At 34.7% G+C, this 121,889-nt stretch overlaps 9 protein-coding genes, 2 long non-coding RNA genes and 3 pseudogenes across 15 annotated transcripts; 6 read left to right on the top strand and 8 right to left on the bottom strand.

Moving 5' to 3' along the window:
- Positions 1 to 3,735: 3,735 nt before the first annotated feature.
- LOC120215743 lies at positions 3,736 to 5,179 on the bottom strand (annotated as a pseudogene).
- A 314-nt stretch (positions 5,180 to 5,493) lies between these two features.
- LOC120215904 lies at positions 5,494 to 6,612 on the top strand. The gene is made up of 4 exons (XR_005524998.1): positions 5,494 to 5,592; positions 6,174 to 6,261; positions 6,334 to 6,462; positions 6,546 to 6,612. It is a non-coding gene; the product is annotated as an uncharacterized LOC120215904 (long non-coding RNA).
- A 9,275-nt stretch (positions 6,613 to 15,887) lies between these two features.
- LOC120215902 (plant intracellular Ras-group-related LRR protein 9-like) lies at positions 15,888 to 33,162 on the top strand. Of its 3 annotated transcripts, XR_005524997.1 has the most exons (6): positions 15,888 to 16,736; positions 17,818 to 17,984; positions 18,062 to 18,736; positions 18,853 to 18,873; positions 24,968 to 24,971; positions 33,151 to 33,162. XR_005524997.1 is itself a non-coding variant. In XM_039213431.1 (4 exons), the coding sequence occupies exons 1-3, from the start codon at positions 16,005 to 16,007 to the stop codon at positions 18,702 to 18,704; spliced, it is 1,542 nt and encodes a 513-aa protein (XP_039069362.1). In that variant the 5' UTR covers positions 15,888 to 16,004; the 3' UTR covers positions 18,705 to 18,736; positions 18,853 to 19,100. The 3 variants fall into 3 exon arrangements, 2 of the variants coding, with proteins under 2 accessions (XP_039069362.1, XP_039069361.1); XM_039213431.1 differs by lacking the exons at positions 24,968 to 24,971; positions 33,151 to 33,162 and having other exon boundaries at positions 18,853 to 19,100; XM_039213430.1 differs by lacking the exons at positions 18,853 to 18,873; positions 24,968 to 24,971; positions 33,151 to 33,162 and having other exon boundaries at positions 18,062 to 18,737.
- On the top strand, positions 21,518 to 23,406 carry LOC120215903 (probable UMP-CMP kinase 2). Its single transcript, XM_039213432.1, has 4 exons — positions 21,518 to 21,691; positions 21,825 to 21,878; positions 22,443 to 22,497; positions 23,201 to 23,406. The coding sequence occupies exons 1-4, from the start codon at positions 21,626 to 21,628 to the stop codon at positions 23,320 to 23,322; spliced, it is 297 nt and encodes a 98-aa protein (XP_039069363.1). The 5' UTR covers positions 21,518 to 21,625; the 3' UTR covers positions 23,323 to 23,406.
- LOC120215744 lies at positions 31,170 to 34,033 on the bottom strand (annotated as a pseudogene).
- Positions 34,034 to 36,082: 2,049 nt separating this feature from the next.
- Positions 36,083 to 42,605, bottom strand: LOC120215905 (trehalose-phosphate phosphatase A-like). The gene is made up of 11 exons (XM_039213433.1): positions 42,548 to 42,605; positions 38,428 to 38,479; positions 37,881 to 38,344; positions 37,641 to 37,781; positions 37,483 to 37,554; positions 37,275 to 37,397; positions 37,140 to 37,196; positions 36,960 to 37,061; positions 36,719 to 36,866; positions 36,474 to 36,637; positions 36,083 to 36,391 (listed from the first exon to the last, which is right to left on the bottom strand). Exons 3-11 carry the CDS (start codon positions 38,166 to 38,168, stop codon positions 36,338 to 36,340), a joined length of 1,149 nt encoding a protein of 382 aa, XP_039069364.1. The 5' UTR covers positions 38,169 to 38,344; positions 38,428 to 38,479; positions 42,548 to 42,605; the 3' UTR covers positions 36,083 to 36,337.
- Positions 42,606 to 45,212: 2,607 nt separating this feature from the next.
- LOC120215906 (E3 ubiquitin protein ligase RIN2-like) lies at positions 45,213 to 53,656 on the bottom strand. Its single transcript, XM_039213434.1, has 13 exons — positions 53,526 to 53,656; positions 52,613 to 53,036; positions 51,928 to 52,005; positions 51,424 to 51,510; positions 51,199 to 51,320; positions 50,865 to 50,961; positions 50,631 to 50,733; positions 47,379 to 47,536; positions 47,136 to 47,273; positions 46,990 to 47,057; positions 46,520 to 46,750; positions 45,728 to 46,109; positions 45,213 to 45,562 (listed from the first exon to the last, which is right to left on the bottom strand). The coding sequence occupies exons 2-13, from the start codon at positions 52,850 to 52,852 to the stop codon at positions 45,506 to 45,508; spliced, it is 1,761 nt and encodes a 586-aa protein (XP_039069365.1). The 5' UTR covers positions 52,853 to 53,036; positions 53,526 to 53,656; the 3' UTR covers positions 45,213 to 45,505.
- Positions 53,657 to 56,437: 2,781 nt separating this feature from the next.
- Positions 56,438 to 70,755, top strand: LOC120215907 (conserved oligomeric Golgi complex subunit 7-like). Of its 2 annotated transcripts, XM_039213437.1 has the most exons (11): positions 56,438 to 56,447; positions 66,282 to 66,571; positions 67,002 to 67,091; positions 67,194 to 67,313; positions 67,411 to 67,512; positions 67,619 to 67,899; positions 68,281 to 68,426; positions 68,549 to 68,747; positions 69,113 to 69,773; positions 69,984 to 70,316; positions 70,436 to 70,755. In XM_039213437.1, the coding sequence occupies exons 2-11, from the start codon at positions 66,287 to 66,289 to the stop codon at positions 70,712 to 70,714; spliced, it is 2,496 nt and encodes an 831-aa protein (XP_039069368.1). In that variant the 5' UTR covers positions 56,438 to 56,447; positions 66,282 to 66,286; the 3' UTR covers positions 70,715 to 70,755. The 2 variants fall into 2 exon arrangements, with proteins under 2 accessions (XP_039069368.1, XP_039069366.1); XM_039213435.1 differs by lacking the exon at positions 56,438 to 56,447 and having other exon boundaries at positions 66,196 to 66,571.
- On the top strand, positions 60,873 to 71,128 carry LOC120215910. Its single transcript, XR_005524999.1, has 3 exons — positions 60,873 to 60,882; positions 65,551 to 65,555; positions 70,995 to 71,128. It is a non-coding gene; the product is annotated as an uncharacterized LOC120215910 (long non-coding RNA).
- Positions 64,495 to 65,415, bottom strand: LOC120215909 (23.6 kDa heat shock protein, mitochondrial-like). 2 transcript variants are annotated; one of them, XM_039213438.1, is made up of 2 exons: positions 65,096 to 65,415; positions 64,495 to 64,995 (listed from the first exon to the last, which is right to left on the bottom strand). In XM_039213438.1, exons 1-2 carry the CDS (start codon positions 65,313 to 65,315, stop codon positions 64,592 to 64,594), a joined length of 624 nt encoding a protein of 207 aa, XP_039069369.1. In that variant the 5' UTR covers positions 65,316 to 65,415; the 3' UTR covers positions 64,495 to 64,591. The 2 variants fall into 2 exon arrangements, with proteins under 2 accessions (XP_039069369.1, XP_039069370.1); XM_039213439.1 differs by having other exon boundaries at positions 65,099 to 65,414.
- LOC120215908 lies at positions 71,013 to 72,380 on the bottom strand (annotated as a pseudogene).
- Positions 72,381 to 76,232: 3,852 nt separating this feature from the next.
- On the top strand, positions 76,233 to 80,509 carry LOC120215911 (NO-associated protein 1, chloroplastic/mitochondrial-like). Its single transcript, XM_039213440.1, has 13 exons — positions 76,233 to 76,686; positions 76,953 to 77,138; positions 77,533 to 77,619; positions 77,721 to 77,800; positions 77,964 to 78,045; positions 78,326 to 78,346; positions 78,731 to 78,776; positions 78,922 to 79,040; positions 79,240 to 79,353; positions 79,435 to 79,533; positions 79,628 to 79,717; positions 79,810 to 79,919; positions 80,129 to 80,509. The coding sequence occupies exons 1-13, from the start codon at positions 76,279 to 76,281 to the stop codon at positions 80,376 to 80,378; spliced, it is 1,692 nt and encodes a 563-aa protein (XP_039069371.1). The 5' UTR covers positions 76,233 to 76,278; the 3' UTR covers positions 80,379 to 80,509.
- A 797-nt stretch (positions 80,510 to 81,306) lies between these two features.
- LOC120215912 lies at positions 81,307 to 90,441 on the bottom strand. Its single transcript, XM_039213441.1, has 15 exons — positions 90,071 to 90,441; positions 89,889 to 89,972; positions 89,701 to 89,774; positions 89,565 to 89,598; positions 89,394 to 89,452; positions 88,814 to 88,928; positions 88,690 to 88,727; positions 87,580 to 87,677; positions 87,364 to 87,419; positions 83,784 to 84,051; positions 83,535 to 83,647; positions 82,790 to 82,846; positions 82,204 to 82,269; positions 81,677 to 81,751; positions 81,307 to 81,402 (listed from the first exon to the last, which is right to left on the bottom strand). The coding sequence occupies exons 1-15, from the start codon at positions 90,245 to 90,247 to the stop codon at positions 81,364 to 81,366; spliced, it is 1,353 nt and encodes a 450-aa protein (XP_039069372.1). The 5' UTR covers positions 90,248 to 90,441; the 3' UTR covers positions 81,307 to 81,363.
- Positions 90,442 to 100,007: 9,566 nt separating this feature from the next.
- LOC120215913 (leucine-rich repeat receptor-like protein kinase TDR) lies at positions 100,008 to 104,444 on the bottom strand. The gene is made up of 2 exons (XM_039213442.1): positions 101,664 to 104,444; positions 100,008 to 100,644 (listed from the first exon to the last, which is right to left on the bottom strand). Exons 1-2 carry the CDS (start codon positions 104,332 to 104,334, stop codon positions 100,217 to 100,219), a joined length of 3,099 nt encoding a protein of 1,032 aa, XP_039069373.1. The 5' UTR covers positions 104,335 to 104,444; the 3' UTR covers positions 100,008 to 100,216.
- Positions 104,445 to 121,889: the final 17,445 nt, after the last annotated feature.

Genomic DNA, 121,889 nt, shown 5'->3' on the forward strand with positions numbered 1-121,889 from the left:
AGACGAGATATGAGCAACTCCCCAGAGATCAGTGAAAATAAGTTGAAAATGAATATCATACACAGTAATAGAAGAATCAAAGGGCATCTTGTGACTTTTTCCTATGCAACACACGTTGTATTCATATTATTGGAAATATTAACATTGATTGAATTACAAACATCTTTCAAAGTATGAAAGGCATGATGTCTTAATCTTCTATGCCAAAGATCAATTGTACTAGAACCAACAACACTATTGACCTCAGCTGTATTACAAGAGAAAACCATAGAATCCGTAGCAAACATATAAAGACCATCACGTTGTTGCCCTAGAAGAATCACCGCACCGGTCACCTCGTCACTAACAAAACACTTATTGGCATGAAACTCAAGGAAGACATTGTTGTCCCTAGCAAGCTTTGAAATCGAAAGCAAATGTTTTTTTATTTTTCGTACATGCAAGAGATCACTTAACAATAAAGCTTGAAAAAAAACATGTAAAACGGATTTACCAATCGAGTTCACCCCTAATGATACATCATTACCTACTAGGAGATTACCTAGACTAGTAAAATCAGTGGAATGAAGCACCTTGGAGCCATCTGGAGTTACATGATGGGTTGCCCCTGAATCAACAACCCAATGCTCACCCGAAGCCACATGTGCTTGAGGCTGACTAGAAGAAGACATACCAGGCTTAGCACTGCAACAAGAACACCCCGACGAATCAAATGTGGCATAATTAGCCGTACCAGATTCATCCCGAGATCGTGTCGAACCAGAAGATGCATTGACACCAGGAAAATCACGATCAAACCGATATCAATATCGATAAACAGAATGACCATTCTTACCACACAACTGACACTGAAGATGAGCACAACCTCGATCACGTCCTCCATATCGACCACCACGAATTGAATCATTCGATCCATCCAACGACCTTCCTTGAGCAACATGAACACTCATTGGCAGATTCTCAAGCTGAGAGTCAAACCTAGCAGTCTGTGTTTCAGCATCAACAAGCATAGAGTAGACCTTATCCAACGAAAGAGTTTCACGCATAGTAGTGATCACTGCGATGAACGGTTGATACTCCCGCGATAATCCTTTAAGAATACTCACAATATGTTCAACCTGAGACACCGGACTTCCACAAGAAGCAAGAGCGTCGCAGATTTCTTTAACACGGGTGAGATAAACCCGTACAGAATCATCACCTTTCTTTATTGATTGAAGTTTGTAATGGAAATTCATAACCGTAGTTGTTGATCGGTTTGTAAAAGACTGCAAAACTGTATTCCAAATAGCAGTGACTGACTCGACACCAACGAACTGTGGTAATAACGGAGCATTGATCGTGGATAAAAACCAGGACGCAAGAGCATTGTCTTATGCGACAAAATCTTCATAAGCTTCATTAGCAACCGTTTCACCATGCTCATCAACAACCGTCTCTGACAGAACTGTCATGGAACCATTTAGCAACCGTTCAAAACGATGACTGCAAACTGTAAGAAGAACTTGCTGCTTCCATAAGAGGAAGTTCATCTCATCAAACACCACATTTACATGTTTATCGGTAAACATCCAGGCTTACGAGGAGGAAGAATCACCAAACAACGTCATCGTAGCTAGAAAAATACTCCAGGATCGAAAGAGAATGATACCATATTGAATATTGCAGAAAGATTCAAGAAATGATGTAAGAAACTTATGCTTTACTTCATTACTTCAACTTACTCTATATTATTGTTTTTATATAGCTCAATTACAATGACTCAACTACTAAAGAAACTGCCTAACTACCTAGTTGTTAAGGAGTTGTTGAGAATTCAAAACTAACTACTAGACTAACAGACTAGCTTCTAGAACACTTCTAGAACTTCCTCATGCATGGAGCTTCACGTTCATATGAGGCATCTTCCAACAAAGGGTCACAAGAACTGACATTTCTTATGAGTAGAATAAATGAGTCACCAATGGAAACAAAGGGAATCAATATTCATGCAACATGTTCAAGGCAACCTCAAATAATGTTTTCTATACCAAATTAAAAACATTGAATTGGCTCTATGTTTTTGTTAAACAAAATACAAAAATTAAGGGGCAAAATAGAGATGGGAAAGAAAAACGAGATGGCTGTTTGGCTTACCTCGGAATTTGACTCGCAGAATTTTAACATTATTCAATTCAAAGAATGATGAATCAGAAAATATAATTCCCCCCCCCCCCAAAAAAAATAGGTTTTACAAAATCAATGAGGATGATAATCCTCTAAATAAATTTAAATATAAGAAAAAAGAAAAGAAAATCATACCAGTTAAGATATTAATCCCTTAGCTTTTTTTCAACCCTCTTTCCACCGATCAAGATGGATTTCAATGGCTGAACAAATTTTACCAATACTCGGGGATGAAATTCAATGCTGATAAGAGTGAGAATTTCTCCTCTGATATTCCAAGAGATGAGTTGCGGATGATTGTGGATAAGGTTGGTATTAAATGGGGAGACCATCAGTTCAGTTCAGTATTTTAGGATTTCTTTAATTACGAGAAGGCTTACTGTCAAAGACTTTAAGCCTTTTGTGGACAAGACTGAGGCAAGATTCCAGACATAGGCTGTCGCCTGTCCTATACGGGAAAAGTTTAGCTTATTCATGTTGTAATCTTCAATATTCAGAATTTTTGGAGAAGACAGTTGTTTTTGCCTAAAGTTGTTATTAACCGTATCAATTTGTTGTGCTTATGTTTTTTCTGGAGGAATACGAATGAAACTATAAAAGGGACTCATGTCAACTTCATTTGTTGCCCAAAATTTGAAAGGGGATTAGGCCTTAAAGATTTGATGACATAAAATAAGATTTGTTTGATTGTGCTCATTAAATCTAACTAGGGAAGGTTCCTTATGGATTGCTTGGTTCCATGAATATGTTTTTAAGGACTCCACCTTTTGGCAGGCGAGAGTGAAAGCTTCGACCTGTTGAATTTAGAGAAGGCTATTGAAGTTGAGGGCTACAGTAGGGAGTTTGGACTTCTCGGATTCTAAACTCACTCCCACCAAGGTCTAAGATGTTGTTCGATCTAGAAGGGACAAGATGGGGTGGCACAAGTTGATATGGCATTCTTTCCATATCCCTAAGCATTCTACTATCTCTTGGATGACAATTTTAAACAAATTGCCTGCAAAAGACATGATACTTTCCTTTGGTTAGTGTTGACGTTGATGGTGTCCTTTGTAGGCGAGAGTCAGAGTTCAGGGACCATATTCTTTTGGGTGCTGTTTTTCCAAAATTGTATGGTCATGTGTTCTTCAAGCTTGCATTTGTAGCGTGATACGAGGAACTGGGGCTGAGAGCTTGCGTGAGCGGATGCTCGTCTTAAGGGTAAATCTTTATTATTATTTTGCAAATTGCTTGGAATTCTTTTATTTATCATGTTTGGAAGGAGTGAAATTTGAGAAATTTTCAACAGAAAGCTTTGTAAGGAGAGACTCCCTTGGTCGTTGTGTCATATCGGTATTTAATCTTAACAAGTATCATATTTGTTAATATTTTTTAAAAGATATATATAAGAAAAAAAATCTTATTTTTTTATCGACTTAAATTGAATTTAAATTTGGCCAAAACAAAGAAATTACCATTAATTGTTGAGTAAGCTTGTTCATAGATTAAGTTCATGGATTGTCTTTATGATCTTTCTTTTTTGGGTGAAAATGAAAAAAAAAAATTCAGCTAAGGCTGAAAGTAATGAATTTATCGAAGTAACAAGTCTAACAATCTTTCATATGCCAATGCCATCTTGCTTGCTGTGAACATGGAAGCTGCATATTCTTGTGAGTCCTTTTCCTTCGTGCTAGCCTCTTCGGTCCTTCTCGCACCACCTCCTCCGACGCTTCCAACAATGACTCGACGTTAGGTGAAAACATGAACCCGAACTCATCGTCAACAATGATGCTATCTTTGATGCTAGGGAACCTCGATGCAACCACTGCTTTCCCGCTCATCATCGCTTCCATCGGCGTCAGATCCAACCCTTGAGGCCTCAGCGTCGGGTTCACGAAAACATCGATCGCATTGTAAAATGCGGTCAATTCGAATGAGCTCATAGAACCGAGAACTCGTATGCGAGGGCCTAATTCCTTGTATCGGTTCTCCCACGGTCCGGTCCCCACCACAATCAAATACACATGATGGTGCTTTGCTATGAGCTTGGAGAAGGCTTTGTAAAGCTGAGGATGCTCTTTGTCCTTTACCAATCTTCCGGCCACTCCGAGCATCAAACTACCATTTACGGAAACACAGAGCTTAGACCTGAACTCGAGGCCTACCGATCAGTCGTTTAGAAAGACGTTTTCATCGACACCGTTGAGGATGACATGGACTCGTCTCCTCGGGATCTGATACACATCCCTCAACATCTCCCCACAACTATCACTGATTGCAACATGGTGATTATAGTCGTGGAAGAATCTTATTTCGTTAAGCACTTTCGAGACGACTCCGTATAAACTATCGTTGAAAGCAGGGGACATTGGTTCGTGGGGATTCCTAGTTAAGTCTTGGTAGATATTCGATTGTAAGCTCTCGAGGGCTATACCGTGCAACGAGACAGAAAGGTTCTTGAGGTTACGAGCCAACCGATGAGGACGCGCCACGCTTTCCAAATGGATGACATCGAACGGTTCGTGCAGGTTCTCTTCATCGAAGAGCTCCCAAGCTTTGTTGCGTCTCCACTTACCAACTTCACCTTCATGGCAATGAATTCTAGGGTAATTAGAAGATGAAGTCCGGGACTCTGGTTGATCGCTGCTATTATTAACCAGAGGAGACGTAAATACATGAACATGATGTCCTCGCCGAGCTAAAGCCGTGTGCAATGTATAGGCATGGCTCTCCATGCCACCAGGAGTGGTCCCAATAGGCCATTTCCATGAAAAAAAAACAGCGATTTTAAGTACGACGGGAGGAGACCGACTATATGCGAAAGGAAGTTGATTCCAAGAGAAGTGAACATTCCGAAGGTCACCGAACCAAGCCTCGACGTTGTTCAGGCAGACGAGGTGCAGCAGGAGGAGGCAGAGGTGTGGAGGATGATAAACAGGAGAGGATATTGATGTGACAATTTATGGTGTTGACATGGAAGTTCATAATGCTGGCATGGTAGTTCAGGATGTCTGATTAACGTGGCAGATGACATGACAAATTGATTAAATTGATAATTCAAACATGATATATTGACTACTATGTCAGCACCGTAGAATGTCACGTCAGTATCGTAAACTAGCACGTCAATATTATAACAGTCAACGACGAAAAACATTGGTCAAAGGGTCACATTAAATTTTTTTCCTGAGTTGGAGGATCATATTGAGAGAGAAAATAATACATGGGCCACATTAATTTTTTTTTCAAAAGTACAGGGATCTTTGATGCCTTTTTGCCTAATATTCTTCTCTTAACTTTGCTTTGCTGTTGCTTAACCTGCTTTTTTTTGGTCTCTCTTGTCATTAAGATGCACTGGCCTAAGCTCCTTGTGCACAAAATAAAGCAGCGTCTCACAAAAATGACCCAGATGCGAATCCGCACGAGGAAACTTGCCTTGAAAACAAAGTTCCCTTCTTTCACTTCTATTTATTTGTTTGGTTTTGATGTTTGTCTAGAATTTAGTAGATGAAAGTTATCGAATAAAACTTTATTTCCTAGGAATTTACCCAAGGTGCTTGCTATAAGCTTCATTTCCATTCATCATATATTGTTTATTTGTTTTCTCTACTTTGCATAGGGCTGAACTTTGTGGGTTGTAGTGGGAGTGTTGTACCTTTCTTAAAAATTTAAGTGATTACGGCCAATTTTGCCACTATACCATGGTTCAATATATAGCTTTGCTACAATTCTATTACTTTCTTAGGTTTTTGGAGAAAAAACGGAATTGGATAACCCCTTAATGTAAATGACCGATTTTCATTGGTTCTGTCATTTTTTTTGTTAAAAAATCAACTACTTGGAAGTATAATGGCAAGATTTAATGACATTGAAGTAAAATGGCCAAGTTCAACTCTAGTGGATGATGTAGTTAACAGTGGCTATTTTGGCCTTAATACCAAAACTTATTTTTAATTGACATTTATTTGTTTGTGCTGGATTTCTTTTTATCACTATTAAATGTTTATCACTTTTATTATTTCCCATAGGGAGAAGATAATGACTACACCTAGAAAGGAGAAGAAGAGAGAGGCTAGAAGGGAGTAAAAGGCTGAAAAGGCTGCAGTTCTGGATAAGGTTATAATCTGCTTAATTGCTTATCCTGAAGTTTTAGCATCTCCAAATTGGTTTTAACTAATACCTCTACAGGCAATTGAGAAAGAGTTGCTTGCAAGGCTTGAAAATAGAATTTATGATGGCATATACAACCTCCCCTTCAATAAATTCCTCCAAACTCTTGACACAGATGAACTGCTGGCTGAGGATGAAAATGAAGAGGTTTGTGTTATTGCTACATATTCTTATATTTATTGCTTGTTTTCTGGAATTAAGCAGGAATCTGAAGTCGAATACGTTGACAGCAACTTTGAAATTGAAGAGGAAGATGACATAGAAGATTTGGGTATGAAGGATTATCACATCCGTAATGGTATGGCTCTTGTCTGTGTTCTCGGTACTTGATGTGATATAATGCAATGTGCATGCATAATGTTAAAAATGCATGTATACACCATGTTTGCCTTTTTCCTATCTTAGCTATTGTCTTTGGAAATGGTATGAGCTACTTTTTTGTGATAATATTATCACACCAATTGCATACCATGTGTCTGAATAAGAAATTCTACATATTCATTTCTTCTAAGGTTGAGATTTTTATACAGATGAGTTAGTTGATGATGATGATGAAGAAGAAGATGATGCAATTGAAGAAAAGAGAGTGAGAAGTAAGTCTAAATCTGCCCATGAAAAGTCTGAGAAAGATGAGTTTGGTAAAAAGTTGAAAAAGAAACCAAGGATCCATGTTGAGGTAAGAATCCTTGTTTATTTCCAACTCTGTTTCCTGCAATCATATAGGTATTCTTTCATTTTTATATTTAAATATCCATGTTTTTTACAGTGTTTTGTTCGTGTGATAGTCCAACATCATTTAATCAATTAAGTGAAAATCCCCCCCCCTTTTTTCTTTTTAAATAATGGTGATTCTATCTATATGTAGCTTGGGAATTTTCTTGTAAGCACTGTGCAAAAAGATTTATATGGCATTCTTTGATGTCAAGTAATATTAGGTCGTTTGTCACATCTGGAAAGAAACATTGTGTTGATTTCCGGTGCACTTGGGATCAGACAGATATGAGTGCAGTGCAAGTAATTTTTGTTCATGGCTAGTAATGATTGACGATCTCAGTTATCAAATTACCATTGAATTCTGTAGCTTGTGATACTTATTTTACACACATATCTCTGCCACCTGTTTTGAAATAAGGCTTCATTTGGTGTCTCCTTTTATGGACTTCCCCTTCTAGTAAATGACGTTCATTTTGAGCATGTACTATCACGGGTGATCCGGAACATCTTTCCAGAATGTGTTCCAAGGCCTTTTGTATTGTATTTGCATTTACCAGGTTGAACATGAAGAGGGTGGTGAACGGCAGAAAGTAAGCTTTTGATTCGCATGACCGATGGGGAAGAGTTTTTCACTTCTTTTTTTGGATTTTTAAAAATTTTGCTGAACTTATTGGATTAGAGGTTTGTTTGTTTAATGCAAAGGAATGTGGAATATATTATTTCCGCAGAGAGATTGTTAATTGCGATGCAGCTTTGCTTTTTATGCTATTCTGTTCTTAGTTTTCTAACCAGAATCCCTCTCAACTCCCTTTTTTATAACAGCTTTTAGGGACAATATGCTCACTTTCCAGTGATTGTTAGGCTCCTTTTGGAATCAGTTTCTAAGAATGTGATTCTTTTAAATGATTGTGAGAAATTGGAAGAATGTCATTCTTTTGAATAAGATGGAAAAATAATATCATACCTAATGTTTAATTCCTATTTTTTAAAAAAGTAATATTTAATACCTAAACTATTACTTTTATTTTATTTTAGTATTAAACTTTATTTTTTCAAAATCATAACTAATACTTAGTTTAGGTTTAATTTTAGTACCTACCGTTAAAAAACAACATAATTGTTGTACATGGCATTTTGTGAGTAAATTACATCATTCATCACTCAGTTTCTTCTCACTCTTATTTCGGTCACTAATATTTAAAATATTTCAATTTAACTACTCAACTTTTAAATTGCTTTTAATTTATTTTATTAATAATTTTGTAACATGAAATTTTTATTATTATTTTCATATATAATTAAAAAAAAATTAAATTTGAAAGTTAGAATGATTAAATTAGGATTAACTTGCAAGTTAAGTAATTAAATTAAAAAAATTAAACTTCAATGACCAAAATAAGAGTGAGAAGATAGTTGAGTGATGAATGATGTAATTTAACCATAAAAGGTGTCAACCTACAACAACAGTCCCGTTAAAATTTTAATGGCGGGTGACGAAACAAAATAAAAAAGAGAAAATCGCCTCAGTGACCAAAAATGCCTTATAATATACGATTTTAACCAACTTTTTTTGGATTTGCCAAAATAACCAACAAAATCGCAACGCGAAATAAAAATCTCAACGCGATCCCTAGAATCGCAAATCAGTTTCCAAAATCGCGACGCGATTCTTGACAATCGCAATGCGATAGTACAAATTCGCATTGCGATTTTCAAGAATCGCAACGCGAATATGAAAATCGCAACGCGAACACATAAATCGCAACGCGTATCCGTAAATCGCAACGTGTATCCGTAAATCGCAACGCGTATCCGTAAATCGCAATGCGTATCCGTATATCGCAACGCGTATCCGTAAATCGCAACGATAATCAGTAAATCGCAACGCGTATCCGTAAATCGCAACGCGATTTTTAAAGCGCCATTATAATCGCTACGCGTATTTTATTTTCAAATTACAAAAACGAATATTAAGACAAAATCCCGTAATCGCAACTCATAACCTAAAACCTAAAATCACAACTCAGTCCCATCTCCATCTCTCACTCTCTACGGCGAAATCCGTCCCCATCTCCGAAGATTTCCGTCCCCATCTCCGGCGAAATCCCTCACAACCATTCACGGTCAGAAATCCCTCACAATATTCAGAAATGGAAAATCAACCTCCGAGGGTTAGTTTTTTTAATTATTTTTATTTTGAAATTTTTGCATTATTGTAGGTTTTTTATATTGAAACTGATGATATGTTTACTGGTCATTTCAATAATAGATTAACCATTTCACTTAGATTTCATTTCGCGTTACGATTCTCTCGTTGCGATTTTCATTTCGCGTTGCTATTCTCTCGTTGCGATTTTCAAGTTAGTATTTGTCTTTGTCTTTGTTCTGTCTTTTGGTTGAAGTAATGCAATCCATTCAAGTTTCAATTTGCAGAAGAGTCGCAACGAGATAAATGAAAATCGCAACGTGAAAATGACTATCTGCAACGAGAGAAATGAAAATCGCAACGCGAAATGAAAATCGCAACGAGAGAATCGCAACGCGAAACCAAAATCGCATTGCGATTTTCATTTCGCGTTGCGATTCTCTCGTTGCGATTTTCATTTCTCTCGTTGCGACAGTCATTCTCTCGTTGCGATTTTCATTTCAACCAAAAGACAAAACAGTGTTGCAAATTTTAGTTTCAAGAATAAACTACTACTTTTTATGTTTATTGTTTTTGGTATATCTTCACAGTGTAGTTTTTGGTATATCTAACTTGGTATGTTTATTGTTTTTGTAGAAATTTTTTTCGGCTTCATTGACATTAAGGAATAAAGTTAGCCTAGCCACTACAATTGCTTCGAAGCTTTCACCTGCACAAAGACAATTGTTTGAGGAAACCTGCTTCGGGCCATGGCTGAGAGTACATCATCCGGGTGGAGATGCTAATTTGACCCATTTGTGGCTTCAGACCATGACATCAAATCTACCCGACAGTATACAACGTGGTGAGGAAGAGATATGGTTTCATTTTCAACCAGCGTATACTTGTTTTGGGCGGAAGGAGTTCTGCTTAATCACTGGTCTACGATTCGGACACGATGATGTAGGCCGGTACACTCGTCATATCGCCCGCCCATCATGGTTATCCCGGGTGTTTCCGGATGAGTCAATGGAGAAGCCAAACCTACACGTCGACGACCTGAAGAAATTGTTTAATAAGAAAGCTGGTTTCACTCGGATGGATGACGTCGATGTTGTCCGAGTATGCCTTCTACTACTTGTGTATGCCGGCTTTTTAGGCAGAGAGGCCAGACAACCTATTCCTCGGGAGCTAATAATATTGGTAGAGGACCTGAATGCATGAAATCTGTTTCCGTGGGGTTCGTATATATGGAAAGCTACCTGGACTAAGTTGTCTACTGCCTTTGATGACCGCAAAAGTTTGCGTGGCGATGGGTCGAAATACACTTTGTCAGGCTTTGTTTGGGCCTTTAAGGTAAGAATTTATATATAATGTTTCTAAAATTATAATTAATTATTTAACAATTACTAATTTTGTTATTATATTGTTTGGTTTGAAAATGTTTGGTTAAGTACCTAGAATAGAATAATTTGCTGTTTGTAGGTTTTAGATGTGTATAAAGTGTTGTTTGAGCAAATGTTTGGTTTCTGCAGGTTAATCTCAGAAGTGAACTGCGTGAAAATGATGTATGGCTGCAAAAGTTGATTCAATAGTTTAATTGATTGTTTTTTTATTGTTTAATTGATTTGTAAAAGTTGATTTAATAGTAGATGATTGGAAATAAGAATTATTGCTTATTTTTTTATTGTTTAATTGATTTGTAAAAGATGATTTGTAAAAGTTGATTTGTGTAATTGATGCGAACATAATTCTTATTTGTGCTTGTTTAATTGGTTGAAATGTAATGGTTGATTTTGTTGATTTCAATCTGCATTATGTTGAAATGAAAATCGCAATGCGAAATGAAAATCGCAACGAGAGAATCGCAATGCGAAATGAAAATCGCAATGCGGAAATGAAAATCGCAACGAGAGAATCGCAATGCGATTTTCATTTCGCATTGCGATTTTCATTTCCGCATTGCGATTCTCTCGTTGCGATTTTCATTTCGCATTGCGATTTTCATTTCGCATTGCGATTCTCTCGTTGCGATTTTCATTTCGCATTGCGATTTTCATTTCCGCATTGCGATTCTCACGTTGCGATTTTCATTTCGCATTGCAATTTTCATTTCCGCATTGCGATTTTCTTGTTGGGATTTTCATTTCGCATTGCGATTCTCTCGTTGCGATTGTAATTTCCGTGTTGCGATAGTCAAATGCATGCCTAATAAGTGATAACAACTGAATAACAAGAGTTGGTTTAGTCAAAATGGTTGGCCTGAGTCATTAATTCAACTGAAAATGTTAAAAGTTCACACATAAAATCCACATAATACAACGTTTGCATTTAAAAATCACCTAAATTAACAGTCCCAAAAGGTGAAGCCAATTGTGATTGGGATTTTAAAGATGATTGCCTTTTGCTTGACACCATATGAGCTTTGGATTTTGATGAGGATCCATATTTTGGTAGAGGAAAAGATGATTTTGATGGCACTGGTGATCCACATGTCAACCTTGTATGACCACTTTCCTTGCACCGACTACATATCGATCTCTTCTTCTCTTCACCCTTAGACGGTATACGATCGTGACTTTTTGGTCGGCCAGGTAGCCTTCTGTCCATGGCTGGTGGCAAAACTGTTTGTAAGTCATCTGGTATGTCCCACTCATAAGGATGTGGAATAGGGTAGACAATCTCGGCATAAGTCTGTCGATAAACTTCTGTAGTGTAGCAATCCATAGCGTATGCGCTTGAATCATCTTGGTTTAGATGAAGAGCAACTTTTATAACATGGCCACACGGATAACCAGATGTTTGCCATTTCATACAACTACACGTCTTTGCATTTAGATCGACTAGCCCATTTAAGTTATTATCCAGTACTTGAAACAAAGTGTTTGAACATGGTTCAACTCTCCATGACGTTGACTTCACAACACGTTTCGTTATCTTTTTTTCAGTCCATGGTGTAACACGATGTTCCAATGTTCCTGTAAATTTAAATAAACAATACTTAGTAAAATATATAAATATGATAAGTTACGAATTCAAAGAAATAATACATGCATGGTTTCTTTTCTTGTAGTACCACTGTTGAATAGAGGCTCGAAAAAACTCCATTAACATAGTAATGGGTAATTTCCGGGAATGACGACTTAGAGCGTTGATTGATTCTGCACTATTAGACGTCATGAAACCATATCTTGCTCCAAGTTGATGTACTCTTGACCATCTTTCAAACCCGACATCATCTAGTGTTTGAGCACACTGAGGCAAAACACGTCTTAAACAATTTATATGCTTATTGAAATCCACTTCCCGATAAGCTTTTACAGCCTTCCAGTATGTCCATTTGTGCTTTTTTATACCAGCAGACCTTGATTTTAGATTTCTATACAAATGAACACCACAAAGTCCATGAAAAGCATCTGGGAAACACCTTCTAACAGCGTTGTCAATTGAGTTTGCCCTATCGGATATGATTGTCAGATTGCTAATAGGACCTATGCAATCCCTAAGATGCCCCATAAACCATGTCCATGAATAAGAGGTTTCAGATTTGCTAACCCCGTAAGCTATTGGCAATATCCCATTGTTAGCATCCATGGCTACTGCTAATAAGTTTACTCCAAGGTATCGACCTTTCAAATGTGCTCCGTCAACTATAATAACTGGGCGCATGCAAGTAATAAACGAACGAATCTACAAAATAATATACACAAGAAATATAATCATTTAAATGTGAAATGCATGTAACTAACAAAAATGAGTCAACAAAATTATATTGATTTACTAACCGTAGCACTAATGGCGATAAACAGCAACTCAAAGTGTCCATCTCTATCTGTTTTGATATGAGTTACCGACCCAGGATTTTTCAGCTTTAAATTGTGACAATAAGCCGGCAGTTGGGCAAACGATGCTTCTGGCGACCCCCTCAACAATTCCAAGGCATAACATTTGGCTCTCCAAGCTTGAGAATATGATATACTAATCTTGAATCGAGCATTCATGTCAGTCATAATTTCATGTCCCCGATATACCCTGCCATTCAAAAACATTAACTCAGCCAGAAAACCACCCAACACCTTTTTGTTTGCCTGTCTATGGTGAGGAAAAACTTGGGTTCTTGAACATGTATGTTTATCAATAAAAGTCCTAACTTGAAACACTTCGCAATCTTTTATTCTCTTTGCAATCATACGCCACGTACAGTTTTTGTCAATCATACACCTTGTTTCGAAACGATCTTTGCTTGATTTGTTAACTTTTAGTTGATAGCCATCTTCCACACATTTCGTATACAAAGCTATCTTCAAGTCTTCCTTTGTATCAAAACAATCATCTTTCTTGATACGAATAACTTTTGTGTAACAATCAACTGCTTTCTTTACCAACTCTTCTTCCGGTATCTGAAGTAATTCTGGCATATTCCAGTTATACGCCCGTGGCATTTTCTTTTCTTCGGGGACTTTTTCTTCTTCTTTTTCTTCTTCAGGATTATATGAATTACAGAATGGATGTTCAACATGTTCATTCACAATCGTAACTTCCTCCTCATTATCATCAACAATACATTCTTCGACAACGGCTGTTTCATCATCAAAATTCGGGTATTGACCAATATCAAAATCATTACACGCAGGGTCTGTTTCTTCTTCTGAAACATCATCAAAATCCGTGTATTGACCAATATCAAAGTCCGGATATTGACCAAGACCAAATTTAGAATACTGACTAGTACTCACAATTTTTTCTGTTGGCTCATCATCGTCTAACTGGTCAATACAAAAACCGGAATTTGGTGCTGAAAGTTGATTGGGATTTGGATTAGAGAAAGGTTGTGGGTTTTGAGAAAAACTTAGTTGATTACTACCCGCTACTGACCCAACAATACTACTTCTAGGTTCAACAACATACAATGTAACATCATCTTGTGAAACACTAATGTAAGCAATGAATCGTTCAACATCTTCATTGTCGGTTAACAAATAAACTTTACCATTTCTCTGATAAGATAGCCTAAATCCACTTAGGGGCTCTAAATTCAATTTATTTGAAACACGTAGCATTAGAGTTTCATAAGTTAACTTTTGTAAAGACAATTTTAGTTGAAGATTCATGGGTAAAGGCATATATTGTAAAACACCATGAACATTATCCCATGACCCTCCAAAACACAAATCTATCCAAACATGATCAACATTAGATGATTTCATGGTTGTAAATTAATTTACTAAACAGACGAGCTGCGAAACTAAAACCTGTTGCCGGATTGGGAAGGATGTCGTTGGATATAGGAACGGATGTCGCCGGATAGAGTGATAGATGGAGATGGAATGAGTTGCGATTTAGGGATTTAGTTTATGATTTGCTGCTGTTGTGTAGTTATATACCCAAAATTTCAGTGTTGTGATTTACAGATTCTCGTTGCGATTTACGGATTATCGTTGCGATTTACAGATTCTCGTTGCGATTTACTGATTATCGTTGCGATTTACGGATACGCGTTGCGATATACGGATACGCATTGCGATTTACGGATACACGTTGCGATTTACGGATACACGTTGCGATTTACGGATACGCGTTGCGATTTATGTGTTCGCGTTGCGATTTATGTGTTCGCGTTGCGATTTTCATATTCGCGTTGCGATTCTGTAAAATCGCAATGCGAATTTGTACTATCGCATTGCGATTGTCAAGAATCGCGTTGCGATTTTGGAAACTGGTTTGCGATTCTGGGGATCGCGTTGCGATTTTTATTTCGCGTTGCGATTTTGTTGGTCATTTTGGCAAATCAAAAAAAAGTTGGTTAAAATCGTATATTATAAGGCATTTTTGGTCACTGAGGCGATTTTCTCAATAAAAAATATTAGGTATGATTTTGAAAAAAATAAAAATTGAGATATCAAAATAGATCAAACATAATAGTTTAGATACTAAATTTATAGTTTACCCTAAAACAATCAGCGTGGGAAATTTATTTTTAACAAATGTTTTGCCCTTGTACTATAACTCAATTATCAATTGGTACTCGAAAACTTTATCCATTATACTCTCATCCTGTTATCACACGAGTTTATTATAATTTTTAATTTGAAAAAACTGACATGACCCAGTATTATACTAATATGTCTAATAAAAAATGCGGTAAAGCACACAAATGGTCCCCCGACCATTGGGTACTATTTTATTAAGTTTCTCGACTATTAAAAGTTAAAAATGGTCCTCCGACTACAGGGCAATATTTTGTTGAGTCATGTGACTATTAAAAGTTATAAAATGGTAACCCAACTATTCATATGTTTCAAACTCTTCCTTTTTCGTTAAAAATTGGATGTCGTTTGAGTTGAACTTAACATGATGACTGAGATATGATAGTCGTTTAAGATTTTGGGATCATATTTTATCATATCAATGTTAGCATATTAATGTTCAGCTCAGACTGTCGTCAATTTTTTAATGAAAAATGATGATTTGGGAACATATGAATAGTCGAATAACAATTTTATAACTTTTAATAGTTGATGGACTCAATAAAGGAATGTATTATAGTCAGGAGATCATTCTATAATTATTAATAGTTGAGGGATTCAAAAAAAATTCACCATATAATTGAGAATGATTTGTGTACTTTACGTTACAAAATATTAAAAAATAAAAATTATTTTTTCATCGGCATTCAAATTATATATAAAAAAATGGTATTTGGTTAACGGTGATGATATTGAAGAAGAAAACATATGAAAACAGCTGAGAAGTGAAAACTTGGGAATCTCCCATCTTCACTGTGTAAAGCTTCTGAAAGCCAAAACTGGCATTGGTTTTTTCCCCTTCCCCAAATCCTCCGTCCCTGAAAATGGATTCCCACCTGAAAAAATACGCGCTCCTTTCCTACGTTTTGTCCCGCCTCCCTTCCATCTCATCCTCCAAACCTCACTACGATCCTCTCGTCGACCTCGAACAACCACCGCCGACCGACACCTCCTTCTGCGCCAATCTGCCCTCAATCGTTGAAGAGATGCCCAGCCTTTCCAATCCCAAAGTCATCGCTGCCATGACCCATGCTATCTTCGACGTCGCCGAAACCCGCTCCGTTCTCCAGACCCTCGGCCCACGACCTGACCACGAATCCGTCGACATGGCTCGCTCCAAGCTCGCAGAGATCGAGTGTGGCCTTTCCGAATCCCTGGGAGAACTGGTCCTCTCTCCTCGACCCGCCGAGGTGCATCAAGCCGAGTGGCGCGCCAACTTGGCCGAGAAAGAGCAACAGATTCGACAAGAAGCCGAAAAAGAAAAATCTATGCACAAATCGATATTGCAATTGGACGAAATGCACGAGGCGTACGGCAAGCTTGTGAAGCAAGCGGAGGAGAGGCTGGTTATGATTTATGAGAAGGCGGGAGAAGTGGAGGAGAATTTGGAGCAAATTGAGGACACCAATCCGGAGGTTGTTGGGATACTGGAGGAAGTTCAAGGGAAAGGATTAGAAAGAGTTGATTTGTGTGGAAGGAAGCTCAGGTTTTTGCCTGAAGCCTTTGGGAAGATTAGTGGTTTGCTTTCCCTTAATCTTTCCGGTAATCAGCTTGAGGTCTGTTCTTTCCTTTCTTCTTCTTGCTTTGATTTCTTCTTTACGGCGTTGATACTTTATTGAATTGAGAATGTGATCGGATAATAAGAGTGAACCGTAAATAACACAACCAACAATACAAGCATTCAGGGATATTTGTTTTCTTTTAACAAAGTTGATAACTCTTGCCTTTAAGGAATAACAATAGCTAACATGCTGATGGAGTTATTAGTGATCAATGGTGTAAAGTTTTATATTTTTAGTTTCCCTGTTATATTGTTCATTTGTTGATACTGTGAATAGATTGCGTCTTGGCAGAATTGGTATCGACTATCGACTCCCTTAACCCCTTAACAATTATTATTGCATTCTAGTGATATATGCTTTATTTCACGGCCCCTTGTAAATAATCAACTGGACTTGTGGATTCTATACTGCTAGGAAACAATCTTTCGCTATTATGTTTTGACGATTAATGTGTAAACATTGGAAATGATTCTTTGAAGTTTGAACTTGATTCAGACTATATTCCAAATCTGTTGGCACCACGTACAAGGTTTAAACCTTATTGTTAACCCTTCCCTCTCATCCCCCAAAGTAGTATTTTTGTGCTTGTTTTGCTTAGAAAAACTTTAAGGAATAACAATAATATGTCATCTCCTTCTACTTGGAACCGCTAGCGCTTGCAACACCAATAAGTAGTTTTTTTCTTTTTATTTTCAGCTTCCCTGTTATATTATTGTCCATACTCCCGTAACCCCTTACTAACCATATTGCTTTCCAATGATATATGCTTTAGTCCATCTCCCATAGTAAATAATGAACCGGACTTGTGGATTCAATATTCTAAGGAAATAGTCCTACATTATTATGTTCTGACAATTGCTAGGAGACATCAGAGATGAAACTTTGAACTTGATTAAGACTATATGTTTTTTGTCGGATAACAATTAACTTTAACGATGCATAAGGCTTGTCTCTGTTTTCCTATTCTGTAATTAAAAGGGATAAGGAATTGAGTTGTTCTTGTATAGGCATATTAAATCTTGGTCTTGAGTCTTTTTATGATCTTTGAATCTTACTAATCCATATGATGGTTCAGGTTATTCCTGACTCGCTTGCTGGATTACAAAAACTTGAGGAGCTTAATGTTTCCTCGAATCTTCTGCAGTCTATGCCAGATTCAATTGGATTGCTTCCAAACTTGAAAATATTGGATGTCTCGGGAAATAAATTGAATGCCTTACCTGATTCCATTTGTCAATGCAGGTAATTGTAGTTTATCATTATAAAACACATTGCTCTTGGTCATTGTCATCGGTAAAACTTGATTTTCATCAATTCAGGTCTTTGATAGAGTTGGATGTGAGCTTCAACTCCCTCTTGTACTTGCCAACTAAACTTGGGAATGAATTGGGGAATCTACAAAGGCTGTCAGTTTATTTGAACAAACTCCGGTCCCTTCCGACTTCTATTTGTAAGATGAGGTCTTTGCGTTTTCTGGATGCCCACTTCAATGAACTCCGTGGTCTTCCTGATGAAATTGGGAGATTGACAAATCTTGAGGTACTCAACGTGAGGTGCAATTTCTCTGATATGACAGAACTTCCTGAGTCACTTGGTGAATTGATCAATCTTAAAGAGCTTGATATCAGTAACAACCAAATCAATGCTCTTCCTGATTCATTTGGCCGGCTCGACAAGCTGACGAAACTGAATTTGGATCAAAATCCTCTTGTTGCTCCACCTAAGGAAATAGTAAAGCAAGGGGTTGATGCTGTGAAGATTTTCATGGCTAATAGGTGGGCTGACAAACTTGCTGAGGAAGAAAGAAAGATCATGATGGAAGTAAATGAAGTGCAAGAGACTGGGTGGTTGACACGCGGTGCCTCTTTCTTGAAGAGCTATGCTTCCATTGTCGGTGGGACTGTATCAGGGTACATTGGACCTGCTGCTCCCAGGGACCCGGTTCTGGATGAGGAGCGATGATTTCAGTCACCTTCGATTTGCTGCCAATTTCAGTTATTCAACTTTTTTCCAAAGCTTTCCATAACCTTCAATTCCAGCTTTAGGTGATGCCAGGATTGAAAAGGCAACAGATTTTGTTCTTGTTCTGATTCAAATGAGAGTTTTGCAGGAAAATAAATTGTGAAGAACCTCGATATATTATCGGGGTACCTTGGAGCTCCTCCTCCTCGGGACCAGAACCTACTATGGATGAGGAGGGATGATTTCAGTTCACCTTCAAGTTTCTGTCAATTCCAATTATTCGAGCTTCAACAATTCCAGCATTAGGCCAGGGTTGAAAATCTAACAGATTGGGTTCTTGTTTGATATTTGAGATTCTGGATTGCAAGAAAATAAATTGGAAAGAACCGTGTTATGCATTGTCCAAATTTTCGATCTCTTTGCATTTTATTTTATTTTTATTTAATTCAAATTTTGGCTACAGAAAAACATGTATGGTTTTTGTTTTTATTAGTTGTGGGTGTTTATAGATAATAATAACGATGCAATATATTGTGTTATAGTATTAAAACACGGGATGATGCTATGCTGGAAGCCCTAGAACCCTAAACTCTCACTCACTCACTCTAGAAGCCCTAGAACCCTAAACTCTCTCTCTCTAACTGCCCATGATATATGACAATGGCAGCCTGAGAAAATTAAGCAACACAAAATAGAAATATAGAATTGAAGCCACTGTTTTTTTTTGTTTATAAGCACACATTATGTTTGCAGTTTCAAATGCCCAGTTTTCATACCAAATATGTGGAGTTGTCTAAGAAAATACATACTAATATAAGGTTAAAAAAGGGTGCAACCGAAAATTTAAAAAAAAAACATAAACAATACTGGTTTAGCGCAACTGGAAATGTTAACTTATATGTAATATATTGAGTTGTAACTATTTTAAAATAACTTAAAATGGTGTAACCGGGAAATCTATTTTACAGGTTAATAGCAAAAAATAAAATGTTATAAAGCATAACCGAAAAAGTTATCAATGTTGTAACATAATAGGTTGCACCTAAAATGTTATAAATGGTAAGAAATTAAGTTATAAATAGTAAATGTTATGAATATTATTAATATTTTAGGTTGCGCATAAAATGTTACCAGAGTTTAAGCTGACAAAGCATTTGATTTTCACATGATAAGAAAACAAGTTAGGAATACACCTTTTAGTTTTTATCATACATTGTTAAGAAACATAATCTAAACACTCCAATAAGCCTATATAAACTAACTTCGTTATGCTCTCCAACTCACGGAACTAATATATATTAAATTATGATGTTAGTCTCTATAGTTTTATTTTTTAATTTTTTAAAGCATATTTTTTTAGCATGCTTTTAGGGAATCTGATGTGGCAATAATACCCTGGAAGGCGTGCCCCTTGAATCGTGCCCGTTATTTTCCCTTGAAGGCGCGCTTCAAGGAACGTGCCATCGATCCACTTAAACAAAGGTATGTTTCACGTAACGTGTCTTATTATAAAGGATTTTAGATTGATAAAATTAGGAGAAACGGTGTCTGACAGATAATATTATAATATTTGGGTATTTTTGGATAAAAATGTTGGCATCTACCTTGTCTCCTAGGTGACATGGTTTTAAATCTCCTAAAGTGCAATATATTTCTCTTTTATTTTTCACTCCAATCATATATCAACTAGTGTTACATCCTGAATAAATGAGTCAATATCTCTGTCAAATATTAATTATTAGTGACTTGATTGAATACAATTAAATAATTAGGTGATATGATTGATAAAATTAAAAGATTAATGATAAAAGTAAAAAAGATTAAATAATTAGGTAGTTAATAGTACAATTTACCCTAAAACAATAATGCATATATCATAAATATAATACGGCAAAACTTTCGAGATAATGTTCTCGAACAAATTAATTCACGAGATAATGTACTCCTCAAATTAATTGCTCAAATAGGGTGAAATCTACAGTTGGTCGTAGGTCGCCATGACATCCGGGCGACCTACTAGGTCGTCATGCCATCCGGACGACCTACTAGGTTGTCATGTCTTCCCGGCGAACTATGAGAGAGATTGCATGTGTCATGCACGTCCCAACACGCTGGGCATCCGAGGCCATTCGAGCGAGCTATGCGAGAGCATCCGAGGCCATCTGAAGGCAAGAGGAATCATGCGAGGAGCAGGAGGGAATGCATGATGACCTACAAGGTCGCCCGGAGTACTTGGCGACCTATGCTTGGGGACGTGCATGGCTGGCCACATAATAGGTCGCCCGGAAGACATGGCGACCTACGGCCAACACTGTAGATTTCATCTTATTTAAACAATTAATCTTGAGAGGATATTATCTCGTGAAATAATTTGTTCGAGAACATTATCTCGAGCGTTTAGCCTATCATCACCGTTAATAATATTTTCTGCTGACCAAACTCGAATTGGAGGAGGATCAAATTCCGTACTTTTATCTTAAAAAATATATATGATTATACTACAATTACTGTAAGATTTTTTGTTGAACTAAAGAAACTTATACAATGACTACAAGATTAAGGAGTGAAGTTGTTCACTAGAAGCAGAATCTCAAATCTTTGTCCCTTTTAACGAAAAAGAAACTGATAGTGGGCATCGAGTTATTTTCAAACAAGGGATCTTCATCCGTTCGCACGTCCCCATTTCAATGCAGGACAATGGGCTACTCCACGTCACTGCTCACATTCTGATTGTCCCATCACTATTTGCAGCTCTGCGAAACACTACTCTCCTGGAGCACGTTACTTGTTCGACGTAATGTCTCACTTACAAACTTACAGTAACGACAATCAACCCAGCTCATCTTCGTTCCTCCTGACTTATAGCTCAAAACCCAACATACAACAGAGAAATAGCTAAAGACTAGACAAGTCTAAAGGAGATGTGGAGGCGCGTGGCTTCGCTTTCTTCTTTCATCTCATCCTCCAGCTCCTCCTTCGTTGCCCAGGTTCCGATTCTCTTCCACCTCTTCCAATTTTCAATTCAAAATCAATACTATTTCATATCACTTTTGTTCATCTCTGCTTTTGGTTTACTTATTCATCATTTTAAACAAGCGTTTGGTTGTTGCTGTTTTATAGTCAGCCTCCAGACTGAATACTTGGGAATCATTAACTACGGGGATCGCCCAACCGGTATTGTAATTCGATTGTCTAACTGATGATTGTGTTTTGTTGCATTTCAAATTATGTTAGGCTTGGACAGGTTGAATCTTTAAAACTGACCGATTCTTCACCCTAAAAAAGGGCCCTTACTTTATGGGTTGATTTAAGGATGTTCTGTTATTTTTCTTTCCTTTCTTTATGGAGGGGAAATGTGGCTTCCTGTTGCTTTGCGGCTTACTTTAGAAACCTTCTTCTAGTTTGGATAGATCAACATAAATATCTCCTATGGATCATGGAGATGATGCCAAAGCATTTAAAATGTTTCCTGTTGTTAGTCTTGTATCAAACTACCTTATGTTTGGTATGGATAGTTTAAACCCGAGTTCTGGATTAAAGCCGTTAATATAATTAGTTTAGAATTCAGTATACCAATCTTATTCCCCCAGGATTTCAACTTTTTCAGTCGTTTCAAATTTATTTACATTTTAATTCTTTTTACTTTTGTAGGTTTTCTTAATTTTGCAATAGTAAATATTCCGTGATATATTCTTAAAATGAGTTCCTTTTTGTTGGTTCATCATTATCTGCATGCAGGCAAAAGGTGTTATAGCCCCCAAAGAGAAAACTCCATTCATAACTTTTGTCCTAGGTAAATCTTGTGCATTGCTAGCTTGAGTAAACGATGCCCTGTCCTTCCTTTAAACACTAGCACTCAAAATCACATTTATGCAATATACCTTTTGTTTTGGCTTTGGAAGCTTGGGGTGTTCTGCACCATTTTAAATCCTATTTCTCTTTAAAGTTTCTTTCTCTTGTTTTGATATATTCATATTTTAGATTCCTTTTTTTTGGAAAATAAAAGAAAATTAAAGTTGCAAACTATACACAACCAGTATACTTGATTCTTTGCTTAACTAAAGGAGAGGTATCTTCTTATCTAGCTTGATTCATTTGGCTTTTTAAGTGCAGTAAAACAACATGGGTTACGTGATCCACAAAATCATTATATAATTTGGTTAATTATATTATATGCTGGTTGTCATTTTATTGTATGGTTAGCACACAATGATGCTTGAGGTTGATATACCGCTTCTACAAACCTTTTGATAGATCAAAATGTCTATTGCTACATTAAAGGGAACAGTGATGTTGAAAGCTATAGCCTCTGTACTTGTTTGGAGAGCATTTTGTACCCTACTTTCATTAAGAAACAATTGTGACTCCAGGCTTTGGGTACAGTACGTGTGATGCTGCTTGTATGACGTGTTTAAATACCATTGTTTGCTTTGTAGATATTTTTCTGGAGCTTATCATTTATTCAGATTTTTCCTCGCATGCCTTTCAATTTTCAGGTGGTCCTGGTAGTGGAAAAGGTACTCGGTGTATAAAGATTGTTGAGACCTTTGGGTTCACACATTTGAGTGCTGGAGATTTGTTAAGAAGGGAAATAGCTTCTAACAGTGCAGATGGGTAATAATTTCTCATCATTGTTTATAGATCATAGTGTTAAGTGACTATACTAATCCATATCCTCTGATGATATATCTTTGATTTCACTGCCATGATTCTTAGCACAATTAAAGAAGGAAAAATTGTCCCGTCACAGGTGACAGTCAAACTGATACAAAAGGAGATGGAATCAAGTGAGAATGACAAATTTCTCATTGATGGCTTCCCGCTTACTGAGGAGAATCGAGTATCATTTGAACGAATTGTAAGCTTCTCACTTCTTTTCAGCTCTATTGACTTCTTATGTGAAGAAGTGTAAAAGAAAATTGACAATCTGGCTTCTGCTTTCCAAAGCTGTTTACTTATGTGTTTCCTAAAATTGTTTGCTTTTGTTGGGTTGAAGAAACTCACTGAAAATGTTATATGTGGGGATGCTTGAGAAATGTGTCGACAATCATTTTCGTCCCGTATTTTTATAATATTATTATTATAATAATTATATTATTATTACAAATAATACAATAAAAATAAAGGCCCAATCTCGGAGGCCCGTTTACAAATACAGAGGCCCATTTTATAGATCTAATCTAGCAGAAACTTTAGGGTTTATCAACCCTAAAGTTATTCTGGTTGCTGCCTCCAGGTGCCCCAACCGGTGATTGCCACGAGGCCGCCACCTCCAGTGACACCTCACCACCGCCGCTGTCACCATCAGATTTCACCAGAAGACTCCATAAGTCGTAGGAGAGCCGCACACCTCGCCCTATGGTGAGTCACCATAGTAGATCCGGTGACTCACCAAAATGAACGGTTATCTGAAGCCTTCCAAAGCCTATAAAAAGTCGATCCTACAAAGAAAAAAAAAGAAAACAACGGCAACGGGAAGAGAGCAAACAACACCAACAAGTAACAAACAAACCAAAAGGAGAAGAAAATAAAGGAGATCTTACCTTCGTCGAAGCCCAAACGTCGTCGAAAAAGTTGTTTTACCGAAGGTAAAATCTTAGATTTAGGCCGTTTTGAAGTTTTTTAGGAAAAAAAGAGGGTGGTTTTGGGTTTAGGGTGAGTCGATCTACGATTTGAGCTATTTTTATTTTTTCCTATCGTAAATAGTAATTGAAATAGTGACCGGTGGCATGAATAGTGATCGGCCGGTGGTCGGAATAGTGACTGGTCGGTTGTCGGCCGGTGAACAGAGCTTTAGATTGAGAGCAAAAAATTACAAATGAGAAGAATTAATGATTTTAGGCTTATATTGGTCTATTTATACACTTATCAAAACTACGTCGTTTTGGGGAGGAGTGACTGTGTAATTTCAGAATTGGTTTAGCCCGTCCGTGGTCTCTGTATTATGTAATCTTCCATTATAGTCACCAAAATCAGGTTTCTATATCTTTTAATTTTGTCTTTGTATTTTATTTATTTTTATTTTAGTCACTACCGTATATTTACATATATTTAAATATTATTTTAGGATTATTTACACTTTTAATATATATATATATATATTATAATATTTCGAATATTGACAAATAATTTATATATTTTTTAATTTAATCCTATATTATTATTTTGGTTTTATTTAATTGTAATTTTTATTTTATTATTACCTTTTATGTTTAAATATTTTAAATCTAGTACTTATTTATTATTTTTTATTTTAGTCATAAATGTGTATCCTAATAATATATATTAGTGCTTAAAATAAAATAATATAATGACATAAAATAATATCATTATTAAAAGTAATAATAAAAATTAGAAAGTGGAGCATTATAATTATGGTGTTCAATTTTAAAATACATTTCACTAAGTTGTGTCCACAAATATTTTATTAAACCCATGTTTTTTATTTTAATTAATTATAATGATTCATTTTTTTTATTTGTTTTCTTGAAATATGTATTTTATTCTCTTAATTTTTTATATTTTTAATATATTCATAGAGGATTATTTACAACTATAGTACTTTGCATATTAAATAGTTATAATAGTAACCTTAATTTTTATATTTTCTTGATTAAATCATTAAAATTATTATATGTAATTGGGTTATATTATTATTTTTATGGGATCATAAATTGAAATTAAATACAAATTTGTTAATTTATTGCAAAGACATTAAATTAATAAACAAAGGTACTAATTTTGGGCGTTGTGGGGTGCTAATCATTCCTCACACGTAACCGACTCCCGAACTCATTTTCTGGTAAACATACTCTTTTTGTGTTATTTTAATATTATTTTTATAAATTTTATTAAAATAACATAGCATTTTTTGTGACCAATCACACCTCGATAAAATGATTGGTGGCGACTCCACAAATTGTGTTTTATCTTATACCAGAAGAAAAACACTTACTTTTTCGATACGAGATTTAGAAAGCAACGACACTTGTTTTCATCGGGCGGAAAACCGTCTCAACAAAATGATATTTTTTATTATTAATATACCTTTCCTAATGACATTTGCAGATTGGTGTAGAGCCAAATGTTGTACTTTTCTTTGATTGCCCAGAGGAAGAAATGGTGAAACGTGTGTTGAATCGTAATCAGGTACATATAGATTCTTTTATGGCTTAATTTGAATCAAGTGACAACCATTTTTTTGAAATGAGATGTTTTCTTATTGCAGGGCCGGGTTGATGACAACATAGAAACAATAAAAAAACACCTACAAGTTTTTGAGGCATCGAGTCTTTTTTACCTTGTTTGAGGCTAAAGTCTTAAAGATCGCCTTCAAGTTTCTCTAGTAAGATAAATGAAAATGTGATGGAAATCTGGTTTAGATAAAAGAGGAGTGCCCATTATGTACTGCTCTACAGTAATGAATTGAAGACACAGTACTTTTCATATATTCAAATTAGTCTCAAAGATTGCTACCTGAAATCTCTCATATTGATTTAATCTGTCCCTTTTAGTTTTTACTCAAATAACATGCAAAATTAAATCTATTTCAACACTTACTATGTTGGTCAAAATACAATGACAGCCGGCGGCTTGGAATTAAAAAAAGGGGCTGCTAAAACATGGGCTGCTAAATAACATGAGAAAATTATTTTTAGTCACTAGAATTTAAGGTATTTTCAAAGATTAGTCCCTTAGCTTCAATTATAAATACCCTTACTGATTTAGCTTCTAAATCATCCCAAATCATTTCTTTCTCCCAACACTAGAGAGTTTTCTTGTGAGTAGTGAGTGTTTTGTAAACACTTGTAAATTTTCTCTCTTAGTAAAAGGTCTGCAGCAGTTCGGAGATGTAAGAAAATTGGCTGAACTCCGTTATCAATTTCGGGTATTATTTTTCCGCTTTTATTTTGCATTCTCACTAATCTGGTTATAGGGAAATTACTCGTTGCTCATTTAATTTCCCAACAACTAGTATCAGAGCTTTTGGTTGTGAATTTTGTCAAATTTTTGCGAGATTACTATTCATTACTATTCACGTGAATAGTGACTTTTGTGAACAGTAAAAATTTTGTCGGCGATACGAATTTGTCGACATATGTGTTATAATTCACGGTGGTTCGCAAGAATTGTCAGAAACGATCCAAACGAAACCAGATTCGAGTGGGAGCGATGGCTGCATACGAAGGGAATGTGAAAATTGAAAAGTTCGATGGTGTAGACTTTGGCTTTTAGAAGACGCAGATTGAAGATTTTTTATTCCAGAAAAATTTATATCAATCTCTATCAGGAAAACAACTAGAGGGCATAAAGAATGAAAACTGGGCTCTTCTCGACAGACAAGCCCTCGAAGTTATCCGACTGACATTGTCCTGCAATGTTGCTTTCAACATAGCAAAGAAAAAGACCACGACGGGTCTTATGACGGCTCTTTCCAGTATGTATGAGAAGCCATCGGCCTCAAACAAAGTTCATTTGATGAGGCGATTATTCAATTTGCGGATGACGGAAGGGGCATCAGTGGCTCAACACCTAAATGAACTCAACACAATACAACCCAGTAGAGTTCAGTGGAAATTGAATTCGATGATGAAGTTCGAACTTTAATTCTCTTATCATCTCTACCAGACAGTTGGAATGCTACTGTTACAGCCGTCAGCAGCTCGTCAGGAAACAACAAATTGAAATTCGACGATGTTCGGGATTTGGTACTGAGCGATGCAATTCGACGGAGAGAATCGGGTGAAGCATCAACCTCTTCAGCCTTATATACGGAGTCCAGAGGGAGAACTTCAAAAAGAAATTCAAATCGTGGCAGATCAAAATCCAGAAAGGGCAAATCAAGAACATGAAAGAAAGATTTTACATATTATAATTGTGGCAAGAATGGTCACTTTAAAAGAGATTGTCGAGCACTGAAGAAAGATATCGGCGCACAAGAATCTGCCAGCATGACATAGGAAACAAGTGATGCCATGATTCTAAGCGTCAACAGTCTGATTGAATCATGGATCTTGGATTCAGGGGCATCTTTCCACTCCACCTCATGCCGAGAAATCATGGAGAACTATGTCAGTGGTGATTTTGGGAATGTCCATCTAGCTGATGATGAAACCTTGAAGATTGTCGGAAAATGAGACATTCGATTAAAGTTGACAAACCAGACCACCTGGACGTTGAAAGGAGTAAGACATATTCCTGGCCTTAAAAGAAATTTGATTTTTGTAGACAGCTTGATGGAGAAGGATATAACACAACTTTTTCAGGTTGTGAATGGAAGATCACCAAAGGAGCACTCGTCATTGCTCGTGGTAAGAAGACTGGTACTCTGTATGTAACCTCAAATTTAGAGAATATCATTGCTACAGCAGATGCTGATGGAAAATCAAACCTATGGCACCAAAGGCTTGGTCATATGAGCGAGAAAGGGATGAACACACTTTTGTCAAAAGGTAAGCTGCCGGATCTAAAGAATGTAGATGTCGGACTATGTGAGGATTGCATTTTTGGCAAACAAAAGAAAGTCAGCTTTGCAAAGATTGGTAAGACACCCAAGGCTGAAAAGTTAGAGTTGGTTCATACTGATGTATGGGGACCATCTCCAGTTTCATCTCTTGCAGGCTCATTATATTATGTTACCTTCATCGATGATTCTGCAAGGAAGGTGTGGGTTTATTTTCTGAAGAATAAATTAGAAGTCTTTGATACCTTCAGAAAATGGAAGGCCATGGTAGAAAATGAGACTGGTTTGAAAGTTAAGCGGTTGAGGTCTAATAATGGAGGAAAGTATAGAAATAGGAGATTCAGAGATTTCTGCGCAAACAATGGGATCAAGATGGAGACAACAGTTCCCATGACACCGCAGCAGAATGGCGTAGCAGAACGTATGAACAGAACCCTGAATGAACGTGCCAAAAGCATGAGGATACATGCCGGATTGCCTATTCTATAAGCTGAAGCTATTAACACTGCAGCTTACCTAATCAACCGTGGGCCTTCAGTTTCTTTGGATGGCAAAATACCTGATGAAGTTTGGAGTAAGAAAGAAATAAATCTTTCACACTTAAGAGTATTTGGTTGTATTTCTTATGTACACATAGACTCTGCTGAAAGAAGTAAACTTGATGCTAAGTCCAACAAATCTGCCTTTGTTGGTTATGGCGGTGATGAGTTCAGTTACCGGTTTTGGGACTACGAAAATCAGAAGATCATCAGAAGCTGAGATGTCATTTTCAATGAGAATGTGATGTACAAAGACAGGGCAACCATAGAACCAAGTAGCTCCAATACCGAAGCTGAAACAAAGGAATTTGCTGAGTTTGAGGAGATTTCTGGAAATGATGTTCAAATCAGTCCTGAAGTAGTTCAAGAAGAACCAGGCACACCAGAACTGAGACGCTCCTCCAGAATTCCTAAACCAACCCAACAGTATTCTTCTTCTTTTCACTACTTGTTGCTGACTGACAATGGTGAACCAGAGTGCTATGATGAAGCAATGCAGGTGGAGGATTCAGTCAAGTGGGAGTCTTCCATGAAAGATGAGATGGACTCGCTTATGTCAAATCAGACGTGGGAATTAGTTGAATTACCACCAGGCAAGAAAGCGCTCCACAACAAGTGGATTTACAGGATCAAGAAAGAGCACGATGGCTACAAAGCGAGATTGGTTGTCAAAGGTTTTCAGCAAAAAGAAGGTATTGACTACAATGAAATTTTCTCTCCAGTCGTGAAACTGTCTACAATCAGATTGGTGATGAAAACTGTAGCTGCAGAAAATCTACATCTTGAGCAGTTAGATGTAAAGACAGCTTTCCTTCATGGTGATTTGGAGGAAGAAATATATATGAGGCAGCCAAAAGGCTTCATAGAGGCAGACAAGAAAAACCCGGTATGCAGGTTAAAGAAGAGCTTGTATGGTTTAAAACAAGCTCCTAGACAATGGTACAAGAAGTTTGATAGTTTCATGAGTAGCAGTGATTTTACTAGATGTCAAGCAGATAATTGTTGCTACATCAAGAGGTTCGACAACAGCTTCATTATTTTATTATTGTACGTTGATGACATGCTCGTTGCAGGCTCAAACATGCAAGAGATTATACACTTGGAGCAAGAATTGTCGAAGTAGTTTGCTATGAAGGATCTGAGCGCTACAAAGCATATTCTTGGAATGAAGATTAAGAGAGACACAAAGTCAGAGACTTTAATGTTATCACAGGCTGAGTACATCAACAAAGTACTCTCCAGGTTCAACATGAAAGATGTTAAACTAGTAAGTACACCTTTAGGTGTTCATTTTAGACTCTCCAAAGAACAGTCACCAAAGACGGAAGAAGAACGTGCACACATGGTGAAGGTGCCGTATGCCTTACCAGATATTGCTCAAGCAGTGGGAGCTGTTAGCAGGTACATGAATAATCCGGGCAAGGTAGACTGGGAAGCAGTCAAATGGATCCTCAGATATCTGCGGGGTACTACAAACAAAGCACTTTGTTTCAAAGGTAGAGATACGATACTGACAGGCTATGTAGATGTTGACTTAGCCGGAAATGTTGACATCAGAAGGAGCACTACAGGGTATGTCTACACTCTAGGAGGAACCGCAGTGAGTTGGGTTTCTCAACTACAGAAGATAGTTGCTCTCTCCACAACTGAAGCAAAATATGTCACTGTGGAAGCCGACAAGGAGATGGTTTGGCTCCAAAGTTTCTTGGAAGAGTTAGGCAAGAAACAAGAGAACAATGTCTTGTATTGCGACAATCAAAGTGCTATACATCTAGCAAAGAATCCGTCTTTTCATTCCAGGATGAAGCACATACAATTGCGATATCATTTTATCCGGTCTCTTCTGGAAGATGGGATTTTGAAACTTGAAAAGATTAGTGGAGCTCAAAATCCGACAGACATGTTGGCAAAGACGGTGACTACGGACAAACTGAAGTTGTGTTCAGCTTCAGTTGGCATGTTAAAATAACAAGACTAGAAATGTTGTTGCATCGATCGAGGTGTGAAAACAAATTAAAATCAGTCTTCAAGTGGGAGATTGTTGGTCAAAATGCAATGGCAGCCGGCGACTTGGAATTAAAAAAAGGGGCTGCTAAAACATGGGCTGCTAAATGACATGGGAAAATTATTTTTAGTCACTAGACTTTAGGGTATTTTCAAAGATTAGTCCCTAAGCTTCAACTATAAATACCCTAGCTCATTTAACTTCTAAATCATCCCAAATCATTTCTTTCTCCCAATACTAGAGAGTTTTCTTGTGAGTAGTGAGTGTTTTGTAAACACCTGTAAAGTTTATCTCTTAGTAAAATATCTGCAGCAGTCCGGAGACGTAAGCAAATTGGCTGAACTCTGTTATCAATTTCGGGTATTATTTTTCCGCTTTTATTTCGTATTCTCACTAATCTGGTTATAGGGAAATTACTCGTTACTCGTTTAATTTCCCAACATATTGAAGCTTTAATCTTAACGAGAAACAAGTTCAGGATCAATTCGGGAATGGAACACAATGCTTGATTGATAAATCTTTATGGGAGAGCAGGACTGATAGATGAGGCTTTCAGCTTGATAATGGACAGAATGGAGATTGAGGCAGGTCAAACTGTGTGGGGGAAATTGCAGTATGCTTGCTCGGTCCATGGAAATATAGAGATAGGAGAGATTGCCGGTCAAAATTTTTTGGAGCTAGAGCCGGATAACAGACATAATTTTGAGCCATTGATGAAGATTTATAGTGATGTAGGTAGGTAGGAGGATGTGGAGAGAGTTAGACAAATGATGTTGAACAGAGGATTATAAGAGTTAAAGCTTGAAGCTTACCTCAAGAAACTGACATGATACTAGTAGTAATATTTGGCTGAGCACAGGAAGCATCCATTTCTGCAACGTTTCCTCGAAAGGGAAAGGACGAATAAAGGCAGAATCCATTTCCCATATTTTGAGTGTGGCCTTCACATTTACTCCAGTTGCATTGTTGAACAAGAATAGCCGAGCAGCTCCATAGATGGCTTTTGTCGGATAAATTCTTGACGTTATCACCGTCTTCCCTCGTGCAAAGCTCTCCACCACTGAATGATCCACCTGAGTCATTCATCGTTGTAGTCAGTGGTAAAAAAACTTTATCAACCAGCTGGAAGAATATTGATCTTCGCTTACCAATACCCTCATGCTGTAGTGCTCATCGTCAAGCACCGGAACTTTGTCGCCATACACTCGTTTTAAGACATCAGAAGCTTCAGAAGACCTTGTTTCGTCGGCACAAAAGTAAGTCTTAAGACTACCATCAGGCGAAATAAGGGGACGGAAATATACAGGAGTCAGCTCTGAAAGTGAAACATCGGCAATAAGCAGGATTCGGAATGGCCCGTAAGTGCTTCTATCAACTGCACCGTCACCGCAACCACCGACTTCATCTGTGGTATTAGGTACCGACAACTCTATTCCGAACTCTGCTAGTATATCTAACTGCATTAATTAATGGTTACAAGAGAAATTGATGATTAATAAGTGAAGGACTATTGATTCATTTTAAAGAATGCTAGTCACATAACCCGAGTAGCGGTGCCTATGTCGAGGGGCACAACTGATCCTGCTTCGATTATAACCTCCTTGAACACTGTGGCATTCAATCTCAAGCTCTCTACTTCTTCCACTGGCCATTGAAGTAAATGGGTTCCTGTCTTGTTGTCATACACAACAGTCCTGGGAATTGTCTATAAAATGCAGAATCAAAATAGTATCACGAATCGTATGCATGTATATATGACTATGGGTCGGATCAAGTTTTTGGCTCATCTCTGACCTAAAAATTAGATCCTTGACTTGCACCCTAGTGGACCCAAGTTTAGAAGGGTCCTACATGATCCCAAACTCGACCCAATCTTTTAGGTCAAAACTTGCATTATACCCGACCTGGTCTAAATATGTATATAATTCATTTTTTTAGATAAAATAAAGATCTATTCAAAAAATAAAATTAATTGGATATTAAAAAAAACCCAAGTTGCTAACTAGTATAACCGTTATATTTAACATGTTAATTAATCGAACCATTAATACTAAACGTTTTCAGTTAATCGACCAGCTAAAAATAATGGTTAACGGTTAAGATTACGGTTTCGAATTTTGATAAACGGTTAATCGTTAATAATTAAAATTTTAATTTATTGTATTTTTACATAAATAACTTAATATAAGTTTCTATTATTTATAATTTATATATATATATATTTAATAAAATTTGTATACAAATAACTTAATATATATTTTTTTTATTTTTTTATTTTTAAAAAAATATAGAAACATACTTGTACTAATATAATTATATGTTTATTGTTAGGTACTAAGATATCGAGAAATGTACCTACTTACATCGGTGTAAGTATGTATTAAGTGCTACATTTGTTTATTTTATTCACTTGCACCGGTGTAATACATCTTTTTGTAGTATGAATTATGAAAATAAATTTGATAAATAATTGTAATAGGTTAACCTACGGTTAACCTGTAACCGAACCATTAATAATAGTTAACCATTACCGATTAACCGTTTCTTAATGGTTAGGTTACGGTTAAAAAAATCTCATAACCGTTATAACGGTTAACCGACCATTTAGCTTAAATGGTACGGTTAATCGTCCATGAACAAACCTAGATATTATTACAATTATCTCTAAATATATAAGAGATAATTGTAATATTATAAATCGAGTCAGATTTTTTTCATTTTAAACCCAAATATGAACTTGACCTGACCTCATCTTAAAAACTTTAACTCGATCCGACTCGAATTTAAACTTTTAAAATAAAAAATTGACCAGACAGAATTGGGATGAAATCCGGGTGAAATGGCCATATCTATGTATCATGTATGTACCTGAACAGAAGCCCACCTCTTTTTGAGGTCAGCGTTTCCGGTATCAGTTTCGTTAACCCAACCAAAGAGAATCCTCCTTTGTTTAATCTGCTCAAAAAATGTCTTTGAGGCATAGTATCTCCCATAATCCACCTTCAACCCGATGCCTACATCTTCTTCCGGGTCATCGGGCGTCCACTTATCCAATATCGGGTCATAGGTCCGAGTGCGTAATGGTCCACCTTCGTGTCATCCAAACTAGCCTTTAGCACATGCTTAATTCCAGGTCCAAGTGCCGATGTGTCCAACCCGACCGACCCGTTTATTGAAACCGGGTAAAAATCCACACATTCCCACATACCCGTACCCGGAACAGCATGTAAGACCCCATCCAATAATTCATAATCCGTAAAGTTTGTTGTTTGATAAACAAGGGCCATTCCTATGGTGGAATTACACATTGAGCCAACCGATATCCCCCAGGAACCATCCGGTCCAAGCCAAGCGTCGTTTTAAAGTCGTCGTTTGCAATATAGATATGATTTTTTAAAGTCGTCGTTTGCAAGAAATAGGGTAATCTACATATTTAGTATTTAAACGGTTAGTTTTAGTCCATTTTAATACTTAAATTTTTAATATTTTTAAAATCACACCTAACATTTATTTTTTGTTTTAATTTAATACACATCGTTAAAAACTTAACTCGTTTATTTTTATTAAGGAAATATGTGTATTTATGTATCAAAACACATATTAAAATATAATAATTTTAATTTATTTTTATTAAGTGATTAGATTTAAAGTTTTTACTCATGTATTGTAATCCGATTAAATTCATATTCATGTTAATAGGTGTATTTGACACATAAATGCACAATTTTTTTGGACAAAGTAAATTTATCTTTCTTTCTTTCTTTTTCATTTAAGTTAACCTTTTTTAATTTTTATATTTTATTTAACTTAATCTTTCATTGAGCTTATAAAAAATTATGTTATGAAAGTCGTCAATAACTTCAACAACATTGAGTAAGGAAGAACAAAGATGCATGCTCATATGCTATGCGTAGTGTATGTGGGGTAGACGTTTGCAAAACCCAGTTAGGTAGGAGTTAAAAATGAGGCGATGATAGTTATGAGAATTCACCGTCAGGATCTGAAGCAGGATACATGAGGTTCCAAAACCAACGAGCAACAATTAGAGAAGAAAAGACAAGAACATTCGATCATTAGGAACCAAACATAAAGGGATATCAAATGTAACCTGATTAGGTAGAGCCTTATATACCATTCATCCAATTCATTTGAGGCTGAAAGTGGTAGGCACTTCTTTGCCAGTAAAACATAGCGTTTGTTCAATTATGCCAAACCTTGTCCAAAACACCTTCGGCAATCCCTCTCGGTTCACCGTCGGGACTTGCTAATGGTTCTGGGCTTTTGTTTGTGACTAATGTGAGCTGTAGGATTAGGAAAAAGACGGTGCCAAATATTATGGGAAAACTCTTTAAGGATGTTCGAGGCAGCGCTCCGGCGGAGGAGGAGTGGTGTAGGAAGGTGGTGGCCTCCATTTTGGGAGAGGTTGTGTAGTTGGTTTTACTTGTGGAAGAGATGTCACATAAATACAAGTAGGGAGAAATTAAGTGGAAAGTGGGTTAAAGAGAGAGGTTGGATGGGCGGTTGTCTATTAGATGAGGTATGGTGAATGGCTATTGGGTTGGGCACAGTGAAACAAAGAGGGACTGTTTGAACTTGGAAAGTTAAGGCCATGCACACGGCTCTACCTGCTACTCAAACTTAGATTAAGCTACCTTGGATTTAATCTCTCTATCTATCAACTTAGATATTAATAATCTTTTGATTTATATGAATTCATAATTTAACCGGTTTTTTTATTAAAATATTTAAATTTTAAACTTTATTTATCTAATTATTGATTTCAAATATTATCTAATAAAATATTTAAATTTATCAGAGCCTCTACATATACTAGTAACAAGATTAGTATGCTGAAAGATTTGGCATTATTTTCTTAGTCTCGTATAAATGTAGAAAATGGAAGAGGGATCATGTAATTTGTGTTTGAGATTTGAGTAAACAGAATGTAGGGTTTTGTTCTTTACGTGGGATGGTCCTGTTCTATAAGCAGATGGGATATTGATCAATTAATCCAGATCGGGTATTGCAGAGGCGAGTGAGACCCTCCCAACCCTGTTTGCTCCATTCGTAAACGTCAGGATTCGAACCCTGACTTTGCTTAAGGAACTTAGTGTCTCATCTCACTAGACCAACTGGTTGTTGGTCTATTGAGCCATTTAATTGCCATAGTAGTTTTACTCGGTCATCTTCTCTAAAGCCCAATATCAGATATAAGCCCTGATAATTGCCTTATAATTAACCGTGAAAACTAGTATAATTAACAGAGAAACATCAATGCATGAACTTTCTGTTGTGAATAATAAATAATAAGCTCAACTTATTGGGTTACAAACACTCAATGAAAATGAGGGTTAAAAGAGAGAAAATTGAATGAAAATAGAATCCAACAGGAGCTCGTAAATTCATAGAAAAATGCGTTTCTATACTTGAAAGAATGGGGGGGTGGGAAATCGTGTTGCTATCAACGAGAAAAGATAACTGAAGCAGGAATATACAGTTAAGACAAGAAGCATATGGTTGAGTAGATCTGCCTTTCATCTCTCCAATTCTGCTCCCTGCGTTAACTAGAATATATACGCTTTTCTTATTCTCTGTGTATTTTTCTTCTCTATGTTGTTTCTTGTATTCAGCGAGCACTCGTCTTCTTCCATGTCACCAGTGATTTAAGAAACTCCATGACCTGGATGGATGATCATGATTTATTTCAATAATCCAAGCTATATTCGACATTAAGAATATAAAAAAATGATAATATTCAGTACCTCTTGTGGATCCCTAAGGGAGAAGAATGCATTACTCTCCTTGGGCACGGATGATACTAAAATGCCATACCCACAGTTTCCCTCTCTCAGAACCTTAAATGCATCTTCATCTGTCCGGTCATCTCCAACGTAAATGGGAAGCACATCATCACATTTGCTGATCCCTAAAGCCATTTTTTGCAAACCATTAATTTATTATGCATAGGAAAAAAGACTAGGCGCCACGACAGGAAATATATACTTACCGAGTGATTCAAGTAGAAAAGTAAGAGCTTTCCCCTTATCCCAGTCAATCACAGGCCGAACCTCTAAAACCTTCCGCCCGTGACTCAATCGTAGACGAGGGTAGTTTCTGATGACATCATGGACACATTGCGCAACTGTTTTCCAGTTCTGATTGGGAAAAAAAAGCAGCAGGTTTGCAGAAGTTAATGAATTTACCATCCCCAAAAGATATCTGCTGTTTATACCGAGGGAAGTATCTACCTTCTCGTCTACGTTACGGTAATGGACGGAGACACAGAACTTGTTATTTTCGACCTTCGCTCCATTTATTTCTTTGGTGCTTTTGACAAGTGAGTTAAAAACCTGTGAAGAATGACAATTCTTACGTTAGGAAAGAGACAAAAAGGTCAAAGGCTTCAAAGTATTGGCACATTTACATACCTCATCAATCATAGGCAGGAATTCACTAGCAGGCTGAAACAAATTCACTTCCTTGCCCTGTGTATTAAAGAGAAACAAGATTAAGATGTTACTTAAAGAAAGAGCAAAAACGATAGAAAATTTGTAGCCGGAAACCTGCTTATCAGTAGATCTAATGCAGTTAGGAGTATGGTCAGAAGGTTCCCTAACAGGACCCATGATGTCCATTCCATGACTTCCAGCGTAATACAGATCTGTTAGTCCAACAAACTCGTATACCTGAATTAAAACCAATATGTAAATATGTAACATACAGTGGCAAGAAAGATGTCAAAGTTAATAAAGAACTTGATCCGCATATCACCTTGGCACGGCTTCTTCCACTTATTATCGCCGTAGGGAAGTATTTTGCGACATTTGCTACAGCAGCTCGCATCTAAATTAAATGCTTTGGTTAGTCAATTAATAAGTACAGAACCGGGGGGGGGGGGATGGTTTGTCCGGCTAACCATTCATTCTTACATCAATAGACATGAAGGCAAGATCAGGGTTGTCAACAATTGGTGAAAGTGTCCCATCATAATCCAAAAACAATGCTATTCTCTTGCCTTTTGCAAAATTTGTGATTTGCTCAAAAGATTTTAGTGCAGATGGATACTTTACCTGTAAAACCAGAGAGTATAGTACATACATAGATCAGATCAACAACACTTCAACTTGCTTCAAAGGTAGATTAAAAAAAATGTAAAAGTGAAACAATACCATCCATGTGCGATATGCAACATCTGTATCAGCTGATAAAAGCTCATGGTTGTAGTCTCTAGTTATTTTATGACGTGGGGATGAGGATTTCATAGCATCGAGCCAGCTGCTGGCACGAACATCATCAAGAATTCCAGCTTTTTTCCTAGGAACAGTTGATAGATTTGGGGAAAACACTGAACCCGGGGGTGAGCATGGTAACAGGCCGGAAGATACTACTAATCTTGAGTTGCTTATCGTTGCAGGATCAGCAAGAACAGGAGTAGTGTGATTCGGTTTTAGGTCCATTTGGTCCAGCGTTGTATCACTACTTATAACGTAAAAGCTAACAGATTCCTTAGAAAAATGTTCAACCTCTGATATTCTAATTAGCCAACCCTTTTATCGATGAAGAACCACCTCTTTAAAGTTTTCTTGTCACTGCTGTTCAGCAAGCAATCCACCAAGCATGAAGGCCCTGAAAACTGATACAGGAAGAGTGTTAAAATGGACAAATAAAGGTAAAGATCATAATACTTTTCGAAAGAACCAGCTATCAGAATCGCACCTGTTCATATCTCTTGATTACTCTTCTTAAAACTTATGTATGGGGACAGTATCTGCAGGGAATTGATTTAAGAACTATGATTAATGTACAGATCCAAAATAACATCCACTAAAACAGAAAATAAATAATGGCCAAAAAAAACTAAACAAATTTGACAAATCCATTGATTCGAAGGCAAGAAAACATGCCTTACCAAACAAATTTAAACAATTAACTTCAGAAATCAAACGGTTGAGGGACAAAGAGGCAGAGGAAAACAAAATATATATCTTTCGACACTAACGATGTCAAATATTTGTAGAACATATCAGTCGGAAGAGGAAAATGAGCAAAGATGACACCAGGAATGAAAACCAACAGCGCAAATTAACTAAACAAACTGGGATGAGAGGAAACATGTTATCAGTCAGAACAGGAAAGCAACATCTGACACAAAACTTGCAAGGAAAGGGACGTTATAAGCATGAGAATTTTATATAAAAAAGCATAAATCATTACGGGGAAATATAGTAAATTCTACCCTCTATGACCATTCACAGACTCATATTCCTTTTCTTACCAGACGAAGTTTTGGACACTGACATTTAACACTGTATTGTGTCGTTATCTTCTTTTTAAGCAACTAGACTGCAATTTTACATGAACTTATTCTAAACTATCATGATAAAGTATGTACACCCTATTCTGGTACTTCCAAGGCAAATTGTTGCCAATGAACAATGTTCTATCACACACTAATGGAACATATATTACCTAATTATACCACTCACAGGAACCAATGCTATAAAAAAGGATCAAAATTGCAGAACATGAAACAGAAAAAACAAACTTCTGGCTAAAAATATACACAGGAACACAACACCCTCGATAACTTCAAAACAAACACCTACATCATCCTCAAATAAAGCTTGTAGAAGGCACCAAAGCCTGAATTTACATGAAAGCCAAAATAACTGGAACACAAGGCATAAATAAAACTGGCCGATATTTGTAGAGCAAAAAATAAGTAAACAGTAGTTGTTCAATGAAAAAGAGGTCTTGCCCCGCAAAGGGAAGGGAGGGAACCACGTTAAAGGCAACCACACATAACGGGCCTACACACAATGGACCCCGAGCACATAAAAGACTCATTGATTGAATTAAAAATCAATCATTATTGGAAAACCAAAAACATAAATTTTCAGGATCGGCCATACTCATGTTGCCATCATGCATGCCATCAATCAGCATTAAAATTACCTCTAAACGAATTTAAGACTTGAAGTATACCCATCAAACATCAGTAACATGTTATCATTGTTTAATCAGAACGGTTAAGGATACTACCGAATAATTCATAGACGGCTGAAAATTTAAAGATTCAACTACCGGATAATTAGTAGACAGCTGGTTTTGAATCGTTCATATAATAAGTGGGGAGGTAGAAAATGCACGTACAATTGTAATTTACTATATTAAAAAAACTATCTCAAAGTTGAAAATAAAAAAGAATACTGTAATATAATATCTGACAAAGCAAATACAACTAGAAGGAGTAGACAAATTGGAATTGACTTTGACAGAATCCGCTTTGTGGTAAGGAAAAAAAAAACCAAGTATATACATAAACATATATATACATTATATTCAAGCGTGTTCAAAGGAAACAACAACGTATGCAGCCAGAAAATTATGAGATTGACTTTGCAAAACGAATAAATAGAATCTTGAAGAAAAACAGAACAGAAGGCAACTCATTGTAAATAGGCCTGTAAATGAACAGGACGCACACGAACGGATGTATGTTTATGTTCGTTCATTTAATAAATAAATGAACATAAACGAACACGAACATAAACGAACAAATTTTTTTTTGTTCATGTTCGTTCATTAAGGAATATAGCTTGTTCACGTTCGTTTATTTAATAAATAAACGAACACGAACATAAACGTTGGAGACCCTACCTTCCATTGTTCTTTCATGAAAAATAGTCGACAATGCAAATCAACCAAATATACAATGATAAATAGCGTAAGAGCTAATTAGCAGTGATGAAATGTTTGAAGATATTAGATATTTCGATCGATCTTTTAAAGATATTAAATGATTCACACGACTTTAATTTAACGCTATAACATTTATCTTAGTGGTCCATGATTACATATGAACAATCATTTTCCACTACGTTATTATGATAAATTCGCCGGCTAAAAGTTTTGTGACATCAATATCAAACTTTAGTGAGATTTGTTAATAATGGTCATTTCTGTTGGCAGAGTAGAAAATTTAATAGCATGAAAATTTCGAACGGTACAAATTGGACTACCAGGCAATAACATAAATCTGAAATCCCTCCGATGTTACATATCGTAACCGATATTATTACTAAACTACCATTTAAAATTTTAACGTACCTAAAGTCTACTTTAGCTAAAGGTCACACAAGAACTATAAAACACAAAAGTTCATTGTCAAAGTGTATTTTCTACTTATTAATGGGTTCTTCCTGGAAAACCCATTATTTTCGCTATTACACTCTTTTTCAGAAATTACATAGAAACCTTTGTTTTGTTTTCTGACAAATTCTATATATTTTTCTCTTTATTGATGCTCATATACTTCTGATTGTTACATTTATCTTTTCATCTATTTCTAGAAAGAAGCATGATGTTTTCTTGAGTTTTAGATGTGAAGATACTCGCAATAACTTTACATATTAACTATTAAGCCAAATAAAACAGAAAAAGAGATGAAAACAGACCTGTAAAACTTCAGATTGCACTATAATATAATTTGTTTTTTAAGCTTTCACCGATCATCTCTACTCTCTAGTGAACATTAGAATTTGGAGAAAAAAAAGGGAAAATGAATATAAGTGCGAGGTGCCTCACGAGTTAACATATTGAATTTAATATCCAAATAAAATTGGGTTAATCATGGAGTTGGTCATCAGAATTTTTACATTAATTAATATTTTTAAGATACTTACAAATTGGCCACCAAAATTGATTTAAGAAAATTGAGTCATAAACAAACATAACCGAACGAACATAAACGAACATAACCGAACGTTCACGAACGTAAATGAACGAACGAGACTTATGTTCGTGTTTGTTCATTTAATTAAACGAACACAAAATTTTGTTTATGTTCGTTCGTTTAATAAATAAATGCACATAAACGAACTTCCCGCCACACGGTTCATGAACGGTGAACTCATTTACAGACCTAATTGTAAAAAGAGGGAGAAAGAAACTTGATTTATAAAAAAAATTATAGCAAGCAACTGTTATTACCATTAGAAAATCAAAATGGAGAAATCCTCTAGAAAGCAGAGATTTTCATATTCATAATATTAAGAAAGCTCGAGTAATCGAGCGAGCAACGAAGAAAAGTCAGCCAACGAAACGGCATCGCGCACGAAAGGAAAAAGTCATAAAACCTCACCTAATTTAGAAACCTTGACATAAAACGAAGAAAAAAAGAAACGACGCCGGAGAGGTGCAGGAAGCTTCGAGGGCAGAAGCCGCGCGCAAAAGAGCAATCATTGAAAGAAGGAATGAACGAAAGAATGAGAAGCGATCAACAAAATGTTTAATGCATCATTTACTTGTTCAAGAATGAAAGAAAGCCGTGATCATATTAAAAAGTACAAACAAGAGAAGAAGCTTGCGACGCCGTGATGAAATAAACCACTGCCTTCATTCCATCTTCTCGGCGAGAAAACAACGAATAAAAAACAAGGAAAATGTGAGTAATCACCTGAGGAGGAGAAGGAATCGCAGAAACGAGATAATCAACGGAAAATTTGTATAAATACCGCATCGATTGTTAATGCATGCGAGAGAATGGAGATTAAAATGGTTTTAAAGAATGAAAGAACTGCCTTCATTCCATCTTCTCGGCGAGAAAACAACGAATAAAAAACAAGGAAAATGTGAGTAATCACCTGAGGAAGAGAAGGAATCGCAGAAACGCGATAATCAACGGAAAATTTGTATAAATACCGCATCGATTGTTAATGCAGGCGAGAGAATGGAGATTAAAATGGTTTTAAAGAATGAAAGAATTACAGTTAGATTCCAGGAGTGCAATCACAAAGCAAACTCTATGAAGCAAGAAGTAAGTCGAGCAAAATACCTCTGTTACTGGGAAATGGTATTCCTCACTTTCCCTGTTTGTGCGAGTAAATTGGTGGAGCGAGTAGATGGGAAGAAGTGCGAGAGCGCGTAATTATATAGGCTTTAGAAACACCCCTTCTTTATTTGTGTATATATTTTGGCACGAATGAAGGAACTGACGATGATAAAATAATTGTTGTAATTTTTTAAAATATTAAATTTAAATATTTAATATCAAATGGTTTATAACAATGTTGTTTTTGAGTTTTGGGACGAAAGAAGGAGAGGGGGCCCACATGGGATCTTGATTCTTGAGGGAATCGCGGAGGACACGTGGTAGAACTCTGTGCATCGGATACGCGTGTGGACACCTGTGGTTGAGTCGAGTCTGACGTGGCATGGATGTGCTGGACATGTTTTCAGCGTACCGTCACTTTCAATCACTGCTGGAGTTGTCGTCGGGTTCTGGGCAAAACCCTTTGGTTTCACGTTCCAATTTGATGGGGAATCATCCGTTGTTGCCTTCTTATTTTACATCATCAATATTAACATAATTATACATAAAATAATAATATATTATTTAATTGATTTTAAGGTAAACAACTATGTTTAACACTCATTTATAAATTTTGTTCCATTTTAGTCACTCAATTATTTTTTGTTTTAAAATTAAGCAAAACATTATATTTTAATTTTATTTTGGTCACATACCATTAAAAATAACAATGATATTGATGTGTCACAATAAGATAATACCACATCATCATTAAAAAAATACCATGTCAACAATTCTATTGATTTTTTAACGGTGAGTGATCAAAATAAAACAAAAAAGTAACATAGTATAGTTTAAAAAATAATAATAATTAGGTGACCAAAATAGAAAAAAATGATAGTCAAGATACTAAACATATAAAAATTACCATTGATTATACAATAATTTAACTGTGGCTTATGTTTAGTGATCATAAGTACCAATCATGAATATAAAAATCAATTCAAAGGTCTGAAATAATATAATACCAATAAGAAAAGCAATATCAGCTTTAACCATAAAAAAATGGTACAAAACAAATAAATTATGTTATAAGAAAAATACTATCATTTTTTCAAAATATAAAATTTATTAAAATAAAAATTATTGTGCTTAAAATTGGAAAATTATAAATTAAATATATGGATTCATGAGATTATAAATTAAACCTTCCATGAAAATCATGGGCATACCTTCCCAATTTATTATTATGGCAAGTCATTTTCTAGTTGTTGAGGTCATGTACATGCCACCATCGTCGTCATAGATATCTATTTGTTTAATATAATTGACCCTTTAATTATTAATTGGTAATAATATAAAGGAGTTGAGGAAGAATAAATAACAAACTTAATTAAGTTGCCGTGCTTGAAGCGTGGCTTTGAAAAGTAGGAATCTGAACTAATCCTTCCAATAAACCGTGCGTGAGGCATTAAAAGTGTTACCACCCTCACTTTCCGGGTTGCTTCTTCAGCCTTTTCAACGTTACTAAAAATACAAATAAGGTGTTTTAAAATTTATGACCAATTTAAAGTGTATTATTGGCGTAATTAACCTATAATAAATAATAATCAAGTAATTAATTTTTCACAGTATTAATGTGACTACCTCAAACAGCAGCAGCAGCACCTTTCAATCATTTGATTCGAACAGCCCAAGTCTTTGCTCAACTTTGAAACCGTTGTTTACTCGAAACAAATTACAATTATTTCTTGAAGGCCAAATTTGAAAATTCGATAACCACTCAACCAAGTGAACAAAGTTTGTCTATAAAAAATTCAGAGACCAATCTGTAATCTGACTGGCGAGGCTATGCAGGCATTTCTAAATTTGTATGAATCAATGACCGATGATGGCATCCGGTGTAAATTGTAAATTTAGTTCTTTGCCAAATAGATGGTTAATGACAAATTATGCTAACAATGCAAGTTATTCAACTTATTAAACGACTTCAATAGTTAAGAAAAGTATTATTCTTCTTAAAGATTCTGAATTCGAGCAGCTACGTCTGTAAGATGTGTATAATGGTGTTAAAAATTTTATGATCACCCCAAACAATTCCAAAAATAATAATAATAATAATAATATAAACTATTAAAGGTATGATTTTTCACCCCTCAATTAACTTATATATAATCTAAGACCGAAGGACATTGTATAATCAAGACAGTCCTAACAAAAAATTATAGTCATAATATACGAGAGAAAATATTTTTATATTTTAATTCTATATAAAAATAGAACACATCAAAGAACTTTAATGGTTAAAGAGGAGTCATACTATCTAAAAATATTGGATTAACAATAGATGTGTATACACTATCATCAATTCATCAACTAAGAAAATTTAAATATATAGTGTGTTTTATCTCCTCATTTTCTATATATATTGATATTATCTTTTCAAAAAGTAAATAATTTTATTCTAGTTTCTTGTAAAACTACGTATTATAAGTAAATCTTACCAGATAATATACATAATAGTCTATCTACATAATCCTTTATTTTAAGAAGTATAGTGTTATTTTAAAAAAACACTTCCAATTGATACTTTTCCTCTCCTAGGTTGTACATTCAATATCCATTCAGAAGAGTAAAATTTACTTTCTTCTTCCTCCTAGGTAGAAATTGTTTTTTCTTTAAAAAATAATTTTTTTAAAGAGTTAATAGTTACATAATACTACCAAAAAAATAATTGAGAATTTCAAAGTCCCACCATGGAATGGATCAACACTTTCCCAATTGGTGGGATCAATTCCCCCAAGTGCACCAATAGTTAACTTAGCATCTTCATTTTTCACGCCAATAACTTTAACTATCACATATCTTTTACCATAATAACATCACCAAACCCCTTTCCCCCCCCCCCCCTCTTTATATACACACATGGAACCATCCGTCTCCAATAAATCTGTAGGAAGACTTTTACCTACCCTTCAGATATCACATTTGGAGAAGATTATTCACAGTAACCGTAACAGAATTTGTTCTCTGCAAGTCCTGCAAATTGGAAACAGTATAAGAAATATAATGGGTGGGATTGATTCACTACCCAATGGGCTTTTTTTCTTTTGGTCTCAAAAAGGGTGATAAACCAGCTAAACAGAAACAACTTAAAGCTGTTTACCAAAAACCTTAATCTACTGCAGTAACTCCTAACAATACCTGAAAAATAAGCTCATCTGGGACATGTGGCAAAACCTCCCGTACGGTCTCCGCCATGGCAAGTATAGTTGCTACACCGTCGCTTGCTGTGCGTGCAGCAGTCCTAATATGTAAACTACCAGTATTTGCAGGATATCTTCCACCAATGTTTGGAGGAGCAGATGAAGCAGATGCAGCAGCCTGAGATGGGTTCATGGGCCAAAGGCTCCAAGCAGTATCTTCTAGAGCAGTCTGGGCATAAGTTTCTCCAACAGATGCAAGATGCCTCATCATCATATGAACTCTCCCGAGTCCAACTGATCTACTATCGGTAGAAGGACCAGCTCCATCAACATTCTGGTTTGGCCAAGAATGCAACCATTCAGAATCCAGTCCTGCACCCCTGCATAGAGCAAATGATATATATCCTAATAAGCACAATGAATAAGAATAAATGGTGCAACAATCTGCAAATCGTTTATAAATAGCTGAATAAGATGTTGGTTTGAGAAAAAAAATAAGAATAAATTATTAAGGCGTTTGAAGCTTATAATCTCTTTCCCCTCATATACACCGACAGAAGAAATAATGCACAGAAGAGAGTTATCTCCCAAAAAGCTAGGAGGACACCACCTTTCACATTCCCACTAACAATGGATGAACTAATAATGTCACAAGGTTATAGTCAGGATGTAAAGTGTAAATGTTCATACTATTTTAGTAACTTCTCAATTAAATGATTGTTCAAATGGAAAGGTATAACAACCTTTAATTCTAAGTCAAGCTATGAAGAATGATTTGAAAGAACCATACCTCCCAGGGCCACCTTCTGCAGTATTCTGCATTTGATTTGGGAATACTCCTGTAGGCAGGCTGTGACCAGGCATATTTGGCCGATTTAGTTCAGAATTTATCTGACGGGCCAACTGCTCATCACTTAAAGTTTCTGCGGTGTGAGAATTTGCTTCATTTTCTCTTCTTCCCAGGAAAAGTGGCTTTCTACATGTGGGACAAGAGTAAACTTCATTTAAGCCTTGGTCCAACCTGGCATGGTATGTTAATATCCAGCATTAGGTTCATCTGCACACTTGCAAACAGGGTTTTAAAAAACGGTCCGCGACCGTGATTTCGGCCACGATATAGCGGTTTCGCCGCCGTCCGAGTTACCCGCAATGGCCGCAATCACGGTAAATCCGAAATAACCGAAAACGCGACCGCGACCGCGATTTGAAACCCTGCTTGCAAATACACAAGCCAAACTTCATAATATCATATAACCATACCAGGATCTCAAGCATGCAAGATGAAAAAGGTGATTACAGTGAAGCTTTTTAGCCTTGGCCATAGGTTCCTGTGCTTTGTGAATTTAGTTAGAACTTCAGAAATCAGTAGAAAAACCAGAAAAGGCACAATAAAAACCAAACCATACCCGACATATGGCACATTCATCATCATATGCTCGTATCTCTTCAGATGTCGCATCAGGGAGTGCTCCATGAAGAGCCCCAAATGCCATTCTCAATTTAATAAATCCCTTTATACGTTTCACAATTGCACTTAGCAAAGCCTGATAAAAAAATATTTATTTTGAGAATAGAAGTAAAGTACATTGGGATGTCAACTTATGGATATATTGGACTGTAACGTAACATAAAGAACAACAGAAATTTACACGTATATTCAAGAAAAGAACTGCATCCACAAGATGGAATGCCATGCCATGGAGCCACCATATAAGAACATAGTGTCCGAGTGCCATCGACAGTGTTGCCATGTCAAGGAGGAAACCTAGATTCCAAATAAGAATGCCCTTCCATTCCCAAAATGAACCTGCAGTGATGTGGAATTGTTATAAGAAAACAAGTGGAGGCAGATAGAGCAGGGAACAAATAGAAAAAGATAACAACAAGAGAGAACCAAGTATTTCAGCAAGATGACCAAACAAGAGAACAACCATTCTAAAAATGGAAAAGGTTACATAGTAAAGGATGCAAAGAACTTATGAATTAATGAGGAAAGAAACTCGTGGAAGAGTAAAATAACATTCAAGCCCAGAAAATTTAAGAAATTACAGAACCAAAGGTATAAACTTTCTAACGTGAAAGACTAGGGTATTGGGTCTCATACATGCAAGGAAGACCTTTGCAATTTAATTAGCAGAGCATATGACACAGTTGACTGGCAGATTCTTCTAAGGCTTTTGAATGTCATGGGCTTCGGTGAAAGGTGGTGTTCTTGGATTTCACAGTGTATTTCCACTGCCTCAATCTCGGTTTTAGTCAATGGGTCGCCTACAGAGGAGTTCCCAATAGCTAAAGGCTTGAGACAAGGATGTAGCCTTTCTCCTCTTTTGTTTAACGTGGCTGGTGAACTACTTCACATGATGTTATCCAAAGCTGTGGAAATTGGCCTATTTCAAGGGTTTGCATTTGGCAAAAACCAAAATAATTTCACTTTGTCACATCTTCAGTTTGCAGACGACCTTATTATTTTCTGTGGCGCTTCCATTACTCAGATAAAGAATGTGAGACGAGTTCTGAGGATTTATAGCTTAATGACGGGACTTCATCTTAATTTAGCTAAAAGCAAACTTTTTGGCATCAATGTGGAGGATGATATCATGGGAGATTGGGCTGCGGCTATTGGATGCTCTATAGGTTCATTTCCGACCATTTACTTGGGACTTCCGTTAGGGGCAAAAAGAAATTGTGAGAAATTGTGGGAGCCGGTTCTTGATAATTTCCACAAGAAACTAGCGGGGTGGAAAGCCTCTTCCTTGTCATTGGCAGGTAGATTGGTGCTTATTAAGTTGGTTTTGTCATCTTTACCTGTTTTCTTTCTATCTTTTTTCAAGATGCCTTCTACTATTTGCAAGAAGTTAAATTCTTTGATGGCGGCTTTTTTATGGGGTGATGGGGCCGAGAAGAAGAAAATGCATTGGGTAAGTTGGGATAAGATTTGCAATCCTTCGAGTTGTGGAGGTTTGGGAGTTGCCAACTTGAAATATTCTAACCGAGCCTTGTTGGGAAAGTGGGTGTGGAAGTTTGCTAATGAAAAAAGTTCATTGTGGAAGCGTTTCATATGCACCAAACATGATGTTAGTTGTGATTCCATGGATATTACCAAAGTCCTTTCACATAAGGACTCTTGGATTTGGAGGGGAATTGTTAATAACTTCACCAAAGATGATGTTGTTGGAGGTTGCCTTAGAGCCCATGCGAAGTTACTAGTAGGGAATGGCAAATCAATCTCATTTTGGAATGATTCTTGGTTAGGGGATGTTCCTTTGAAAATGCTTTTCCCTAGGATTTTTGCTCTTTCTCCGATCCAAGGGGGCAAGGTTGCTGATTTTGGGAGCTTCGATTCGAATGGATGGGAGTGGAATATTAGAACGAGGAGGAATCTCTGTGATTGGGAGGTGGTTCAGTTGGTGGAGCTATTGGATAGACTCAAAGACATTAAATTAACCGAATCTTTGGAGGATTGTTTGCTATGGGATGGAGTGGGGGAGGAGTTGTTTTTGGTTAAAGCTTGTAGGAAGTCTTTTCTCTATTCTAATGAAAATTCATTTTTTTGGAACAAATATGTTTGGATGGGTTTAGTTCCTCCAAGAGTTGAGGCTTTCCTTTGGCAAGTATCCCATAAAAAATTACTGGTGAGAGTGGAGTTGAAGAAACGGGGGGTTCCCTTAGGGGACGATATTTTATGTCCTCTTTGCAATCTTTGTGAAGAATCTGTTCAACATCTTTTTATTTCTTGTCAAGTTTCGTGGGAATTGTGGAATAAAATTATCGGCTTTTGGGGTATTTCGTGTGTTTTACCCTCTGATCCTCCCTCCCTCCTTAGCTCTTGGACATACTTGAAGCTTTATTCTGCCATGTGGAAGTTCATTCCAGCGGCAATCCTATGGTCTCTATGGAAATTTAGAAATGATATCATCTTTAATGGAGGTAAACTGGACAGTTTCGCTTTGTTTTTCACAGTTCGGCTAAGGTTAGCGAAATGGTTCTTAGCAAAGTATCCAAAAAGCTCTATTCAGGTGGATTCGTTAATTGTTGATCCTTCATTGGCAGACACTTGCTCAGTTATAAAAGATTTGAACAGGCCGGAGGTTAGTTGGAGTCCACCTCCAACCGACTTTTATAAAATGAATGTGGATGGAGCTGTTTGTACAGTTGGGAGATCTGCTGGAATTGGGGGTATTCTCAGAGACTGGAATCGGAAAAAGCTGATTTCTTTTTCAGAAAATGTTGGTCATACTCCTATCATCGTAGCAGAGTTGAAAGCAATCAAGAAAGGAATAGATTTATTTGTTTCTTCAGAATGGGCACCAAAGGGAAGGTTAATTGTGGAATCTGATTGCAAACTAGCAGTGGAATGGTTGGAAGATCAAGCAACTGTCCCTACTTTTCTTACTAATCTAGTTAAGGAGATAGCTTCTACAATGTCTGCGCACGAGATTATTGTGAGGTGGATTCCGAGATGCTGTAATTACGAGGCTGATAAGTTAGCAAAGGAGGGGATTGGGTGATGGGATTTGTTGTTTCAGCGAGTTGTGGCGTTCAGTAGTTATAATTTTTAGCAGTGTGTTTAAGTTTTATGTATCTTGTAGGACTGTTTTTAAGTCTTATGTAATTCTTTTGCAATCAATAAAGTCTGGCACTCTTTTCCTCCTTCCGCTAGTTGGTTCTTACCATATGGTAAAGGACCTTTAAGAGGGAGGTTTTTAATGAGGCCATCTATTCCTATCAAAAAAAAATTATTTTAATGTGAATGATGATGAAATGATGATACCCTTAGGTTTGCAGCTTAAAACAATACTTTACAAGCCATGACCTTCTCAATTAGAGAACCATTAAGAACACCCAGTCAACCTATCTATAAACCAAGTAATCACATCCATGTGTGAAGAAAAAGTAAATACCTGCAGCTGATAAATCAAAAAGTTTTGCTCTTTGGCAATCAGCACTGTTCCCTAGTGAATGGAGTAATATTTCAAGCAGCTGAAACCCATGAACCAGTATAGCCTACAGAGAATAGTAGATACAACAAAAAGCACCTCATCAAATCATGATCAAATAACATTCACGGAATAATAGTATCATAGAACATCCAGAATGAACATATCATTAAAAGGAAAAAAAGAAGCTAATGATACCTGCATGGTCTCAAAAGCAATACTCAGAGGCTCAAAAAACAACAGCAAGAACATGGATGAATTTACTGTTTTGTACAGCATAAAGCTCAGCCAAATCCTGAAATGCACCCACAATATAACTTAAATAACTAGAATATAGATTGTGACAAGCTGAGTTGCCAGCTTGAAATGAGGAAATGCTAAAACAGGTACTCTACTTCCCTCGGTCGCTACATTTGAAAGGACATCCAAAAAGTAATGAAATCAATAGATCATATATTCATTCCTAGAGGCTAGGTACTCGGAGAAAAATGTGTTTTCCCTATTTCAAAAGAAGTTAGAAGTAGAGCAATACCAGAATAAATTGAAAGAGAGGGCAAAAAGAAACACAGAAAAGACTCGAAAATATGCCCAAGGTGTAGCAGAAGGAGAAGCATTCAAGCGTTCAAATCTATCCCGGGCCAACGCTTGAAACATCTGTATCATTTGCTCAACAATATGTTAGGATGCATAAAATGCAATTCAAATTCTTCTGATGTGAGCTAAAACAAAAAACTCCATCACAAATTAAATTAAATACCTTTAGACAACATATAACAGTCAACCAAATTGACCAAAGACATGCTTGGTATACTGTTGGTGGAATTACTAATGGTAGAAAGGTCCCCTGTTTCAAAAATCATCACTATATATCAGCATTAGTGAAGAAGGAAAAAAATTGAAATATGTACCTCACAAGTAAATAACCCTGGAAACATCTCAATATAACCTTAAAATTGAACGATCCAAAATGCATAAACAATTTCCATGACTTGCTTTCACCATAAAACTATCAGCTATCAAACTACAGGCAACTTATGCCAACTGACAGAAGATACTTTTCTCTCTCTCTCTCTCTTTGTGAAGCAATTTATTCAAGCTCAATTACTCAATTTAGTTCTACGAATAAAGAAGTAACCATTGTTCTACAGATACATAACTGATACTCAAAGGAAGACTTGGAGATAGTCTATTTACTTCCTGGATCGAGAACTGGAGGTTTGTACAATCAAAGCAAACTGTTCAAATCATGTAAAACATTTACCTTGTAGATAACATAATTGATAAGGCGCTCTACTAATTTCCGAGTTTCTAAGGGGTATAGCTTGCCAAAAAATACAGTCTGCACAGCAGAAAAGAAACCAATTTAATTGGACAATGTCTATAAAAATAAAATAATTTTTTTTGATAAGATAAAAATAAAATTATACAAATTTAACAATCAAACGTTATTCAAATCAACATGCCCTTTTTTCGTCAGAAAACACATGATACCATGAAGATAAATAACAGAAACATACTAACTTTGCTAAAATTTCATCTTCACAATTTTTGAAATGGGCATCTTCTAAACTCAATTACAAGATCTTCTAACGTTCTTAGAAAGACACGAATTTAATTAAAATTTCCACAGCTTTTGTTTAAATTCAGGACTGGGAATTAAAGTTCTTATCTAGTTTTTAACTGTACCCTTTTAAAATGATTATCCCAAAGTAATTTTCACAAAGCAGGGTGCAGATTGCTCAAAACATGTTTATCTTGAATTAACTTGTCATGTACATTGCTGAAAATATTTGTTCTTTAAGTTAGAATCGTGTATTGCGGGAACTCAAATAGCAAACCACTGTTAAACTCATTTCTTAACACAAATAACCGTTGCATGATGTTTATCTCATTGTAAAGTAAAATTTACGAATACATTAAGGCTTATTGAAAGATATTAAACTGACCTTTAGAGAGAGGATGATTAGAATAAATACATTGAGCACAAAATTTGCCAGCAGAGCCAAGGAGGTATAAGAACCTAAAAGGAGCTCAAGTGCACGGTCAACATTTTCCGTATGAATAAAATTCTCGCTAATTAACCCATCATTCTGAAGTTTATCGAGTGAAAATTCCGCCCAAACTTGAAGACCTATGAAGCTTAAAGCCGTGGACATTGCTGAGATTGCCAAGTAGCTCACAGCCATCGGTAACAAAAACAAAATTTCCACCAAAACCAAACTTCCAAATTTTCATAAGAACTAAATGATCATCACTGATCGCAGGCAATAATGACAATTTTTGGATAACATAAGTAGCTCAGACTTAAAATTTGGCACGCTTAATGGTAATCAATTAAACAAATTGCAGTTATTTTGCAACCATGAGAACCTGAAAAATAAGCCCATGAAAAAAAATAAGAAAATAACCAGCCAGCAAAGCAGCATTTTAAACACACACACAGAGCAAGTATTAGCAGTTAATGAATTCATTGATGTTAATTTTTCAACTTCTAAATAACCGTGTCCTTTTCAGATCTCATAAATCGGTTTCTTTGAAATATAACAGATTGAGATGGATCAAAAAACAGCAACCGATAAAAGTGAAACGCCAACGGAATTCACAATAACTAAAGCGCAAGCATATTGAACGATTTAATTGAATAAGGAGTTAAACCCTAAGACTAAATTTCAAAGCATCGACGAACAAATAGAATCAGGAAACGGAAATAAGATAGCAACAAAATTTAGGGAATTTTGGAGATTGAAAAAGAAGGGATGGACATAAATTCATTGATTCGTCATGCATAATCTAATAATATGGAACAACTGCTTGAGTAAATAATAGACAAAAGAGAAAAAGATCGAAAGAATCCGAAACCTGATTCGATCTCATATGAGGAGATGAAGAGGAAGCAGTCACAAGACGGTAGAGGTACCGGCAAATATTCACCGGCAATTGCATGCTCTTTTTTCTTTTTTCCCCCTTTTAATTAATATATAGAAAATTTGAGTAAAATTGACAAAATAAGTTATATAGAAAAAGGATAGATAGACGGCCGGTGTCGGGTAGGTTTATTTTTTGCGGGGTAGAAAAAAGATAAATCCTCAATTACTATTTTCCTAGATATATTTGCACGAAGTATCTGTTTATATATGTTTATATATGTTTAAATATGTAAAAGTTTTGTCAACTGTTTCATAACTTAAAAAATTAAGTGTTTATATTTTCTTTTTCTTTTTTTTTATTATTTCAATTAAAAAAATTAGTTAATTTTAATTTATATTTAATTTTATTACTAAATATTAGTTTAAATATTATAAAAAATAAATGAATTTTGTAGTTCCAATAAAATAAAATAAAAACAAATATTTATTATTAATATTAATTTATGTAGATATCTATCTTTTTTCTATGATAAGATTTTGATGTATATTGTCATTAGGTCTTTAATATTTATTAGTATTAAAATTGTATATTACATCTATTACTTATGACTATAAATATAAAGGTTAAAAATATATATTTTTTTATATAAAAAATTTAGGTCAATCAAATTTCATTTAAATTTGTGGTAGAAGCATAAATATAGATATTAAAAGAATGGGTAAAGTACTGAAATGTTCCCTTGACTATAGCTTATTGCTTTGTTGAGTCATCTGACTATTAAAAGTTACAAAATGGTCCTTCGACTATAGGACGTTGCTTTGTTGAGTGCCTCAACTATTAGAAGTTACAAAATGGTCATTTAACTATTCATTATATTCCAAACTCGTTATTTTTCGTTAAAAAATTAACGATAGTCTGAGTTGAATGTTAATATGATGTCTGAGATGTGATAACAGTTTGAGATTCTGATCAATCACATAATGATGTTGAAGAATTAATTGCTCAGATAGGGTGTTTGCTACAGTTCGAACGTTGGTCGTCAGGTGGTCCGGGCGACCAAGGAGGTCGCCAAGTCGTCCGAGCGACCTGTGCTACGTTGTTGTTGCTGCTCTTCACGTGCATGGGCCATGCAATCCAAGCGACCATGGAGGTCGTCGTGCCGTCCGAGCGACCTTAATAGGTCGCCATGTGATCCCCGCGACCAAACTGCTGCCCGTGATTCCTGCCTCTACTCCCGCGCATGATGCTGCTGCAATAATGCCCTGCATGATTTGAGGCAATAATTCATGCATTATTCACACGTGAAAAATGCTTGAATTATTGCAGTAACAAGTTTAGGTTTCAGGGGCCGATTTAGGGTTATATATTGCTTGGCCATGGGTATGGGGTACGGTTAAGAAGAAAGAAAGGAAGAAGAAAGAAATGAAAGGAATAAGAAAGGAAGAAGAAGAAAGGGAAAAGAAGAGATCGGGTAAAAGTTTGTTAGTTTAAATTATTAGTTTATTAGTTTAAGTTGTATTATATTAGTTTGTCAGTTTAAGTTATATATTATATTTATATAAAAAATTAGTTAATTAGTTTCTTAGTTTCTTAGTTTAAGTTATATTATATGTAAAAAAATTATTTAATTAGTTTATTAGTGTGTTTAAACTTATATTAGGGTCTGTTTGTTTGGGGGAAAACCAATTACAGAATTGGTTTTTCCCGAAATCTCGTGTTTGTTTCATGTAATTCATTTTCCGGAAAATATTTTTCCGTGTTTGTTTCATGTAATTCGTTTTACGAAAAATGTTTTCTAGTGTTTGGTTGGAGGAAAACTGGTTGGTCAACGTAAAACATTTTCCTGGTCAACAGAATTTCCTTTGTGTTTTCTGGAAAATAACTTACGGTCTGATTTTCTGTAAGTCATTCTCTGAACTTTTCACTTCAAAGAATAAATATTCAAAATAATTTTATTTTATGAATTTAATATTAATAAAATATTTTAATATCATTTTAATCAAAATATTAATTATTAAAATATTTAAAATATATTTATTAATATTTCTAATAATATAATATTATATTTTTAACATTATACTAAAATAATCAATTATATTATAAATAATATAAGATATTATATTTTTATTTTAATAATATATAATAAATTATTAATAAAATGTATATTATTTGTTAATTTCATAGAAATGATATTATTAAATTATTAATAATTAATAATATTATTTATATATTTAATATTAATATAATAATAATATAACACTAGTAGAAAAAAGTTTAAACAACATCTTCCAAACATCGTAAAATGTTTTCCAGATGTTTTTCAGAAAAATGTAATTCATTTTATGGAAAATAGTTTTTGGAAAACGTTTTCCATAAATGTAATTCATTTTCCAGAATTCAAATTCCAGTAATTCATTTTTTAAAAAATCAATTACAGCCAAACAAACAGACCCTTAGTTTGTTTGTTGAAGTTGAAGTTATATTATAAAAAAAATAATGCTTAATTAGTTTGTTAATTTGTTATTTTAAGTAAATTATATTATAATAAAAGAAATAGTTTATTAGTTTAAGTTATAATTTGTTATTTTTTGTTGTTATGTAAATTAGTATTATATTAGATTATATAAGATTAATTTGTTTAATTTATTGTTGTTTAAAAAAATATTTTATTTACACCTACAGGGCATTATTCCACAACTTTTGTCCACTTACATATTGATTTGAAGAAAGAAAAAAGAAAGGAAATGAAGAAAACATAAATACGCAGGTAATTTGTTATTTTTTGTTGTTGTAATGTGTAAATTAGTTAGTTAATTAATTTATAGTAGATTATATAAAATTAATTTTTTTAATTTATTATTGTTTAAAAAATATTTTGTTTAAAAATAGTTATTGTTGTTTAAAAAAATATTTTGTTTAATTTATATTAGATTATGTGTAAATTAGTAAGGAGTAAAAATTGAATCGAATATAATCTTAAAATTTATAAAAATTAATTAACAAATTTGTCAGATATTTAAAAAATAAAAAAAATATCAAACTAATTATTATTATTATTAATCATTACTAAATGATTAGTATCAAATTCAAATCATTAAATATTTATAATAAATAATTATTAGTAATCATTACTAAATCATGTCATTATTAAATCATTAAATATCAAATCATTAGATTAATAATAATTATTAAATTATTATTAGTAATATTAGTAATTAATTAATCATGTTAAATAATTATTAGTAATAATATTAGCAATTATTGGTGCAATGTTGGTTATTTTTTAATTAATTTATTTTTATTCAAATTAATTTATATTATTTTTTATTTTATCGTTAATATTTAATTTTTAAAAATATAAAAATTTTATTTTATCGTTAATATAATAGTATAGTATAGTATATTATATTATTTATTTAATGATTTATGAAATTATCTTATCAAATTTTTTAATCTAAATTTATATATATATTTTATTTGTAGAGAAAATGAGCAACAACTTTTTCACGATTGTCCATTATAATGGACAGATTATGGAAAATGAGGTCGGAATTATTTTTCAGTCTTAAAAACCAATAAATATAATGTTCAAAAGAGACATCACATTTGTAGAAATGAAACAGAAGATAGAAAGAAAAATTCGAGCTGTAGTTGATGGTTTGATATATAGGTTTATGATATGTCTCAACCCAGTTAGATATGTTGTTGTACCACTTGAAGAAGATGATGATATTGAAACCATGATTGGATTACATGTGTCAACCAATATAGCACTTATTTAGTTATTTGTTGATGTGTGTAACATATATGATGTTCCTGAGTCATCAAGAAATATGGCTCGAAATTCATCTGAAATGGCTTTCGATAGTGAGTTTGAGGACCCGACATACATGTGCCTAAACAGCTTTATGACACTATTGGAAAGTGGAAATGAAGTCAGAGGGATATCCGCAGCAGCAGAGTATGAGACAAGAAACATACACCATTCGGAATTAACTGTTGATATTGATGCTGAAAATCGATGGGGAGAAATTCATGATGATTCAAGCGAAGATGAAGAAATCGAAGAACCCGTTTTGGGCGACGATAATAATGTTTTCGGTGGAGGTGCAATTGACTTGGCCATTGATGAAGTTCTGACACCGTATGAAGCTACTCCTCACATGTACGAGATAGATTATGATGCGATGAGGGCACCTAAATTCCCAGACATACCACATTTACCTCCGTACCAAAAGGCTGAATCATTCAAAAATTTTGGTGAATTTTCAGTTGGGGTGCAATTCAGAGGAAAAAATGAAGCTACGCCGACGATTAAAGAGTGTTGCATCAAATGCCATGTTGATGTTCATGTTGTAGAGTCCAACCAGAAAATCCTATACGCGAAGTGTGTTAAATATGGCCCAGAGTGCAAGTGCAATATCAAAGTGTCGAAAATTCAAAGGCATGATGCTTGGGTCATCACAAGGTACAATGGTCCTCACACGTGTTTATGAAACTCCATCGAACAAGATCACCGACTATTGGACTCCGTTGTAATATGCGAATACGTGAAGGTGATGGTTGAAAAGAATCTAAGGACTCTTGTTCAGTGTTAGTTGCATCTATTCGAAGCCAATTTGGATATCAAGTAAAATGTGGCAAGGTGTGGAATGCGAAGGTGAATACAATGAAGCTGACATATGGAGATTGAGATACATCGTACAATGAGCTACCACATTTTCTACAAGCAATAAAATGATTTATCCCAGGAACCATAGTGAAGTCTCAAACCATGCCCGCATATGACGAAGAAGGTCAACTTGTGTTAGGAAAGAAAATATTTCATAGACACTTTTGGGCATTCAAGTCATGTATTGAAGGATTTCCATTTTGTAAACGTATTATCCAAGTAGATGGTACGTGGTTGTATGGTCAATATAGGCATGTACTCTTGATGGAAGTTGCGTAAGATGGTGAGCGAAATATCTTTCTAATTGCATTCTCCATTGTTGAGGGAGAGACAACAGAGGCTTGGGATTTCTTTTTGACCAATCTATGTCAATATGTTGTTTGAGAAAATGAAGTTTGCTTGATATCCAATAGAGGAACGGGTATTTTGGCGGCAATTAAACGACCAGGAAGTCATTGGATACTTTCGCATGCATATTCGACATTTTGTATCCGTCATATTGGTAAGAATAATATCGGCCATTTTCATAACGCACACATTCGTAGCGAGATAGTAAGCATGGGTAAGTTTTATTTTTAATATTTGTGCATTTTTTATGTGGTTTTTTTAATTGATGTTTAACACAATATATTATGAAACAGGATATGAACTATACCGACCAAATTTTGATAAGAGATTGGAGAATTTGAAGGTATTTTATGATGATTAGCGTGTTTAGAAGTGGGCTTCAAAAATACCGCGGGAAAAATGGTCGCATGTATACGATGAAGGTCGACGATACGGACATATGACCATAAATCTTGCTGAGGCCATTAATTCAGTACTAAAAGGTACATGTCATCTCCCAATAGCGAGTGTGGTGAAATAGACGTACTTTAGGTTGACTAAGGTTTGGTCCGATAAAGGTAAGGAAATTGAGTGTCTCATAAATAGAGGTCAAACTTGGGCTCCTACAGTGGTGGAAGCAAATGAACGATTGGCAACATTAATGGTTGTTTATAATTTCGATCGAGTTGGTCATACTTTTGTTATGTCATGCATACGCCGTAACGTCAGAGGAGAATACCAAATATTTAGAGTTGATTTATGACACAAATGTTGTGATTGTGGTCGCTTTCAGGCATGGAAATATTTGTGTGCTCATGCAGTCGCTAAATGTATGTATGTTGGTGTAAGTGCATACACTTATGTTGATGAATGCTTTCACCTACATAGGATATTAAATGTCTAAAGCTATGTGTTCAAGCATATCCTAAATGAATCATATTGGCCCAAAAAGGATCATGATGAATGGCTGCCAAATCCAATGCTTCGTAGAATTCCAAAGGGTCGACCTGAGTCCAATCGTATTCATACTAGTATGGATTTTCATGCTAGAGAGAGATGTCAACCAAAGAGATGCGAATTATGTAGGGGTGAAGGTCTTTAAAAAAACAAATGTCCTAATTTACCAAGTATATGCCTCATTAGTAATCATATTTGTATTTCTATGTATTTATATATTTGATTTTGTAATAATGAATCGATTTTTGCAAGGAAATTTATGAAATTTTTTATCTTAAATTATTAAATCTTTGAATTTAAGTTGAATTTATGTTTTATAACTAATAATTATTAAATCAAATTTATGTATTTTTAATAATATTTAAGTTCATTTTTAATTGAATTATTTATATTTTATTTATATTTTATCTTATTATTATTTATAAATATTCGAATTTATTCAATTTAAATCGAATTTATAAAATTTATGTATGGACAAAATAGCTGAAAAAATGCATGGGGATTATTTCCCCCCAAAATAATTAATAATGATTTAGTAATGATTACTAATAATAAATAATTATTAATGATTTAGATTTAATAATGATATGATTTAATAACGATTATTAATAATTATTTATTATAAATATTTAATGATTTGAATTTGATATTAATGATTTAGTAATGATTACTAATAATAAAATTATAAGATTTAATAATGATTTGATAATAATGTTTTAATAATGATTACTACTAATTTGATAATATTTTTTATTTTTTAAATACCAAACAAATTTGATAATTAATTTTTATAAATTTTAAGATTATATTCGATTCAATTTTTACTCCTTACTCAAATGAAGAACTTTTACTAAAGATTTTGAAATTTAATCGAGTAAAATACTCAATTTAAACTAAGTAGTATCGATACTGCTAAGGCTGTACCGATACCATGGAAACAGAACCTCAAAATAGTATCGATACTACTAATAATTTATTATTAATATTTAATGATTTGATATTTAATGATTTAGTAATGATATGATATAGTAATGATTACTAATAATGATTTATTATTAGTATTTAATGATTTGATACTAATGATTTAGTAATGATTATTAATAATAAATTATAATAATTACTTATAATGATTTAATAATATAATATTTAAGTTTAAATATTTTACATATTTAAGTTTATTTTAAATTGAAATTTAAGTTTTTAAGATAAGGTTAAAAAATTCTAAATACATAACTTATGTTTACAAAGTAAAATACTAGTCTAATTTAAATATTTAATTTTAAACAAATAACAATTGAGTTTATAATTTTTGTCGGGTGTTGTTAAATGATAATGTCGGGGTGGATGTCTGATGTGTTGTGGTCGTTGCGAATGCTCAGTAGTATGGTACTCGTCCTCCTCATTCATTGGAGGCATTTCAATTGGTGTTGTAAATATATTCCAACCACTATGCTATACCATTCCACCAGTTTGCTCTTTCATCCCACTTGGAAATGTTGACTGACAACTAATGGTATTTGACATCATAGATGTCATTTGGTCAAAATCATATGTCAACTCAAACATGGAGAGTAGATGAGTTCCTGAGGCTGCACAAACTCTGGTACGTATGCCGGGATAGTAAAATCATCAAATGCATGATGCATCGATCCCGCATCGTCAAACGGTTGTGGTGCGCTATTATCCACATGGGTTATTTCCGCTTCAGGTTGTTAAGATGAACTCTCAGTCCCACTCGGTAGAAAGTATTCAGATTTACCAAATTTTTTTCTTAAATTTCAAAAACTGTCGCCTTTCTACCCTTGTTGTCAAGAACGACTTTCCATTATCCCAATAATAATCAAGGTAAGCCGAAGTCTCAAAATTAAAGTCATCATCTTGAATGAGATCAAGAGTTGGCAAGAATAAAACCATATTGTTCAAAGCATTAATGTAGTTTGCATGCTTCTCAACCCAATTCACCTTTTCTTTACGGCGACCATCTAATTTGTGGAGATGGTCATGCGTCTCAACCCAATTCACATGATGGTGACCATCTAATTTGTGGAGGTGGTCATGATCCCATGGACTCTGCGAAATAGGTTGGTAGAATCCGAATTGCCTCAACACTCTATCATCAATTTGGATCTCAACAAAAGTAAAATTAATCAATGGTGTAACATATTATATATACCTCTTTTTTGCCCTTAATGTCGATCTTCAGCCGAAACTCTTTAATATTGTTGTGCACCAATCCCGTGCCTTCTATTTTATTCCTTCACCTGTATATCAATCAAAACAAAAATATGACCATTTTGTTCAATATTTGTAATCAAATAAATAATTTATAATTAATATTTTATATTAAAATAGAGAATTCATATTACCTTCCGATAAGTAGAAAGTCAACCACAGTCCGACTAATCGGTATAAAAAACGGAAGTCTATGCCAAGCCCATAATTATAGCAGCATCAGACATCCACCAATTTATGTTGTATTCTTATTATTCACGACTAATGATGCCTTGCAGATCTGACGATACAAGAACGCCAATATCACCGATCCCTAGTTATATTGCCTAATATTCACAAAATTTCTTAAAAATAAAAGATACTGAGTGTGAACTAGATTACCGGATTTATCCGGCATCAAACTTCCCCCAATCAACTGCAATATATATGCTCGTGTTGGATATATAATTTATTGTTTCCGTACTATTTCGTTGGAGCTAAAATTGATTCTTCAACCATGACAACTTCACACGCCACCCTTTACACTATGGTGTTATTGCCGTTTGCCCAAGAAATACACTGTAAAATTGTTCCACATTATTTTACTAATTGGTCATTACCACCGACATCCCATTTGTTTGGACCCCGAGTTGCATTGCCACATCTTTAAGAGTTATCGTACATTCTCCACATGAAAAATGAAATGTGTGAGTTTCTGGTCTCCAACGTTCAATCAACGCACTGATCAAACCTGTGACCAACTTGTATTCTCGCACAAATGTTACATAGTAAAATCCAACATGTTGCAAGTTTTCTTCTATCAATTAGTGTGGCTTGACCGGAATATTTAGCCGATGACGAAGGACTCATTGCTCATCCCCTGCAATTAAATAATTCAAAAAATTTATCACAATCATAAAATAATCTTTAAATATTTAATAATAATAATAATTTATTAAACAAATATTTTATTTTATTAAATAATAATAACACCATTATTCCCAAATGAGTAGAAATATGTTGATTGTCAAGTCTCAGCAGTGAATTTTGTGCAACCATTCGAATGAATTTGTAAAAAAAATAAAACAACAATATTTAAAAAATTATTTAATATAATCTAATGTTAACTGACTAATTTACACTACACAAGAACAAAAAATAACAAATTATAACTTAAACTAATAAACTATTTTTTTATTATAATCAAACTTAACTTAAACTAACAAACTAAAAAACTAATTAGCTAATTTTTTTTATATAATATAACTTCAACAAACAAACAAACTAATATAAATTAAACGACATATAATAAAAATATTAATGTAACTTAAACTATAACTATTTTTTTAATAAAATAACGACATATAATAAATTAAATATAATTCAACAAACAAATTTAATATAATTCTTCAACATTAATCTAACTTAAACTAACAAACTAATTAAATAATTTTTTTTATATAATATAAATAGCCCTAAATTATACCCTAACTAACTAACTAACTAACAAACTAATAATTTAAACTAATTTAAAAATTACAAAATTACCTTACGATCCCTTCTTCTTCCTCCTTTCTTCTCCCTTTCTTTCTTCTCCCTTTTTTTCTGCTTACAACCTAACTCCCCGCTCAATATATAACAACCCGGGCGTTGAAGCCAATAATTCATGCAACAATTATTGCTGCCCTACCCGTGAATGCTGCAATAATACAGCTATTATAGCTACGTACAAGGGCCGTTGCTGCGGGAGCAGACTATACAGAACCTTGGTCGTCCGGATTACATGTCAACCTGCTTGGTCACTCGGACGGCACGACAACCTCCATGGTCACTTAAATTGCTTGGCGACCTACGTGCGTGAAGAATTGCAATAGCAACAACGCAACACAGGTCGCTCGAACGGTTTGGTGACCTCCTTGGTCGCCCGAAGCACCTGGCGACCAACGTTCGAACTGTAGCAATCACCCCATTTCAGCAAACAAGTCCTCGACAACATTATCTCACGATTTTTTTTCAATGCATTATCTCACGAATTTTGCCATAATTTACTTATAAATTTATAAATTATCTACCAATAATGATTATAATAAGATTCGAACATAACATTACATGTTCAAATTCTAAAATTTCAATCACTTATACCAATACTCATTAGTAAAATTAAAAAATATATTATAAACAAGTTATAATAACACAATTCTCTCCTTATTTTTATATCTCTTATTTTTTTCTATTGTTTTTTTCTTTTTTATTTAAAAATATCTGGATAATCAGATGAAAAAGTGAAATGGATAAAGGTATCAATTGGAAGGTATACAAAATAATTTATTTGCACGGCAATAGCCATAGACGAAGCTTAGTAGAGTTCAGTGTTCTTGTGTCAGCTCTTTTATTATGTAATAATATGAAATATATGTATATTTATAATATTGTTACTGAAACAAAAACAGAGTCCCGCACTCCAATCCCACAATTTGACACATCTTTACCTTGTTATGGAGTTGCAATGGTCATCTCGGTGATTATCACGAAATCACTATTTGTCAACCTTGTTATGGAGTTACGACGATCGTCGCGGTGATTATTGTGAAACCACAATTTTAGGTTTGTTCGTCACGGTTTAAAGTTCATCGAATATTGTCACTTGACTATTCATCGGATAGTTAATCGTCGATGAAGATGAGATCAAATAGAGAATCGATATACAATAACGACGCCGACAAACGGCAACAAGCGTAGATATGAAAATTAAGATTTCCAAATTCAAAATGACGTTAACTTCAAAATTAACACTTTTTTCGTACTATATTTTCAATCCCTTATTTACCCATACCAAATCCCAGAAAGGCCCCTACCAAAGAAAAACCCAATCAGCTCTTCTGCTAGAAAATTAGTTGATTTGAACCTGAAAAACATCATTCTTCTCCTCCTTGATCTTAGGAACCACCACTTTGAGTACACCGTTCTTCATCTCCGCCTTAATCTGATCGGTCTTGTAAACTTTGTCAGGCAAATGGATCCTGCTGGTGTACCTACCGTCAGTTTCCTCCTTGTCAGATTCTTTGGCCTCGCCTTTGATAACCAGAGTGTTCTGTTCCACGGAAACTTTGACATCCTCTTTCCCCAGCCCCGGCATGTCAATCCTTAGGTTCAAGGCGTCCTCCGTTTCTTTGGCGTCCCAGCTCCGGCGGAGACCCCCTCCCATTCCACGTGAAGCAGAGACGATTGGGTTCTCCATCATCATGTTCAGAACTTGGCTCAGGCTCCTCGTTGGGGAGAACGGATCAAACACATCTGCATATAAAAAATGGATTGCCCAAATCAGCATCAAATTTAGTTATATAGAAGAACAAAAACAAAAGGACACGAAATGGAAAACAGAATGGTAGACGACTACCTGAGAAGAAGCCATCACCGAGGCGAGAAAGTGAACGAACGCGGCGGCGATCGTCGCTGAAGTCACTCTCGTGACCGTCGTCGTCGTCGAACTCACGGATGGCGTTGGTTTTGAAGAGCCTGGAGGTGGACGGAGCAACGGCCATTGGGCGGACCACGCACAAGGAGCTAGGAAGGATGTTCGATGAAACGAGTCTCCTCAGAGCTAGAGAAGCCATTGATATTTGATTTGTAAGTAAAAAATTAGCAGAATCGCTTGTGAGAGCAGATGGATAATTAGGAGCCAGTAATTACTTGAAGAGTTTGCCTGCTGGAGGAGGGGTAGATAGTGGGTCTTTTATACAATGGAAGGAGGAAGATGCTAGAGAGATTTCTAGAAGGATTACGCAGGTATTAGATGATTCTCGAAGCACTCGTCACATATAATGGCTAGAGTTATGTTTGTCCTCCAAGAAAACGTAAATAAAAGTTATTGGGCTTAGGCCTATATGCAATTTGTTTTTTTCATTTCTTCTAATGGTTTCTAGAAAAATCGCGAGGTCCCTCATCTTCCTAGTGTCATTATTTAAGCTAAGAATTATCAAAAAATCATGAAACTAATATTTTAAGTTTAATTGTGTCACTATTTCAAAATTATATCAAAATATTAATAAAAGGCTTAGGCATGAGACTTCAATAAAAGGTTTATATGTTTAACTACTAAACTAAATTATTTAATTATTTTTTTCTTGAAGTGGGATTAAAATTAAATACAGAAATAAATTAATTTTTAAATGAATTAGAAAATAACTTTAATCTAAATTTCTATTTTCACCAGAATTTAAAGTAATTATTAATTTGATTAAAAATGTAATAATTATATATGGGTTGATGGTCACCCCTACGTGGGCTAATGTGTTCGGGCTTATGTTTGAGGTTTGGGGTGCAGTTGATTCTTCTGGCAAACGACTATCGGTGCGCCAACAAAATTTAGTTAAATTTTGAAAGAGAACGTTCTGAACGTCATCATAAGGCCCACGGTCCACAGCTCACAGCTGACGGCCCTGTTAATACCGAAAGGCAACTCAACTCCACTCCCCTATCGTCATTTTGCACCATTAGCAACAGCAACGAATACTTGCTCCGGAAAACCAACAAAATCGTCCTCTGTGCTGACCTGTTGGCCTTAGAGGCCTGAAGAAAAGATACAATGATGCTAGATCTTGGTCCTTTTTCAGAGGAGAAATTCGATCCGAAGAAATGGATAAACACGGCGTGCAAGACACGGCAACCTCAGGATTCCCTCGACAAGCACATGGTGGATCTCGAAATGAAGCTCCAAATGGTATCCGAAGAGATCGCCGCTTCGCTCGAGGAGCAAAGTTCTTCCGCTCTCCTCCGTGTCCCTCGCGCTACCCGTGATGTTCTCCGTCTTCAAGACGATGCCGTTTCTCTCCGCAATTCTGTTGCCGGCATCCTCGACAAGCTCAAGAAGGTATGATACTTGCCTTTCAGATCTTATATCGTTTCAATCTTGCTGGAGTACTTCTCTGGAAACTCGAAAGATTCCTTGTTCATCGGAGGTCAAAATGATATGATTTGTTTATGTTTGAGCTGAACCGAAATTCAATTCCCCCTACTTAAAGATTTAAGATAAAATGTTAATCTTACGCTTAAATTCGTCATATTCTAGTGCCATGGAATAGTATTTGTTTATATTTGAGCTGAATTGAGATTCGATTCCTTTTATATTCTGAATTAAGCTAAAAAGTTAACCGTTAGAGTAATCTTACGCTTATATTTTGTTAAGTTTTAATGCCATGAAATAAGATTGGATTTGATGTAGGTTTTATAATTAATTTATGGATCTGAAAATGAATTTACTTTCTACCTTGATCTCGCAACTTACTGGCTCGTATTTGCAGGCAGAGGGATCATCGGCAGAGTCTATATCTGCTCTTGCTAAAGTTGACACTGTCAAGCAGCGAATGGAAGCTGCATACGAGACACTGCAAGTGAGGATCATTGATTATTTCGTCCTGACCTTTCTCATATTCAACTTTTGAAGTTCGAGTTAGTGTTGCTGAATATTTGTTTGATTGTATCTGCAAAAACAGGATGCCGCTGGATTAACACAACTTAGTGCAACAGTAGAGGATGTGTTTGCCTCCGGGGATCTTCCACGTGCTGCAGAAACCTTGGCTAACATGAGACATTGCTTATCTGCTGTTGGGGAGGTAGCTGTATTTTACAGCTCTTTTTTTATGTTATCTGATTTTTCATCAATAAAAGTTGGTTTCAAGATTTAATTGCTGCACTTAAACCTGTTCTTAGGTGGCCGAGTTTGCGAATATTAGGAAGCAACTTGAGGTCTTAGAGGACAGGTTGGACACAATGGTGCAGCCTCGTCTCACAGATGCATTATCCAATCGCAAGGTTACTATATTTTGTATGTGACATTTGTTGCTTTTTTACTTGCAATTCCCTTGTCCTGTTTTACTAATTGATTGCTCTATACATTTTTACTTATTATTCTATACAGGTTGATGTTGCTCAAGATTTGCGGGGAATACTTATCCGAATTGGTAGATTCAGGTCTCTGGAGTTGCACTATACCAAAGTTCACCTAAAGCCCATAAAGCAGCTCTGGGATTATTTTGACTCTAAAAAGAGAGTTAGTAAGCTTGCTAATGAGAAGAGCGAAGCTGAAAGGCTGGCAAGTAATAATGACTCACAGTCAAGTTCTCTGGCTGTTTCTTTCTCAAGTTGGCTTCCTACTTTCTATGACGAGTTGCTACTCTACCTTGAACAAGAATGGAAGTGGTATTTATTATTGACATTTCAATGCTCCACAGTTAAATTCTCAGAGTCTTTTTCCCATGCATTCTTATTTTATTTTCTGGTAAATTTTAATTGCTTTAGATTCTATGTTACCCTAAAATTTGCTGCAAAAAGAGTTCCTTACTTTGGAATTTATGTTACTTGCTTTCCATATATATATATTTATGCATCTTGTTTTTTGTTTTCAAAGTTGCTTGTTCAACATTCATGAATTGAAGGTTTTTGAAGGAACCAAGCATCAACTAAATTTATCACATTTGTCAGTCTTAATGGAAAATCGGAAAATATTACCGGATGTTTGGGAAATCTCTCTTCCAGAAAATAAATTTGGAATATGAAGATCCACTAAACTCTTCTTCACAGGTGTATGTTTGCTTTTCCTGATGATTATAAGACTCTTGTTCCAAAGCTTCTCACAGAAACCATGGCTGCTGTGGGGTCAAGTTTTGTTTCCCGGATCAACCTTGCTACTGGAGAGGTTGTTCTTGAAACAAAAGCACTTTCTAAGGGTAAAAGTTAACTTTCATGATATTCCTCAAGTTATTATTTGCATTGGTTGATCGATCTACCCGATCTTAGCTGGATAGCTCAGGATTACTTTTTTCCTCACACTCTTTGTTAATGACTTCAGGTATATTAGACATTTTATCTGGAGATCTGCAAAAAGGTAGTAAGATTCAGACTAAGCATCTAGAAGCTCTGATTGATTTACACAATATGACTGTCATCTTTGCAAGAAATATCCAGCATTTATTTTCAGAATCTGATCTCCAAGTTTTAATGGACACACTGAAGGCAGTGTACTTTCCATATGAATCATTTAAACAGAGGTAAGATATTACAAAGATAACAAAATGCAATGCCCATCTTTTGTGTTTTCCTATTTCTACATCTTGGGGCACAAAGTCTACCTCGATATACCTCTCAAACACTTCATTATAATGTATAGGATCTGTACTCAGCTTGTTTATAGGAAACCGACAAATTGTACTGTCTATGTTTCATAACTGTTCTTTTGATTTCTCCCCATTCAAGTTCCATTCGGGTTTAATTTTTTTCCTTTTAAGCAGGGGAGGATGTGGGCAAACCTTTTTACCATGTCTATTATTTCCAATTATTGCAATTTTATCTCTTTTGTATTATAGAGCTTATTTTGGTGTTATCTGTTTTTTAATGAGTTTTGGCTATGTTACAGGTATGGACACATGGAGCGAGCTATCCTCGCCTCTGAGATCGCTGGGGTGGATCTAAGGGGAGCTGTCACACGTGGTGTGGGAGCCCAGGGTATTGAACTTAGCGAGACAGTTCGAAGAATGGAAGAATCTATTCCTCAAGTTATATTACTTCTTGAGGCAGCTGTGGAGAGGTGCCTCAGCTTTACTGGCGGTTCAGAGGCTGATGAGTTGATTCTTGCACTTGATGACATAATGTTACAGTACATTTCTACCCTTCAAGACACCCTCAAATCACTTAGAGCTGTCTGCGGAGTGGACCGCAAGGACTTTGGCTTGGACAAGAAGGAAGGGGCTCAAAATTCAAGAAAAGCTGATTTGATCTCTAATGAAGAGGAGTGGTCAATTGTTCAAGGGGCCTTGCAGATACTCACAGTTGCAGACTGTCTAACAAGCAGATCGTCTGTCTTTGAAGCGTCATTGAGGGCAACTCTGGCTAGATTGAGAACAAGTTTGTCATTTTCAGCATTTGGTTTGAGTTTGGATCAAAACCAGCTGCCTGTCGCAAATGATGATGGAAATGGGGAGCCACCATTGGGTGAAAGAGCTGCCTTGGATGTTGCAGCGGTGCGGCTTGTTAATGTTCCCGAGAAGTCCCGGAAACTATTTAACCTTTTAGATCAGGTAATTGAAAATAAAATATATTCCTCCTTTTTTGTTCGCATATATTATGTGGCATTCAGCCAACAAAAGCTAAAAAGATGCGAGAGGTTAATTTGAAATCCACTTTGTTTACATTAATGTTGCCTAAATTGTCTTATGTTGTGTTCGTTCTGGTGTTAGTAGTCCATTTGACACACTGCATAATGAGAATGATAATTTGTTGTTGTGCAGTCTAAAGATCCTCGATTTCATGCACTTCCGCTTGCATCCCAAAGGGTAGCTGCATTCGCCGAAGCAGTGAATGAGCTGGTGTACGACGTCCTCATATCGAAAGTACGACAACGTCTCAGTGATGTGTCCCGTATGCCGATCTGGTCTGCAGCAGAGGAACAAAGTGCTTTCCCTCTACCAACCTTCAGTGCGTACCCTCAGTCCTATGTGACAAGTGTGGGGGAATATCTTCTCACTTTGCCTCAACAATTGGAACCACTTGCTGAGGGTATTTCTAACAGTGACGCCAACAATGATGAAGCTCAGTTCTTTGCAACAGAATGGATGTTCAAGGTAGCATTCTATCCCATTTTAACTGTTGACCATAAAAAGATGAAAAGATATATATATATATATATATATATTTTAATTTTGTGTAATTAACATTACTATGGCGGTGTTTTTTTGGGAAGGTTGCTGAAGGGGCCACCGCCTTGTACATGGAGCAGCTGCGTGGGATCCAATATATAACAGATCGTGGAGCACAGCAGCTGTCGGTTGATATTGAGTACTTGAGTAATGTGCTGTCTGCTCTCTCAGTGCCAATTCCTCCGGTTCTTGCAACCTTTCAGACCTGCCTTGGGACGCCTAGAGATCAGTTAAAAGACCTGTTAAAGGCCGACAATGGGAATCAACTTGATCTTCCCACTGCCAACCTTGTGTGTAAAATTCGGCGTCTGAATTTGGATTAGTAAATTTTGTGATTTCAAAATAACTCGGATCAACGTGACCATATTGCTTGCATTCCTCAAATTTTACTTCGATGTAGGGATAAATAAGAGACTCAAGTACCTCCACAGATGCATGATATAAATTTAGTCCAAACAAGATAAAAGGAGTTAAACAGTAATATTTCGGCGTCTGAATTTGGATTAGTAAATTTTGTGATTTCAAAATAACTCGGATCACGTGACCATATTGCTTGCATTCCTCAAATTTTACTTCGATGTAGGGATAAATAAGAGACTCAAGTACCTCCACAGATGCATGATATAAATTTAGTCCAAACAAGATAAAAGGAGTTAAACAGTAATATTGTTAGACCTACCTCAACCCTTTTCCTCTCTAGTAATTTCGATGAAAGGGAGTTGGTATGGTCCCAACAAGCTGTGAGTTACCAAGAATAATGTTTCATCCTTGATGACAAAATTCAGCACTATTTCAAAGCACACGTTTGTAAACTAGAAATAAAATAAGAGGTCTACCTCATTGGCTTTCAAAGCCAAAACATCTATTGTACAGAATGGCACTAATTAAGCCGAACCGGACTTCTTGAGGACCTCCTGTGACTATGTCTACCGGGGGAACGGGATCTGCTGCGGTTATGGTGCCTAACCCTGCCTCCATCTCTACCATTCTTGTACCTCCATTTCCTCTCTCCATCCCTACTGCCTCTCCCATTCCGCTCTCGAGACCTTTCACGGTCTAAGTCACGTTCTCGGTATCTGTCCGAATCCTTGTTCGGATCACGATATTTGTCACTATCACCTGAATGACTTCTGCTCCTCCTACTGTCGTATTCCTTCTCCCTCTGATTTCTCCGTTATTCAACTTCTTTTTCTCTAGCTAATATTTCCTCTTCTCTCGCTCTCTCCTTTGCTTCCTGAAAAGTTTGTTCATGTTCTTCATTCACAACAAAAGGTTAAATATGCTGACCCACAAATTATTCTACCAAGAAACATTTACCTTTAACTCAGAGATGAAATCCCTAACCATTCCATAACCAATATGTTGCTTTCCTGTAACATGGGACTGAGTCCTCACAGCAGCATTATTAGCTACTAGAAAAGATCCACAAACCTCACATAGGGCCATTTTCTTCTCCCGTGCAAGCATCAATACTTTGTCATTTTGAGGTTGCTGAGTCAAGACTGTCTTCTCAGCATTAAGTGCCTCCACCTAAACAAATATCACAGAAGGTCAAGCTTCAAACCCTGAACTATCTATTGTGATTTGTGATATATTTAAAAACCAGAAGTTAAATTGAAAAATAAAATTATTAAAGAGGCAATCGAGCAGAAACATACTTTCCAAGGTGGTCAAATGCTGTCCGTCTAGAATATGGCAACACTGAGTGAATGATATCTCACTACTTGTGGATCAATCACTAAATGATAAAGGAAAACCTTAACAGCACCTTTCTCATAAGTGCCTCAGCTTCATCCACCTTTCCAGCTTCACCACGGCTCTCCACTTGCTCCAGCATATTTTTTATTTTTTCCTCTAAGACAGATAGCTGTTCAGACTTTTCTGCAGATAGTGGAGCAGTCGGTGCTGGTTCCACCTCTTGAGCAAGGCGTTCTCGTCCATGCCTAACTCTTCTGTCAAGGTCCATCACCTAGACAGTGTAGGCATGTGAAAATTACAATTGTTGTCACTAGAAATCAAGAGGGATATTAAGTTAAAAAGTGAGGGCATTGGAACCCACTCAAACATCTTGAAGATGCTGAAAATTTGCTTTTAAGACAAAAGGCTAAGGTCCAATGGTTAAAAAATGGTGACAAATGTACCAAATTCTTTCACTCAGCAGTAGCTCTTAAGCACAAAAGAGAAACCATTCGTATCGTGATTGATGATCAAGGCAACAGACTGGAAACTTTTGATTCAATGTCTTCAGAGGTTTCTAACTACTTTTGCAACTTAATTGGTTCTGCTGACCCTGATGTGGTTATTACATATCCTAATCTTCTGCAAAACCTACTGAATTTTTCCTTGACTGAGGATAAATCAAATGAACTTGTGAAAGATATCTCTGAGGATGAAATCAAGATAGCTTTCTTCAGCCAAGGTAATGATAAAGCTCCTGGCCCTGATGGCTACACTCCTTTCTTCTTCAAACAATGCTGGTCCATCATTGATAATGATTTTATTGCTGCCATTAAACATTTCTTTCAAGATATGTTCCTTTTTCCAGCTTTTAATGCCACCTCTATAGCGCTTGTGCCTAAGATCCCTAATCCTTGCAAAGTTAAGGACTTCAGACCTATCTTGTGTTGCTCAGTTGTCTATAAAGCAATTTCTAAAATTCTGGTGAGTAGACTAACAAACATTATTCCTGATCTGGTTACCCTCAACCAAACTACATTCATTAAAGGTAGGAATATTATTGATAATACTCTACTTGCACAAGAACTTGTTAGGGGCTATAGTAGGAAGAAAATTTCTCCTAGATGCTCTCTGAAAGTTGATCTTCATAAAGCTTTTGATACACTTAATTGGGACTTCATTTCTGCTGTTCTTAAAGCCATTGGATTGCCTTCAACCTTTATCACTTGGATTGAAATATGTTTCTCTACTACTAGATACTCGGTTTCGTTTAATGGGAGTTTAATTGGATTCTTTAAAGGGGCGAAAGGAATTAGGCAAGGAGATCCTCTTTCTCCTTTACTATTTGTTCCTTCAATGAATGTACTCTCCAAGCTCCTAAACATAGCAGCTACTAGAGGAATCTTTGGGTTCCATCCTAAATGCAAAAAATTAGGTCTTACTCATCTTTCATTTGCTGATGACATTCTGATTTTCTGCAAGGGATCTACTGAATCTGTTATTGGGGTTAATAGCATTTTAGACCATTTCTACAAAATGTCAGGACTTAAACTCAACGCTTCTAAATGTGAGTTATTTGCTGCTGGTATGACTGCCTCAAAACTGGAAGAAATAAATATGCTTACGGGTTTTAAAATCAGCAGCCTTCCTGTTAGATACTTGGGCATTCCCCTCATAACCAGAAAAATTTCTGAAAAAGACTGCTTGCCTCTCATTGAAAAAATCAAAGCAAGATTGTATCATTGGTCTTCTCAATCTCTTACTTACGCTGGCAGGCTGGAACTAATTAAAACCGTATTATCTAGCCTTACCAATTTTTGGTGTAGGCAAATTTTCTTGTCTCAATCCGTTCTTAAAAAAGTTGAACAAATATGTTCATGGTTTTTCTGGAAAGGAGCTGATCAAAAAGCTTCTGGAGCTAGAGTAAGTTGGCATAACATTTGTTTCCTGAAATCTGAGGGAGACATAAAAACTTGGAACAAAGCTTGCATGCTCCTACTCATTAAAAATATCCTAGCAGGTGAAGGTTCACTTTGGGTGGCATGGATTAAATGCTATGTCCTCAAAGTGTCCTCAAAGATACGGACCTATGGACTGTTAACATCCGTCCATCTCTAAGCTGGAGTGTTAGGAAACTCCTTAAACTGCGATCGGAGGCTTACCCCATTTTGACTAATGGTGCTGTGACAGTGAGATCTATTTGGGATTCTATTCGTGAAAAAAGACCTCTTGTTTCCTGGCAGAAGATTATTTGGTTCCCACTACATATTCCTAAGCATAGTTTAATCTCTTGGATGGCTATGCTTGATAGACTTCCTACAAAGGAAAGACTTCACCGTATGGGACTGATTAACGACTGCAAATGTGTTTTTTGTGACAAACATACTGAAACAAGGGACCACCTATTCCTTCAATGTTCTATGGCAGATTTCATCTGGAAATCTGTTTTCTCTATTTCTGGCATTCAATTTTTTCCAAGTACATGGAATTCTTTTTGTGCATGGGCAACTTCTTCTTGGAAAGGAAAATCTCTGCTCACTTCAATTTTGAAGATAGCTCTCAACGCTACTATCTATTTTCTGTGGGATGAAAGAAACAAGAGACTGTTTTAAAGCCGGTCTAAGAATGCTCAAGAGCTGTTTCAAACCATAAGGGATATAGTCAGGCTACACTTAAGGAATAGGAACTTTAATAGAAATGACAATGTTAATATTACTCTTGTAAGGAATTGGGATATATGTGATCTTTGATTTTCTTTGTAAGTAGGTTGCTCCCTGTATTCCAGTATTTCAGTTACTGATTTTGTATTCTGTTACTGTAGCAATTTGCTATTTGGGTAATAAAATTTTAAATTATCCAAAAAACATTTCTCACAAAATTTAGTCAGTTCAGTTTCAAATTTCGACACATAAGCATTGTGTCTGACACTTCTCAACTATTAAAAGTTACAAAATAATCATTCAACTATTCATATATTCTAAACTCAACATTTTTCTTTAAAAATTTGACGATGGTTAGAGTTGGACGATAACATGTTGATTAAGATATGATAGTCATTTGAGATTTTAGATAAAACTTTATCATATTCCAGTTAGCATGTTAACGTTTAACTTAAATGACCATAAATTTTTTAACGAAAAATGACGAATTTAGATAATATGAATAGTTAGTTGATCATTTTTGTAACTTTTAATAGTTAAAAACCTCAAAAAAATAAGAACCTATAGTTGATGAATCATTTTATAATTTTTTATATTCTAGAGACTTAACAAAACAACGCTATCATTTGTATACTTTACCTTATAGTTATACGTTAATTTATTGATCGTGATATGATAATAAATAATATCATAATTTCAAACTATTGTAAGATAAAATTTTATCGTATCCTAATAATATATAATGTCAAGTGATATGTTGTTTTTGGTGCAACAGTTGCCTTTGCATGCTTACGGTGGAACGAACCCAAAGTTCCGGCCAACAATGACGTGAAGAGTTTGTTTCTGAGCAAAGAGAAATAGCAGGTCGTCTCTTGCAACTTAAGAAGCATGATCTGTGTATGGATGATGAAGGCAAAATTCATCAAGAAGCTAAAGTCAACAAAAGTCAGACCTCAACTTTGAGCAATCTATCAATCTCTGCAACTCAAGATCAATGTTAACAAAAACCCAATAGATATACAACGGCCTTCTTCTTCTTCTTCTTCTTCTTCATGTTTAAGATGGCATTACAAACAAATCCCCATGCACAGTGACAAAAGCAAGCAGAATCTGTGCCTACAAAATTTTTCTACTTTTTTTTTCCTAACCTGGAATTCCCAAGTTTTACTTCGACATCCTATGAGCAAGTGTTTATAAGGGCCGGGAAGAAAACACGTGGTTTATTGTTTTAATTTTTTAATTATCAAGTCAAATTTGTGTTACTGATTTAACGAGAGCTAATGATTGAGGGATTGAAATCGTACGGAAGATAAAAATCGATTTTTTTGAACTGATGACTAAAATTGAACAGATATAAAAACATAAGGGACTATTTTTGAGTTTACTCTAAAGTTTATGGATCAATTTAGAATATAAAAAATAGTTTGGGGCGTTTGGAGAATTAACTTATAAGTCTTTTTTTCATCAATATCATGATCTTTTTATACCTCCATTCCCATTTGGTTTGTGTGTGAAAGTGTAAAGCCTCCACGAGACAATAACAGACGCTAATGGCGCTCAAAGCCCTTTCCACATTTCTCTCCCCTCTCTTTCTTCCAAAGCACCACTCTCTCTCTATCTTCAACCCTACACCCCTCAATATTTACCGGCAACCCACTCCCGTTTCCTGCAAATCCATTCACTCGCACTCCCCAACCCAATTTCCACCCTCCGATACGAATTTACTGTCTTCCGATCCCGAAGGTACCGGTGCAGCTGCGCCAACCCGGGGAGACCGGTTTCTCGAAAGGCAACAGGCTGAAGAGGCGGCTAAGCTTGTCATAAAGGAGAGTAAGAAGAAGAAGAAGAAGGTTCTGAAGGTTAATACGAAAACCGCCTGTTGCTATGGTTGCGGAGCTCCATTGCAGACTTTGGAGCTGGATGCTCCGGGTTATGTGGATAAGGATACCTATGAATTGGTATTAAACTTTCAACTTTGACATTTTTAAAAAAATAGAGATTTATTTTGAATGATCAAATGCTTTTGATTTTAGTTTAAATGAAACAATTATGTTTGAATGGCCATTACATTATAATATGCTATTCTCTATTAGCAAAGTTGTAGGGAACAAAAAGCAAGTAGTTGTTGGGAAATTGATTGAACATATATTATTTTTTGCTTGAATAAATTGAAGTTTTTGGTCAAATTAGGTTGCTAATTTAATACTGGCTTGTATGATGGCAGAAGAAGAAACATCACCAGCTAAGAACGATTCTTTGTGGGAGATGTAGGCTTTTATCTCATGGGCATATGATAACTGCTGTTGGTGGGAATGGAGGTTATTCTGGGGGCAAGCAGTTTGTTTCGGCTGATGAGCTTCGAGAAAAGCTCTCTCACTTGCGACACGAGAAGGCTTTGATTGTTAAATTGGTGGGTGTCTCTAGTTTAACTTCCTAATAAAATTAATTAATTGTTTTGAGAAATTCTCGAATTTATCTGTGAATTTGGGTGACAAGTTCAGTGTGGTAAACGAGTATGCTAAATGTACATAACTTGTCATTTTGCTAGTAGTGAAGAACCACATTTCTATCAACTTATAATCAAGAGAAGCAGAATAAAATGCTTATGACAATAATGAATGTCTAGTAGATCAACTTACTGTTACAGACTATGTTCTAGCAAGTGATTATTACATATTTTCTGTTTTCTCGAAGCAATACTTTCTTTCTCAAGGATTTAATTATATTCTGATCTTATTTTTGAATTCAAAGTTTCACAAAGTGGCCAGGATGTTTCCTGACCTTTTCTTACCAATTGCTTTTAGGTTGATATTGTGGACTTTAACGGCAGCTTCCTATCCCATGTGCGTGATCTTGCTGGTGCAAATCCTATAATACTAGTTGTGACTAAGGTTATCTACACTTTTGACTTTGGGCTATCATCCAATCAATAATTTTATGACATATAGTCTGCAAAAATGCTGATTATAATGTGTTTGTTTTTCTCTGTTAGGTTGATCTCCTTCCAAAAGGGACAGATTTTAATTGTGTGGGTGATTGGGTTGTGGAGGCCACTACAAAGAAGAAGCTTAAGTAAGAATTGATTTCACTGGAATTATTCGTATGAATGATGTTGGATCTATTTCATTTAACGTTTGAGGAAGATTTTACTCCCTTCAGTGTTTGTTTCGTATAATTACACTTGGAAGCTTGGTTTATCGTGTTTCTGATCCAATCAATGTGCTCTGTTTCACAGTGTCTTGAGTGTGCATCTTACTAGCTCGAAGTCTTTTGTAGGGATAGTTGGAGTTGCATCAGAAATCCAAAAGGAGAAGAAGGTTTGTACTTGTCATTACATCCTTACATTTCTCATCAATAATAGTTGAAATATGTTGTGCTTCATATTAGTGCTTGAGAAAACATGTCCATTGAAGCATCCTGAACCAAATATGAAATAAATATGGCCATATACCTTTGATAAAGTCCTGATGTTTTCTGCTATGCATTAAATGTTCCATTTTATCTAAACTGGTTATCATAGAAATATGCTTAGCCTTTTATAATCTGGTTATTTATCCCCCTTAGCTTAATTTCTTTACTTTGACTTTTCTGATGCAGGGACGGGACGTATACATTCTGGTTAGTACGTCCTGAATTGGAAGCTTATTGTAGATTTACAGAGTGGAGTTCACAATATTACTTTATTTTGCTTACCTTATTGGAATCCTTTCTGCTTTTATGTCCTCTCATCCAACATATTCTTCTCATTGCTGGTTTCTTTATAGCATTGATTATAAATGCAAAATGGGTTCCGAACTCCATTTAGCTGTTATGTGTGTACACTGCTGCTAGTACATGTATGTCCAGGGAAACGTGAAGTAATATCTTTTCTTTTCATGTGTCTGGCCAAAAGTCCTTTATCTTCTTTAATCAAAATGTTAGTTGTTCTTAAGTTTTCATTTGTTATGAATTTAAATTGTTTCATATCAGTGGTTATATATTTTCATTTGATAATTCTTACAGGGATCAGCTAATGTTGGAAAATCTGCATTTATAAGCGCCTTACTGAGTAAGTATCATGAATTATTATGCGAATTCATATCAGTCCCTCTTTTCCTCATTCTTTTTTTTTTTTTATAAATGAAATGATCTATCAAATTTTATATAATAATGGTGTGCTAAAATGTCTTACCACTTGGCCCATTAAACATAAGAGATGATGGCACAAAGGGATCCAGCAGCTGCAGCAGCACAAAAGTACAAACCGATACAATCTGCTGTTCCTGGAACTACTTTGGGTCCAATCCAGATTGATGCTTTCCTTGGAGGAGGGGTATGCATTATCGGTTCATTGCCTGAACTTCATCCTACCTCCCTGACATGATGTTTCCTTTTTTTTCCCCAAGAATCCTTTGGAGCTTTTTGTTTGTCACCTGATTAGTTCTAAACCAGATAAAATTAGTTTTAGCAGTACTTGGCTATTAATTCTTTCATAATACCAACCAGTCTTTTGTGGTAACGTCTTCCTGCAGAAATTGTATGATACACCGGGGGTTCATCTTCACCATAGGCAAGCTGCAGTAGTTCACTCAGAAGATTTACCTATCCTTGCTCCTCAGAGTCGGCTTAGAGGCCAATTATTCCCTGTACGTTTCATTGAAAGATCCTTGAAGGACTGTTAAATTCTATATATGCTTTCTTCTTACTATGTTCCCAGGGGTTGCCAGGTTGCTTCCAAAAATGGGATGGCAGGGATATCCGGTACCAATGGCTTAAATGGATTCTCAATACTTTGGGGTGGCCTTGTTAGAATTGATATCTTGAAGGTCCTGAATTTTTAGTTTCATGTATTCAGTTATGAGCCTGGTTGTCATTGATGGTGCAGTGTCTTCTGAATCTGTTCATTCTTGATGCTTTTAGGTTCTCCCGGAGACATGTTTGACCTTTTATGGTCCAAAGCGGTTGCCAATTCATGCTGTGCCTACTGATGAAGCAGATGAATTTTATAAGGTAATTCTGAAATTACATAATAATCTTGAGTTGTGCTTACTGTTTTCCCGTGGTATATTATTGTTGTTGGATGAATTATGTAATTGCCACAGAAAGAGCTTGGAGTTCTGTTGACACCACCAACTGGAAAGGATAGAGCAGCTGAATGGAGAGGACTGGAGACAGTGCAGCAATTGCAAATAAACTTTGAGGATGCAGAAAGGTGCAATTCTAGATTATATTTCTTAGTGATATTGCTGTAGTTGTATTGAATTCAGCTACTGTTAGAAGATTTTAGTTTATAGTCATGCATATGAGGAAAATTATGGATTTTCAGCTCTTTTCAGAATTCTTGTTATGGTTAACTTGCGGAAAATAAAGGCTATTCGTGTTTCTTAATTCGAAATCTGTCTAAATTTGTTGTTTGGACAGACCTGCTTGTGATGTGGCTATTTCAGGACTGGGTTGGATTACCGTTGAACCGAAACACAAGTCTCTTGGAGTATCTGAAAGTAATTTTGCAGAAACAATCAAAGAATTGCAATTTGCAGTCCATGTACCCAAGCCAGTTGAAATTTTTGTTAGGCCTTCGATACCCGTTGGTAAGTCCGGAACAGAATGGTACCAGTACCGAGAGTTAACAGAAAAGGAAGAAGAAATAAGACCAAAGTGGTATTTCTAAGGGCTTTTTTTTTTTTTTTAATTTTCTTTGTACTGTATGTGTTTAGTTGGGATGATATTGGCTGTAAAGCTGAGAAATATTCATGCTGTATACACAATGAAACTGAGAATACGAAGCGGGAGCTTGTTTGTTCCAGAATTTTCGAATGTAGAAACTTTGACAACTTATATCGCCATTTACTGTTGATAAAAGTAGAATATTTACCTGTTTCTTTTTTAGAAATGCCGATCGGGTTGGATTGGGAATGTGAAAGTAGTCGGTTTGCCGTCTCGATACAAGTCAAGTTGTACCGGTCTTATACTACAAAAGATGTACGGTTAAGAAACCTAACAGATCATTTGGTAAATCGAGTACAATAAATCTTAGTGTGAGTCGGAATTCAGAAAGGATGAATGGTTGATTCGTCCGTCCGCCTATGGTCTAATATCCAAAAAGATAAAAGATATGAATAAGGTGATTTAAGCAAACCAGAATTTGAGACACAATACGTACAAAAATAGTACTTTAAAAAAGAAATACTTACGCTAAAGATTATATTTTGAATATTTTAAATCAAATTATTATAATTCAAATGGTAAAAAAGCTGGTATATTTCGAATACCAGATGCTGATTTTCACTTATTTAAAAATATTTCTAAAGTAATATTTATGATACTGTAAAGTAAACATATTGGTCTTTTCTTAATATATTGGTTTTGAGTTAACTCATGATACCAACTCAATCAGTCACAATAAACTGTGGAGTTATTCTGTTGTAAATAGGATGACAGATTTCAGGGACCGGGTAGCTCAGTTTTGAGTTTATCCGTTAAGAAAAAGAAAAAGAAAAACATAATAGTGTAAGTGCGATTAAAGGCTTTGGCAGAACAAGAGGTTGAGAAATTGGTTTTGTCTGCAATGAAATTGTTGTATGGTTTTCCAAGAAATCCCAGTCAAGTATTTGCAATTTAGTCTACACGGGAGCTCAAAGAGTTAAGCAGCTTGCTTAATCGCATCCATAATATTTCATTCCTTCATCCCAGCTCTGCAAAGATCACCAAAAAACAAGCTGGCAGATTATGATCAAATAAAGCAGCTCCACCAGACTACATCATGCATATTTCGAAAATCATTAAGCACACGCCTTAGAAACACTGTTTCCCATTAAAAAGATGCTTTAAATATTGAGCTAAATGGCATTATTAAGTACCGATAGTCCAACACTGCAACTTGGAAAATCGTCCATGTTTTCTGGGTTCAAGAAGCTGCTAGGTGCAGATCAATTCAGGCTTTTAGTTTTAGTTAGATAACAGGTATACCTGAAGAAGATATCCGTGCAGCCAATCTAATGTCTGTGAAAATGTAGTTGCTGATACATTTACAACTGTTAAACCCTGTTCCGAAGGACAAACACGTATGAAAAGGGAAAAAAACAGAGAGTTCAATATCAGTTCAAGTTCAAACAACTCGGATGTAAGAAAATTGGAGAGTTGAGTCAAACTACACCTCTAAAATTAAAACAAGTGGGAATAGAAAATCTCTGTTGATTTGCTTCCTCTAACAAGGCGACTCATTACTCCATACTAAATACCAATCCAAGAAATTTGAACAAATGAATGGTAAACCCAAGCCATGGCCCAATTATTTTATCAGCAATCTAAGGGCATCATGTTCTCCCCATAGTCATAATTGATTACCCTTTCCAACTAAATCTGTTTTTATATCAAATCTAAGATACCTCTATATGACATTATGTTGCAAACAAAATGCTACATATTGAACGAACAAGAGGATGGGAACAAATGTTTCATCCTAACAACTAATAAACAGACCTGAAATGGCATACCTGTGACTTGAATGTACAAAGATAGTTTTGAATAGTCTTCAAGTTTGTTATTAGACTATCTGTATCCTGTAATAAGAAAAATAACAAATGAAGTTGGAACAGAAAGCTCAATCAAGTAAATAGCAGATCAAAGAAATAAACAATGACAAACATGTCTGTTGAAGAAAAGGAACCGAGAATTAGCAAAAGAAAATTTAAGATGTCAACTCACACACTTTTGACAACTAACAATGAATCAAAAGTTTTGCACACATGGACAAGTTAGAAGGCTTCATCTAATGCCTTAGATTGCCTCGTTAAACAGTCTCAACTTGACAAAGGTATCCAAACCTATCTTATAGAATTATGTGTTCAAAATGGATATTTAAATATTCTCTAGGGTTATCCGTGTCTTTGGAGGGTCATATTCCCAGACCAATGTTAGGAAATCTGTCAATCATAGGTGTCAAACATGGGTACTTCAGAAAATGAATAGTTGGAGCAACATAGATCAAATCACATTTATCTAGCTTATGAGAATTATGGACAAATTTACCTAGTATAAAAATTCAAGTAATTGCACTATGACGAGAATTGTTATTACTACCTGGACTGGACATTTACCACCTAATGTCTGAGTAGCAATTCTCTCCTCTAGTAATGCCTGCATATAAATGTTGATTTGAATTTAGAAAATCATGCATGATTGAGAAAAGAGATCATATGAGGGAGCAAGTGAAATACAGCCCCAGTTAAAGAAAGGCACCTTCATACTATCAGGAACAACTATACAAGAACCTTTATTAAAAATTTAACAAAGGACACCTTCAGGCTATCAAGAACAACTATACAAGAACCTTATTAAATCTTTTAACAAGTGGCACCTTAATACTATAAAAAATAACAGTCAAATGGACCCGTTTGTTTATAAATTTTCACTTGGAATAGCCTATCCACAAATGGAATCTTCTAAAAAATCTCCACAATTCACTAAATGAACCATCTATACTCTTGAGAATTCAAAATCCTTAACAAGGTGCTTTCTTCGCTGTACAAATAAAGTTTCTAATTGTACAGGAACCATAACCGACATTGGAACCAAATTTAACAATTTGAGCCACATTATTAATAGGTGTCTCCTCCATCGGATCAATTTGAACCAAATTTAGAAAGTGAATCAGAACCATAACCGACATTGGATTTTCATTGAATGTGAATATTAATAGGCGTCTCCTCCATCGGATCAATTTAGCAATTTGAGCCACATTATTTACTAAAACAAATTTAACTCATCTGTACGATTCTCCCGAGTTTACTTGTTAAAACTGGATACAGAAAAAGTATGATCATACCTTATGATCAAATTCAGACATCTTCAGAACTATGGGTATTACTATTGGTTTAGGGCTAGATTTTTCTTTTCTAGCAGTATTTCCATTTCCCTCTGGTACCTTAACAGTTTCACCTGCACGAAGAAAAAACGGTTAACAAATAATCTGCATATTGCACCTTTGCATAGCCTCTAAAACTGATACATACACCCTGCTTAAAATGGCATGAGATTCCATGCCAAATAAAAAGAATTTAGAGCAGAAATCCACCTTTACCAGAAGAAGCAGTTGCTAGAGCCATGGACTTTACAGATTTTGAGACTTTGTTCACCTCGTCAACTGACACACCTTCAGCCACATGCACAGGATGGTTTTGGCCATTTTCTGTACTACTTCGAGAAGCAGTAGTTGACTTATTTTCCATTTGCACTGCGGTTTTATCATCCGATACCATGGACAGCGGGGATGGTCCATGCACAGAGGTTGGAGTTTTAAGCTCATCATTAATTAAATAAATGCTAGGGTCCAAATGTATTCCCTGTTATTGTCATAAGAAACAAGGAGCCCACTAACTCAAAGTGACACACATCAAACTGCATAAGAACATGCCAATGCTTCCCAATCTATGCAATGGCTTGAGGGGGAAAATGTCATATAATGCTAAGCAGATTAGAACCTTCTTCAAGGTTTGCAGTAAAAAAATTGAACATGTAACACCTTAAATCTTAGGTTAGTAGTTTCGGGTTAATCCGAGTGGGCCTTAGAAAAAAACCATTAACCTTGTAAGGAAGCCTAACACAAATTAGTGTTGGATTGGGCTTGTTTGGGGCTCAACATAGGTAAAAAAGAGTATTTTTATACTAGAGATAAAGAAAGAAGGATTAGGAGAGTAATTAACCCATAAACTTTTGGAAATGTTGAATTTTCTTAATTGAGGTGAGGTCTCACTTGATGCCTCTTCTTTTTCCTCCCATAAACTTTGTATTCTTCCTTCTTCTTCATTCCATCTTTCTTCTCTAAGAGCTTAGCCAAAAGTTGGAACTTTATAGTTTTACAAGCCTAGACCAACACTTACAAGGTAAGAATCATGACCTCCATCTTCTAGGCTTCAAATCAAGCTCTTAATCTTCCCATTTTGTCATGGTAGCTATGAGAAGGGGATTTAGTGGGGGTTTGGAGCCTTAGGTTAGTTCAGCTTGTTTTTGGAGGATTTGAGTCTTAGGAAACCTCTAAAACATGTTTCTAAGCTCTTAATCATGTTGGTAATCTATATACTTGATTTTATCTAGTTAGAAAAGTTAGAGAAAGCTCCAAGGCAAAATAACACTTGGTTAAACTTTGAGTGTTTTCAGCAGCTTAGAAACTCAAGGTAACTTATTTCTAACTCAATTCTACTGCAATATAGATCACTAGGTGTTTTTGTTAGCTTGCATGAGTCTTGAAGTATGTTCATGGTAGATTTTAGTGTTTGGTGTTTCTCAGCATGTTAATGAACCTATTATGACCCCTATAATCAGACATAACATTTTAATAACGTTTGGGAACCTCTGTAGGACTTATATGAGTGTTGGGGAGGTATTTTCGTGCTCAAAATAGGGTATTTCTGGGCGTGAGTATTGGTACTGGAAGAACAATATCGATATTGTTCTTCATACGCTAAAAACAAAGGGATTTTAGGCTAGAAGTATTGATACCAAGGTCACTTAGCAGATTTTAGTAGCCATGCTTGGTATCGATACCCATGAGAGTATCAATACCAAGGGTAGAGTATCGATACTCCCCAATAGGGCTATCGATACTTAGGTATTTTTTAAAACACGAAGTCAAATTCGCTATCGATACTCGGGAAAGTATCAATACCACAGACCAAGAGTATTGATACTCAAACTAAAGTATCGATACTAGCCCTTTTCTATCAACCTTCAATAAGTCAGTAGTATCGATACCCAGAGGTCAGTATTGATACTGAAGGGCTTAGTATCGTTATCCACGAACAGTTTAGGATAAGAAACTCAAGGGTTTTAAGAGATAGAATTGAGAGATCCAATAATACCAGAACACCACGAAATAAAACTACAAGCGAGAATAGTAAAAAACTCAAAACAACTAGAAATAATAACAACTACATGACATAAAAATAGCCTTGATGTTTGGGACACAGTCAGGACACCCGAGTTGCATTAGCAGATAACAATCATACATTTCGGTTAGTGCCGAGACACTTCATTTGGACGCAGATGCCCTAGGACTCAACGAAGTAAGTTGGCTAGGTTTACGTTTCCGATACAATTTCGGATCTCACCCCAAAAACCCAAGGGTATTTAGGAAGGCTAGAGAGGTGTGTGAACTCCGAGATGCAAAACCCTCAGTCACCATGATGCCTATCCCATCATGTCATATCAACATTTCCTTAAGTCTTCATACCTATGCCTCTAACATGCACATTTAGTGAATGCATGTAGTATAGTACAATTATTATTAAGGCATTGAACTTGTAAACTCAGCGTTCAGAATGTGTTTCCGTGCATAGGTTCTTAGGAGACCGTCCGTGGAGCGTTATCGTCTCCAAATATTCTAGTACAGTCGAGGTTTTAGAGTACGTCTTGATTTGTATTAGAAGGCATGTACTATTGTAAACCTTTTTGTATTCAGTTGTAACTCTATTTTGATTTAAACTTAGTGTATTTTTTGGATGATTTGGGAGCTCCCACGTATTTTGTAAACTTTGATTATTATATTTTATTTCATTTACTTTGGATGAATTTTATATGGTGTTTTACAATTATTTTAAAAGAAAATTTTTGGGTTAGTCACTTTGGTGGTCTCGTGTGCCAATGTAATCTGTCAATCTTCGAGTCGGACTGCTTTAGGGTGTTATATTTAGTGGTATCATAACATAAGGTTTAGTAGTATCTAGGACCTACGGGCTAGAGTCAGTCAATGTCTATATGTGTACATACCTCTAGAGACTCAAGAGTACTATAAAGACTAGAATGACGATAATAACCTCCATTTCTTTCTAATTTTAGAAAAAAATCTATGGCAGATGAACCAATATATAGTCAGGATGATAGAGACGAAAGACACGCCTAGTTAGCAGTCGATACTAGTGGCGAGTTCATCCCATATACGGATTAACAAGAGATTCCAGTAGATGCGGGGGTTGAGGAGGCGACTTTCTTTAGAGATCTGATCTCGACGCTTAGGCAGATCGTCAGGGCCATACCTAGTCCTCAGCTATACCACCTCCTCCACTAGTACCTCTAGCCCAGTCGATGGTAGCACTTCAGGAGTCCCCGTTAGATAGGCTCAGCAGATATAAGACCATTGAGTTCTTTGGTTCAGGGGATGACAATTCGATAGCAGCAGATTAGTGGCTTAGATACTCTTCGCACCCTTCGACAGCTGCACCTTACCGATAGAGCTAGCACTGGAGCCAGAGAGGTCGTCATGGGAGATGTTCTTGTCCAAGTTCCGCCAGAAATACATCGAAGAGGCTCACACCAATGATCTGAGGGAGCAGTGGATTAGGGTGTTACATCTAATCCGTCGATCTTTGAGTCGGACTGGATTAGGGTGTTACAGAACAAATACAAAGGTAGTCTGCACATTCCAGAACTAAAAGCATGCATATTTGTTCAAAGACATACAACCATACTCCACGAGAAACCATTATCGCTAAACCATTATTACATATCACATGTTAATTCTTAAGCCCATATTGGTGAAATGGTATCACCACTTACCACAAAGATAAAAAAGAGAGGATTTTAAGAAGGAATAGTTCAAAGGTGGAAGGGATAAGGATGTTGCAAAAGAAAAAAAAACAGCAATTTAGTGTCAATCAAACCTCGATTATAATTGGTTTTCCGTCTTTCATTGCCTTCTTTAGATCCCCATTCAACCCTAGGAACCAAACAAAAATGATGAACATACCATTAGAATACAATAGCAAATCTAGAAAGAAATAAACATAATGTCATATGCCTCTAGACAATCTCCCGCTTGTACAATAATAAAAAGAGAAAAAGAATCATAATAATTAAATGGAAAATCTAGAAACTACCTTTGCGAACTATCCTGCATTCACGACAAAATTCAGTAATTAACTCCTCAGAGGAGCTAAACTTCCGCGCCCATACAGGATTAGATGCTAATGGTGCACTGGAACAAATAAGAGAAGCAAGCGTTAATATAATATGTGTCTGCGTGTATTGGACACCATACAATTTGTTAAAAGTAGGACAATCTGCTTCCTAATAGACATATTTAGTGTAGAAGGAGAACATTTTCAACCAAATACAATGCGGAACATGTCCTTCCAAAATCCTTTTTTTAAAGTTTTATTTTGACCAATTAAATTTTGTTATGATTTGATAATTAAATTAATTAAAGAGTTATCAGCCCTTTGCAAGACAAGATAAATCATGTGGTGTGGCCAATCAATCTTCAAAGATTCATAGTTCAACCAATCAAAATTCAGCCGAGTCATTCAATTTATCTCCAAATTAAATTAAAATGACTTCAAGACAAACCCAAACTTCGGCCAATCGAATTAAAAACTATGAACCATAATCTTTTATCTCTAATTAAATTAAACCAATTTAGAGGTAAAACTAACGAGATTAAGTTCTTTTAGAATTATTTCATGTGGCATCATCTAGCACTGTAAATAGAAAGCTCTTCCTAGCCATTTCACATACAATATGAGGAAAGAAAACTGGAGTTGGTGTGGAAAGAGAATCAAAACAATCAAGATGATATGAAGAACCAAAGTCTTCAGAGCTCTCTCAAGTCAAAGAAGATATGGAAAATTGTTATTTGACGCCAAATTTTAAATCCAAGGCACTATTCAGTGAAAGGTACTGCATTTTCTTCTACCTTTATCCAGAGTATCAAGATTTCCCTAGTGAAATAAATAGTGTAACCAATAAATATCTGAAGTGGCACTTCTCAATTTGGAAGCCACAATGACGCATTTTCAAAGCTATTCACCTTCCTACCATGTATAGAACAATCCAACCAATAGCAGTTATGACTAGAACAACCAATTATTGATTGAAGCCAGAATATGACTTAATGATAGCTGTCAGCCATCCTTTTATTCAGTCGGAAGTACTGATTTGTTCAGTGAAATAAAAAGAATTAAAATATAAGAAATAGATTCTAGACATACTCGGTAGCTGTGCGTAGCAATTCATAAACCATATCAGTCTGTAACAAAAACAGAGTCAACGAGAGGAAACATGATAAAAGAAAACTTAAATACTCATAGTAGATTAAAAAACAGAATGCTAAACCTGTAAGACATTTGGCAAGTTTAGCCTCTGTGCAAGTTGTGTTGCTGTTGTAGACTTCCCAACACAGGCAGTTCCACAAACAAGAATTATCAAAGGAACTCTCATATGGTTAAACCTGAAACTTAGAAACAAGAAAACCAGTTATTAACAAAATGCTGAGACACTAAGTTCCTTATTTAGCTTTTCCCTCCTACATCAAGTCAATAGGAACTTATGAGGCAATGAAAATGTTGAATGCAAAATAAAAATTGAAGCTATTCCAAATGCAAAATAAAAATTGAAGCTATTCCAATATTACTTCTCTTTATGATCATTGTATTAGGGTGAAGACGTACATTGAATCTAGATCTAAAAACCAGTAAACTATCAAGCATAATAAAATAGATATTTACTCACAAAGGAGAAATTTGTTGTTATACAGAACAAGCAACCACAATTATCTCACTTTCTAAAGGAGGATCAGATCAGATGACACTAAACATGTGATAAAGAAGCTCGAAATAAAAAAATTTATTCCAGAATCAGCCCAATAACAATGTTTGGCATCATATTGGAAACTTGAAAAGCTAGCTCAACTGACCTGGTCATCATCTTGTACCGGTTTACGTACGCATCCCCATAACCTCGCCGCTTCATTAACTGCATAGAGAATCTGATTAGAAAGTTCCACAAAAGTAAATTCAATCTCCAAAAAGTATGGACACTCTCCACTTTTCATCCATAGAAAATTCACAAAGTTTATGAAGAATACCTTAAAAAGATTAGCCTCTAAATCGGACTGTGAGCTGCGGGAGAATTCAATGAACAGAACATTAACAAAAAATAATTCTAGATAAAAATAATGAAAATAAAAATAAAATAGAAAGAGAAAGAGAAGGGAATCGTACATATCTAAAAGGCTGTTGTCTATAAGCAGCTTCTTGAGTTCAAGAGCCATTTTAACAGCTACGTGATTCGGAATCTTAAACAACAATGCCATAGCGTTAAAAGTAATTTAAAAAACACTAAGCAATTCAAGTTAGCATATCCTAAGACAAAATTCATAGAAAAAAATCCGAAAAACTGGAATAGCTACCTTTGTGACGGTTAACATTCTGCTAAGCAAAAACCTGGATAAAACATAATAGTGATCTGCATTTTCACCCAACCAGACCTTCACCTACAACGCCAATAAATGAAAGAAAAAAATATATCAACATTTCAAGATAAAAAAATGATTTGTTTAAATGAAATTCCGAGAAGAGAGGGAGAGCGAACCTTGACGAAGTCATATTTGGAAGAACCGTTGCGAGGACTGAATTTGCCGGAGGGGATAGATCTCGTAATCTTGTCGTCGTCGTCTTCACATGCATGGCTTTGATTGATCTCAACTCTTGCTCGCAAAGCAATTTCCTTGCCCTTGTTTCTGTTCATCGCCTTCTCACATTCTCCCATTTCCCCCCCTTTTCCTCTTGGGTTTCAAGGTTCAGAGCTTTGGATGCCCTTCCCTCGCGTTAAAATTCTGCTACTGTCTATTGCATGGCTATCCACCGCGCCTTTGCCATCTCAGCACTCAGCTTCTTTGTGGCTTGCCGCTTGGCTTTTTTTATTCTAAAGCTAAAGTCAAAGCTGCCGAAAATTCCAAATTCCGTTAATTAACAAATATCAACGACGTACTTCTATTTAAATATGTATAACGGTACCAATTATTACTATTATTATTACCTAAAATGAATAACATTTTTCACCAAGATCAAAAGTACCTGAAAGTACCTTCACCAAGATCAAATATCAATACATTATTTTCACCAACATTCGTAGCCTTCTTGTCAAGACCGTAGGCAATGGTAGCAGCTAGGGTTGTAAATGAGCTGATTTGAGTTCGAGTATTGCTGAGTTTGATTCTACTCGAAAACTTTAAAATGGAGATCGAATCGACCTGAAAGCTTGCGAGCTTAAAATTTTTAAGTTAGATTCAAACTCGAAATCATGAATTGAAGCTTAAAAAGACTTGAAAAAAAAATCTTAAACCTAACTCGATTGAAACTCAAACTCGAACTTGAGCCTTAAGTACATAAAAATCTTATACCGTATTTTAAAAAATCAAAACATGAATGTTAATATTATTAATAATTATATTTTTTAAAATAAAATTTAATATATTATTTTTTTTGTTGCTCGCGAACTTTTCAAATCAAGTATCAAGTAGCCCATGCCGGTTCATTAAGAACTTGAGTCGAGTTCAAAATCGAGTTGGATCCATTCAAATTGAGTATTTATTGAATTTTGATTGAGTCAAACTCAAATAACTCACTATTTATATAATCTCATTTTAAACTTAAAGGCAAAATTAGCTCATTAAGGTATATGGATTTTTTATTTAGCCGATTAGGGAAAGTCAATATTTATTTTGGGATTTATGATCTTTTCTACAGTGACAAGGAACTCGTCACGCCGAGGTGGCGAGTTCCAATAAAAAATATTTTTTATTCTAACTTTTTACTTCGATGTGATAGATTTTAATAAAACATTATATTTTATTTGAACTCGTCGCCTCGGCGTGACAAGTTCGAATAAAAAAATATTTTTTATTAGAACTCGCCACATTGACGTGACGAGTTCCAATAATACTGTATAAAATATCGTAGATTCCAAAATAAATTTTGACTTGCCGTAATGGGCTAATAAAAAACCCGTTATCTTTATTGGGCTAAATCAACCCATTTTAAACCCTAAAGTGGGTTCGTTAAGGCCTCGCCAAACTTACGCATCTTAATGAGGCCCATAGATGAGATTTCCTCGGCTGAAAATTGCTTTTCCTCTCCTTTGCAGGAAACAACGATCATGGCCTTATTACCAATTGAATCAGCTCATCATTGGCTGATAATTATATTTTAGAAACATAAATATTTCATATAGAACATGTATAAATAAAATTTAAGGATGGAAATCATAAGTAAAATAAATAACTAACATAAAGAAATTTAAATTTTCATATCCACTCTAAAAAACACATACATCCGACACTACCCTTGGTCCATCCCTGGTGTACTCTTGTGAAGATGGAAACAATATCTTATTCTTCTTTATTCTTACATGCATATAAATAGCAATCTTTCTAATTGAACTCATAATACATATATTCTTCATAGAATGTCAAATTAAAATTTGCACACAACGAATGAATACTATGTAAGCAACATCATAAACTTCAGATATATGTGTGTTTCAAAATGAATGGTACCTCACAGTAGGCAAAAGGATAAAAACAAACAAGTCACTTGGAAGAAAAAAAAAACTATGGAATACCTGAGTATTTCTAATATGATTCTCCTGAATATCTTGGTGTTGTCTGTCGTAACTAGCCCTTCGGAGAAAGGCCAACTAGTTGCAACTATAGGGTTTTTGAAATGTTTTTAAAATGATTTTAATGAAATGTTGGGTGTCGCCACCAATCATTTTCAGGTGCAATTGGGACACCATAAAATCAGGTAATTCAATAAAACATTTTATTTTATTCAAAATACCAAGTTTGGGGTGTGCAAAAATCCAGAAAATAGGTTCAGGAGTCGGTTACACATGGGGAAGGATTAGCACCCCACAACGCCCAGAAATTGGTACCTAGTCGATTGACCTATTTTTAATTATTTGGAAATTTTGAGTTTGAAGCTTTATTTAATTTAGAAATCACTATGAATGCAAAGTTAAAAAAGGATATTTGTTTATTAAGGCCAATAATATTCACCCCAACATGAATGTGGAAGATCAATTATTGTGCCCATGAACAAACATTGCCTCTAGAATTGATAAATTATGATGCAGTTTTGAAAAAGATGTTGACCTACTTCGAGAATCATCAGTAGTCACCCCCTGAGCATGATTGCGGGATATATACTATTGACTCCCTAATAAGTGAACATTGCCTCGTATTTAAAAGCGGATGCAATCAATCAACAGGTTAAAACCTAATTATTTTAGGTGAGTTCATTAAAGGCTTCTTCCTAACTTAAAGTGTCAAATTATGTAAATTGAGGAAACTAGAGGACTAAACTTAAAAAATGAAGTCTCTACTATTAATCCTAATTTATTTTAGCCAATTATTGAAATAATCAATTTGAGCAATCGAACATCTTAATGCGAAAACCCAAACCAAAGTATTCCCTAATGTTAAGGGACTAAAGTGAAAATAAACCTCGAGTAAAGGCTCTGACTACATCTAAATAGGTATATAACGGCGTTTGTAGTGGCGTTTTCAAAGCAAACGCCACTAAATTTATACATATCACGGCGTTTATATCCAAAACGCCACTAAATGATAACATTAACGGCAGTTTTCAACAAACGTCGCTAAAACTCACACTTTAGTGGCATTTATTTGACAAATGCCGCTACAGATAAGTACTTTAGTGATGTTTTTAAACGAACGCCACCACAAAATCATTCTTTAGTGGCGTTTTTAAACAAACGCTGAAATAGGGTACATATATCGTGGCATTTGTAGCAAACCCCATAATAGGGTACATATATTGTGGCTTTTTAGACAACCGCCGCAACAAATTGGCACTTTAGTGGCGTTTTTTACACAAACGCCACAATAGGTTTCATATATAGTGGCATGTTTGAACAAATGCCGCTACAGATTTTGTACCTTAGTGGCGCATTTTAGAAAATGCTGCAATAAGTTTCATATATAGTGACGTTTTTAAACAAACGTCGCGACAAACTTGTACTTTAGTGACATTTTTTTATAGAAAACGTTGCTATAAAATGATAAATGGTGGCGTGTGTGTCTACAAACATTGTAATGTTTTATAACTAATTGTGTGAAACCCTTTCTCCTTTCCATCTGTCCCACGATCCCCTTTTCCTATTTCCCATCTCCGTCAGACATACCCAAATACCCACGAAATTGATGCTGCTCGTCGCCGCTCAAAGCCGTCAAGTCCTCCAACGTTACGCCATCAACGCTCGACTCTCTACCATTGTTCGTGCTCTTACTTACGATAAATTCCCATCTTTTTCTAAAACCTAATTTCATTCTTTCGATTTGTTATTTTGTTTAATTTTTGAGTTTCCTTTTAAATTTGTATAAGCTTTCTCTGCTTTCCTGTTCTTCATAGCAATCTGCAAAGTAAGGTAAACCATTCGGATATTTGCATCAAAAAATTACTCATCTAGCATTAAAAAAGTGGACTCCAGCCATAAAGCTTCTGTGCCTAAAATATTTTTGTACCAACGCATTTTTACAACTAAAAGGCTTCTATTTGAGATACATCTTTTATCGCCTAGCGCGAACTTAAAATCACCCAGGAACTAGTACAAGCTGAGTATGGTGTCTTCGGTCGGCGTAGAGCTTTCATTTCCATTGACACGAGTATTGTAAGAGACTTGAGTGGAGAAGAAAGAATATTAATGAAAAATCTAAAAATAGTTCCTAAACTAAAGTTTAATTTTGAAAATAAAATTTTTATGTATATATGATATGGAAAAAAAGATGTTTGTGAATGGGGGTGGTGATCTGAAACTGATTTGAGTCCGAACTGGTGTGACTTAAACTCGAGTTGGACCTAAAAATTGTGGATCTGAACCCGACTTGCACCAGATCCAAGAAAGACTTGAACTAGAATTGAACTGATAAGTAAGAGCACCAACGATGGAAATTTCTGTGCATGAGAGAATCCTGTAAGAAAATGACTCAATTGTTAGAAAAATAAGGCTGTGGATTTTGTTAAGGTAATAATGTCATTATAATAGATAATCCATGACAGTTCAATAGTAATTTATATTTTCTTTGAACACTTATGTTATTTGTAGGAGACATTTTATTTAGAGGTCTCATATGATTATTTGAAGCAAGCGTTAAGGAAGAAATGGAGAGACGACAAGAGTTCTTTAAAAAAGAAATATTTCAAGAATCATCTCAGCCTTGAAGAGAAGTTGCAAATTGTCCCACCTAGAATGCTCAGGTATCAATGGGAAGATGCAGTTTGGTTTTGGAGTTTAAAGAAAGGAGAGGTATGATGCATTTTTAAATAATACAATTACGTCATTATAATATTGACTTTATAAGTACAAATTTTAAATTGTAGGATCGAGAGCATGCTAGTGTTGCTAGCAGACAACAACAAAAGTTTACACATACAACTGGATCGAAGAGCTTTGCTTGTATAGCTAATGATGAGGTATTATTGATTATTCACATAGTGATTTACAATTGGTAGCACATAGTATTGAAAATTATTTATATTATTAATTAATTTTTTGCAAGACTTAATTTTTATTCTACATAGTAGGAAAATACATCTGGTACTAAAGTTGGACGAATAAAGCTCTTTGACATGATTTGAATTATGTTATATTTATATTTATAGTATGACTTTTTATTTAAAATAATGATTGAATTGTTTATTAGGGAAAAATGAGGGATAAAAGGGCGGAGTATGAAGTTACGACTTCAAGTCATGATATTGTTAATGCAGATGATATCGAAAATCAAGTTATTAAAGAAGTTTTGGGTCCTGAAATACATGGTCGGGTTCGCTTTCAAGGATCATTCGTTACCCCAACAAAATATTTTGGATCCAGTTCATCTCAGTACATGTCATCGCACAGTCAGTCTTTCCAATCAGAAATTAGTTGTTTAAAACAACAGTTGGCTCAAATGGATGAAAAATTTACTCAAATGAAAGTTGAAACTGAAGCGAGGGAAGCAGTAAAGAAACATCATATCAGAAAAATATGAATACTTTTAAAATCAACTTCAAGCTATGATGCAGATGATACGACAAAATCTACCCCAAAGTCCACCATCTTAGGTGTAATATATATATGCTTTGTTTTTGCTAGTTAACAATGTTGAACTACATTCAAATAATCTAATTAACTAATTAATAGAAATTAAAATCAATTCTAATCCCTATTTAGCAAAATCAAACAATTAAGGGGCTAAATTGAACATTTATTGAATTAATTAGAGATTAAATCTGAATTAACATGCAATTTAAATTAGGGACCGAACTAAAGCATAATTAAAATTAACCATGAAAATTAAGAAATAAACCCATGACTACGATGCAAAAACACATGTAAATATGAGTGTCTGAAACGAAAATAAGCCAAAATATCAACCATGATACGAAATCAGAAAATAACAAAATAAGGACAAAAATAAAAAAATTAACTAAAAAACGAACCCTACATGTGACTATTAAAAACACGCTGAAAGTGGGAGGACCTAAGAACGATTTTACCCTAAGTCTCGATGACCTAAAAATAAATAACCCAAAAAATATACTATATAAGCCTAATTATAATTAGGTTAATCGTTTCATCTGTTTTGGATTTGAGAGTTCTCTCAACTCTCCTTTACTCTCACTGGTTTATTCTCTTCTCTTCACCGGCCACCGCACGTGGTGTCCGAGAAACCTAAACGTTATCCTGAAAACAATTCCAACGTGCTTAAAACCCTCGATTCAACCTCCTCTACTCAAAACCAAACCTCAAGCTTCCTAAAAAACCTAAACACCTCTAAATCTTTCCCTTACACCCCTGTTTTTCAGTCTCCAACGAAACCCAACAACCCATTTTCTTAAAATCCTTATGAATGAAACCTTAAACCTAACATGCAAACCGTTAATCATCGGTGACGATATCTTACCCGGGCGTCTTTGACCTTTAGATAAGGTTCGATCGCCTCAGGTAAAAAAAGGTTTGAGTTTTTTTATTTTTCTCTCGTATATGCATGCAAGATAAAAAATGGAAAAATGGCTACCTCTGAAAATTTGGTATATTTGTTGCTTCCAAAAATTGATCATTTTACAATTTGTGTTAGTGGGTTTAAATATCGATTACATCCGAGGTTACAAACGTTAAAACCTCTCAAAAATTGATCCTTTGATTTGTATGTTGATTCTCTCATCCGTCTGCCTCTGCCACAGTTGGGGTGCTCAAATGGCTTGGAAAATGACCCCTGCTCACATGTTAAGGCTATAGGGGCGCGTGGAAATGTCACTATATATATGGGACTTGCGCGTGTATCATACACACGTATGATTCTACCGTTCATCTCTTCGAGGCATGCCAATCGTCGGATTGGGTCAGATCCAACGGTTGGGCTTCAATGATGACAACGACTGATATGGTGAAGGGTTAAAACCCTAATTCTTGATGAATCAGGGCCATTGGATATTGTATAAATCTAACGATAAAGATGTGGTTGTACAACCTATTCTCTTTGGTTATGATGGAACTCTATCCTGTCCTCAATTTGAACAGTTGGATTGAATCAAATCCAACGGCTACAGATGATGCGATGTTGGGGATGACTTAGGGGTTATGAAAAACCATATCCATCATATGATCTGAGCCATTTGTTTCCCTCTTAATCTATTGGCTGCCAACGTTCAGTGTTGGGGCTAAAGATGAAACCTTATCTGCTGCATGGATTCTTTATACGGGCTTGCTCTTTTGGGTTTCTGGCCTAGACCAGTTGCAGGCCTGGTTCGCTGACTTGGACTTACATTCTGAACCCCTTCGGATCTGCACGAATCAACCTAAATTAATGAAATAAAAATAAAATAAAAAATAAAACTAAAATAAAATAAATTATAAACCCCATACTGTTTTCTAAAACTTCCAAAATTATTTTTTCTGAAATAGTTTTCAACGGTATATTATTTAGAAAGGTTTTCAAAATATATTAGTATTTTTCAAATGGTTTTCAAAACTAGTATATAATATTTTTCAAAAATGTTTTCAAAATATATTATATTATATTATATTATATCATATTATATCATATTATATTATATCATATCATATCATATCATATCATATCATATCATATCATATTATATTATATTATATTATATTATATTATATTATATTATATTATATTATATTATATTATATTATATTATATTATATTATACTATATTATATTATATTATATTATATTATATTATATTATATTATATTATATTATATTATATTATATTATATTATATATATTATATTATATTATATTATTTAAAAAATAATTTTTCCAAAATTATATTATGTTCAAAAGGTTTTCAAAACTATACAGTATATAATTTTTCAAAACAGTTTTCCCCAAAATTATATTATTTTCAAAAAGTTTTCAAAACTATATAATATTTTTAGAGCAAATTGTACAAAAAAATATTTTATATATATATATAAGGTATTATTTTCAAAGCTAATATGCTAGATAATATAATATTTTCCACACTATTTATTTAACCTTTAAACTATATGTATATTAGAGAAATGAAAGCAACATAAAATGAAATTTTATATGGATAAAAACATGTGTCTACATTGTCCTTCAAGCATCCTAACATCATTCAACATCTGCAATGAATAATTTTTATAGATGAGTATAGAGTGAGTGTCACACATCGATATGTATCACTAATAATATGCACGATATGCACCACAAATATAAAAATAAAATAAAATTCATAAATAATCATTAAATTTATTAAAGTAGTTTTATTTGTCATTATAGTTTTAAAAATTATAAAATAGACATTAAACTTTAGATTTTATTAAAATATAGTCAGCAACTGTGAAATATTGTTAAGGAAGTGACATGATATACTAAATTAATAGAAAAATATCTTATTTGGTCCTCAATTATGATTAAAATTTCATTTCGATATTTTCCCCAATATTTTTAAATTGATAATTTCAAAAATTAAATTAGTAAATTTAGATTTTTAAAAATATATGAAAACAATTTATTTTTAAAATTAGAATTATAATATTTTTAAAATTTTCTTTCTTCAAATTATTTTATAACTAATTATTTTTAATCTTATAAAATTAAAAGTTTATAATTTTTGAGATAAAAAAAAGGAATTATCAAATAATGTTATTATTTTTTACTAGACGATGTGATTTAAGCATTTTGACTTTTGTTTAATAAGTTTAAACACAATTTAAAAAAAAATACATTCTGAAAATTATAGTCTCAAATTAATAAGAAAAATATATCCAAACTTAAATATAAATAATTGAAATAATTCTTAACTTTTAATAATGTATCCAGTAATTTATATGGTATAAATTCAATGTTTATAACATTCCACTAAAATTAATATTAAATTTATTTATATCCATTTTGTTTTCCATTCAACGAACATAATAAAAAATAATTTAATTAAAATAAACAATAAAATAAATTTTAATTACAACTAAAAGGTTAAATGAGATTTTTTTTATTAATTTAGTATGTCACATCATTTTTTTAATGATAGATAATGACATTATACCCATTTTATAACAAAATCTAAAATTTAATGTTTATTACGTTAATTTTTAATTTTTTGTCTAAAAACATCATTTTGATATAATTTAACGTCCATTTATAAATTTTACCTTATAAAATTAGTGGTGGATATCAAACATTTATTCTAGAATTTTTCGTTTTTTAAACGATATCATTGTGAGTAATTTGCCATTATTTTTTGTCTAATTATTAATTTAATCCCCTTATTATGTTGAAATTGAAATTTAATCATTCTTCTTTATGTTGGTATAATTTAGACTTCCACTTTTATAATATTTTAATAGGCCTGAATTGATGATACCATTAGTTATATCGTTAAATTGATAACATGAATATTTTTTTACATGTGCAAGAATCAAACAACCTTAGTGATTAAATAAATGGTTATTATTCTTAAAAGTCCCAAGTTCGAGCACTAGAGATTATAAGATATTTGAGTGTTCATTGTCAAATGGTTATGAGTTTTTAAAACAAATACTACCACTTGTAAGTACCCTATATTAATAAAAAAATGACATGTTACCAAATGCCAAGACTATTTTTTTAAAGTGTGATATTACATTAATAATAAAATAGTATTACCAATTTGAATCTACCAATAATATTATAAAAGTAGAATGATTAACTTGAATTAAATAGATTAAATTCACAATATCAACATAGTTGAGGACTTGTATCATCATTAGTCCTTTTTTCACTCAAGAGCAAAAGTTAAGAGCCAGTTCAATTAATTTGTTTGAGACTTTAACATGGAAAACAACAATCATAAAAATGTGTGTTTTATGTTGATATGTTCGTTTATCAATCTTACCCTTCTTTTTTTACTTCAGAGTTGATGTCATTTCACATTCTTGTCCAAAAAACACAGCTTTTGAACTCGTTTTATGTATGGGTCCTTAGTGGTAAACATCATTAACACTCTTCAAATATAATTAAGATGCAATATAAATGTCATAATAATACTGATTCATATATAAAATCAGAGAAATTAGAATAATAACACTTAAAAATTCCATTAAAAAAGAAAATGAAAATCCACTTCTCCTATACCAATTTCCCCACCACTTTAAAAATAAACCCCAAAATATAAGACCCGTAAAATTAATCACATATTAACATTCCACAGTAGCCTTTTGTGCTAAAGAATCGTCAGTCCCATCGGCAGCACCAACGCGAACCACATCGCCTCCGGTAACCGCACTCTCCGGCAGTTTCCTCTTGGGCTTGGCTTCTTGCAGCATCAGCACAACGTCCCTCATCGACGGCCGCTCCGTCGGGTTCTGGCTGGTGCAGAGCAACGCAATTCTTAGCGTTTGCATCATTTCTTCCCTCACCGACGCGCATAATGCCCCCGCGTTTTTATCCAAGATGTCGTTGACTCCATTTTTGCTCTTTATTTTTGACCGCACCCAATCCACGATGCTGTTCCCATCGCCAAATTCCGAATCCACCGATCTCTTTCCGCTTAAGATTTCCATTAACACCACCCCAAAGCTATAGATATCGCTCTTTTCATCTACCTGGAGAGTATAAGCATATTCTGCCAAAAAAAATATACTTGGTTAATGATTTTCTCGCGAAACAAACAGTATGTTCTGTCGTACGACAAACTTAATATACAATTAAAAAAAGACTCTATCGAAAATGTTATTAATTTTTTAATATTTTCGATAAAAAAAATTACCTAAAACATTATTTTTTATCTAAAATATTAATATTTTTTAACATTTTCGGTAAAGTGTCCAATATTAACATTTTCGATAGAAAAATAATGTTTTAGATAGCACTTTATCGAATATGTTAATAAATTCGGTAAAACGTTAAATAATAACAAAACCAATAGAAATAATAATATTTTAGATAATTTTTTATCAAAAATATTAAAAAAATAATAATATTTTCAATATCATTTTTTCTTAATAGTATATTAAGCTACCAACTTCCCCGAAACATGGACATAAAAATCCAAAACAAGGCTTAAAGTCAAATAAGTAATGCTAAGAAAATCAAATGAATCAAAGGCTTCGACAAAAGCAAATCATGAGAAGATACAGTGAATATCTCAGAAAAAGAAAAGTGAGATTCATGCTTCACTTTTGGACCGAAAAAAAAATAAGTATAATAAGTGACTAATCCATGTGTCAATGTGAAGCTCCATTCTAATAACATAAGTAATGGCGTCACAACCAACATAATTGTCAAATCGTTACGAGGTCAATGATAAATTTTTGTTTTTTATGCACATTTTGGATCCAAATATTTAAATAGCTATTGAATTTTGTTTTTATTTATTGATTAATTATTAGTTAAAATATAAAGTTGACCACTTAATATGATCAAATCCATTTTTAATTGAAATCATTGAATAATTTTAATAATTTAAAAAACATTATTTTTTTTTTAAATTTTAAGGTCAATCAATTATATTTACAAATACTATATTTTAAGCGCCCCCAGCTATTCTAAAAACCTTTACTAATTAACGACAATAAATAATTACGCGCATGATAGCAAGAATCCATAGTCTTGGACTGAAATGAGCCGAATTAAAGAACGCACCTGGAGCAATGTAGCCATAGGAGCCAGCAATGACGGACATGGACTCGTCGCTCTGGATCAACTTGGCAACCCCGAAATCCGCCACTCTGGCCTCCATCTCACCGTCCAATAAAATATTACTGGGCTTGAGATCACGGTGGGCAATCACCGGATCACAGTCATGGTGAAGATAACAAATGCCTTGAGCCACTCCGAGAGCTATTTTGTAGCGGGTCACCCAATCGGCCACCAAGTTCTCCCCTTTATTCTTGCCGTGCAACAAGTCGTCCAAGTTCCCGTTGGGCATGTACTCATAAAGCAGCATCGTGCACTCCCTGTTGCTGCAGCACCCTAACAATCTGACTATGTTACGGTGCCTGACGTTCCCCAGCACGTCGACCTCCGCCAACACACCTTTTCTCCGTCTGATGTTCTCTTTGTACTTACCCCATAACTTCTTCACCGCTATGATCTCGCCACCTGGCATCTCCGCTTTGTATACTGTTCCCGTGGACCCCATCCCTATGATCTTGTCCGTCATCGATAGGCACTCCAGCACATCATCGGCGGTGAAGTTCAACCGCTGGAAGGCCGTCAATTTCCATGGTCCGATCTCACGGTCGTCGCTGAACCTACGGCTGTAATTCGCGTGAAAACATCGGGTCCCAGCTACGAGAACAAACAAGCCGATCCCAAAAGCGGCTGCCATAATCCAAACGATAGCTCCAGCCGTTTTCTTTGGCTGCTGCTGCTTGTTACGCACTTCCGTGTCACCTGTAGCCATCGCCTCTGCCGGGCACGGTTTCGCTAAAATGCTGCCGCAAAGGCCGTCGTTGCCGGAAAACGAGGAAGGGTGTAAGTTGGTAAATATTGGACCGGACGATGGGATCGACCCGCTTAGCAAATTATAGGATACGTTGAAATTTTCCAAAGTGCTACAGTTTTCGAAGTTTGATGGGATAGTTCCAGTAAGCAGATTATGCGAAAGATCAACGGCAGTTATTGAAGGAAGCGTCGATACTTCCCATGGAATTATCCCAGTAAACAAATTCCGGCTTAAATTCAAAGACAAGAGCTTCTCACAATGATCAATGTCCCAGGGGATGTTTCCGTTTAGAGAATTGCCTTGGAGCTCGATTTTGTACACGTTTTTACAGCCGATGAAATCTGGGATGTTGCCTGTTAGCTTGGCTGAACTGGCTGAAAATATTTGCAAGCTCGGTGCACCCCAAATGTTGTTTGGCAATGCGGCGTCGAAAGAGTTCTCGGAGATGTTAAGGAATTGTAAAGTTGGTGCATAGCCAAGATCCTTAGGAATCTCTCCGGTGAAGTTGTTCTTACTCACGTCCACGAACGTAAGGTTTTTCAAGACCCCAAAACCGTGAGGGATGGTACCGTTGAGAAGATTGTTTTGGATTCGGAATCTTGAAAGTGAAGTGCAGTTTACAAGGCTCCCGGGTAGCTCATGCATGAACATATTGTTAAAAAGGATGAGTTTGAAAAGCTTGTTTCCATAGCAAAGTTTTGGAGGAATTGGACCAGTGAGAGAATTCGATGAAACATCAAGAGATAGCAAGTTCCCATTTGATCCCAGTTTCTGTGGGAGAATGCCGCTAAAGTTGTTGTTCCAGAGAAATAAAGTGCTAAGATGTGGTATCTCACCGATGCCTTCTGGGATTGCACCAGAAAAATTGTTGTCGATCAAGCTCAACCATGCTAGCTCCGTTAAAGAAGATATCCCTTCTGGAATTCGGCCGGTAAGTTGGTTGCCGGATAAATCAAGAACCTTGAGAGATTTCAAGTTCGTATAACTGACCGGGATTTCACCTGTGAAGCTGTTCTTGAAGAAGTACAAAGCTTCAAGCTTGGTTAAGTTGCCAAGTTCTTTCGGGAGTAGACCTGAAAGAGTACAATTTGAGATGTCCAAATACTTGAGATTCGATAACAGTGCAAACTCTACTGGTATGGTGCCTGAGAAAGCGTTGTATCCAATCTCTATCCGTTCAAGCTGAGTCAAGAATCCGAGTTGACGTGGTAAACTGCCTTCCAGTGCATTTCCTGCCAAGTCAAGCAACTTTAACCTGGTAAAGCTTCCATAAACAGCTGGTATTTCACCTTCAAAGTAGCTGCCACCCAGATTCAGCTTCTCCAAGAACCGTAACCGTACAAACTCTTTTGGCAAAGGACCCTTGAAATCGTTGCTATACGCATTGAAGATTCTTAAGAACCTAAGCTTGGAAACCCCGGGAGGGAACGTTGAATTGAAGTAGTTATGGCTGATATCAAGAGTTCTGAGTTGACTGAGTTCAAAAATAGACGGTTGGAGAGGACCATCAAAGTAGTTCCCACTCAAATTCAAGTTAACCAAGCTTGTCAAATATCTAATCTCCGGTGGAATAACACCGGAGAGATTCCGATGGGAGAGATCAAGAGACGTGACTTGTGCTGTCTTGGGATTGCACTCGACTCCCGACCATGAGCACCAAATTGGGTCTTCAAAACGAGGCTTGGAAAACGTAGGAGAAGGGTCCCAATCTCTGAAAGCGAAAACAGGGTCTTTGAGGGACGATTTTAACGAGAGAAGAGAAACCAAAGGGAGAGGTGGTGAAGAAGAAGATAACACCAAAACAGATGATTTCAACATGTACAAGAAAAATGTGAACAAAAACAGCAGAAATGGAGGTTTTTTCATGGTTACGTGAAAAAGAAAAGTGAGGAGAGTTAACTGGTTCAGAGAACTTGATCTTTACAAGAGGTAGATTTAAGGGTTCATGGCATGGGAGGTTTCATCATTATGGTTTTATTATTCCTTTTTTTTTTCTGTTCTTTTCTTCTCCTACTGCCATGTTTCTCTTTATTTGCAGCGATTTCAATTTCTCTCTCTCTACTTTTGTTTTCAATTATCCGTATTTTTGCTTTGTCTCTGCTATGTATGATCCATTTTCATTATAATACTGTGTTTTTCTTTATTATTATTATTGGGATTTCCTTACTTTTCTTTCGCCCCTACTTTTTCATCATTCCCTTGTTTCCTTTATATCTGGTTGTACAAAATTTTATAATTTTATGTTACAGTAAGCGATGTCTCCCACAGGATCCAAGACACTCCTTTCATTTTCCCTCCATAGCCCACTTTATTATTTTGAAGAAAATCCCTATTTTCTTTCCTTATTTATACCTCTGATATTATATTGTATAGTATTAAAATAAGCATAGATAACTCATTCTGCTACTGCAAATGATTGAAAGAAATATTATAACAAAAACACACACTCTCAGTCCCAAAGGTGAAGTGCATATTAATCTTTTCAAAACGAACCACCACTAGATATCATATATATTTGGTGTTTCCGTGTTGCGTTTCACATATACATATATTATTATGTATCAGAAAGTAATTAAATATAAATACAAAATTTATAATGTTATGTTTACAGTACTATTTGTATTTGTTTTTTTTATATATACAATTATTATTTGATATATCACCCTTGTTAGTGAAAAAATCGTCTTTAAGATAATGACGTGTATCCTTTGATATATAAGCTTAATTAACTAATATTCATGGTTTTTTAATTCTTAACTTTTGATGAACGATTAAATCAAACCCCTAAACGATTCTCAACACTTGTATTTTTCATTCGCTCACGCAAACTCTTGTATTATTTAACTCATTGGTTGTACTGCTTTTTATTTTCATGCCAAAGTAATGGTGTAATCATTTATTTTTAAAGCTACGAGGCATAGCTAATTATGTCTCTTCCCTTCCAAGCTATATCAAATGATCATATCCAAGCAATTAATAGTAACAATTATTATTATTAAGTTTGAACAATAATATTCACCATGAATTCCAAAATTTAATTCATAAATGTATTCGTACGAAGAATATTACTGAATACTACTCTATTTTTTTTATTTAAGTGTTTGTGAAAGGAGTTTGACTTTGACAAGGCTTTTCTCCATGACGACGATATTTACTTTGTATCATAATGTTGGTAAAGCATTCATTAAAATTAGAAACACAATCATGATTCACGAATCATCCCCACCTTCCATTTCCTTTTATTATTATTTTCACTTTAATCTGGATTTTTGCAACACTCTCCAATATCCCACATCGTTTTCTTCAATATTTATATATAATCTCCATGCATAATATTTATATATAAATTTTAAAATAATATATATATATAACCCAGGGAAGAAAACCTATATAAAGTAACAATTAATCTTCACAAAAAAATAAATAAATATGATTTTGTAAAAAGTGTAATTTTGTCTGTTCCATGAAACTCATTAATTTAACTGAAAATCGTTTTCTTCAATATTTATATATAATCTCCATGCATAATATTTATATATAAATTTTAAAATAATATATATATATAACCCAGGGAAGAAAACCTATATAAAGTAACAATTAATCTTCACAAAAAAATAAATAAATATGAATTTTGTAAAAAGTGTAATTTTGTCTGTTCCATGAAAACTCATTAATTTAACTGAAACAGAATGTGTTGAATTTTATGTGGCGAAACTGGAGATATTTGAAGAAAATAATTTAATAGGGAAGCAAGTAAAAACAAAACCCAAATGAAAAAGGAAAGATTATATCATTAGATTTAGCAACAAACACAGAGGAGAAACGAGAACGACAGTTTCCAGAACTACAAGGCAAGCAGAGCTTTCGTCATCCCACCTTGTTTCCCAAACACAATGTTGAGTGTAAAATATAATCCATTTTTTTTAGATTATATATACTAAAATAAAAATAAATAAATATGAATGTGTACGTAGGAGAAGTCGCCTTCTAGATCATATTTTCTTCTTTGAACAGCGCACGCCTTCCTCCACCCAGTTGCTTTGTCTTTTATTGCTCCACGCCTTCCATCACTTTTTTTTTTATTATTTTATAAATAAAAATCAAATTTATCTCCGTTTCCTTGAGTTTTTCATTTATTTTATTTTATTTTCGTTATTCTTATTTTAATTGTGTAATGTGGAAAGATAGGTATATTTTGGTATTTTATGCAACTGATAAAACATTTAACTGCTACATTAAAAAATTTATTAGTTTTTATCTCAAAACGTGGTGTCGTAAGGACAAATTAAAGATATTTGTTTTGCTTTAGATTTGGTAGCAATAATATATGAAGGAGATTGCATTTCGTGATACTAAATGATCGGTTTAGCTTTCATATTTGCCAAGGAGGAGAAATAGTCAAATGTAGAAAAAATACCAATTAGAAGACTGTGCTATAATACAACACAATAGAAAAGTACAAAAATATTTGAACATTTGAAAAAAAGAAAGAAAGAAGAGAGGGAAGGGGTGTACATTAGGGTGATGATTGCCGAAGGGCACAACACAGCCCTAAAAGGGGTCCCAATCTCTCAAAAATGGCATAGCAGCAGCAATATTTGCGATGGGCACGCCAGGGAATGGTGGGGTGGGGGGTCCAAATCTCTTTTTCCACTTTGTCCCCTTCATACCCATTCATTCCTAAAATGCCATTGGGGTCACGTGTTTCTCATGCGCAGAGGGGGAAAGCTGGTGTTTGGCGTGAAGGCCATGATCCCGCCTGCAAGGCACTGCCATGATGGAGAGGACTTAACTTTGCATCTCAATCTCCATGCCTTTGCTTTTTTTGCCTGCCAATGCGCCACATTTTTCGTCCCAATTAGGGTTCGTGTAATTCTTTAGGCATTCATTACCCAAAATTATAACACTTCTATTAATCAAACATTCTATCCAAAATAAATATACGGATATGTGGAAAATGAAGCCAACATTGGTTTTAAATTTAATTTATGGTTGGAGCAAGAGGTGGTCGTGCCGTGGTGCTCCCCAATCCTGTACATGATATTTCACCAATTTACTTTCCTCATTCCACCTATGCCTGCAGCTTGAAGAGCACAAGTTCCAAGGGCTTTTCTTCAAGGCATTTGGTATTAGCATATTCAAAATAATAAGACTTAATAATCGTAGAGCTGGGTACGAATGGGAACGACAGGTAGTCAGATAGTCACCTTGCTCGTTTAGAACATTCCATCGAAATTTTACTGGAGTGGTTTGAGGAATTGAGGCAGCTATTTAGAAGATATGGAGAAGTAGTTGATTCGTATATAGCAAGAAAAAAGGATAAGAATGAGAAACGTTTTGATTTTGTAAGATTCTCTAACAAAATGGATGCTAATAAGGATAAATGGTTTTAACTTTTATGAATTTCGATTAGTAGTGAAAGAAGTAAAGTATAGAGAAAGGTTTTAGTTGTGGAGAAATTTTAACTACGCCTCAAATTAGTTATCCGATTGGTCAAAATGACAGAAGAATAAACAAGATATAAAGTACAAGGATGTTATTTTTTTAACAAAAGTACAAGGATGTCAGGCGAAATGATAGGAGGTGTTGCAGAAAATAACAATAAAATGGTAGAGAGTAGTGAAGATTCAGATAAGCAAACAAGGAAGAGACATGTAAATGTTCGGGATCATGTAAAGAAGGATACACTCCAGAAACTTAGAAGGTGTCCAGTTGGTACGATAGCAAAGGTGTGCAAAACAAATCAAGTAGAAGAAAGGCTACGGGCATGGAGTTTGAGAGATACTAGAGTTAAATCAATAGGAGGCTGTAGTTTCTTGATAGAAATTGAAGATCAAGAGCTTTATTGTTTAATGGAGGATCTCAATTGGTTATATCTAAAGAAGATTTTCACAGAAGTTCAACCTTAGACGAAAGCATATCATCAATCAAAGAGAATCACCTGGATTCAATTGGTAGGTATTGGAGTTATAAATGTTGTAACCAATTGTTACATGTGGAGTATTGCGTATTGAAGACGTTTGGTTGTTAGCAGGTTGTTAGCTAGTTGTTACATAGCTGTTGATAAGTTGTATAGCAGCTACAGTTAACTGCTTGCATGCAGGCTGTATAAAACAATATACTCACATTATATTTGATGAGCTGAATAATTGAGCAATGATATTCTATCTCTTTCAGTATTCCAATATGGTATCTATTGCTGGTGGTCTTGGGGTCTCTTGTTAGGCTTCCATTGCTTCAAGCTCTTCTTTTATGAGTTCGTAGCCTTTTATGGAGCTTCATGCTAATAATGCCAAAACTTTCTCTCATATGAAAATCAATGTTATGCTTGATGAGATGAACTTCCTTCTTTGGAAGCAACATGTTTTGCTTACTATCCGCAATCATCGGTTAGAACTCCTTCTCATCGATGCGGTTGCGCCGCCGCCTGAAACTGTTGTCAATGATGATGGTATTGTTCGGATTAATGAAGCCTATGAGGAGTTTGTTGCATAAGATAGTGCGCTTGTTTCTTGGCTTCTTTCAACGATTAGTGCTCATCTTCTTCCTCAGTTCGTCGGTGTTGAGACTGCGTCTGCCGGATGGAGTACTGTCTTGCAATTCTTTTCTACTCGTTCCATGACTGCTTTGATGAGCCTTCACTACAAATTACAATCGTTGAAGAAAGGTGGTGGCAACATGAGGGTTTACCTCACTCGTGTTAAAGAAGTGTGCGATGCTTTAGCATGGTGTGACAGTCATTTCCTCATGTTGAGCGTATTGCCAATATTTTAAAAGGTATTCCTCGTGAATATCAGCCGTTCATTTGTTGTTATAACTATCATGAAGGATATTATGTTGCTTGATGACATTTATACAATGCTGCTTGATGTTGAGACTCAGCTTGCTGGTTTTGATGAGCAAAGTGAGGTGTTTCCCATGAGTGCTCATATTGTTCAGGGTGAGGTTCATGGTACCTCCTCTTCTAACAATCGCTCCACTCCGCGATCTACCTTTTCTCCTAGATCTCGCAATGGTGGCAGAGGTTGTGGCAAGTCACGTGTCCAGTGTCAGCTATGCGGCAATATAGGACACCTTGTCATCGATGCTGACATAGGTATGATGAGGACTTTTCTTGTGTTACTTATGGAAATCGCTTTCAGTACATAAATGAATATTCTGGACCTGGATGTGAGTATTGTGGTAAACGATGCTCAGTCTTATATGGACAATCTCAGGAAAACATTGCAACTGCTTCTAATGGTGCTGATCGTTAGGTGATGGACTCTAGTGCCACTCATCATGTTACTTCTGAAGCATCAAATGTTCTGGATAAGTCATACTTTCATGGTCCAGGTAAATTGGTTGTCGGTAATAGTATGCCTCTTGCTATTAATATGGTTGGTCGCTCTTGTGCTTCTTCTTCCTCTCGTGTTCTTTTATTGAATGATTTATTGCATGTGCCACAATAACCAATAACTTGATTTCGATCTCTAAGCTTGCTAGGGACAATGACATTTTCCTTGAATTTCATGCCAATCGTTGTTGTGTTCGAGATGAGAAAACTAGGAGTTTTTTACTTTATGGTAAAGAAAGTGGAGGTCTCTATTCGTTTGTGCTGGATAATAATCTTCTTATGCTCATGTTGTTGAAGTTCATGTTGCATCCGTGGAGGGTTATTTAGATGAGATGTGGCACAGGCGTCCTGGTTACCCTGCTGCTCATACTTTAGCTAGTTTGTCCAATTCACTTGGTGTTAAGTTTCAGTTTAATGTAAATAAAGACTCTACTGTTTGTTACATGGGCAGAAGTCACAAGCTTATTTTTGTTGAATCAAATACTTTTTCTTCTTCTTCGTTTGATCTTATTTACACTGATTTATGGGGACCTCCACATGTGGCTTCCAATGGCTTTCGTTATTATGTGTCCTTTGTGGATGCATTTACAAGACATACATGGCTTTATCTCCTAAAAAGTAAGGATGAAGTTGTTATAGCGTTTTACTTGTTTCGAAGGCTTATAGCTAATCAATTTGGTCAATCCATTAAAGTTGTTCAGAGTGATTAGGGAGGAGAATTTTGTAATTTGTCTCATACCAAAGTTTAGTACCAAAATAACATACCAAAGTTTAACAACACATCCCAAATGTACTTTGTTACTTCTCAACGAAGAACAAGAGTAAAAATAGGATAAGATCTTGATCGTCACTGCTACACGACAAAGCTCCCCAAGTTGTTGCAGCACTCCCTGGCGACGAGTCTAAGCAACCATGACTAATATAAGGTAAAAAATGTGTGGAGAAAATATTTGGAGAGAAAAGTTGATGATGAAATGGTGTGGATACCCCTCCTATTTATAGGCTAGGAGAATTTGTCCTTAACCAATAATATTCCTCCACGTTTCAGGTGATTTCCAACCATTTGACAACTGCCTCGCCAACTGTCCATTCTAGAAGATTCTCATAACTATTTGGTGACTCATCAGTTGCTGCAACTTTATCATAACATTATCTGTAGCTTTAAGGAATTCCACAACATCAATGTACCAGTTTCCAGCAATAAAATCAAAATAAGTCCAAAGTTTCTCAACTAACTCTCATGCTGCAAATGATGCAAAAACATGTACAAATGATCCTAATGTGTTCCTAATAATACTTAAGTTCAAGCTTAACCTAAGTCAAAAGTTCCTAAAAGATAACTCTTTTGGAGAGTTATTAGGAGGGTTCGACTTCAAAATCTTATCTTGAAATATTCGAGATATGGATTCTGATGTTAAAATCTCAGAGATTATAAGTGTCAATAGAGTAGAAATGGTGTTTATTCAATAAAGGAAAATGAGGAATTTTCTGATTTAAGAATTAGGAGACTACGGTTTGATGACGATTTAGATTTTAAAGTAGCTGCAGTGGTAGATAGAGTAGGGGGCTTCTAGCAATTTCCAGTTAGAAGACAGTTTCATTAGTGGTAGAGTTATTATGATCAAAGGGAATATGTTTTGAAAGATTCTTTATACTTTGGTTAATGTGTATGCCCCTTGTGAAATCAATGAGAAAAGTTAGTTATGGGATGAAATAGAAGCGTTAAAGAGATCCAATAACAGATAGTGATTTATGGGGGTGATTTCAAAAGATCTGTTATCGATGTGAAAGGAACGAATGTAGATTTAAAAAAGCAGAAAAGGTTGAGTTCACTCTTTCATTGGGAATTGTAATCTATTCGAATTGCCATTACTAGGGACAAATGGTCGATTTTTATTTTTATATTTGTGTTTTCCCCGTGTGCCATTGCGAATCTTGAAGTGTTGTGGAAGGAGTTATCCAATTTGAAAGGATAGGGATTTTCAATTTTTTTTTTGTAAGGGCAACTTTTATGCGATAGAAGTAGGGCTGAGTGCAGCAGTTTTCGAATGCTGAGTTGGCAGGGTGTGAGGGCTTTATGCACTTAGAAGAATGGGTTTTGAGATGGATATTTTCAGGTCTTGTGGAGGGACTAGGTCAAGTTATGTTGAAATTATAGTCTTCCTTAGCTTCACCGGACCTTGTTCCGAGGAGTCTTTGCATGAAGTATACGAAATTGTAGGTGCCTCTAACTATGATGGCAGTAAAAACTTTGCTCACCTTTTGTGGTCTGTTGGTAATCTTCGCTTTTGTGAAACTGTGTTCACTATATTGATTCAGTTAAAGGGTTGATGAGTACGATATGGTTAATGATAATATTTAACTATAGATTAGGGGAGAATTGAGAGTTAGTGGTAAGTATCTTCGACTTGCTGCTGCGAATGATGAATTACAAGACCCCTCTATAGGGAGTGTTCGAGAAAGCATGCCACTCTAAGCCTGGTAGTAATTAATATGATATTTGGTGTACTATTTCTGGTTACTTCTAGCCACTGTTTTGTTTTCATTTAATTGTTGTGTCAATAGGATATTGTTTGTTTTGGGCATGTTATTGTAGTGGAGTGTGGTGAAGTTTGTTTGGTTATTGGTTTTGCATCTTGGTGGTGGCTTTCGATCTTACAGAGTATGGTTCACAGAGGAGTGGTTAGCTTAGTTGGGTGATATATTTTTTAGTGTAGTTACTTTTTGGTTCAAGTTTCCTGTATTGTCGGGTGGAATGTAATATTTTCTTCTTTTTTAAGTTTAAAGAGATTTTTTAGAAGTATTTTACTTGGACCTTGTCTGCTTAATTTTATTATAAAAATCTTATTTGTCGAGTGAAAAAAATAAGACTTAAATATCTTATTAAATATGTATATTTTAGTATGTTATTAATGTTAAAATCTAATGAGAATGTGTATGAATTAATGATAGAGGAACTTACAACGTTGGACCAGGTTTGGCGATAGGTGAAACAAGTATGAGAGGTTTTGCTGAGACTCTTAAAATAAGGCTAATAAACAGCGTGACCGGTAAAAAATGTTACATATTAAATGTGTTACCTAAAATGTTATATGTTAAAACCGAAAAAGTTATCAGTCAGAGTAACATAACAGGTTACTCTAAAATGTTATACATGTCAAGAAAATAAGTTATAAACTGCAAATATTATGAATACTAGTAGCGCCTAAAATGTTACTAGAGTTAAAGCTAACGGAGCCTTTGATTTTCTCATGATAAAAAAATAAGTTAAAGTTAAAATTGTTATGAATATATATAAGAAATACAATTGTGTCCAATAATGTCATGGTTCAGTAAGAAATAAATTGTGATCTGTAATGTTAATATTTTTTTAATAAAAATAAGTTGTGCCCAAGAATGCCATGGTTCACTAAGAAAGTAGGTTGTAATCCAGAATCTTAATATTTTTAATAATAAATTGGGTTGCGCCTAAAATGTTATCAAAGTTTAAGCTGATGGAGCATTGTATTTTCCTGCGATAAGAAAATAAGTTAAAAGCTAAAAATGTTGTGAATATATATAAGAAATACAATTGTGTGCAATAATTTCATGGTTCACTAAGAAACATGTTGCGATATATAATGTTAAAATAGGTTGCGCCCAAGAATGTTATGGTTCACTAAGAAAGTATGTTGCGATCTGTAATGTAATGTTAATATTTTTTTAATAAAATAGGTTGCGACCAAGAATGTCATGGTTCACTAAGAAATAAGTTGCAATATGTTATGTTAATATTTTTATTAATAAAATAGGTTGTATCCAAAAAAATAAAAGAACATTTCAAAATTTAAATGTTGATACTTAATATATTATTATCGATACTTTTAAATATTGAACAAGTTTAAGGTAAGATCAAAATTTAAAATATTGATACTTATGCAGTAATGATTGATACTTTTAAAAATTGAAAAGTTGATAAAAAGATCGAAATTTAAAATATCGATACTTATGCAATGATGATCGATACTTTTAGTTATTGAACAAGTTGATGAATATGATCGATAGTTAAAATATCGATACATATGCGACGAGGTTCGATATTGTTGTATTTATATCGATACTTATGCTCTAGTATTTGTGGAAAAGTTCAATACTTTATAGCGTTCTCATTTTCATGTTTTTTTAATTTGAAAGCATTGATTTTTATGGAGAAGTATCGATATTTATTATGAGTGAATCGAGAGAAATTATTTAAGAAAGCAGTTCAAAATATAAAATATTGATCTATATTGATCGATACTTTTGCATAAAAAGGTGCTACATACTACGTTATCATGAAAAACCTATTTTGTCTTACTTTTGCATAATATAAACGGTTTCATGCTTATAACTTAAACAATTAACATTAAAAAAAGACGTTACCTAGTTCGTTATCATGAATAACATATTTGTCTTACTTTTGCATAATATAAACGGTTTCATACTTATGACTTAAACGGTTGACATAAAAAATGCGTTACCTACTACATTATCACGAGAAACTTGTTTTTTCTTACTTTTGCATCATATAAACAATTTTATACTTGTAACTTAAACGGTTGACATTAAAAAATGCGCTACCTATTACGTTTTCACGAGCATAACAAAATAAGTTAAAAGCTTAAAATATTATGAATATTTATAAAAAATTTGAAAGTATTGATATTTGTGAAAAAATATCGATACTTTTGAATTTAAAAAAACATGAAAAACAATATTTTAACTTTCGGATTTAAAAGTATCGATATTTTTGGAAAAATATTTATATTTTGCATCCTTATCATTTTTCATGTTTTTCTTTAAATTTAAAAGTATCGATACTTTTGAAAAAATATATATACTTTATAACCTTCTCATTTTTAATTTTTTTTAATTTGAAAGTATCGATACTTGTGAAAAATATACATACTTTTGAATTAAGAAAAGCACGAGAAATGATATTTTAACTTTCAAATTTAAAAGTATTGATACTTTGCAGCCTTCTCATTTTTCATTTTTTTTAAATTCAAAAGTATCGATACTTGGGGAAAATTATCCATACTTTTGAACTTTTTATAATAAAAATATTAACATTCCATATCACAATTTAATTTCTTAGTGAACCATGACATTCTTGGGTGAAACTCATTTTATTAATAAAAATATTTACATTCCAGATCGCAACCTATTTCTTAGTGAACCATAACATTCTTGGGTGCAACTGTATTTCTTATATATAATCATAACATTTTCATCTTTAACTTATTTTTCTTATCTTGGGAAAATCCAAGGCTCCATCAGCTTAAATTCTGATAACATTTTAAGTGTAATCCATTTTATTAATAAAAATATTAACATTCCAGATCATAACATATTTATTAGTGAACTATGACATTCTTGGGTGCAACCCATTTTATTAATAAAAATGTTAACATTCCATATCACAACCTATTTCTGAGTGAACCATGACATTCTTGGGCGCAACCTATTTTATTAATAAAAATATTAACATTCCATATCGCAACCTATTTCATTAATAAAATATTAACATTTCATATCGCAACCTATTTCTTAGTGAACCATGACATTTTTAGGCGCAACCATATGTCTTATATATATTCATAACATTTTCAGCTTTTAACTTATTTTCTTATCGTGAGAAAATCCAAGGCTTCATCAGCTTGAACTCTGGTAACATTCTAGGCACAACCTAAAATGTTAATAATATTCATAACATTTATTGTTTATAACTTATTTTCTCACCGTTTATAACAATTTTGGTGCAATCTGTTATGTTACTACATTGATAATTTTTTTTGTTCCGCTTCATAACATTTTGTGTTTCGCTTTTAACTTATAAGATAGGTTTCCCGGTTACACCATTTTAAGTTATTTTAAAATAGTTAAAACCCAATATATTACATATAGGTTAACATTTCAGGTGCCACTAAACCCAATATATAACATTTCTTTTCAAATTTTCGATTGTGCCATTTTTTAGCCTTATATTAGTATGTCGTTGCTTAGAATTCCCTAACAAGTATACTAATAGATGATGGAAGTATGATTAACATAAACAGAGCTAGTCCTTTTCAAGAAAGCCAAGGAAGTAAGTGGAACATAATTTACTTCGCATTTCCGATGTTGATTCATGGATTAACAAATGATTTGATTTGATTTTTTTTTTTGGTTTTTGAAGACTAAAGATACATGGGAATCTAGAGTTATAGTAGGAAGTGTTGAGATATGGTTTAACCAGTTTAATCATCAAAATATAATAATTGATAATATAAGTGATTATAATTTAATAAATTGATAATAAATAACGTAAACAATATATTTTTTTTTATAAATTTAATAAACAAAAATATACAAATATAAAAGAAAATCCATCAATCTCATAGTTAACCCTGAAAAGAAACCCAAGAAATCTTCACTTCACCATAGGCATGCAGCATGCTTGACCTCTTGTAACCCATGATATGCATATTACTGATCAGTGTGAATGGTTTACATAGTTATATAAAATTATGAAGCAAATTAATAATATTACAGACCAACTAATCCAGGCCTTAAGGCAAAAAGACTTAATGAGGTGGGTGAGTAGGAGTCAAGAGGGTTTCGCAAGAGAATGATGAAAGAATTGAAATTCCTCTATAAAAAAAATAAGATTGTGTGACCTACAACAAGAGAAAAGTGGCCTATTTCTCCCTTTTCATTTTTGTTTTCAATAAGTAAAAAGCTCAGTGGCCTTAGCCATTTGACTAATTGACAGTAATCCCTTGGTAGGATTGGATAGGTTCATTTTATTTTCCATATCCATCATAATAACAATATATTTCACGTATCCCTAAGTGGACAACAAAATTATGAGTGTTTGAAGTTAAGTGAAGCATCGGCATGTGAGAGTAAGAAACACAGTGCTCTCATGATTATTAGACTTAATCAACCCCTTAATTAAAGCTCTAACGTCTCCATTAACACAAGTGGATTTTGATCATGTTCAACAAATCAGATGATGTACTAATAAATATTTAAAAATATTTTTTAAAAATAATTTATCATCACCTGATTTCTTTAATATGCATTATCTACATATTAAATATAGTATTCGTGAAGAAATGAATAACCCTGAAATTTTGATTTAGAGATTGATTCAAGTTTTGGTTCAAGTGGTTGTTGTATTTTTTTTTTGCCCTTCCGATTTTTAAGATATCGCCTTGACTAGTCCAGATTGATTCGGGTCGTGCATTTGATTTTGGTGGGTGAGTCTCTTAAAGGGAATTTTTTTGCATTCACCATAATTCGAATTCGAGATTTACTTAAACGATATCAAACTACTTATCACGTCAATCAATCTCACTCGTATCAGTTAATGTGACTTTAATTTATGTGATAGAGAATTAGAAATGGAAATGGGCCACATATAATTAAGCTTGTTGTTTTATGATGATGGAAAAACAAAAATGAACGAAAGTGGGTTTAAATAAGGGCAAAATTCAAAGGTAAATTGGAAAGATGGTTAAAAGATGATCATTGAGACACATGTGATTTGATCTCAAAAATATATTTTTCAATAATTAAAAATCAAACACATTGGAGTGGTAGGGTTATATGTTTAAGACTAGAGAAATGGATCAGATCGATTTTAAATATAGGTTATCGTTATTTTAAATTGGATTAATTTTAGATCCAAATTCGAGTCATTCTAAATATATTTAATAATTCAAATTTAATTTAATATATGAATTATTTTGAGATGGATATTATTAAACTTAATTATATATTTTTTATTTGACCAATAAAATTATTCCAGAAACCCATTAGTCTAATCACAAACTTCTCAAAAGAGTTCACCATTTTTTCCCACATTCTTCTGCAATTAATAGCAGAAAGCTTTTTTGACCAGATTACAAACTCAAATGCCACTGCATCCTTTCTCTTTTTTGTATATAAATGCAAAAGCTTTGCTAGTCAAAATGGCTCATCAAGCTTTGCTAGACTAATTCGACAAAAGAATTTTGTTAAAGTTAAAAAGAAGTGGATACAACGTGAATCTCTCGAATAGTCTCTAGAGATCATGAGTTTGAGTAGTTGAGTATACAAGATATATATGTGTTGTTAATTATTAAGAAATATTATAAACAAATACTACCTTATAATAATCTCAGACTATAAAATAAAAGTGAATGCAATGTAAACATACATACTTCCATCATATTTTGGTGTGAAGTTATATATGTATAGGTAATGAATGTATTTTGCTTTTTATTTGACCAACAAGTAATGTTGTGGGTGAGGTACTCATGCATTACCGCATGCTGAAGCAAAAGGGGCTTTTTAGCATGAAAAATGAACTCCACTAGGAAGTGGATGGGGAATCCAACCACCTCCTATTCCTGTATTACCAAAAAACCATCATCATTTTATTTTAGAAGATATGCAAAATGAAAAGCCAACTGAGCTACTTAGCGCTGAATTTTTTTTTGGGGTTGATGGAATTGGATTCATAATGGTCTACTTCTTCATCATCACTCTCCCATTTTTCTCCTACCTTTTTTGTTCTACCTTTTGTTTGGTTTGGCTCAAGCTTTTCAAACCTTTAATTGTAAATTACAAAGGTGGTGGATGGCAGGTACTGGTTTTGGTCTCTAAAACAGTGACATTGGGTTCTCCTATATGAATCATCACTTTCTTCTTTGTGACCACATGCAGAGATGGACCGTTAGCTCACCCCATGTTTAATTTTGCTTAAAACAATGGGGGCACCGTTAGCTTATCCCATGATGATGGTTATAATGTTTTTTCTTAAACGTTTATAACCTTTATCCTATTCGAATTTGATGTAAAAGGGAAGACAAAAGGTTATTACAAACCACAAAATTCAATAGGAAAAACTTAGAAATGATTCTTAGGAAAAACCATCTATTTTTGAAAACCTAAATGATTAAATTTCAGGAATAAATGGGAACCAGTAGAAAAGCAAATTTTGAACACATTATATTGTCTTGTCCTCTAATGGCAAACAATTGTTCCTTTGTCCAAAATCCATCACAAATGGAATAATCCAGTTTTAAAGTATAACTGTAGGCCCATACTACTTGGCAGAAATGAATAAAAAAGCTCAGGGATTCCTATCCCGCTCATCACGTCATCCGTAGCTCCAATCAATAATATTGATCCATATAACTTTTTTCAAAGTGAATTTTCGCGTCTTTTTTACATATAAATAAGAAGTAGGTAGTTATTTGGAAGTTATTTCAAAATTTTTGACTCTCATTTATTGAGATCACGTATGACATTATGAGTCGGGTTCATCAAATAATTTCTCCCTTATCAGAGGCATAGATAAAACTGCAGAGAAAAACAATAAACACAAAGGGGTAGTTCTGCCCTACGGTAACCTAATTTAAGGCTAAAGAACGGTAAAAAATGTTATAAAAATCATAACATTTTCGGTTGGACGTAATTTAAAATGTTAACTTTTTAACAATTTCGGTTAAACCAAAAATATTATGCAAAAGATAACATTTTCGATTGCTAACAAAAAAAATGTTATAAAAAATATTTTTAACCGGAAAATATTAAAAAAAAATTAACATTTTAATTCGCGTCTAATAAAAAATATTATAATTTTTATAATATTTTCGGTAACCTTAAATTAGGTTACTTCCCTTAGACTCTCTCAAATCCCAATACAAAGCATTGAATCTGCAGAAATTTCTAATCTATCAACTTTTTTTCCTACTTACATGTATTTTACAGTTCCCGACTTGTCTATCAATGTTCATGGCTAATCGAATATTGACGGATGACCTTCGGAACAAACAATGACATCAACAAGAATTGTCAGTAAAAATAATAACTTCAAACAGTTTGAACCTTTTGAAGAGGAAGAAATCAATGGACAAATTTCAAATATTGAAAACAATGACATTCATTCAAAAGCCAAGTTTAGAATATTCTGGCAGGAAAACACTGCAAATACTGTATATATCACCAGCTTTATCCTGGTTCAACATCAAAAACAATACTATCAGGAAAAATTCAATAATTTTGGAGCTTTAAATGAGAAATTAATCTAAATATTGTTGAGAAAAATATAGAACCAATTGTTGGTTCATACATGTGTACACGTGCACAATATGGGCAATGTTAATGTCCGGACCGGTTGACCTCTTTGTGGGCTTGCCGATAATCCAATTGTGAAATATTTTTTTCTCAAATGGAGTATATCTTTTGAAAATTTGTTTTGGAATTAAGAATTAAAAGGAAAAATATTAAAAGGTTTCTTTAATCCAAACAATATTTCTAGAAATTACTTGATTATTTGATTATCATTAATGTTTAATTAGATCAAAAATTTCCAATTGTTCACAATGTGAAATCCCTATAAATACCGTGTAAACCTATTAGGTTAAACACAATTAAAACAACTCAAAAGCTATTAAGAAAATTTTCTATCCTTTAGTTTTTTTTCCGGTGATAAACGAAGGCTAAAAATAGTTCGTGATCTCTACAAAGTGCAATTGTAGCTGGTCATCTAGTTGTTGTATCCTGTGAGACAGACGACCAATGATTTCAAGCACCATGGAATGACGAGAATTATGTCTTAAGGAAACTGCATAGATGCACGCCTCAACTCGTTTCCAATCGACTGTTTCATTTCCAATCATGTATTTGTTTCTATACTATTTTTTATTATTTAATAAGGTTTCCTTTTCCTATTATTTAAGAAGATTTCTTTTTCCTATTATTTTTATAGTCTCATATTGTTATACTTCTAAAAATTTTAAGATATATTTTTATCTTCTACCTTTATGAAAAAATCATTTTTCATGATTTATCATGTTGTTTTAACGGGTTTGCTGAAAGTAGACAAATCTAATTAAACAGAAATTGTCGTTAAAGTAACGTTTGTTACTGATTTTGTTTCAGAATGTTGATTATATCCAGTAACAAAATCAAAAATAAAGAAAAAATGTGATTCTTTGTCTATGGATTTTCTTCCATATGTGATTGTTGCCTATGTACGTAGAGCAATTAAAGAATTGATATGATTATTTTTATGTCATGATATTATTTGGTAATATCATTATGGTAAATTTAGCACATAAAAGTGCATGTAAGCAATAATCATGATACTCTTCATGATATTATTACTATTGTATTATTACCATATAATTGTTTTGGCCTTTTTATATGAAATATTAAATATAGCACTAATAAAAAGAACAAAAATATCTTTGATATTTGTAATTATTATTAAATAATAATTATTGATTGTGTTTTGGAAACACTATAAATTTTATTATTCTACTAATAATTTCCTTTGAGAAATTTTATAGATACAAATGGATTTGGAGTTTAATCCAAGGTTTTAATTATTGAGTTGCCAAAAATAAAATCAAAAAATTAGTTCCTTTTGATTATTCAGTTGTCAAAAGTATAATCAAAGGATTAGTTTCCTTTGATTATTGAGTTTCAGAAATTAAAATCAAATGATTAGTTCTTTTCGATTATTGGATTGTGAAAATTAAAATCAAAGGATTAGTTTCTTTTGATTATCAGGTTGCTAAAATTAAAGGATTAATTCGCTTTTATTTTTATTTGTTAAACAGAATTGATTTGAAGTGATATATGTAACACCCTAATCCAATACGACACAAAGTCGATCGATTAGACTGCCACACGGGATCACTAGAGTGGCTAACCTAAAATTTTTCTTTAATTAGCTTTGTAAATCATAAATTTAAAAGTTATCCCAAATAAAAATAAATCAACAAGAATTAAATAAGGTTTACATCAAGAGCTCCCAAAATGAGTATCTCAAAATAATACAATCGAGTATATAAAATAGAGTTACGACTTAAATACAAAAGGTCTATGAATAATACATGCCCTCTAAAGAAACGAATCAAGACGTAAATTGTTGCTCGAACTATCTGGATCGTCGGCTGCGCGATAGGCTCCTTGAATGCTCCTCCTAAAGATCTGCGCACTGAAACAAATTCCGAACACTAAGCTCACTAGCCCAGTGCCACACTAACAACTAAATCATACTAAGAGTGTCCATTAAATGCTCATG

Source organism: Hibiscus syriacus, unplaced genomic scaffold, assembly GCF_006381635.1.
Source record: "Hibiscus syriacus cultivar Baekdansim isolate YM2019G1 unplaced genomic scaffold, ASM638163v2 tig00110156_pilon, whole genome shotgun sequence".
NCBI classification, from domain to species: domain Eukaryota; kingdom Viridiplantae; phylum Streptophyta; class Magnoliopsida; order Malvales; family Malvaceae; genus Hibiscus; species Hibiscus syriacus.

Bases quoted from the DNA above. Each gene is read 5' to 3' on its own strand.
- LOC120215902 (XM_039213431.1), top strand. From the start codon at position 16,005: ATGGATTCCCACCTGAAAAAATACGCGCTCCTTTCCTACGTTTTGTCC. The intron at 16,737-17,817 runs GTCTGTTCTTTC...ATGATGGTTCAG, and splicing joins TTTCCGGTAATCAGCTTGAG to GTTATTCCTGACTCGCTTGC. The intron at 17,985-18,061 runs GTAATTGTAGTT...TCATCAATTCAG, and splicing joins GATTCCATTTGTCAATGCAG to GTCTTTGATAGAGTTGGATG.
- LOC120215903 (XM_039213432.1), top strand. From the start codon at position 21,626: ATGTGGAGGCGCGTGGCTTCGCTTTCTTCTTTCATCTCATCCTCCAGC. The intron at 21,692-21,824 runs GTTCCGATTCTC...GCTGTTTTATAG, and splicing joins GCTCCTCCTTCGTTGCCCAG to TCAGCCTCCAGACTGAATAC. The intron at 22,498-23,200 runs GTAAATCTTGTG...TTCAATTTTCAG, and splicing joins ATTCATAACTTTTGTCCTAG to GTGGTCCTGGTAGTGGAAAA.
- LOC120215905 (XM_039213433.1), bottom strand. From the start codon at position 38,168: ATGGACCTAAAACCGAATCACACTACTCCTGTTCTTGCTGATCCTGCA. The intron at 37,197-37,274 runs GTTTCCGGCTAC...TTTAATACACAG, and splicing joins TTAGATCTACTGATAAGCAG to GGCAAGGAAGTGAATTTGTT. The intron at 36,867-36,959 runs GTAGATACTTCC...TTTCCCAATCAG, and splicing joins ACCGTAACGTAGACGAGAAG to AACTGGAAAACAGTTGCGCA.
- LOC120215906 (XM_039213434.1), bottom strand. From the start codon at position 52,852: ATGGCTGTGAGCTACTTGGCAATCTCAGCAATGTCCACGGCTTTAAGC. The intron at 51,511-51,927 runs GTAAATGTTTTA...TTTTTGAAACAG, and splicing joins TCAATTATGTTATCTACAAG to GGGACCTTTCTACCATTAGT. The intron at 47,537-50,630 runs GTATTTACTTTT...ACATCACTGCAG, and splicing joins TTTTGATTTATCAGCTGCAG to GTTCATTTTGGGAATGGAAG.
- LOC120215909 (XM_039213438.1), bottom strand. From the start codon at position 65,315: ATGGCTTCTCTAGCTCTGAGGAGACTCGTTTCATCGAACATCCTTCCT. The intron at 64,996-65,095 runs GTCGTCTACCAT...TTTTATATGCAG, and splicing joins TGATGGCTTCTTCTCAGGTA to ATGTGTTTGATCCGTTCTCC.
- LOC120215907 (XM_039213437.1), top strand. From the start codon at position 66,287: ATGATGCTAGATCTTGGTCCTTTTTCAGAGGAGAAATTCGATCCGAAG. The intron at 69,774-69,983 runs GTAATTGAAAAT...GTTGTTGTGCAG, and splicing joins TATTTAACCTTTTAGATCAG to TCTAAAGATCCTCGATTTCA. The intron at 70,317-70,435 runs GTAGCATTCTAT...TTTTTTGGGAAG, and splicing joins CAACAGAATGGATGTTCAAG to GTTGCTGAAGGGGCCACCGC.
- LOC120215911 (XM_039213440.1), top strand. From the start codon at position 76,279: ATGGCGCTCAAAGCCCTTTCCACATTTCTCTCCCCTCTCTTTCTTCCA. The intron at 76,687-76,952 runs GTATTAAACTTT...GTATGATGGCAG, and splicing joins ATAAGGATACCTATGAATTG to AAGAAGAAACATCACCAGCT. The intron at 77,801-77,963 runs GTAAGAATTGAT...TCTGTTTCACAG, and splicing joins ACTACAAAGAAGAAGCTTAA to TGTCTTGAGTGTGCATCTTA.
- LOC120215912 (XM_039213441.1), bottom strand. From the start codon at position 90,247: ATGGGAGAATGTGAGAAGGCGATGAACAGAAACAAGGGCAAGGAAATT. The intron at 89,973-90,070 runs GTTCGCTCTCCC...TTGGCGTTGTAG, and splicing joins CCAAATATGACTTCGTCAAG to GTGAAGGTCTGGTTGGGTGA. The intron at 82,847-83,534 runs GTATGATCATAC...ATTTATATGCAG, and splicing joins TGTCTGAATTTGATCATAAG to GCATTACTAGAGGAGAGAAT.
- LOC120215913 (XM_039213442.1), bottom strand. From the start codon at position 104,334: ATGAAAAAACCTCCATTTCTGCTGTTTTTGTTCACATTTTTCTTGTAC. The intron at 100,645-101,663 runs GTGCGTTCTTTA...TTTTTTTGGCAG, and splicing joins CTATGGCTACATTGCTCCAG to AATATGCTTATACTCTCCAG.